This window comes from Balearica regulorum, chromosome 2, assembly GCF_011004875.1.
Source record: "Balearica regulorum gibbericeps isolate bBalReg1 chromosome 2, bBalReg1.pri, whole genome shotgun sequence".
Classification (NCBI taxonomy): Eukaryota; Metazoa; Chordata; class Aves; order Gruiformes; family Gruidae; genus Balearica; species Balearica regulorum.
The window spans coordinates 105,748,154-105,892,332 of NC_046185.1; the positions used below are offsets into that span (position 1 = coordinate 105,748,154).

A 144,179-nucleotide genomic window follows, 5' to 3' on the forward strand; every position below is an offset into this window, starting at 1 on the left:
TTGCAGGTTTTGTTTTGTTGGTTTTGGGGTTTTGTTTGGTTGGGGGATGTGGGGTGTTTTTTGTTTGTTCATTGGGGGTTTTTTGTTTGCTTTAAGAAGTTACTAGTGCAGTCCAATTCCAGAACAACTACTTGTTTTTTAAGCCAGACAATTCAATCAAAACTGATAAAATTTTAGATTCCTGAGCAATTGGACCAAAATTATATATTGAGCTATATAAGCTAAGGGTGAGCCAAAGGGGAAGCTCCCATTCTCCCTCTTTTTTACTTCCACCCCGCCCCAGCTTTACCCTCCTCCCACAACTCTGGCCATTCTTAGACTTTTTGCAGCACTCACCTCAACTCCTACAGGGGAGGTATGTTTTTTCCCTCTGCAGGAATTTCATTTTCTGCCAGTTCAGCATGTTGAACCAGCCCAGTGAAGTGTCTGATGAGCACCAAGGTCAAATGCAAGAAGGAAGCGAACCCAGGGATGTGGAGGAGGGAAGGGAAGGAAATGTTTCACTCCCTAGCCTTTTTTCAAGGCTGGAACAGGGAGAAAGGCAAGCACTCCTCCAAGCAGCAGGCTTTTAGATGGGCTTAACTACAACAGCGTTCAGCTGTACTAATATTTTATAATTCTTTAAAGTTTTCAGAAGAATGAGTCAAGGAGAATTATTTGATTACATAGCATTAACTTAATTTTATGTATTACAGGTTTACATATCACAAACACACGTATAATAACCAAGGCAACATTAAGTATATTGTTCACTTCCCAAACGAGTATCCTTCCTCTGTATCTAATGTTCAATTTCTTGATGAAGTCATAGCTCTCTAAATAGATTTGTTTACAAGTCAATGCCTTCTCTTTTCAGTGTTTACCTCTTTATTCCCTATTTTACAGGCACATTAACAGGAAAAGTCATACATAGATTCATCTGCTGAAGTGATATAGATCCAGAACAGTAGATAATTTAAACATACACAAATTCTACTTAATAGCATGAATAATTTTTCTTTTTTAATCACAACCCTGATTGTTAGGAATAAGCCACTACAGAGTGCCAGTTCCACTCATTCCCTCACCCTCCCAAGATTTCCAAATGTTCAAGCCTTCCAGATGCCTCATGTATACGCATGGTCTAACAACTCCTGTTCAATCCTACACCTGTATGTACGTTCAGTATTTTGAGATGCCATCTGACCAAACACTACACTCCATGCCTTTCTGATTAGCTCCTTTACCATAAGGAAAACTGCTCAAACAGATCAATGCTGTACTGCTGTCATCCAACCGGTACAGGAAACAAACTGTTGCCACAGTTTACACTATTTTGGTTTTCTTATTCCATTTAGTTTGGGGAAAAAAAAAAAGTTATTAGAACACTTGCTTGTCACTTGAATACATGAAAGGAAATTCAACTACATGTAGTATATACCTTTTATGGGTAGGTAGGGGTTTGAGAGGAGAAAGCTGTGGGAGAAAACAACCCAACTTTGTCAGCTTAGTGTTTTACTGGATCATCTTCCTAAAGAATGTTTATGCAAAAAAGAAATTAAAATAATGTAAAATATATTTAAGTTTGTCAAATATGTTTTCATCTCTACATTCACATCACATGGTATTAGCCTTATTTATCTGTGATCTCTATCACAAGGAGAAGCCACCATTATGAGGAATTGCCTTTTACAAAAACCCATCTGTTCACCTGTGATCATTTCATATCTAAAAACCACACCCATTCAGAATGAGTATTGATTGTAACACAGTGTCCAAAATAATGTGCAAGATCCAACTAACTCTCAGTGCTAGCAATTATTCAAGCACCATACTTGGTATTGTCGCTGCAACACACTTCAGAAAGAGGAAGTGTTAAGGGCTTCTGAGCCAAAGGAAGGAGTTACTGCTTCCCTAGCAATGCCTCATCACTGGAGTGAGAAAAGCACTTATTTCCCCACCACCGCTTGTAGACAAATACTCATCTCGCTGTAGAAGAGGCTGACCTGACCCAGACCCTCATTCTCGATGCCTGAGCTCCAGCTCAGGCTTGATTCTGCTCACCCAGGCAGCTTCAGGGGCGAGGCCTAGGATGAGGGAAAGCTCCTAACACCACGCCATCTGGTAGCAAACACCTACTTAAGACACGATCGCTGGTGCAAAAGCACGTGGTCGGACAAACACCTGAAGCAAGCCAGGTAAGACTGTGCTCTTACTGCTCTCCACAGTCTGAATCTTCCCCTCTTCCTCTCTCTGGCAAGCTCTAGCAGGAATTGGCTTCTAAACTGAGCTTTTATGCCTGTCTGTTGAACTGCCAGCGGCCCTAGTTACTCCCGCTCCTCCTTGCAAACGGAAAGCGGAGTGACCGCACCACGCCGCCGCGGGCTGGCTCCGCGCCTTCTCCCGGGCTGCTTAACTCCCCCGACCGGAGCCGCCCAGGAGCACTTCCTCCTTTCAGCCAGCGGCGACGGCTTACGGAAACAAAGAGAAACAAGCTCTCAGCCACCCCAGGCGCCAGACTTTCGCCCTCTCCCGAGATGCACTTCTCCACCTGGGCAGGTAGCCCCGGCACTGCCTGCTGCGGCCTCTCCATAGGTTACAGGGGGCCTCCGGTGGCGAGCCAAATAGCCCCACTCCCCCGCACACAAAACGCCGACGCTGGCCTCAGGCACTGCCTCAGGCACCTGCCCGCTCCCCCCCTCTCTCACCGGAGCCCCGCTCCCTCTCGCCGTCTTCTTCAGCTCCGGCACCGCCCGCTGCGGCCTCTCCACAGGTTACAGGGGGCCTCCGGTGGCGAGCCAGACAGCCCCACTCCCCCGCACACAAAACGCCGACGCTAGCCTCAGGCGCTGCCCCCAGCACCTCCCCGCTCCCCCCCTCTCTCACCGGAGCCCCGCTCCCTCACGCCGCCTTCTTCCTCTTCCTGCCGCTGCCCATCCCGCTCCGCCGGCCCCTGATCCTCTCCCTGCGGCTCCACCGGCACCACGGTGAAGCTAGTCGGCATGGCGCAGACAACCCCGAGACCCACTGGCGCCTCCTCCCTGGGCAGCGGGCAGGGTAAACCCAGCGCTGCCGCCTCCCTCACGTGAAAGCCATTTCCTCACGCAGCAGGGGGTGGTGGCCGACACCGAGCCACTTCCCGCCCCCTTACAGCCTGACTGGCGGTGCTGCGGCTGCAGCTTCGAAGTAAGAGTCAGGGGCCCGGGGGCGAGGAGGAGGAAGAATAAAAAGAAGAAGCGGAGGAGGAGGAGGAAGGGGCTGGTATGACTAGCTCTGATTTACATACACGCAACTTCCCAGCTCGGAGCGGAGGCAGGTCAATGGGAAGTTTTGCTCTCCCGTGGAGGGGAGAGGAGCGCCGGGGCGTTGGCGAGAAGTGTCTGTGGTGAGTCGAGTTAGTGCCATTGGGAAACCAGCCCGAGAAGGGTGTGTGCGTGTGTCTGAATGTGAGTGTCACCTTGGTTGTTTTATTGGGTTGCAGCTATGGCTGTTGGGCACAAAAAATGCTTCCTCTCTTTCTGTAACCTTGCCTTGCAGATATCCTTGTAGCACTAAGACCACCAGGCTGCTGCTTCTCAGATCCCGGCAGACAGAAACTGTCTTCCAATGAAAACCAGAGCTAGACTGTCCTAATCCTCCAGGTCTCTAAAGGGATGGCAACATGCAGAAGCCCCAAGCAGAAGTTTTGCAGGTCACCTTTTGGACAAGTGGAGGAGAAAGTCCACTGTGTGCCTTGGGACTACCAGAAGATGAAATCTGCTCTCCTACACAGCAGCCATGGGTTGCAGGGGACAGACGAAGGCCCCGTGATTAAGGCTGGAGTCAACATGTAAACTCTGACCTGAAGTGAAGCAGATTCAATGCATCAGTGGATGGGCTGTGTATCAAATTAAATAGTAATGATGTAGCACTAGTGATGAGCTGTAGCTCTTGGTTATCTTAAGCTTCTTCTTTAGGAAGCAGAGGAGGTTGTAGCATCTCCACTCTGAAAGCAGAGAAAATAAACTTGGAAGCCGAGGGCCTTTTTCTTGTCTCCTGCTATTCTACCTTCCCAGCAAAGCACTAGAATAGAACAGAAAGACTCTATTCACGTCAGTCTGTATCTATGCCTTTTGGAACAGGACTCTGGCGGGTCCCATACATCAGTGGTATGGAAGATGTCTACCTGACACTACAGTCTGTCCCACAGAGTAGAGGCCTTCAAATAAGGGGATGGGGAAAGTGATTCTGGCCATCAGAGGTGGCAGTGAAGTGGGAGACGTGGAGGTGGTAGGGCAGCAAAAAAAGGAGAGGGGGAGAGGTAACATTTTGGTATCTGGTATGGGCTTCTAGTTCCACCCCCATTCAAAACACATTGTAACTACAGTAACAAGAACATTGGCTGCATGAAAAAGGAGTTTCTGTGTTGGGGATGTGTCTCTTCATCCTCCCCCTGCCCTTTTCCAAGCTCAAGAAAGCAACTGGAATGGTGTCTTTGATAGTAATACCAGATTTCCAATACATTAATGATGTTACCTGAAGAGGCAAGGATATCTTGGGGCACTTTTAATGTTAAAGCTCATTTTGTCATGGTACAGCCTATGATCAAAATTAATGGTACTAAGTAACTAAATACAATGATAAATTAGAATAGTAAAATAATTTTAAAATGTATACAAAAAAAACCAATTTCCTCTTCAAAACAAGGACTGAACAGCATGCAATGTATAAGTGTGGTGGGTTGACCCTGGCTGGGGGCCAGGTGCCACCAGAGCCACTCTATCACTCCCCTTGTTCACTAGACAGGAGAAAAGGTGTAACAAAAAAGCTTATGGGTTGAGATAAGGACAGGAGAGATCATTCACTAATTATCATCATGTGCAAAACAGACTGAACTTAGAGAGGAAATTCATCTAATTTATTACTAAGCAAAACAGTAGAGGAAAGAGAAATAAAATCAAATCTTAAAACACCTCCCCCCACCCCTCCCATCTTCCCGGGCTCAACTTCACTCCCAGCTTCAGCCTCGGCCCCACTCCCCCCAGCAGCACAGGGGGACAGGGGATGGGGGTTAAGGTTAGTTCATCACGTGGTGTTTCTGCCACTTCTTCCTCCTCAGGGGGAGGACTCCTGTTAATCGTTCCCCTGCTCCAGCATGGAGTCCCTCTCACGGGAGACAGTCCTTCACAAACTGCTCCAGCGTGGGTCTCTCCCATGGGCTGCAGACCTTCAGGAGCAGACTGCTCCAGCGTGGGTCCCCCACGGGGTCACAAGTCCTGTCAGCACACCTGCTCTGGCATGGGCTCCTCTCTCCACGGATCCACAGGTCCTGCCAGGAGCTTGCTCCAGCATGGGCTTCCCACGGACCACAGCCTCCTTCAGGTGTCTCCACCTGCTCCGGCATGGGGTCCTCCACAGGCTGCAGGTGGAATCGCTACACCCCCTCATCCTCCCTCCATGGGCTGCAGGGGGATCTTTGCTCTGGCTCCTGGAGTACCTCCTCCCCCTCCTTCTTCACTGACCTTGGTGTCTGCAGAGTTTCTTACATCTTCTCCCTCCTCTCTCCAGCTGCAAAAGCTCTCCCTGTTTTTTTCCCTTCTTACATATGTTATCACAGAGGTGCTGATTGGCTTGGTCTTGGCCAGCGGCGGGTCCGTCTTGGAGCTGGCTGGCACTGGCTCTATCAGACACAGGGGAAGCTTCTAGCAGCTTCTCACAGAAGCCACCCCTGTAGCCCCCCCGCTACCAAAACCTTGCCGTGCAAACCCAACACAATAAGGCATGAGATCATATATAAGTATTGAGAAGAAAAATTTAAATAGCTGATAATCTTTTAAAGTACCATCCATCTGGTGCCTTGAGAAGTCTGTTGAAAGAAACTCATGTACAATAAAGACGAAAACTGTATCATACAGTATCACACTGCATGCACAAAAGGTTGAGTGGGCAGAAATTAGGATTGCAGCCTTCAATTTTACTTCAATGTGATACAAATTTTTTGTCTAAAATAGCTAAGAGCCAAAGAAAGAGAAACCTTGGACCAAACAACTTCTGAATGAACAGAGGCAGCACTTCCTCTTCCAACTCTCTTGTTTCCCATCGTAGCCATGGAGAGCCATCTGATGAAACATAGGTGCAGTTCTGTGGAGCAAGGATGGTAAGTTTATACAGGGTTGCAGATATCCCCCATTACAGGGACACCCTGTAATCTGAGAGCTGTGATTTGTGAGCTTCTTAAAAGTCTTAAAAGACAATGAAGACCTGGGACTAGGAAGAGTAACTCAATTGATTTATTGTCCTTTTCCTTCAAATAGCATGAGATAAGTAGTGTTGTGATACATGCCAGGTTTAACAGACTACTCTGATGGTACCATTTTAGGAATAAGAAATAAAAAAGAGCATAAGTAGAATAAAAAAGACTTTCAGTTTGTGATGTTCACTGAAAACACAGAGCTTTGGACCATTACCATCCTTCTGTTTGGCAAGATAGGAATGCAGCAGGTACACCACCAATTCAACCATATAGTTCCAGGTGGACCTTTAGAAGGCATTCCTCTTGTTAACAAAAATGAATTTGGAGGGTAATATTCTACTGAATGCTCAACTGCCCTCTCCCAAAAAAACCCCAGACAGAACACATGAAGAGATATGAAAGTATAATGAAGCTAGTTTACATACTGAAAATAGAAGAAGGATTAGATTAATGCTAACGATGAATATGTTATTTAAACCAAGACATCTGCCTAAGGAAATTAATGATGTCACTAAGACAACAATATCTTAAAAACTTGTATTGTCTTTGATGTTGTTGACGTATTAGAAATATAAAAAAATACAGTTATTGTCACAGGAAAAAAAGTTAAATCATAAATAGCAAAGAAGCAAAGAAAAATGCTTAATACATCCAGATCATAGTCTATGTGACTGTGTTGGTTTTGCGTGGCAAGGTTTTGGTAGCGGGGGGGCTACAGGGGTGGCTTCTGTGAGAAGCTGCTAGAAGCTTCCCCTGTGTCTGATAGAGCCAATGCCAGCCGGCTCCAAGACGGACCCGCCGCTGGCCAAGGCCAAGCCAATCAGCACCTCTGTGATAACATATTTAAGACAGAAAAAAAAAACAGTTAGGGAGAGCTTTTGCAGCCAGAGAGAGGAGTGAGAAGATGTAAGAAACTCTGCAGACACCAAGGTCAGTGCAGAAGGAGGGGCAGGAGGTGCTCCAGGCACCGGAGCAAGATCCCCCTGCAGCCTGTGGTGAAGACCATGGTGAAGCAGGCTGTCCCCCTGCAGCCCATGGAGGAAGGATGAGGGGGTGTAGCCATTCCACCTGCAGCTTGTGGAGGACCCCACACCGGAGCAGGTGGAGGCACCTGAAGGAGGCTGTGGCCCCGTGGGAAGCCCGCGCTGGAGCAAGCTCCTGGCAGGACCTGTGGATCCGTGGAGAGAGGAGCCCACGCCAGAGCAGGTTTGCTGACAGGACTTGTGACCCTGTGGGGGACCCACGCTGGAGCAGTTTGCTCCTGAAGGTCTGCACCCCGTGGAGGAGACTCACGTTGGAGAAGTTCGTGAAGGACTGTCTCCCGTGAGAGGGACTCCATGCTGGAGCAGGGGAACGATGAGAGGAGTCCTCCCCCTGAGGATGAAGAAGCAGCAGAAACACCGCATGAGGAACTGACCATAACCCCCACTCCCCGTCCCCCTGTGCCGCTGAGGGGTGGTGGAGGTTGAAGCCGGGAGTGAAGTTGAGCCTGGGAAGATGGGAGGGGTGGGGGGAGGTGTTTTTAAGATTTGGTTTTATTTCTCATTCCTCTACTCTGTTTTGCTTAGTAATAAATAAGATGAATTCCCTCTCTAAGTTCGGTCTGTTTTGCTCGTGATGATAATTAGAGAATGATCTCTCCCTGTCCTTATCTCGACCCGTAAGTTTTCTTTCATTGTACTTTTTCTCCCCTGTCTAATGAAAGAGGGGAGTGATAGAGCGGCTCTGGTGGGCACCTGGCCCTCAGCCAGGGTCAACCCACCACAGTCACTGACAATAAAAAGCTTACTAAAGTTACACATTTTCAGCTCACCAGGACTAATGCAGTTTATGTACATGAAACTGAAAATAAGCTAGCAGGTGACTTCTTGGACTCAGGAATGTTTAATTTTTAGAAATATTGAAAAATTGGGAAAATTCCACGAGTGAATGATTGTCCTTGTCAATATTGAGTTATCAATACATAAAAAGAGCAAAGTTAGGCTAACTGGCTCAATAATTTTGTTTTGAGGAAAGATGATAGTGATATATAAATTTGGGGGGACAAGGTAACATGTCTGAACAGTTAAAGTTGTTCTAATGTTACAGCCCACGTGAAAATAGTCAAGGCATTTGATTTGGTACCATTTGAAATGTGGTTGGAAATTTCTATGGCATTAACTCTGTACACCTTCCATATATTTCAAAACTGCTTCCTAACAGATCTCACAGTGTTAGCAGAGGCAGAAAGATAACAAAATGCAAGGCAAGGAGTAAGGAAGATTAGGATTTCATCTGACACTTTTCATCAGCCATTTAGATTCTCTAGTTTTTGTGAGTGACTGTCAGATCCAGGCGGCAGCACCCAACTGGCCTCCACCAATGGTGACACTGAACACGACCCAAACAGGGTCTGATACACATACACAATGCACGGCACAGATGAAAAAAAGGCTTTTATTACCTCGATGTCCCAGCAGGAGTTCCCCAGTAGTTTCCTGCGCAAGGTAAGCAGCAAGCGGGGACGTCCCTGGCACAGCGGAATGATGGCCCATGGTGAGGAACGATGGGCATGAGTTTATGAGGTTTTTATGTGAGAATGTGCGTGCGCAATAAATCTATGTGATGCAGTGGCTAACGGACAGCTTTGCAAGCGGACATGGAAATAGAGCATGGTCAGCTACAGAGAAGGTGTGCGACAGAGGAATCTAGCCAGGGAGAACATAAGTAACAATGTGCTACAATGTGGAATAGAAATCTCTGCTGCCTTAAGAAAGCATAAAGAGATTTGTTGTAAGGAGTCTGGGAAAGAGCTGTATGTCCTCCCATTCTTCCACACATAACCATACAGTGACAGTGATTGCAATAATAAGTAATGGGGGGAAATGTTTGTAAAATGAATCAAGCAGATAAAGGCATTACAATGGTGATAGTTTATGGTGCTGGGTAGATTCCTAAGGTTCTGTGACAGCAGCATTTCTTAAATTTGTGGCTTCACTTTACTGTATGAAAACCTGCATATTGTCTATTTTCTGAAAAGACCAGATGGATAAGCAGCAAAGCAAAAATGTGTGCGTTTACCTGGCTTAGCCAATGCAGTTTTTCACATGGACCTTTCTGATGCTAGAACCTGAAATAGGGATTCTGCCTTTCTAGACAGAAACCGAGACTGGTCAACAGAGTAAATTTCCAAAGTGCAAGACATAGCAGGCAGTCAGGGAGAAGCCATTAGCTGAGAAACTCCCCAAAAGATAAAGAGATCTGATCATCCCAAGAACCAGTACCAATAGTCAATGATTAGAAGTTACGGAAGAAATAGATGCCACATTCTAGTCCGTGACAGTCCTGAAGTGCAAGTATTTTTTTCAGGCAGAGATTTCTAATTAAGATCTGTTTTGCAATACCTGCAACATGCAATCTTCATCCTCCAAAATATCCTGAAAAGAAAGTCCAAGCTTACTGACAGTTGAGGTAGTAAGACAAAAGTTTTCAGCTGTCTTTCAAGAACTCTTCAGTCTCAGATCATTTCTGGCATTTCTTTGAGTCATCTTGCATTCCACCTGAAATATCAGGTCAGGCCATTGTAAATTTTTCCTGCTATTCTTCATTTCTGTGGCTTTTGCCGCTGGAGATGCATTACTTAGTATTACAGAAGTTTCAAGAGGAAGCAGTTCAAATCATTTCAAGCTTCTGATTTTCAGATTGTTTGCTTCTGGAGTCTCCCTGCCACGCTGAACTGTGTTGGCAGTTTTCATACTCACACACACTCATACACCCACCCCCCTCAACATTTGTCATCCTGTATTTATTAACTCTAATGCTCACAGGGACTTTTAAAGTGACAGTAGTCCTCACCCTCCCAGCTGCACCTGCCCCATACCACTCTTCTTTATAGTCACCATTACAATTGAACAGTGGGCAAACAACAATGAAGGGAGAATGAGTTAAAATCATACATTTTATTGCCAAGTAGCATTTAGGCTGACATAGTAAAGAATTTTTCAGATAAACAAAATGAACATTTCTATTCAGTTAATCATCTCTCCTCTACTTCTGAATCCCAAGAAGGTAGCAGACAATTCTTAATCTCCATTTCCTGGGGAGTCCCTCTTTACTTGCTTCATTCTCCTTACAGCATTCATTTAAAATCACTTCAAATCCAGGAAATCACACCTCATATTTCAAAATTTGAGGAAAAGGATTCCCCAAACTTCCATTTAAATCTTTATTGTTTATCTGTGATATCTCAGTCTTCCAACTTTGTGATATCAATACAAAGCTTGCAAACAATTCCAAAGCACTGATCTTTCAACTTAGATTAATTTCAGGCTTATAAAGAAAGTAATTTTATACCTGTAACTTGAAAAAAATCAAGTACAAAATAAAACTTTCAACAAAGAACTTAAGAATAAGTGTTTTTAAACAATTTTACTTTGCTCAATTCATTATGCGGCAGATATTGTACAAAACTGCCACAGAAATGGTGGTATTGAAGTCTACTATGCATTTTACACAATTTTGGGTTAAACCCAAGCACTGAATATTCAGAGCACTTTAAACATGTTAAACAATATAGATAGGTAATAGCACAGCCCAAATGCCAAAGTGTCTGCCTATTTTATACACAATTTTAAAAGCACTTCATGAAGTTGCATGAATTCCAACTGACATCACATAATTTTATTTCAAAAGATGCTTATTGCAGAGAACTTTTTTCAAATAAATTTACAAGAAACAATATTATTCTTAGGGAAAATGACAAGCATATTGAAGCCTAAGTCTTGGTTCCAGTGATGTCAATACGATTTTTGACACTGACTTCACTGATGCAAGAATTTCTTTTATCCACTCATTTTTCTATTAGATAAACAGTGTAAAGGCCAGCCCAGATTTACAAAATAGCTATTTGAAAAATATTTCCATGAGGCACACATGCAATATGAAGACCAGTTATCACAGATATTAAAACTACAGCCTTTAGTACTATTCCATATGAAAGTCACAGATGCATAGCAGCAAAAGCAAACCAGAACAGAGAGGAGAGCAGCACTGTTAAACTTCGCTGAGTTCCTTCTTAAGGCTATGTAACTGTCTTCTGGGAAGAACGACATCAATACTTTCTTTTTGGTATTACTTTCCCGGTTAAATGTATCATGTTTTTAACCAAGTTACTAAAATGCATTTCAAAATAAATGTTTCTGTACATGTGACTTGCTTCACAACTACAGATATGCTTCAATAGCTATGATTTAGAGATGTGTAACACACAAATCCATAAAAATGTTTTAACATTCATGTAGTTAAGAGGTTTAGTGATGAGAATTATGACTTCTCAGTATAAACAGATTCAGTAATAATTATTAGTCTCATCTTGAGAAGCTGAAGATTACATGGGTTTTCTTATTGAAAGCAGTGGCAGAATACTTGACTGCTGAAGTCCACCTCACCAAGGTTCACAATTTTATGTTAAAGCCATGATCTGATAAAAACTGCAAACAGCAGAGCTAAATATAATGCTGTTAAAACCTTTTAAGTTTTAAATTTCAAATCAGAAGTACAAATGTGAAGTTTTAGCTATATTCATGTGAAACCGTGAAAAGTTAAACTGCTTCAGCTTTATTCTATTTATCAACTAAAGCACTTTGGTTTTCTGTAACGTTAGGTCTACCTATGATATACCAACTGCTTGTGCTCCAGTGTACGTGCACCTAACTTTATACTCTCAGCTCACCAGACACGTGCCAGTTCCTGTCCAGAACCTACATTTGCGGTATAACTATGTACATTCTCCTTAAGAGGTGTTACTAGCTTGAAAACAGTGCTATATTAATGTAGCTCTGAATTTCAAAACCAGAATTAGCCTTTGTCTGGCCACATTGAGCTGGCACTTGTCTGCAAGCACTGGCATAGATACAGCCCTCACAATGAAGGGATTGAAGAAACACATTCCTGGAAAGATGCCGAGCAACTTATTTCTTCAGCTGAACTTAGCAAAGCAGCGTACCTTGTAGAATCAAAAATTAATTTGCTGAAGAAATTAAGGGCAATATAAGCTATGTTAATTTATTTTTCATTTCTGTTCACAAAATACTAGACAAAAAAAAAATTAAATCACTACATGAAAATTAAAAGCCTGAACACTCGAGAATCCTTCTGGTAACTGCTTTACCTGAAGCATATCCATTTCAAATGTTCAGAAAGATGTAAGACTGCATTTATTTTTTTTTTAATGTGAAATAAGCTCCTACAAAAATAGGATGCATTTTAATTTTTAAAACATTTTGGGGGACAGATATGGTCTGTGAGTTTGCTGCTCATTCTTTCATGTTTCACAAGCTGTTCAAGATGAAACAGCCACAGAATGCTTCACAGTTAAGGCTCAGGGTCATATAACTGTAAGTGAATGGATAACTGCCTTCCATTTTCTTGGCAACAAATCTCACATTACACTGTAGTAAACTGGCTGAAACATAAATAAACAACAGATGACAGTCCTCTGCTAGATAGATCAGTGTCTTCATTATACTAAGCCCCTTTTAGCAGCAGCCTCTGATGCTGTACAGGGTACTTGCCTCCAGTGTTACATGTAGCAAGCCACAAGGAACAAGAAAGGGAGTGTATGAGTGTCAGAGTTACTAAAGTTAGTTCAAAACCTTCTCCTCAAGTTAACAGGTATTACTCAAATTCAGAGCTGTGCCACCTCTTCTGATCAGACCTACAATCTCCTCTCCCAGAGAGCTACTCACCTACCTTAACTCATCATCTGGAAACAACTCACTGTCTATGAGACCACTTTGGTGTCTTTCACTGTCACCATCATCCTATTTTGTTCATGGCATTTACCATAAAACAAAGATCTTCCATTGCCAAACAGTTTAGACAGATGGTCCTATAAATTTTACAAATATTGTTCCAAATTCATAACATACATAAACCAAACTTCACACATTCACCTTAAGCTTGCACAGTACAGAAAAATATTATAAATCCCCAATAAAATCATGCAAAAAAACCCCCCAGAAGACCATTAAGCTAACATATCTAAATACAAATTAAACCAAATAAACACCAAAATAATATATAAAGCCTGATTTTGTTCAAGGTCTTGAGTAAAAAAGTATTAATAATTTTCTTGTGTTTTTTTGTGGGGTGTGGGTTTTTTGGTGTTTTGTGGGCTTTTTTTTTTCCTTTTAACACATCAAATTTGAGATAAAGCCAAGTAAGTCTTCATTCCTCACCTTCCCTGAATCCTGGTTCTTCAGATACCAAAGGAAGTCTGTGCTCTTGATGGGCATTTAGTGTATATATTCATACTTAGACTTAATTTTTATTTCCTTCCATGTAGAAGAGTAACTCAAATTCCCAAATTTACCACATTAACACAAAAGTGAATTAATAAAATATGGCAACACTTTAAGAATATTCCCATAAGTGGTTTTGACACAGACTGTTTCTGGTCCAATTTAAGTTGTGCAAGAGCTGTCGAAATAAGCCTTTGAAATTTGTCGTTGTTCTTACTACTCCCAAAAATATATTTGATTACCAGTTCTCTCACTTTAAAGGCATCAGTGGAAATCTACATAATTCTGACAGCACATGAGATAAAAAATTGCACCAAACCCAGGTTTAAAAAGCTATACTACTGTTAAGTATTATGCAGTTACATAAACTGTAAAAATGCATAACTTTTTAAAGTATCACAATCAATCTAATTTTAGATGTTAAATCATGAACATGCTGAACAACTGATCATTTGACAGATAACTAAAAAAGTGCCTCAAACAATAACTTAGTATCTTCACCTCTAAGCTTCTATATCATAATTCTACATCAAGCACTTCAGTCCTGGACATCAAAGTAGTCAATTACTGGCTCTTCTTTTAATGGTTTGTATAAACCACTGTTTCCACTTCTCCTGAAATTATAAGAATATTAGATTTTACTCACTTGCATGAAAAACAAGATTCAAAGTACACTGAAATCACAAACTCCCATAATGTCTCCGTGTGCACATGCACACTGCATCGGTAAATGGCATGCACTTCTAAATTATGTTTTACTGGAAATACTTTAATGCTCCAGAAAGCCTTCGTTAACTGATTTTTGGAAAAAACATACGTTACTAAATTAATGTACATCAATGTGTGGCTGAATTGATCCAATTTGTTTTGGGGGTTTACCAGAAAATACCATTTAGTGGTAATATTTACTAGAAAAACATTACTGTACTGAATACTAGATGTTCAACATGCCTTTTTAAAAGAAAAAGCAAAAGAAAAATTGTTGAAGTGAGTTGATGATCAAACCTGCTTGCTTTTAAAAGCAAGTGTAACAAAAAATACACCAAACCAAACACTGTAAAGATTTTTTCCATAAAACAGTATGAGATCTTCCAGATTTTGTAGAATTAAGCACTTTTAAAGAAATTTCACTTCTAGTAATTGAAAATAAATGGCTAAAGCCCTTTTTTTATTTAATTTTGCCACATAACCCTCTTTCATTTGGGTCACTGAAGACAGGAATCCCACAGACGTAAGTGGAAATAAGAGTAACAACCTTTTTAAAATTCACACTGAGTTACACAGCAAGCAGTCATTTTAAATGTGTGTTTTTCTCTAGATGCTTAGTTCTGAAACAATTTAAATTTTCTGAGAACGGCCTACTTTGTATTCCAGCAGCACCTTAAACACCTAATAGCTGTTGCAATAGTTACTGCAAAATTAAGCTGTCCCTTTCTGCAAACGATACTCCAAAGAACACTATTTTGATTTGGAAATAATTGTGGGAGAAAAAGTTCTGAAAGGTAAACCTGAACAAAGAATAAGCCATCCATTAAAATAATTCATAACTATGAGATGACTACAGGTACTTAAAACTGGCAGGTCATACAAAGTAAAGACTTCTTATTAGACTATTCACCAAGAAGCCTTATATATCCCATCTTCAGTAGTTTTCACTATCTGAGAAAAATGGCAGTTCACCTTTAACCAACTATGTAGTCATATCTACACATGAAAAATACGTTTACTACCATCCAAAGAAATCCCTTTATGCTAGTAAGACATTACTCTTTTACACAGAACAGTTAAATGTAACAAACATCCATCTCTTCCCAACTATTTTTTTTTTTTTAAATAAAGTCCACAATATTTGTTATATTACTACCTCTATACCACATAGTCAATTCTACATTTTCTTAGCACTTAATTGCAGGTTTACTTCTGTGGAAAGACAATCTTAGTGCAGGTTGCAAGCGCCAAAGCTTTGTGTGGGTTAGGAAAACAAAGAAATAGGGAGTATAAAGTTGAAGCTCAGGAACACTCTCCTCAGGTAACCCAGCACAAAAACTGAATACTGTTTTAAAAACAAATTCCTTACTTATCTGTTTGTTTGTAATGAGGAATAGGAGGTGGAGGCCTGCTCTGCATTTCTTTATCTAGCACGGAAGTTAAAGTATTACTTGGACAAATGGATTTCCCTCTAGAGAAATAAAAGAAAGGTTATTTAATTCAATAGGAAATTATATTCATTAAGAAGTTAGGGCAAAAGAGTTACATTTATAAGTAGCAGTTATGGTGTCAGAGTTCATACTTGCATACTTAAATCATCTATTCAAATATTTAATTTTCCAACCACAGAGACCAACAACGTGCAAAGTCCATTTTCATTATGAAGAACAAGATACCCAGTATTCTAAATGTTTCTTCATCTCTGTCTATAAAAGATGCAGAAGCAGCTTACTAGATTTGAGTGTTGGTGCCCAGATTCCTTCCTTTCTGCATGTGAAGTGCACTACTCCTTTCTACTGTGAAGGACACAACATGATCAACTGTTAAAATACCAAAAACGCACTACTTGCATTCTAGGGCAACACATATCTGTTCTCTCACAGAACAGATATAAGATCAGAAGCAACAACTTAACAGCTTAATTCAGCATCATGTGAACACAGTTCACTGCATCTTCACAACATGTTCTTTAATGTTTTGGAAACATGTTCTTAAACTCTGGCAGTAAGTCATGTTAAACTTGTTTATCACTCTGCACTCAAAGTAGCCCTGCTAAGCAGCCCTCTCCTCCCAGAAACAAAGCAGCAACACTGCCTCTTCCTTGTCAGCTAGCCCAGGTGAACAAGGTCAGAAAAATAGTAACATACGTTAGGGATGGAAAAAAAAAAATCTCTTCCTGTCCGCCACACTAGTTACAATCTATTACGTGATCATGACCACACAATGAAGCATCCCACTTGTGTTTGTCCCATCTGCAATGCAAGGGCCACCCTGTGGGTGTGGTGTAGGACAGTATTTTCCCCAATACAGGATGACAGTGTACCTTAGCATGTATATTTGTATGCTTTAGGCATATATTGGCTGAGAATCACACTCAACTTCAGCATGGTAGGCACTATTATAATTTAACTGCAAGACTGAAAAACCTTCCACTATCAGCATCTTTTCCATTCACAGCTTCTTTTTCATCTTTTCTGGGGGGTGAATAAGCTGAATAAATTAAAATTCTTAAACCTTGTCAAGGTCAATTTCTTACCCTTCTTGCACCTTCCTCTAAATCCATGCTACTGACATTTTAAGATCAAACTACTTCTGGTAGACTAAACTGGATTACTTTCCTACTTCTGTCTGAATGGTTTATAGTGACTATTAAGAACAATTTCTTCACTGAAAGAGTTGTCAATCACTGGAACAGACTGCCCAGGGAAGTGGTTGAGTCACCATCCCTGGAGGTATTTAAGACATGTAGACATGGCGCTTAGGGATATAGTTTAGTAATGGACTTGGCAGTGTTAGGTTAATAGTTGGACTTGATCTTGAGGGTCTTTTCCAATCTAAATGATTCTATGTCAATCACTAAACAATGTTTCCTCAATATTTATTTTATTATTGAATTTTTAAACAAACTCCCCCCAGAGCAAAATCCTCTAGACCATGAGATTCTATGTTTTCCAATCACAAAATGGATAAAAAGTCTTTCTCTCCTTTAGCTCCAAGTCTGGCATATAAAGCCAAATGCTCCAACTATCATTTCAGTTACCTCTCAACTATAGAGCCCTACCCAAAAAGACTAAAAGAGGCAAAGGTAAATGGGAGAATATTTTGTTGCCTTCTTTCATTTTTATAAACTGTGGCATGCAAAAACATGGAAACCCAATTGACCCGATAGGCCAAAAAAAAAGAGAACGGCTAGAAAGACCTTCACCAAGTAAGGTGTCTGTCTTCTCTAAAACATTAGGCTACATCTTGCTTGTGTAGTAAAAAAAGAAAATAAATGAGAGTTCTGGAATGCAGAAAAACAGAACACTTGGAAGAATACACGTATTTCTACAATTAACTAAAAAAAAAAAAAATCTTACTGGAAAAGAGAATGTTCCCACATTGCAATACAGTAAATACAGCAGCTCTGCTCTGAAGTGGAATGTTCCCAGGATGTAGAGGGTTAATATATCAAACCTTTAAAAATGAGGAGGGATCAAAGCCTTGTGGACAGTTAGAGGGGATCGTGGAACCAAATTTACTTTGGTCACATCAAGGTCTAGCCCTGTTTTTGCTTTGACAAGATTTAGTGTCCCTCAAAAAAAAAAAAAAAAGCAGAAGAGATACACAACAGACTGTCCAGCCATGGAACCACAGAGGCTTTATAGACAAAAAAAAAAAAAAAAACAACCTATCAATTCACACTGAAGCAAAACATACACCACTTCCTGTATAACTTGGTGACACACAGGACAATACTAGACTGACTCCAATCTCCCCAAAATTCTATGAATATTTCTATTCATTGGTTTTAAAAAAAAAAAAAAAAACACCACCACAAAAACCCCCAAACCAACCTGCCAATCATACTCAGCTCATCTGGAAGAAAACCAAACAACTGAATTCAACCAAATACGTGTACAATGCAAAAAATCCCTTGACTAATTAATTGCCAGGAAGGAGGAAGAAAGCAGACACACACACCCCCCCGCTAACATAAATCATAGTTATCTATCATCAGTTGTAATAGAACTGTGGAGATGGTAGCAACAGGCTCTGCAAGTACTTTGGACATTTTGTTATGAAATTTGCCATTGTTCATTCTATTAACTTACTCTCAAAGTAAGGAAAAAAGACAACTGCCTGCCCCAAGTACCAAAGATGAGATGACATTTTTAGCAGCACTCAAAGCAAAAGCAAGAACATAACTAACTATCTGCTGACTATAAGGCACTGATAGTGCTGACAGGATGGCCTGTTGTATAAAACTGAACTGTGGAAATCAGGACTCAAACTTATCTTCTCCTTAAAGACTAGAAGTTATAGTTTTGTAACTGCAGGATGGATCAGCATTGATCTGTTTTGGTACGAACTACTACAAAATTCCTTGCCGCTAATCTGTCCAGAACTGACTCCACATAGCCTTGCAATAATGATCAATCAGCTTTCAGACAGAGCAGGTTTTGTAAGAAGTGTCTCTAAAAGCTCATACAGTTTGGGTGGAAGCAAGTGGCGCTCAATCAATCTCCTGATGGCCTAGACTTCACATATCTTATCTCAAGAGGTAACACATACTATTCTCAGGGCAAACGATGTCAAGATTGAAGGAAAATAGTAAGAAAGAGATGTAGCTCTCTTCTGGAGCAGAATTACTGTTAAAACCATTTTGGCTAGTGACCTGTAGCATTATTTGTGCTTAAATTACTTAAAAAGCCTTAGAAGTTAGAGATGTTCAGATGCAGTCATTGGAAAAGGCCTGTGTGATTGCAAAAGGGGTGGGGAGAAAGTTAGCTTCTTGTCACGGCAGAGGAGAAAATTCCTAGAGAGTGAAGGGTAGAATAAAAGTCCTTAAAGCAATAGAGTACCCTCAGGAAGTCATCAGAACTTCTGTCAAATTGGAAGTGAAGTTATTCCAGATACCAGAAAGGCTGGAGAGACAGTTAAGTAAAATGAACTTGAGATCAAGTACTGAAGTGTGTCCAGAAAAACTTAAAGAACCCAAATGACAACTCTGTTTCCTCAGAGCATATAATTTCCTTTCAACCCTACCACTGGGATGTACAGTTTTTGCCTTCTGTGATGCAACTGCCATGATCTGATAGGAGTGTTCCATGTAGTTACAGGGGTTTTAGTTTCTTTACGGTTTTGTTCCTGCTAGTCTTGTGTAGCCTGCAGCTAGGTATCCACTCCTGAACTGTCTCCAGACTGGCCTCATTGAAAGGAAACAAATTCCTGGGTGAAGAAGAATAATAGATGAGACTATGGCAGGATGCATTTTTCTCAGTGAGAATAATGTGCAGGGACCCTGTCACCTTCCTGAAAAGTCCCCTTGTTCGTGACCCTATTGTTCTCCCTAGAAGGAACAGGAAAAGGATGGGTTTTACAGGGATGACGGTTCTCAAAAACACTTCCAGGATGTCTCAAGTCCATACAAGCTGCTTAAACACCGGTCACTACATAACAAGTTCAACACCTTTTAACAGGCTCTGGCATCCAGAGTTATTTGTAGGAGGAGGAAATTCATCTGAGTAGGACTTCAAGAAACCACTGACAGGTACAGTGAAGCACATGTGTCAACTTGGAGAGGAAAGGCTTCCCCTTTTCATCATACCAGTCTGGACGTTACCTTTGAATCTTGTTCAGGAGGAATCTGGTATTGCAACTGCTCAAAAGATGGTGACTGCAAAGATGACCAACAGGAAAGGGCACTTGCAAGGATTCACTCAGGGTCTTGTACTTCAAACACCAGAACTGTAATTCAGATCAACCTTGACAGTCAATACTGGGAATGCTCTCTATAACAGTGGCAATGCTGTACATCAGTGATTCTAATGCAGCTAATATGACAGCTCTTACTGATGTGGTAGAATGATGATGGAGGCAGGGGCTGAGGGCAAAGCAGATTTGTGGTGTTTATTTCTAGATATCTGGAAGAGGAAGAAGCCTGGTTGGAGGAAGCTTTCTTAGCCTCACGGAGACTTTCTCACTCCTCTGACCAACCTGTATGGTGATGTTATCATTTCAATGACACAGTGGGGGAGTGTGAAGAGGAAGAATAATCTCTTTGCCTAGCATCATTTTGAATTATCTATACTTGGAGGAGCCCATAATAGAAATCCATGGGGAATGCTGAGAATAGGATGAAACAAAATGAATCAAACCATTTGGACTTTCTGGTGACTACTAGCCCCTGGACTTGAAGAAGCTGTTGTGAAATACTCAAAAATATCATCCTGGAACTTGAGCTACCTTTTGTCTGAGGCTTCAATGTTTTTTATGTCTTGAAGAAGTGGCAAATAAAAAAACCAGTAAAAAGCAGCTTTGGATCAATCCACTGAAATAAGAAACATTGCTACGCAGCTGAAGAATATTCTTAGTAGACCACTAGGTGTTGCAAATCGCATTGTAAATAAACTCATTCAAGTAAGTGATAAGAACATCCAACTATTTAAACTATAGTTAATACATTTGAAAACAATAATGAATTACGTACTTCACTGCAGTGATGACAACATTACGCTTTGGTTCGTTGTCATAGCTCACACTTTCAATGCCATAAACCTGAGCTAATTCATGGATGATTCTGCGGTGATCTCTGTTCATTGGTGGGTAACAATGGCTCTTCTTTGTATGCTTGCCCTGAAGTCAAGAGAATGAGTTAAAAAAAAAAAGAAAATGAAAAAAGGTAAAGTTTTCTTTCAGGTGGATGGGGGCGGGGGGGGGGGGGGGAGGAAAAAAAAAAAAAAGAAAACGCTGCTACCTCTAAAGTTTTGCTGCTATGACAAAATTAGTATCACAAATTGCTAATACCTCAGTATTGACAGAAAACTCATCTAAGAAGTATCCATTTATTTCCCAAAAATTAAACTATGTGTTCTCTACTGTTTCTATCACCTTGAAGTATACACACAGACATGCATCTTAAGTTTGAAATACAAATCCTGAATGTATCCATTCTACTTCCATCTCAAAGCAGCAGTATAAATTTTTAATTTTTATTTTTCAGAATAATCTACTATTTTTGAATCAGATCTAATTTTGTTTTTCAGACTGGCTTTGCAATGCACATATTGCAGATAGCTACAAAGGTGTCAGATTTATCACTTCCCTCTACCAAAGAAGCTATTTATCTGCAAAATCTGCCACGTAATGGCATCAATAGACTTTTTATTAAATAAAAACAAAATTGTAGTTTTAATTTCAGTTAATCTAGAAATAAAGAAAATAAGCCATGTCTTCAGTCAGAAAAGATTTAGGAGTCATGATAAACAAACAATGCAACGCAGACTGAGACATAAGGAGGACTTCGGGACAACATAAATACCTGTGGGTTGCAAGATGAGACATGACTTTTACAAGGGAGAAAATAAAGCCTCTAAGACTTCCAGAAATAAAAAGAAAAGGTATGCAAGAAGAATTGAGTAGAAGAGCAACTTTACAGTGCAAGGGACACGTTCCCTTTTACACCATATACACCACCATTATGAAGGAAAAGAAAGTCAGAACATGGCCTCCGCACATGCTGTCACTCATATCTTCAAGATGGGCAAGGAGGATACATGGAGCTACAGGCTGGTCAGCCTCACCTTGATCCCTGTGAAGGTGATGGAGCAGCTCATCATAGAGCCACTTCCAGGTACACAAAGGACAAGAAAGCTCCTTGGGAGTAGTCAGCTGTGATTTCACCAGCGTTTCACCAACTTGATAAACTCTGATGATGAACTGAGGTGCCTGGTAGATGAGTGGAGAGCAGTGGCTAGCTTCTACCCAGCCTTCAGTAAGGCCTCTGACACTGTCTCCCATAAGAGCCTCATAGCCCCTCAAGCTGTTGCTGTAGGGGCCAAGTGAGCAGATAGTGAGGTGGATTGAAAACTGGCTGAATGGCCAGGCCCCGAGGGTGGTGATGAGCGTCGCAAAGTCTAGTTGGAGGCCAGTAACTAGCAGTGTGGCCTGGGAGGGGAGAGGAGGAGGGGCTGCATACTGGGTACAGTCCTATTTAACATCTTCATGATGTTCATTTCATGTTCTTTGTGATTTGGATGACAGGACAGAGCATACCCTGAGTGAGTCTGCCAATGACACAAAGTTGGGAGGAGTGGCTGATATAGGCCAGAGGGGCATGCTGCCATCCAGCACAACCTTGACAGGCTGGACAAACGGGCTGAACCTTGGGAGGTTCAGCAAGAAGTGCAAAGTCCTGCACCTGGTGAAGAACAACCCCACGCATCAGTATATGCTGGGGGCCCCCCAGCTAGAAAGCAGCTTGGCAGAAAAGGACCTGGGGGTCCTGCTGCACACCAAGTTGAACGTGAGCCAGCAACGTGCCCATGCAGCAAAGGCGGCTACTGGTATCCTGGGCTGCATTAGGCCAGGTATTGCCAGCAGGTTGAGGGAGGTGATCCTTCCCCTCTGCTCAGCACTGGTGAGCCCACACGTGGCGTACTGTGTCCAGTTCTGGGCACCCCAGAACGAGAGAGACACGGACATACTGGAGAGAGTCCAGTGAAGGGCCACTAAGATGATAAGGGACTGGAGCATCTCTCCATTGAGGAACGGCTGAGTGAGCTGGGACTCTTCAGTCTGGAGAGGAGGAGGCTCAGAGGTGGTATTAGCAGTGTCTATAAATACCTGAAGGGAGGCTGTAAAGAAGACAGAGTCAAACTCTTTTCCATGGTGCCCGGTGACAAGACAAGAGGCGACCAGGCACAAGCACAGGAGTTTCCCTCTGAACATCAGGAAACACTTTTTTACTGTGAGGATGCCTGAATACTGGCACAGGCTCCCCCAGAAGGCTGTGGCCTCGCCATCCTTGGAGATACTCAAAAGCCATCTAGACGTGGTCCTGGGCAACTGGCTCTAGATGGTACTGCTTGAGCAGGGTGAATTGTACAAGATGACCTCCAGAGGTCCCTTCCAATCTCAACCATTCTGTGATTCCGTGAAACAACTACAGCCTCATGAGCAGAGCACAAGTCAATGCACTGTTACCAAATGGGCTCATGTACAGAGGCACAGGAAGTTTGTAAGCAATGTAAATAACACAAATATAGAATGGTTGTCTGTTTTAAACAGAAAACTGGTAATCAGGAATCTAAACATTTCAAGAAGGAATTGGACAGCCTTGTGAAAGTTAACACATAATTAAATGAAGAATTTTTAGGGACAGAACATTAGGATTGTCATGGAAGTCCTCAGGTTGGGTTTGCCTACTGAAGACTGATGAGAGAAGAATGATTTATCTGTATTTGCATTATAATATATGAATACCAAGCTTCAAGGCTTGTGTCACTTGCCTTTGGTGTTCAAAAAGAAATCTCTTCGCCTTTGAAATGTAATTTGACTTCTGGGGTCTTCTTGTACCTTATGGAATAGCAAATCCCAACAGCCTGAGGGGCAGGAGGGTGCAGAACTAATCCCTGAGATACTGAATTGTCATGTGGGCCTAACTTGTTCATGCTGACCATGATAAAAGCTTAAGCAACCACTGACTAAGTGATTCTTCCCCTTAGGTCAGACAGGGAATAAATTGTCACATCTGGCTTGTTTTCTTTTTTCATTCTCTTCTGCAATGTAGAAGCTCTTATACAAACAGATACAATTTATCTGCTTTGTAGGATCATTATTTAACAAATAGTTACTGCTGAGAACTAAAGCATTAGAGATGCTCTTGAGCTCTCAGATTCTCTCGTTCTGTCACATTTGTCAAATTCAAGACCTGTGGTTGCCCTTTTTTATATATATTACACGTCCTGCTTGGTTTGATATTAGTATAGGCATATACACTGGTATACACAGTTATATATATAGAAATATATATGTGTGTACACTTGTGCATATATGTGTGTATAATAAAGGCTATATATAAAGGTATATGTAAAACAGGATAACCACAAGCAACACAACACTGGGCAAATTATTTTTCGGTGATAACTGTTCTATGCATCTATTATCAAGCATCTGAGTTTGGAGAGGCCTTAACGTAATTAGACACAGATGGCCCCCTTTTAGACTTTCATTCCAATGTGGAAAACAACAGGCAAGGACATTAGACATATGGACAAGTACAAAGATTGTTTAAGAAACATCATACAAAAAAAAAAGAGGAATAAGATTCAGTAACTGTCCTCAGGGGGTAGAGGGAAGGAAATTAATGCTTTCTATAAAAGGTTAACTCTTTATTGAGCTAAAGGCAACTGAGTATAGTATGGTTTACACTGTCCTTTGAACCACATATACCAGCTCAGGCACAGTGCAGCAGCAAGCCAGGAATATGCTAACCCTATAGGCCTGAAGGCAGAATTCTGCTTTCACTGAAAAACCTATGATTGTGTCTGTGGTATCAACCTCTCTAGGTATACTGGAGTCTGCCAAACAACTGTGGCTGAATCTGAGTCTATTTACAGAAGGAGGAGGACTACCTCACACACTGGCAAATGCAGGAAGGTATCCACCATTTTGTGAACAAGTTCTACGAGGATGAGAAGAACCTAGGCCTTCCTCCTCAAAGTCTGAACCTTTAAAGACCATCTTTGACAATTAATACTTTATTAATGGATATCCAAAAATTAATGATAATCCACTGATGCATGACAGCCTAGCACTTGTTGAATCTTTAATCAAAGCTTGGCTGTCACCAAAGTGATCCTGAACTAGTATGTCTCTGTATAGGGTTTGCGTGGCAAGGTTTTGGTAGTGGGGGTTGTGTGGGGAGCTACAGGGGTGGCTTCTGTGAGAAGCTGCTAGAAGCTTTCCCTGTGTCTGACAGAGCCAATGCCAGCCGGCTCCAAGACGGAACTGCCGCTGGGGCTAAACCACATCAGTCTCCTAAAAATTTTTTTCTATTTACAATTAAAAACGTGCACTCTATTGGAGCCCAAACAGATCTAGTATCAGCTCATAACTATTAGTACTAATAAGGTTTAGTAACATCAAACTCCCCCCAAACTAAACTGTTTCTTATAATGTCACACAGAATATCTGAATACTGACCTTATTCACAGCTTCCACAAGCATCCTCATTTCCTTCTCAATGTCACTGACAAATTTTAAATCCTTCCTGCAAGAACAGCATTCTAGGTAAATGAGGCAAGAGTGTGTACAAGATACAATATCTTCATCTTTTGTAACATTATTTTCAACAAGAACAAAATTAAAGAACTCAATTGACTGAAGCAGAAGCAGGAGAGCATATTTTGATTATATATTACACTCTTTGCATTAAAAAAAAGTTAGTATGTCATCATTATTACAAAAATAATGAATTATTTTCCCTTCAACCCTTGGAACCCAACATAAAATTCTATGATACAACTCTACTGCCTGACAATACAATTCTACATTTTCAAATGGATAACACAGATTTTAAAGTTGCCATTTCAGGGTTTTTAAATCACTTGTCGTTAAAGCAATTCACTTAATTAGAACACATGATTAGACACAAGAATGGGGATTGGTAAACAGAGTGAAGTTCTTCTCCAAGAGAGAGGTAAACCACATTGACTTTGGTCTTCAACTCATCTAGCATAACAAATTAATAAGAACAAATGAAGTGTAAGGCTACTTGAAAGCAAACAAAGTATTCTTGATATGAGATATTATGGATTTTACTTTTTTTTTTTACCTTGCTTAATCACAGTAGGTGAAGTCTTTCACATAAGGATGAGCTTTGCCCTTTGTTCTTCAATAAGCAGGTAAACTAACTCCAAAAGTAAGGTTATTTGTTAGGGCACCATCCCCACAGGGGAAAAAGGCTACCTTAAAATTTTACTTCTCAAAAGCTGGTTAGTAGTAAATAACCTTATTTCTTCACAAATAGGCACCATTCCATACCAACACAACATCACTTTGTGAACGATGTCGGAATTTCATCAGTCAAGAAGTGCCTACCAAAGTAGACAATACCATCCTTAGTAGATGTCCTACCAAAGTTCTGGACGCTGAAGTGAATGTATCATCAAAAGACCAAAAGGTCTCAAGCAAACATGCAAAATGGCAACATTGAGTAGCTCAGCTACCAACATCACTTGATTACTGGTACAATGGACTCAGCCCTTCACTGGAAAACCTTCAAGGTAACAGTGGATAGACATTGCCTGTAGTTATCAGAACTCCTAGATTTTCAGTGGAGAAAAGTATTACATTGGGAGAAGTGCAAAAAGGACCTGGACTTGTAGAGTTAAAAGAAAGGGACCTCCAGACACCTAGGCTATGAGATACACAGTCAGCTCATGCGACATGAGGTTTTGGGAAGAATATTGCAGCAATAATCTCAGGTTCAAAAAAACACCCCAACAAAAACAAACAAACAAACCTAACAACAAAACCCAACAAACCAAAACCACTGATCCCTTCAGGGTGAGCTTAACTCCACAGAGTCAGAAAGCAAATACTGCATGGAATGCCAGCCATGAACATCCAAATTTCAAGGATCACAAGAGGCAAGAAAAAAAAAAAATGGAACCAACAATTCAATGAGAGGGTCCACAAGCATCTGATGTGTAATATTTAAAAACCTACTGAGGAACCAGCTCACAGTGTGGGGGATAAGTCAACAAAATCAACCCTTTAGGAGCCTATAAAAACAGAGTCACCAGTGAAATTAACCAGGCAGGGAGTTCTTTCAGAAATACTTAGAACATGTCTCAGCTTCAAGAAATCCCAAGATAGTCAAGACTGATATATTCAAATAGGAAGACAAAACACAAAGCATGCTATGCTGAGGACAGGGTGGGGGTGAGGTGTGGCAGTAGCAGCAGAAATCAACTCATTAAGAGAACGTTATTTCCCTGTAGGAAAGGAAATTTCATGGCCAACACTAACATCTCTAGTTCAAATGACTCTAAAGAGCAGAAGCAGGACATTACTGCCTTTTACTTGAAACATACTACACAATGGCTGAGTTGTGACTACCCGTACGTATGCTCAAAGGTGAGGGAAGTGTTTTATGTGCACTTTGTACCTCCAGAATCTTTCATACAGAACTTCACGGAAGAACAACTCTGAATGCTCTGATGATCTGAGTAAGCCCCAACCTACAGACTGTTAAAACAGGAACAAAAGGCAGGCCAATGCAGATGGTGGGAGAGACAGAACAATTGCTTTTTCTTTGGACTCATCAAGAAGATTCAGAGGGAGCATAATTTGGGTTGAGGAATCTTCAAGGAAATGGTGGACTTCAGTATTCCTTAATCTGAAACCTTCCTTTGCAAGAGGTACTCTCAACAAACATCTGGATTGCCCTAGAGAGTTCTGGATGCATCACTGAACAACTGAGGCAATACAACAGGAAGATGCATCTTCTGTATCTAGATGTTCAGAGTGAAGAACAGTACTTCAGGCTGTTTACTCCTCTGCCAGTAAGGCTGATGAAGTACAAGTAAGATTTTATTCACAGTATTAAACTTCCCTTTGAGATCACCAGATGAAACAGTGAAGAAAAAATAAAGTCACTTTCCTTTCCCAATTTGGAGGCAAACCTCATTAGATTGCCATGACATGAGGGGAGTGTCAGGTCAACATGCAAGGAAGTATACTCTTTATTCCTAGCTATACAGAAGCATGAACCCACACTTCACTGAAGGGCACAAAGAAGCCTGCAGTTACCAAGAAACATTGGAAAGCTTGACTGTTAAAGAAGGTCTTGTGAAAGGCCAAGGGTAACAGAAACTATCCATCAAGATGAGCAAGAAAATGAAACCTGTTGTAAATCATTTCACAAGATGAAAAAAAAAAATCCTGCAAGTTCAGTAGTCTTCTCTGTATGATACTGATCAGATACCTGGGTGAGTAGGGATGGTAAGAACTGGCTACTGCTTATTTCTCACCTGCGCTTGTCTCTGGTTTGGGTCTTGCAGTTTTAGGTTGCTTGTTTTGGTGTCTCATCAGCTTGCTCATATGTTGTTTGGGGAATTTCATTTGTGGTTGCCCTGAGCTGGAATTCACTTGCATATTTACCAATTAACCAATGTACAAATCATACTGCCCTATCAAAACCAAATGGAGTATCTCCATTTCCCAGGATATTGATGAGTATCTATTACCTGAATGAAGTATTTTCTCAAGTATTTTTAATTCTTTTGGGTTATTCATCTGAGCTCTTACAATAAGTTTTCCAAGTTTTGCCAAGTGTGATGTTTTCTTGTTTTATTTTAAAAGGAATGTTGTTACTGCTTACTAGCACACAAATCATGACTTGCACACAATTCTTTCTATTAAGCTATTTAGGACTAATTATGGCCATAAAACCAGCTAACTGCTCATTGTGAGCTCCTATGTTCTAACCTGCAATAGATACTTACTGAAAAATAAAGTACGGTAAAGAAATGAAGTGGTTCTTAGAATAAATACATCTGATCTGACAGTAGGTATACTGAAATTCTACAGTGTGGGACTTAGTGTCTCTTTTTCTGTGCAGTGTCTGTAAATGGTGTACATTAGGCTTCTCCTCGCCTCCTTCCGTTGCATATAAGCAGTAGCAGGCCTACTGCCATTTCAGTTCCACTCAACCACACTACTTAAGAATGTTCATCATTGCTTGGCTTTTCACTGTAGTTCTTACTGTAGATTTTTTGCTTCCCCTAGATTTTTCTGCCTTTGCCAAAAACCTCCTCATTTTTTGCAACACTTGCTAGTGCAAGATTTTGCCTCTAAGCAACTGACATTCCAGGCTTGCAGTTTGCCAGTCATGTGCTTGAGAAGGTACCCTCACTGCCCCTTCCTTCAGGCTTCAGTTCTTAAGTTACAAAGGTATCCTACCCCTAAACTGCTCCTGTACACTGCTCCTGTTGTCAGATCACACACAGGAATGCTTGGATCTGCCGTCATTGTCTACAACAGCATGTGGAGGGTTAACTCTTGGGAAGACTGGCTAAGAAGATGCCTACGAAGGAACCATCTCCCTCTGTGTCTCTCTAGACTTAACTATTTGATCCGAGATTTCCCTGGTCCATACAGCTACTGTGGGGCCTTGCACAGCCAGTGACAAAACAAGAAAATTCTCTTCTGTGTAGCTCCATGTGGCCAGATATTCCAGATGTCCTCCTCTCCTTCTCCAGTAGTCTCAATTCATCAAATAGCAGCTTTAGCACCATCCTTGTCAAACTGAGCATTGATACTTGTTTTAGTCTACTCTCCAACTTCATGTCAACAGGCCAACTCAAGCATTTGCTTGCTCTCTGTGTCTATTTCTGGAGCCTCTTAGAAAGGTAAGCACTGAGTGTTCAGCCAGTGGATCTGTACCCCCTGATCTGTGTTCAGTTGTACTGGTACAGTCATCTCCATGCTAGAAGATGGATCTCCTGTCACTCTCCTACAAAGGAGACATATTATCTTGGCATGCTTCCACTTAGTCATTTTCCTCCTGTTACCTGGAGTTGTACCGCATCTTGGAGCTTTAGGGTTCTGTAACTAAAGACTACAGCTCAAAATCAGGAGTTTTCTCAAGTTTTCTCTTTTGTAGATGTGCATTTTTTCAGCCCTTGCCAACGTACCAGCTTCACAGATCAATGCATTGCCTAAACAAGACAGTATCACAGCATTCTACTTGTGGTTTTGGCAGCTGCCACCTTCTTGAGGCAGTGACCCTGAATGCACATGAAGGCAGCTGTCACATTTCCCATCATTCTGAGATTCCATACATAGATGTATAACTTACACTTTGTGGAAAACCACAAGCCCTGAATTCTTGCATTACTGGAGTGACCTGTTCAAGCAAGAATAAATACATCTGTCAAAACTTATACAGAATACTGAACTATGTGAAAAAAAAATACTGTAACAGATACACTTTGTAGATCCTGCCATTATGAGGGAAACCCAGATCTTTTGCAAGACTGCTGAGATAAAAGATCATCAAGAGCAGTCGAAGAAGTTCATAAAGCCATAACTTTACAAATTGCAGACTGGTGCTCTTGTAAAGAGAGATATGTTAATACAGGGAGAAACTAATTTATCTTGACAACTAGATAAATGAAATCAAGTAATTCAATGTGCAAAGTCATTGACCTTACGTCTAACAAAAACTTTTGCTTTAAGCTGTGAATCAGTAAGAATAGCCTGGGTGTATTAGTTTATCCTGAGTTACCAATATGAATTGGCGACAAAGGAAATGCAAGTAAAATCGCAGAACGTCTGAGAAGAGATATTTTAATAGAGAACTGTGGAAGCCTAAAGGCTACTTTTCAAGGTACCTGTTAGACCACCTGGAATACAGTGCATGATTCTGGTCAGTTCTGCTCACGAAAGATGAACACTGCACTATTGGTAGAGAATGGCCGACAGGAAGATGAGATTGGATTGGACTCCAAAAAAAAAAAAAAAAAGGACTACACATAACAATATGCAACACAGTAAGAAAGGGAAAATGTATGCTTTATTTTCTGAAAGAGGTGGAGCAAAGCATATTCTATATACACTTTAGAGAACAGTCCTTATAAAATATCACTTTTAAGTGCAAATACTAATAAAACAGTACCTCCACAATGAAAAGATTCAGCTCTTATCTTGCAGTAGGCTAATCATTTGGAAGTAAAGCTAGAGGAAATTTACTCTAAAATTCTGTGTGGCTATAAAGTTTTCACTTGTCTCAACACATCAGTGAATTAAAAGAAGGATTTTCAAGTAGAAAACATCCTCACAAAAATATGAAATTTACATATCATTAGGATAGTGAAGCAAGAGCAAAACAGATTCAGCTGTTCTAAAAACTCAGAGCTGCTAAAAACTAATGTCATGCCTACAAACACATGAGTAAAAACTTCCTAGATGACACTTACCATTTAAGCATCTTTGTAAAAATGTGTCTGATCCCTCCCTGTCATTCCAGATTGTGTAATATTTATTAGTGTGATGCTTTTGATATTACCTTGACTTTCTATTGCCTCATTTTCAGATATTTCAGTCTAGCAGCCCTCTTTGCAGTCAGCACTGGCATAGGCTTAGCTCTGAATCAATCATTTTATTAATTCAATTTCTTTATGTTTAAAATAAAGGCAGTAAGGGGAAGAAGAAAAAAAAACAACAAAAAAAAGAGACTGGTGGAGGGAAATAATGCCAGGCTTTGACAGCATATTTCATTACTTAGCCATCACTTTTGTCTTTGTCTTGAAAAGTTTACAAGGAGCACTGAGATAGGAGTTGGTTGTGTATGAAAGCAATGGAGATGTGAGAAGTACAGGTACTGATTAGTAGTGAGAAGAATGGTGGAATATGATGCTCCCAGTCTGAATCTGGTCCTGTTACAAAACAAAGCAACCTATTAGGCACTTTTTAGTTTTCAGGTTCTCATTTTGGAGGTCTTGAGAAGTGCACATCACCTCCTCTGCCTCAATTATCACCTATTGCCAATGCTGGAGATGAGTAAACACTAGCATTTCTACAAATAGAACTTTTCTGCATTTCCCATCTTGCTCTCAACACTGTTTACCTATGACACCTGTCATCATTACAACACGTACCTCGCATCTTCTTTTAAAAGGTCACTGTACTTTGGTCCAGAAGAACGGATGTTAAAAGGATCAGAATTATCATCTATTTCAAGAGCCTCAGCAAGACGCCTAAATTTGAGGGTAGGAAGAAAAAACCAAAACAGAACAGAACACAACCAAAATTAAACACACAAATCCCCCCAGCCTCCCAAACATATTGTCACTGAAGAGTAAAGATATGGATTACTAATACAGATGAACAGCTTGAAGAAGAAACATTCTCTACATTTGAAACTACTCATTTAGGACTTTTCACTAGAATATTCTAGTAAAATCTCAGATCACTCAATATAGATCCTTGTAACACAGTAATCATCTCCACATTTATCAGTTCTCTAGGTCATTCAGGAAAGGATTTTTTTTTTTCCCCACATAGCATTAACTTTCTGAACTTGGGACTACTTCTGAAAAAAGGCAAGTTTATTGCCCACCTGTTCCTCTGAAGAGCTAAGCATTCTTCATCACATTGCAACCTGAATTATGAAAGAAAAATACAGTTAGAATCACTGCTGCTACTCATACTTTTCAAACTGTAGCTTTGTTGGTGTCGTATCATTATCACAGCCTAAAGTAGTAAGAAGAGCACGTGAGAAGAGTTTATTGTATTAGATCAGATAATAGAGCTAAAACAAAGATTGTTGAGCATACAAGCCCTTCTCCAAGTCTTGAACAGAAGCTGCAATTACCAAAGCCATATAGAAGCTGAGAAAAACAGCTTCTGAATTAGATTATATTGTTAAATTAGATCATTTGAGAAAAAAATGAAGTTGATATCAGCATTGAGGGGTTGCTAGGAAGGATGTGAAATTAGCAAAGGAAGATGTGACAAGGTCACTTACTCCTATGCATCACAAAAAGTTATCAGCCAGGGAAAACAGGGGAGTTAGCAATGCATATGGAGGATTATGATGCACCATAAAAATCAGTATTTCAAGTGAGCCCATAATTTCTAGTGTCAGTAGAGTTATGAATTTTTCTGTCTCATCTTTGAAAGGTATTTTATATTTCATTTTAAGGGATTAAAATGTCAGAGCAGTATCAAGAGTTCTCCAGAATTTCACAGTGTCAGTTACAAACTTCTACCCCTTAGACTGCATAAGTGAGTTGATTCTGTTGATAATAGTTCCTTGATTTCAAACAAATAATTTCTACAGGGGAAACTGGTTCACTCAATGGCATCTATTATGTCTGGAGACAGACAGCTATATGATCCAGAACTTCTGGTGGTTTCTTGAAGGAGGCAGAAGAAAGCTAACATACTTGCATTCTAAGATCAACTTGGTACTGTTTAAACTCATTTGCTTGAAGAATCATTCTTTCCTCCTCTAAAAGCGGAATGTAGCCAACTTAGAGAAGCTACTCTAGGACCGACCAAATTTGTCGCAAAAAACCCCCAAACCCTAATAAGGAAAACAAACTAAAGTATAAAGTGTCTACAGACAGGACCAGAGAGCGAAACAAAGAAAGGAAATCTCTGCCGTCTGCATAAAATATTCTGCTATTGCAAATGAATAAAGCAGATTTGTAAGTTACTTTGAAAATACTGGAGTTGGACAATAAACTAGAAATTTAAGAATAATTATTTTATTTGCCACCATCTCTTTTCCCCCCACCCCAGTATTTGATAGATGAAGAGTGTGGGGAAGGGAGAATACTTGCTCTGGTTGTCCTTGAATAAAGGCTACTTGCCTCAGTTCAGATACAACATTAGGAAAGATTTGCACAAAGAAAAGTCATCTCTGGTAATTTCAGCTATTCAAGGAAAGGGTAGTACAAGTCTGCCCACACAGAGAGATCTGCAGCAGTGACTACACCACTGTTTATATTACACATTGCAAACACTGGGATACCAGAGACACTGGTGTCTTATTTGCTCTCCTGCTAAGTATACAGCTGTTATGAAAGACTTGCAGCTTCAGAAGCTGAAAAAGTCATACCCCCTTCTTCTACAACCCCACACTCCCATCCTCCCCCACTGAGTTCTAGCGCTGCCAAATGGTTGCTTTCTTCAAATAGTGACTCTTTTTTTGGAGAAGCTAAAGTTCACTTCACATTGTTGAGTGTATTTGTATCTGGTTGCCATTGTGATACAGATAGGAACAAAGTATTTGAGGCTCAACCTGGGTAAAGCAGAGATTATTCTACCGTAATTCTAGAGACAAAAATTAATGCTTATATTGTACATTTTTGAGTATTCAATTAATTGAAACAAACAGGGTAGACTAAAAAAAAACCTCAATTATTGTTTCCTATTTGTGTCTGTCTTATACCATGCTTACACAGTATTAATACTACACTCTTTAAAGTTGCATGCAGGAACCAGTATGGCTCTTTTTTTTTTCACCTTGTTCCTCCCTGCCCTTCTTCTGAAGTATGACACTGGCCCAACTAGAATGAAGCTAGAGACCGGGATGAGCAGGTGCTCCCATGCGTCATTTCTGGTGTCAGTTCATCTTGCCCATACATTCAGAGTTAAAATTGTTTCAGTGTAGAAAATTATCCAAAAGGACTTGGTAATAATGTGCTCCAATTTCATAGACATGAAACAAACAGAACAGAATGACTAGCAATAGTTCCTGAAGTATGCTGGTATTAGCTTTTGATACAGGAAGTCATGAAGCAACTGTATGGGAAATTTCATTACTTTTACTTTACACAATATAAAGGAATGTTAGAGTTTAACAGACATAACAGGCAGACTCTGAAATAACTGAATTCACAATTAAGAGACGAGAGATGGTAACAAAATAAACTACAAACAGAAATTATGTACTTCAAGGGCAAAGACTTCGGGAAGTCAAGTTTTTGAAAGAATGATGTTGGAGAAATTTGACAATTCCTTAAAAGAAATGATACTAAAAGTAAAAGGACAAGCTATTCCAATGCTAAGGAACATCAAGAGGAACAGAAATATCACCAAACTTAAGTTACAAGTGGTTTTGTGACATAAAAACAGATTTGCAGTGCAGGCCTGTATGAGAACACAGAAGCACAAATTGAGATACAAATGTGAGAAATCTAAAAAAGATAACAGAAAAATATAAATAGTAAGATGATGACGGGGGAAAATATGCCCTAATAATCATCCAGGAAGGAATGCTGGATGTTGAAACAGAAGATAATAGCAAAAAGTTATACTGTCTAGAAATCTGAAAAAAATCTGAAGGAACTCTAAGGAGTTTGCTGGGTACAAACAAACTCTGAAACCACAATTATATTGTTCCATATATAGTTATAACAGACCAACCAGCCAATGATAAAGAACTCTTTCTACATGAAAGCAAAAGCATTTTGCTAAGGAACTGCAAAATACTTTTAGCAGTATTGTTACAGTAGCATCAGGCTATTTAAAGCCTCCCTATTTTAGCTGGGATTTTGCTCACAATATTACATGTTTTCGACATTGCCTATGTTTCAGGTACACACAAGGGTTTCAAACTATGTTTCCACATGTATCTGCTTACCTGGCCTGCTTCATTTCTTTTTTCGTAATAAGCCTACTGATTTCCACTGAATCCCCAAGCTGTAGATCTGTTAACTTAGTGGCTATAGATATAGCAGCTATTCTGAAAAAGAAAAGCATTAGATTTCATTTGAGGCAACACATAAACCTTTGAAAAGGTGTATAAAGCTGCAGATTTAAACGTCCAGGTGCAAGAAGTAAGACAGCCTGACTGTGTCCTCATCAGAGTACAGAATGAGACTCTAGTTCCACATCCCCTAGTTTTAGGAGTCTAATCTAGTTACAGAAATTAAGACATTACTCTCATTTCCCTCAAGCAAGCAGGAACAAGACTAACAAATGGACATGCTGCTTCAGGGATTTTTTCAGAGCATCAATTCTAGGCAAGTCTAAACTAGGCAATGTGAATACTCTTTCTTCTCACCTGCTCAATATTCAAACGACAGCTGACCATATAGTTTTAATTGCCTTTTTAACTTTAATGGGATTCTTCCTTAACTGTGTGCAGCTAAAACCTGTAAAGTGAATTTATAAAGTACTTAGAAATTTGCTTAGAAAATATGGATGATATAGGCCATAAGGAAAGAGTAAAATGCCTACTCAGACTGTTACAATTTTCTTTATAAAGACTGTTCATCATTCCTTTCAATAACAAGCTTTCCCAGTCTCATTTTCTTGCTAAACTTTCTATAACTAAAATATACAAGTTTTTAGGGAAATATCCCACACCATTCTCAAACAAAATCCTGAAAATGGAACATTCTATCCTCTGAACTATCTTTTCTGTTAAATTCAAAGAAAAGAAATGTTTTACATCACATTCAGAGAACTAATCATCAGGAAGGAGGATTATCATATTACATAAAAACAAAAAGCACTGAGAGGCTTCAACTTCATATTTATCAGGTGATGACAAAATCTAGGCCATTAGATGATATGACACCATCATTTGTACCATGTGTACAGATATAGCAGCACACTCCCTTTTCTGTTCCCTTGAGCATTCTTTCACCAAGCAGTTTCATCAGTCCTGTAACATTTTTGAGAAGACTTGGATACCCCACTAACTTGCTGACCTTTCCACAGTAGTACTACAAGAGTTACTTCGTGGTGTACATGAACACATTTGAATGAACAGATACAAACACTTGCTTTAAACTGATTGTTTCTTTTCCTTCTTCTTGACTTGGGCTCTGATTAGATAAATACGTATGTGTTCAGCTTATGCATGCAAGGACTCATTGACTTCAAATAACCATTTTCCTTGTATGAATACTTTTGCAGTGCCTCAGCTATAGAAACAGTGGAGAAATAACAGCCTTAAAAAATTTGGACTTGTAATTACACTACCTTCCCAGCTTATCATTAATGACAAGCATGTATCAATTTAACCCGTTATTTTGAAGTTGAGTCAGTCTTCTGATTTGTATTCATAGTGAGACAGAGCTTAACAAAAAAAATCCTTTTTTTCTCTAAAAAAAGAAAAAATGATCACCACTCCAGAGTCTATCTTGCATTCAACTTAGTATTGACTACAATTGTTCTTAACTGTTTCTGATTAGCACATTTTTCTCCTCATTTTCATTAGATACTGTTAAGCACCTATTATGTAGATGCTAAGCCATCTTCTGTCAGAATTTGAATCTGGGCAGTGTTCAGCAGGAACAAAGCAGCATATCCTAAGCTGGGCTAGTATTGAGCCCTCAAATAGCAGTTCCAAATAAAACAATCATTAGGAAGTTTTCTTTGACAGACAGGAAGAATCTGTGACTATGCTCTCCTATCAACTGGGATGCAGAGCAGAACTCTGGTTGCATATCAACTCTCCAGATTCACTTTTTGACTCCCTCTCAATCACAGCCTCAGAGTAAATTTTTTTATTATTATTACTGTTCTGACATTTTCATTTCAAAAGTTCCAAAGCTCTACTTTTCTTCTTTTCCTTGTCCCTTCTCATAAGAGACAAAGAGAAATAAGTTTAGAAATAGGATCTGGAGACAAATCTATTGCAATAAATGGAGCTGGGTAGGACTTAGTTTGCATATTAAGAACCAAGACTTAGATGCCAATGCTCCTGCCTAAATTTAGCTATTTAAGAATGACTTTAAATTATTCTTTAGCTTCATCATCTGTATTAACTATGTTCCATCACATATTAAGGAAAACTTAGACAGCAACTCACACATAGACTGCTATACATAATCACCTACATTAAAGAGCCTGAAACTGCACCTGCTCAATGAGTCTGTATCTAGTTGCTCTGTGTGAGTTCCACAGATGAGAGATTCAAGCTTTGACACATCACCACAGTTAGACTAACAGCAGTGAAAAGAGGAATGTGTTCTAGTACACCATAGCTGGTATGACAGCTCAGAGGAATACAAAAAAAGAAACCATACATGAAAGTACAAAAAAAAGTGTGAAAAAGCTTGTGAATATATTTAGTCAAGCATGAAATTTTATCAAACTGCAAACAAGTTCAGTAGGGAATTAGAAGAATTACTACATTCCAAACCTTTGATATGTATTAGATGCTTCTGAGCAAATCATACTCTCCTTTCTTCTTCCACATTCACATTGAAGATCAACCTGTTACATCACACAAGAGAGCAGCTTTTATTAAACTTTTGTCTTTTTATGGCCATGGTGGGGTGTGAGGACAGTAAATTTATTCCTTTAAAAAGTCTCATTTTAGTGGAATAATTAAAAGTGATAAACTTTTTTTTAAAAAAATCAGTATAAGTTTAAGAAAAAAATGTCATGCTATCAACATACAAGCATGTCATTTTTTCTCACAACTGTTATTGGCTGATAATTAAACCATACAATTTGTCTGTGAATTTGCAGTGAATTTTTTTTGGGTATCTAACCTTTGCACAGCAGGATGTTGTCGGGCAGGGTGAGGAAGGATGACATGGAGCCATACAGGGATGATTACAATATAGCCTTGAAATAATACATGGCTGTTTACACTCTTCATCTATAAGGCATTCTCCTTTATGACAGATTCTTTTACATTTGTGCATTCCACATTTTAACATTTGGTTGCACCGAAGTCCACAGGAAATGTCAGTGAGATGACAAGGAATATTACTTCGCAGCTGAAAGAGGGGAGGAAAAAGATGACAACTAAAAATGAATAATCATAAATGCAAATCTCAAAGTACTTTTATTGTTCACACCTTCATTTGGCACTGTCCATGCAAGAATTGTGATACTAAAATATCTTAGGACAAAGACTGAGTTTTTCTTTATATCATAGTCCAATATAGCCATTGGTCTGAATGCATATGGCATAAAAGATATACTTTTCTAATTCAATCACATTAAAAACTCAAACTCCAGTAACATATTCCATTCCAGAGGCCACAAAAATCTAAGTCTACAGTCCCAGAACATTAAGTATTCGAAAACATTAAGTATCCAGACTTACTTCATGCTTGCCCATACACCATTTCTGAGTGAGGTAAGTACAGGGTGGACATTTCTCCTCACTATGGCATGAATGGTACACTGCAGTCACAGAAATATAAAAGCCAGCACAGTTTTATTAGCATACTTCAGTCAAATGCATTAAAGGAGATACTAAAAACTATTAAACATGAGTTTGCATTTCAGAACTACATGATGCCTTATGAAGGATAATCTGTTCTTTAAAAATTACAATGGCAAGTTTTTAGGTGAATATTCTTCCATATTTTCTAAGTTAAACAGGAGAGAATTTTGTCATTTCTGAGCAGGATTATACTATCAGATAGAATTTGTCAGAAAGTGTATCTATTTGACCTGTGCTGTACTTTTTGCAATCAGTCAATTTAATTCCAAGGAACGTAAAAACTAGATTCACTAGATTATCCTCCTCTTTCAACACAGCAGTTAATCTTTGGAATATAGCATTTAAAGTGTTGTGACTATTAATAATTATCAGAAAAAAAATCCAATGCTTTTACCAGTCAGAAGTACCACTACTAGTATTCATGGCAAGTTTTTAGTTGGTTGGCTTTTAAGTTTAGTCTTTTGGGAATATTCACAACTCCTGAAAAAGCATCTCATAAAAAAGTAAATTTTCAAACAGACCTATATACACTTTTCTACATTTTGATTAAAAAACCCAACAAACAAAACAAAAAACCCAAGTGAAACTGAATGGCCTGACTTACCTGGATGATCACAATCATGTGGCCTGGTGCATGTTTTTTTACACTCTGGTGGCTGAGTGCCACAGGGGACAGGAGGGTAAATCACAGATTCACCACAATAACAAGTTAACTCATCAAAACCTGAAAAAACAAGTCAAATATATCCTAATGGCCACATGTATTTGCACTTCTCTACTCTGAGAAATCTTTAAATAACACGTAAACATTTTACTTCAGCTTTGGTTTTTTGCTATTAAGCACCACTGTAGTGAATGTATGTTTTTTGTGGCTCCTACAAGAAAACTGGACTATGATCACTTCATTAGGAATTCTGCTTGCTTTTAGAGAGTGGTTCTTTGACAGCAACATTTTGAACTGGAGCAACAGAAACGCTTATGTCAAGTTGAAAGCTGTTGCTGTTCTACCCTTGATTTAAAAATGGGGAGATATCTCTGAATTCCCTTCCAGAAAGCACATCATCCAAACCTTGTGCTCCAAACTTCCTCCTGCCATAACTTTTTCAGACCGTTGATTAGATTTCGCCCTTTTGCCAAACCCTGCACATGGTACTGGGAAGATTCCAGAGAAAATTACCAAAAGGCTGCCAGTCTGTAGACTTCTTCCTATAATTTCTTCTGTATACTTCTTTATGTCATTTAGGGTATCTAACCTTTGCACAGCAGGATGTTGTCAGGTAGGGTGAGGAAAGATGACATGGAGCCATACAGGGATGATTACAATATAGCCTTGGAATAATACATGGCTGTTTACACTCTTCATCTATAAGACATTCTCCTTTATGACAGATTTACACGGATGCTCGTGATCCGCTTATGAACCTGTCCAAATAATTCAAAGCCAACTTTGTATGTTTTGGAAGTTCTCTGTCTCAGGCAGTATATATTTTCCTTTTTTTTTTTTTCCTCCTTACTCCCTCCCTTCCACTTTTGGGAAACAGATTTTAAACTCTTATCACAAGTTTCCAAATCTCAGTGATAATATAAACAAATGGATATAAATACTTACATACACCATCCCAACTAAAACTCTAAACTGCACAAAAATTAATACAGTTCACTGCTGTTTTTCAGATTATAAAGAAACTGTGAGAGAGACTGATTGGAATGCAAACTACAGTTCAAACAGCTAAATTCTTCGAAAAACAGGACTCTAAGAGAAACTATTAACATCAGAAGTCATATAGAAGGAGTGCTGAGAACAAAAAGAGTATGATTGGTCAATAAACAAAGAGATAGTGGATCAGGGAGAACAAAAGAATGATGGGACAATGTGCTGGTTTTGGCTGGGATAAAGTTCATTCTCTTCACAGTAGCTAGTATGAGGCTATGTTTTGGATTTGTGCTAAAAATAGTGTCAATAATTAGAGATGTTTTCATTATTTTTGAGCAGTGCTTACACAGTCAAGGCCTTTTCTGCTTCTCACATCTCCCCGCCAGCGAGTAGGCTGGGGGGTGCACAAAAAGTTGGGAGGGGACACAGCTAAGACTGCTGACCCCAACTGACCAAAGGGATATTCCATACCATATGATGTCACGGTCAGCATATAAGGGGCTGGCAGAAGAGGAGTGAAAGGGATGGGGAGGACACATTCTGAGCGATGGCATTTGTCTTCCCAAGTAACTGTTACGCATGATGGAGCCCTGCCTTCTTGGAGATGGCTGAACACCTGCCTGCTGATGGGAAGTGGTGAATGAATTCCTTGTCTTGCTTTGCTTGCACATGTAACTTTTGCTTTACCTATTAAACTGTCTTTATCTCAATCCACGAGTTTTCTCACTTTCACTTTTCTGTTTCTCTCCCCATCCTGTCAGGGTGGAGTGAGCGAGCAGCTGCTTGGTGCTTAGTTCCCGGCTGGGGTTAAACCACAACAAGCAATAAAAATACAAAACAACAATGCCAACCTGAAGAGAAGATGAGTGTGTCAAGGGAGCTGCTGAATTCAGCACGTTCTCTGACTCTAGGAATCACAGGATTCCTAGTCTACCAAAGCAAAATCTGTTGAACTCTAAAATCCCAAAGGTTCCTACTGTCCCACTTCCATGGATATGATGGCTGCTGGACCAATATGCAGATCCAGCCAGTAGCAAGACTGAACACATACTCCACAGAGACAAGACACACGATACACACGTGACAGTAACATGACCAGACACACAGACTAACACAGAGCCAACTGAAGAAGAACAAGATTCATGTAAACAGGGATACCAGTGGCCAAATCCTCTTCCTCCTCCCCAGCTCATCAGGACTGAAGTTCACTAGTGAAGAGACACAAACACACTCTCTCTAGATTCACATGCATACCACATTCATGGATCTCAAATATTAGCACAGGCTCTAATATCCATACCTGGAGAGACCCCTTACCCAGTCACTGACTGAAACCTTGCATATTTCCAGAGGCATATCTCCTCCTACTAGTCAGTCAGTACAGCTTTGAAGCAAGTTCATTAGCAAATTACCCAGACATACACAGGCACACACAGGACTGAAATTAACAAGGGAATCACACACATCCCCTGGTCTCTCCAGGTGCTGACATCCAGACCAAGGGGCCCCTATAACTTGTAATCCCATTCTCCAGCTGCTGGCATACAGTATAAGTCTGTCTGGTCTCTCCAGTTGCTAGCACAGAGACCATGTGCTCCCATGATCTGCAGCCAAGACTCCAGTTGCTGGCACTCAGACCTCTTACACACAGAACAGGGAATGAGATTACACTGGAAGATATTAAATCTTATTCTTAACTAGGACAGCTGTCATCAGGTGCACAGGGCTCTGTCAGAGAAGTGTACTGACCAGTAGCTTCATTTGTGCAAATGGTGCCTTTTATCTCCCATTCTCTCCATTTCTCCACACATCCACCTTGATTCCTCCCAAACATCCTACCAAAATAAATTTCTCCCCATTGGTCCCAGCTTAGCTACACCTGTACCCAAATCTGCTACTTCTGGTATCATTAGATAGGTCATCCCAGCATCACACAACTATTGAAGTTCTGTTGGCTTTACACTATTCCACTCCCAAAAAGGTTCCCAATACCTCCCTCCTCCAATTATCTGTGAAGCTCAGTCATCTCTCACCCTTAACATCTGTGAAATCCATCCATTCCTCATGGCACTATCTGAAACTTTTGTCAGCTTTTCACTGTGTTTTTTGTATGTTCAGAAATTTCTGTTGTTTTTTATAATCTGTTTAGTCAGTTAAATCTCAGGCCAGGTCCTAGTCACTTGCCCACGTATCTTAGAGTGCAGCAGTTATTAGAAAGGACCATATTTTTTGTCTAAGGAGACTCAATTACAATAAATTCCAGCAAAGAAGAATGCTGGGGAGAACAAAACGTAGGGTTAGAAGGAAGAAGCAGGAAGAAGTAGAAAAAACTGAGAAGTTTCAGAATGTACATGGATTTTCCATGAAAAGCAAGCATGGAAAAGAGTAGGGCTTTTGTTGTCCCTCACTACAGGTCTTGAAACAACCTATAACCCTCCAGGCTTCAAAGCCACAAACCTTCCTTGGTCCAGGAAGATGAAAGACCAGAGACCTCAGTGTAAGACAGCTACACTGGCTGCTTGCTATTGATCAGAAGTGATAGGTGAAGAATCTTAACTATAATGAAGGTTCCTCAATTAGCACTAATCAGGACTAATCAATTAGCAACTAATCAGGATAATGGGGAGGGAATGCAGAGAAGTCTGATCCAAAGCATCAGACATCTGACAACTTAAAAAAAAAAAGCACTGTCTAATGCTAACATCATTTATTTTCCCCAAGAGATGTATTTCTGTCTTGAAGTAGACTGGGTGTGCATAAAGAGATCCTGGGACAGAATGGGACCTCACCTCTCAGGAATAAGGAAGTGACACTGGAAAGGTAAAGTACCTGGGAAGCACACAGAACCTCAGAGGTACACATGCACTCTAGTATTGCATCTTGATGCCAACCCTCACCACTCCCAGCAAAACCAGTAGTCAAGATGGAGGCAGGGGCAAGAAATCCAATCTGAGTGGCAAATGGCTTGCAGCTGACCGTGCCATGGTGCATGATACCATGGCTGATGTAGCCCAACTGCAGTGGTGGCTAGACAGGTGGATCAGAGCCAAGGATGGACTTTTAAGTGCTGAGAAGTACTCCCCATCAGCTACAGGGTCAGAATCACACAATATATATGCCTCTGAAATCTTAACTAGCAGCATCCAAGGAAAGCAGTTAAGAAATCTTTGGAGATACTGCTTAGCTGATTTACCTCTGGACAGAGATTTCAGGTACACAAAGGTATAAGCCAAACGATCATAAGTATCTGGTTCCTTGAATAGGTAGCTGTTTTTCCTGTGCTCAGAAAAGGGCCTCACTGCAAAATTTCAGCAGTGAAGCTTGATCTCTCAATTGCATCACATCCAACAGTGGGAACAATTTACAGGGGAGGCAATCCTTAGGTCTCTCCAGCCTAAGAGAGGCATCTGAATCTTAGGTCTGAGAGTGAAATACAATCTTCAAAAATATTGCAGCGATGTGGAGAAGTTTAATGATCCTGAAGATCAAGCCCATGAAATCCAGTGAAGAAAAACAACCGCTGAGAAAAATCTTTGCATTCTGACTCAACTAGACCAGAAGTTACTAAAAGGACCTCTGAGACATTCAGATTACTATTTTGCTTTGTTAAGAGACATGTTTGGACACAAACATTTAGTTTTCTAAAAGAGAGGTACAGTAAGCATGCACATCGTATTCATAGAGTATTAATACAGACTACAATGATATTTCAACCACAGTGAGCTTTAGAGGCTCTAGTACCTTCTCTTTTCCAGGATGTTTCTATGAAAATTTGGTCTCCATAAAAATGGAGTTCTTTGACTATGTCCGTGTGCATATGATATAGGAGAGACACGTGCACTACTGCAGCTAAGACACTTCCAGCTGTAAACAGTATCTTTACAATGTACACCACCTGTCTCTCTCCTCACCAATGTCATGAGGTCTGGTTCACACTTTCAACATCTCACTGTCCTCTTTCCCACATTCCAGTGTGCAGTTCCAAAGCAGTACCCAGTTTCTGAGAGAGGAGACTCACTTTTCTCCAGCAGTGACTGCAGAACTACTAGACAAAAGACGATGCTTGATAAAAGCCGAAGGGGAACTACAGGTGAGTATTTATATTCCATTCTAGAAACACCCTCCCCTCACAGTTTTATTGTCGATTACAGCAGATGCAAAAATAAGCCTAGAATTCGCAGCTCTAAGACTTAACAATGATGGATTTAAAGAAAACTTTCAAACTTCTTAAGCAGACGTAGAGTGGAAGGATGGATACAAGCTGAAGAATCCCTTAAGGGCTTTTTCTGCCCAACTTTCAAAAAATGCATTTAATAAGTAACTTAGAATTTCTGTGATAAGCTACATCTACACAAAGAAAGGGGAAACATATTAAAATATGAGATTAAGGAAAAAAAAATAAATGGCTATCACATTTGAAGATGTTCCAGATCAACTAGCAGAAGGAAACATAGAAGCATACTTCTCTGTGTGCTTCAGGCCAAGATCAGAAAATATAGTATTATCTACCTATTATAATGGTGCAAAATAATCAAGCGGTAAAAAGCAGTTGAAGAATATTAGTATATTCAACTGGCACAGCTTTTAATAGAGTACATACCTGTCTAAAGCTACTGACTAGCTTAAATCTTTAAATAGTTCAGCAATCCTAAGAAAATTTAGCACCTGCTGTCTGTCAATCTAATTCTAGCAATTCAGTACTAATTTTCACCATCCAGAACATGACTGGCATCTCTTATTTCTTCAGATGGTCCTGTCCAGAGAAAAATCACTAGTGTACCAAGTTGGGAAAGTCTGAATTCTAAGCAGCTAAACAAATTCTGCTGCATACTTCAATATCTTTAACAGTTATTACCTTGTTAAACCAGAGTTCCCTTAGCTTAGAAATTATCTTTCTAAACGGCTTTTTTTTTCCTTGCCGGATTCCTCTAATTTTTTTAAGTGATTGCTGGATCAACATACATAACTGAATATATTTCACTGCAATTCAATTTTAACTATTAAAATCTAACACTTAGTAAACTAATCTAAAATGAAATAACTTTCTCTTTCATGAAGAAACATACAATAGAAATCAACAGCACATTCTTCAGGTTCAGGTCAATTTGGATCACATTCTCAGTCCAACTCTGACCAGTTAAGTGAATAAATTTCTATATATAAGAAATAATGTACTCTTGCATGTAACTCACTTGTTTGCCAGCATGTTTGACAGCTGCCCCGATGACAAGGTTCTTCACATCTGTGAAGCCCACAGTTGAGTTTACGACCACAAACCAAAGAACACTTATGTTCTGTGTCCTAAGGGAAGGAAAAAAAAAAAAAAGGAAAAAAAAGGCAGAATTAAACTATAAACCCCAATGGTTTATTTTTCTCTGTGAGGTCATACTCTACTAATTGACAAAACTGTAAAATGTAAAAAATAGCTTAGGCCATATCTATACAGTTTTTCCATCACCGTTTGGATATACAGCTTTTAAAGCAGATTCTGTTAAGACCTCTGTTGCAGTCAGAGCTACCTCATAGCTTATGCTTCTTCTATTAAGTAATATCCTTCCCCTCCCCATTGTCCCTGGAATCATTACATTGACAAAAAGCACATTTACACTGATTTAATTGCATTTAGGCTGGAATGTGGTTTTACATTTATAATGATACCCTTAAAACAAATGCTACAAAATAACTGCATGCATGCAAACTTTTTAAGCATGACCAATACTGCATTTAGAGACTGAAGATATACAAATATGGAAAGATACAAAAGCAAAAAAGTCTTTTAACATCACAACCAAAACCAAACACATATCACAACGAACAATTTCATAAAACCACACAAACTTACCACACAGCAAATTTCATTACACTTGTGTCGTCCACATGATCTTTTCTTGTTGCATCGCTTGTCACACATGAATGTAATAGCAGCTATTAAAAACAAAACAAAACCCCCAAAGCCATAACTTTTATGTCTTTGCTTATGCTGAGAACAAAAGCTGTGATCACAATACTAAGCTAAATTTGTTGCAGGTCTAGAAGAGAGTAATACAGAATAAGTCAGCAAGCAAACTTTTAAATTACTTGCTCTTCCACATTAATTCCGCATGTGAACACTTGGCTTCCTTTAAACAAACCCTCATTCACAACGATTTTGGAGAGCAGAGCACGTGAAACTAGTTTATTTCACATTAGTCTTTACACCACAAACTCTGCACAATAGAAGACAGAAAACAGGACATCCTGATACACTGGAGTACCACAACCAACCAGTTTAAGAGTGCTCAAATTGGTAAGGCAGTAAAAGCTAAACACAACTACTGCTTACATGCTCAAGAAATTAGTGCTAACAAAAACCATCCTTATCACCATCCACAGGTAACAAAAGCAATCACTCCTGGATTATGAAGAGCAGAGTCTTCATAGACAAAAGCTCAAATTAGGAAATATGCATATTACTACCTTCATGTATCTTGTAAATAAGTACCTCAGTATAACAGGGGTCCATCAAATAAACATTTTACTGAGGTTAACTTTGAGATGCTACATAGAGAATACCAGAAAGTGTCAAATGGGAATGCCCTGACAACCTCAGATGCAAAGACCAGCAGCACACAACTGTGAAGCAGAATCAAAGCTTTTATTTCCCCAAGAACTTGGACAACAGCAGAGAAAAAGCATTACTTTGCATCTGAGCTGTGCAAGTTGACCCAAAGATACGTAGGTTGCCAGTGGGGCAGCCTATTGAGTATGGCAGGTGGCATAAGAAACTGTTCAAATTGAACTAGACAGCTTGTCTGGAATCTTCAAGATCAAATGCTGAAGAAGCCTTTCCTTATGTAAAAGATGGATATAAATGAAAGAGGTTTATTTCAAACCTCTTCCCAAAAGTAGCAGCATCTCTAGAAATGACCAACTTAGCACAGAAGTATGGATAAAAGAAGCAGTACTGATCAGATGTTTGCCAACTTCAACAATCAAACCCAATATAAGCTATGTATCGATTTTAAAACAATTTCACATTATATAAGTAACATAACATTGTACCTTTATTTCTGAGGAGAGCACATGGGACTTCCTAGGAAACAAACAGGGAGCCATTAGGTTAAAACAGATGAAACTTACTTATCTAGAAAACACCTAGTCACATGATACAGAAAGACAACACACGCTCAGTTTTCATGTGTGTAACACTTCTCTATACAAAAGTGAAACAAAAGCTGGAAAAAATACCTAAATCTTTAACACAATACTTTTCCCTTAGAGATTCAATACCAATTAAAAAACTTGTAGTTTTGTATTCCCCACTCAATTCAGTAGATAACGCTTTGAAGTGACAGAAATAGGTTTGTCCTAAGAAACCAGAAACTTGCATGGAGGAAGCCAAGAGCTCTCCCAGAAAATATTGACAGAGTGCATAAATTTGTGCTTTGACCAACTGTCCCAAAAATGCAAGTCTGACTTGATTAAAAAAACCACAAAACAAACAACCCACAACCCCCCTCCCCTCAAAAAAAAACCAACACAGAAAGAGAGTGAAGTCTCATGATCAAAGAAATTTTACCTAAAGACCTCAACATGAAAATAAAAGGCAATGGATGAAAAGAACATTGTTGATTGACTACATTTACACCTTCAGTAATCACAACTTTACATTCTGAGTTGTCATTTCTGAGAATTGCATTTGTCATGACTGATGAAAATACCTAAATTATCATTGCAGTTCACTCATACTTTTTCAAGAAGCAGCCTTCTGGTGTCTGAGAAGCTGCATAAACTAAAACCCAAACCTCACTACTTCATTTCAGGCCTCAAAATGAAAGAATCTGAAGCCTTCTACCCCATAACTACCGTTAGCAAACTTGCAGGAGAATACTGTTCCAACCTCAAGCAAAGTCTCCATCATTTATACGCACTTAGAGATTTACATATTCAGAAGCCATCTCTACTTATATAACAGGTCAGAAAAGTCATCAAGGCTCCTGTGATAGTAGCCAAAGGTTTCAAAGCTATGATGACAGAAAGTAACATAGTTTAAAAATATACTCATTATAATATAACAATTGCTAAGAATCTCCTGGGTCACTATGTAAATGTAAGAAGAATGGTGACCAGTAAAATCTTCGTATTCTCTCAAAAAATTCCTATAACAAATCTACAAGCTACTACTATAAAGTTTTAGTTAGCTTTTTATGTTAGGCTACCTTTCTTCTCTCAATCTACATTACTCTTGGTAAAACTACCATTCTTCATGCTATATAAATGTTGCAGGATAATATAGGACTTTGCAGCCAACTTAAACAGAATTGTGTGTAAACTCTGCAAAAATACTTCAAAAAAATTGCCTTCACAGTAAGTAGCCTATGTTAGCACTTCACAGTATAATCTAGTTAGCATCTATCAATTAGTATACAATGGAAGTTCTTGCAACTAAGGAGCACAGCACCTCTAATACTTAGCTTTCTTTTCCTTAACTACTTCAGCTCCTTTTTCTCCACAGGTTTAAAAAAAACAAAGATTACCTGTTTCCATGGTCAAGCTTTATACACTCACCTTTTTTTTGAAGCCACACCTACAATAAATATTTGACGTGTGAGAACATGGTCTACAGTCTCCTTCATGGCAAAGGCTTTCACACGTATGAATAAACTCTAGCAAAATGAATATACCAAGATCAACAATTAATAAAAAAATTAAATCCATTACCTGGAGCTTCATATTCATTAGAAGCATCACTAGTCAAAGATACTAAGCTTATATGCAGCTGGGTTTCCAAATAAATTAATTATTTTGAGTTAAATGTGCATAAAATTTTGCCATTATTTTCAACTTTTTAATTCTGAAACTACAGACCAGAGTTTCAGGTCTACAATTAACACTGAAAATGCACACATATAAAATTTTTTTTACATTAATGTATGCAAAAAAAAAAAAAGTTGTGTGATACTATCTTACACAAGTTCCAGTAATTTTAAGTAATTTTTTTCTTCCTTTTCAGCCCAAAAGAATTACTTAATATGCATACTTTCACATTTCACTTACTAGGTTAACTGAAATTCAACTCAAAACTAAATTGCTCATTCCCTTTCTATTTGTTATCCTTGAACTGACAGAATGGATCAGTCATTAATAAGAAGCCCTCATCTTGACAACATTGGTCTCTCTCCTAATGTCTAAAAAAAATTCACAATTAAATACGTAGCCTGTCAAATTGGAGCTTCACCAAATCTCACAGTTAAATACACTTGAGCGTGTATTTGGACTAGCTGATGCACTCATTGAGGTGTCAAATTGCCTCTATACATAACTTTCTCCAACTTCCCAACACTATTCTTTACTTCATGATCCTCTTACAGCAGCAGGAAATGAGTATTTACTAGAGGCATCTGAACAAAGTCATTTATGTCTACTGGTCTCCACACAAAAGTCAAAGATCTAGGTGGGCTTTTAAAATACATCAGTACGAACTACTCTCTGGAAATTCCTATAGCTCTATTCCTCTATCAATATAGGAAAGGTGAATGTAAACAAAATTTAAAAGGCTAGCTAGTGTTAGTGCTTTCTAGACAAATATATTTCCCAATTTTAAGGTATCATTATGATCAAACAGCCAGACTGCAGGCTCTGCAGTGACTTTTATACTCAGTTCGGTTAAAACTCAAAATCACTAATCAAATACTTATTTCTTGAAATGGTTAAAGGACTTTTTTTTTTTTTTTAAACAATGAGATAATTTGAATAGTCCAATGTAGAAAGTTCCAATTACCATAGCTACCACAAGAAAGAGGTTTGCCACATGTTTTTCCACACGATGGGATAGGGTCTGTGCATATTTTACGTTCAACACATCCCAGTTCCAGTAACTTGCTGAGAGGAGTCTGACCACAAGGACAGCGATACACTACTTGTGGAAGTCGTGGACAGAGCTGGCAAGGCTGAGGATGGCAGACTTGTGTACAGTTGTGCCTCCCACAATTTAATTTTCTGGTAAAAAACAAAACCAAAGGAAAAAAAAAGGGGGGGATTATCTAAGAGTATCATGATCACTGAGTGTGAATAAAATGACATTCTTTTAAAAAGCCTACAGTATAGTAACCTTACTTGCCACATATATTCTGACAGGAGAAACTCCCAAATCCATCAGAGAATTCTTCCTTTGTCCCACACAATGCTTCTTTAAAGTTGCTTCCACAGTAACACACTGAAAGAAAGCAGTATTTCACAGAAAACACCACAAGAGAATAACAGCGACAAAACATCTCCAGCAGTACAGCAAATATAAAAAGGTAAAACACAAAAAATTGTTGCAGTGAGTTTTTAGAAGGATAACGAAGTTGCTCTTTTTCTGATTTATTTCAGCAATAGAGGCTTCTCCATCCTACAGAAGCTGGAATTTCTGTTTTATTTGTTATAAGGAGATAAAAACTAAAGGGGAAGTACTATCTGCACAAAAAGCTTACTTCTTAAAAGAAGTATACATAACAACTTAATACCTTAAACGTTGAGAAAATTAACTTGCAATTTTCTATATAAACTGTTCGACAAAAATGTATTTGTATACTGGCACACATACTTGGACAACTTAATTTCCATTCAAGACCAAGTTTAGAAGACTTTAATAGAAACTGTGAGTAGCTTGTTGAAGTGTGCTTTCCTATACCTCTTTCTATTCTTCTTCCATGTACTGTTTAATCAAGTCTCAGAGTTATAATAAAAGATTAAGTAGGATCATAGGACAACTCAAGTCAGAAGAGCCCACAGGGGATCAGCTAGTCCAAGCCCTTACTTAAAGCAGAGTCAGCAACAAGATCAGACCACGTTACTCAGTGTTTTATTCAGTTGGGTCTTGAAAACCTGCAAGTTTTCAAGAAAAAAGTTTTTCCTTATAGGTAGTTGTAACATTTCCACTTTGGCTCATTGTCTCTCATCCTTCCACCAAGCACAGCCTGTCTCCATCTTCCTGATTACCTCCTATTAGCTATTGAAAGGCCACTACACAGCCTTCTCAAGCTAAAAGAGTCCAGTACCACCAACCTCTCCTAACAAGGTACATGCTCAAACAGCCTAATCATCTTGGCAGGATTCCTTCTAATCATGTTTATATTCTTATTTAAATATATAGTGATACTGACACATTTTCTATTTTTTAAATATTCTAGCAATAAATTTTGATTTTGTTAAGTAAAAATAAAGCACTTGTATCTCGGTACTGGTTTTATTTCACCCTCTTTTTTTCATAGTATAGAGAGGATATACAGAAGGCATTCCAATACTTACCTTGCTGTACTGTTAATTGGCAAGGCGGACATTTTCCTGCATGGCACACTTGAGTACAGCTGTGCTTACCACAGTTTAAAGTATTTCCACACACATTAGAACAATGAATTTTTGTTGATTGGCCACAGCGAACTGAATGACTGTAGAGAAATTACACCATAGTCTGTCAGCTACCTTAATATGTATAGAGCATTTATTAGAAAGGAAAGGATTTTTTCAGTAAAATTCCAAAGCCTTTGAAAGTGAGCATAACTCATTAATGAAACTTTTTAGGAAATAACCCCCCCTATTTCCCCCTCTGCGTGCCCTGTCCCACCCTCCTGAAGTAGTGAGTCTACAGAATTTTCTCTCAACAAAATGGAAAAAAGGTGACACTACAACTTGAACCTAATGTATGGTTATGCATCATGCCAGAAGAGCAGCTATTTCTATTACAAACATCTTTCCGACGACTTAAACAATCCTAAGTCCACTGAGCACAATGAAGATAGGGATGTGGACCTTAACAGTGAGTCAGTAGTCTATGAAGAGAGTTGGGTTTTTTAATTAAATTGTTAAAAAATGGGACAAAACAATAAATTCAACTCTTTTTCCATTCTGGCTGACCTCATACAATGGTTGTAAAATGTACACTTGAATCAGTAACTTTAAAACATCTTAAAGTCAGAGGTGCCATACCATACATCTTGGATGCTAATACGGTACACATGAAAAAATGCTATTTAGAATCAAGTATTAAATGCAGTATTACAAAAATCAGCAATCTGGTTAAAGTAGCTGGCACCTGGGAAAAAATAATAAATCAGAGTTGGTTGCATCTATTAAACTTTTAAATGCAAGGACTAGCTAGAATTAAAAAAAGAGGTCATCTTACTACGTAAAATAAAATTCAGTAACCTACAACCAATCCATTTTTCTGCTAAAACCAAAGTGTTTTCAATTACAAATACTGCCACAGAAATAACTGCACCTTCTTTTGAAAAATTAAGATCACTTGATATCACATTCAAACTTTCAGAAATAATTGTACAAGTCTGAAAACCATTTTTCTAGAGCAAAAACACTAACACTGAAATTGTTTGGTTTAGTTCTGGAAGTGAGCACAGGCAAACATTTTACTACACAGAATCAATTCTACACAACCAGAACAGAGACTCTAAAGACTCAGAACAACTGAATGTCAGAGATCACAGATAGTATGGGCAGTACAGTTGTATTGATTTTACATGGCAAGGTTTTGGTAGGGGGGGCGCTACAGGGGTGGCTTCCGCAGGAAGCTTCCCCTGTGTCCAATAGAGCCAGCTGGCATTGCCTCTAAGATGGACCTGCCACTGGCCAAAGCTGAGCCCATCAGCAACGGTGGTAGCACGTCTGCGATAATGTATTTAAGAAGAAAAAAAAAACCAAAAAACCCCCCACAAAACCCACTTAGGAGCAGCATTTTGTAGCCAGAAAGAGGAATGAGAAGATGTGAGAGAAACAACTTTGCAGACACCAAGGTCAGTGAAGAAATAGGAGGACGTGCTCCAGGTGCCAGAGCAGAGATTCCCCTGCAGCCCATGGTGAAGACCTGTCCCCCTGCAGCCCATGGAGGAAGGATGAGGGGGTGTAGAGATTCCACCTGCAGCCCATGGAGGACCCCACACCCAGAACAGGTGGAGACACCTGAAGAAGGCTGTGACCCCACAGGAAGCCTGTGCTGGAGCAAGCGCCTGGGAGGACCTGTGGAGAGAGGAGTCCATGCCAGAGCAGGTTTGCTGGCAGGACTTGTGACCTGGTGGGGCCCCGTGATGGAGCAGTCTGTTCCTGAAGGTCTGCACCATGGAAGAGACCCACACTGGAGCAGTTTGTGAAGGACTGTAGCCTGTGGGAAGGACTCACATTGGAGAAGTTTGTGGAGGACTGTCTCCTGTGAGAGGGACCCCATGCTGGAGCAGGGGAAGAATGTGAGGAGTCCTCCCCCTGAGGAGGAAGGAGCAGCAGAGACAACATCTGATGAACTGACCACAACCCCCATTCCCCATCCCCTTGTGCCGCTGAGCGGGGAGGAGGTTGAAACCGGGAGTGAAGTTAAGCCTGGAAAGAATGGAGTGTGTGGGGGGAGGCGTTTTAAGATTTGATTTTATTTCTCATTGCTCTACTCTGTTTTGCTTGATAACAAATTAGATGAATTTTGCTCTAAGTTTAGTCTGGTTTGCCCATGATGGTAACTGGCAAGTGATCTCTCCTTGTCCTTATCTTGACCCACGATGGAGCGGCTTTGGTGGGCACCTGGCCTCCAGCCAAGGTTAAACAACCACAACAGCCTTATTGTTGGCAATGATACTATATGCCTCAAAAATGCAAGGAAAAGATAGCCTTCAAGTCTGGAATATACTACAGATTTCTCCCTTGCTAGTGCTACAGCTTCCCAGAAACGTACACATTATTTTTGAAAATATTATTTCTGGAATGGAGTAACTCAACATTACATTCCATTCAGATAGAAAAGGTATGAACGTTTTTCTACTTTCTCTGTGTCTTCTACAAAATAGAATAAATGCTAGAATAGGATTTCAATACCAAATCAACTCACAGACTGTTTGACAGTTCAGCTACATGTACCATAAATTGGTTTTAACAGAGACAACTCTTTTGTATTATTTTTACTTTCATTTTTTCTTAAAAGATTAAAAGTCATTGCATTTTTAAAAATATAAAATTCTCCTAATTATTTCGGCACACAAATAAAAGTTACAGCTCAGAATGAAGGTTGTTCTGTAAACTTTTAATAAAGTATAAGAAAGAGAAAATATTATACAAACTTTTAATAAGCTATTCTTATATGAACTTTTATTTGTATAATAGAAGCATTCTCACCTTGTTTGTCCACATTCACATGTTTTTGTCACAAAGGCGGGGCACGAAGGGCAAGGTCCTGGATGGCACAGGCTTAGAAATAAGTCAAAAAAGCAACCAAAGTTGTAAAGTTAACTTTAGCTTTAGTAAACTGCCAGAGATACAATCCACCATGACCCAATCTGCAGTACAGATAATCAGAACATTATACAAGCCACCTACACTCCTGCAGGGTATGAAAGCATTATTAACACAAGAAAAAATATTAGATTATTACAGTTGCATCAGTCTCAAATATCACAGATGTTGAAGGAAAACTTCAGTATTCCTGCTGCTGTCAAATCAACAGTACACACAGTGCTACTAACACATTTCATATTTTGCTTTTTACTAGCAGATACGCATCAATTCAATTGTGTTCATCACTGATAACACTCAAAACGAACATCACATTTGCAAACTATTAACACATTTCTTTCTTCAGCGACCTTAAATAGATTGAGACAAAAACTTCACTATGAATTTCTTCTTTTGAGTTGGTGGCTTTATCTTTGAACTCAGCATTTCTAATGCCACCAGTGAGTTGTTTCACCTTCCTGTAAGATAATGCATGGGAGATACACCGAGTCTGCCTCAGTTTTCTTTCTTACCATCAAGTGCAATTTCCTGAGTCATCAATGCCAGTCCTTGATTATCAGATCTCACCACCTATTTCAAGAAACACTAGATGGTCCTTATCTGCATTTAAGACCTCTGCTGAGCACAGACAAGCCCAGGTTTGTGAAATTATACTTAACTAACTTGTCTGCATTCTTCCTCAGCCAGCTGCCAGTTCTCTTCCTTTGCAAATACAGCAACTCTCACATGGAGCAATTATTATCGGTCAGGATTGACTAGCCAAGATGTCCTAGCCAAAGGAAAAACAAAACAAACAAACAAACCCCCACAAAACAAAAAAACCCACAAAACCCCAAAACAAACAAAAAACCAACAAAAACCCCACCACCAGAAAAAAAACATAAACACAGACGACCCAATTACATGGTAATTGCTAAATTCCCCAAGTACAGCCACTACACAAATACTAATTAGTACACCAGTTACTATAGTTATATCCAGTATAATTGAGTCATGTCAGCAGTTTGCCAAGAGTGGTCTGGCTCCCTTCTCCCTCTACCACTCCTCCCAGTTGACAACAAGGCCTAATCTATCACCCAACTTATGCCAGCTCTAACAGAAAAACCAAGCCATTACATCACAAACCAATTCAACACAAAAAACCACTACCAAAAACAAAACCAAACAATAGATCACCAAAGAAATGACAACCCACCCTCCTTGATAGGTCAGTTCTACAGCATAATAAAGAGTTAAACAAGCACCAGAGCAGGCCCAAGGAAAGGTAGAAAAGAGCAAAACTGGAGGGAGCGGGGAAAAGACAATACCGAGGAAAACAGGAAGAAAGAAAAACCATTAAATTACTTAAAACTGTGATGTGGAACTTCAGACAATCAGAATTAACTTACGCATTCTGCAACAGAAAACGTCTTGTAAAAGGACAGCACTATATATTTCACTGCCTTGACTTCTATTCTCACAGACTCATGTAGGATTTTAAAGGCCAATTTATACACTTAAGAATCAGATTAAAAGTAGATATAAACTCAAAATAGATCATAACTTGGAAAAGGGAGAAGACATCATCCTCAGAAATCTTGTCATGTTAAAGTTTTCTACCCAACATATTATTTTCCTCAACACTACCATATTCAAGCAATGTTAACATTGCTTCCATGAGCCCAGTCTTGGCACACTTTGATGATACTATACCACACAACAGCAATTTATACCGATCACAGATGTTTTTTAATTCTTAAATACCTATAATACTAGACTGCACTCTTATAGCAAGATTCCTTCTGTTAGGAAAGTATCATGCAATTAATTTCCAGACATCTCCAAGTTTTGATACTGTGTTTCTGAGACATTAAGTAAGCTTGTGTCATTTTGATAATTTAAATAGAAAAATTCTAGTAATGCAAAAAAAATAACCATTTGAAACCAAACTTCTGATTATTTTAAAGTATTCTTTATGCATCCCTCCAGATACACACACTTGCATGCTACTTATTTAGCATGTCTCTGATACAATTAGGTTTATGTGGAAGGTACAGTATGTCTACAGTTCCAGGATTTACTTGATCAATACAAGAACAGTTAAGATAGAAATTAAAATTTCATTCAGCACACAGGCACACACACGTGCAGAAAATTCTCCTTAGATGATAAAGATGGGTGATACTTTAGAGTTTTAGTCTGTTTTATTGGACTAAGCAAAAAGTTAAGTTAAATCACTTAAAAGCGTTAAACTAAACTCAAAAAGACAGACTGAAGATTTCAGTATTAACTTCTGTTCAGTGAATGCAGTGTCTTATTTTTATTCAAACACCATTATCGATCATTAGCATGGAGGATTTATTTCACAATTTACTGCTGCTGCTCTAGAGAACTGGCATACAAGAAAGGTTGTGATGACAGATACATCTAGACATAGGAAAAATTAAACTTCCATTTGCCTGACAGTGAACATACTAGATACTGCAAGATGGCCCGAGGGGGCTTCCACTAACTGCTGTGAAAAAGATTACAGCACCAAAGATCTATGAAGAAAGACCAGACACCAAAATTTAAACTAGTAGAGAGAAAATTTCATTTACTGCCTTTGTAAGACTTTTTTCAAATGCTCTCAAGGCCTTGCATAGTTCCAGTTGGCAGGGAGAACTTCAGAGTCTTAAAAGAAGTTTAAGTTTGTAATGAAGTTTACTATCAGCAACATTTTCTTGAAGGTTAAGCCAGATATTTCTTTGATGTAGAACCTAACAGAGTGAAATGAATTTCAGTGTATTTAAACTAAAAGTGTGAAGAGAACTTACTTTGTGAAGTGCTATGCATGCCACAGCTCACACTAGCAAAAGGCTTGCAAAGCATTCCCCTTTCAAACAGCTGCTTGCCTGTTCCTCAGCTCTGCCAGCAAGCTGTTTATACAAATGGTTACTAACCCATTTCAATAAATCTTAACAAATATTAGGGATGTATTATTAAAACAGTGTAAATTAGTATCACTCATTTTCACCAAAATGGGCTAGATAGTGCCACATTTAACACAAGTATCTAACTAAACTCTACACCATGGCAAATGAGATTAAACACAATGACAAGTACATTTAAAAAAAAGTCAGATTGAAGAAATACAGTTAGGAATTGTCCAACTATTAAAAAATCCATATGCTGGGGGGGGGGGGGGGCAGGGAAGCCACTCTTCAAAACCCTAAATATAAATGAACCACTGAACCACCAAAATACCACTTCAGTAGAAAATCACTTGTTCTGGTGGTATAAAGAGGTCAACACATCGGTGTAAGCTGGTTACAGGCAACAGTAGGCGGAAGAATTGCTGTATCTCTGTAAGGTCATTTTTTAAATTTGAACACCAATATCAGATATTCCTTACAAGTGTAATAGAGATGCCAAATAATTTGAAAGCCATAAGCACCAGGGTCACAAAACGTAGCTCTGATTCAAATTGAAAATATGTACAATGCATATGTCTCATTACATCATTTTAGACGGTGCTTAGAGACAAAGACCTCAAAAATGACAGTCTAATACTGCAAAGTAGAAAACTATGATCAATTATACCCCTCCCCACACAACACACTTCTTGCCTGAACTTGGCTGTCATTCTAATTTCTCTTAACCAGGGTATGAACTTTAATATCCTTTCCAAAAGTGTGTGTATGATGCTGAGAGCTCTAGACATTCTTATTACCCATACAAGGATCTGTTCTCTTTTGAATCGTATAATTATTTGCATCAATTTCTTACAAGGACATGCCCTGCCTAGCAGAACGCATTTGATGCATTCCAAATTTGCCACCTTCTGATTTAATTGAAGGTCTCATTTCCTACTCAGGGAACACAGTGGGGGGAAAATCCCTGTATTTCAATATTTTCTTGATTAAACTAATCACTTCACAAAGCATTACAGTAAAAGGATCCAAATCTTTTCCCATGCCTTTTAATCCCAATCTCTCTCCTCAGCCACAAGAGCCTAATGCTTACTCAGTTTTAAAGAGAAAACAGATTCTCAAGCAACTTCCACTTTGATTCACTTCAACTTGCTACTACACATTACATTAAGAATAATGTAACCACCTAAGCAGCACTTGGAATAGCACAATTGGCACCACCAGAAGATTACATCACCAGTCGCATTGCTCTCAGAGCTGTTCATTCCACAGGGGACAATCATTCACACAAGCCTCGCATACAGCATAACACGGTGCATGCAGAAGGCAGACAGCAGGAGGGAGGCTGAAGTTTAGACTACCAACAAATATTACAATGGTTGCTTACACCACCTCCTGTACTCTGCACATTTCATCTACATGGCAGAGGGAGCAAATACAAGCGTCCTAATGCAAAGCAATGAGAACAATGCTTCTCTGATATCACATATGAGGAAAAAAAGGGATGATGTTTGTTTAATCCTGGTAGCGTTATATCGGACAGCTGCAGTGTAGATTCATGAGGTGTAGTTTCTGAAAACTCAGACAATACTGCAATTCAGATTCTGTTGCTAGGCACTGCATAAATAATTCTGATATAAAGAGCAGGGGATAGTTACAAGCATCTAAATCTTGCATCAATAATGAGAGTACGGAATAGCCACAAAGATAGGAAAGGAACTAAGCAAGAATCCCATGACTCAAAAAGCAGGTTCCCCAATGAACAGGATTCACAACAGGATTCACCCAGATTACCTCTGTCAGAGGCTCATGGACTGCAGATACAGAGGTCTGCTCAACTGGAAGACAACAGAGGGACCTGGACTTTAAATGAGGGTCCCACGTACTTCAACTGCAAAGGGTTTCCACAGAATAGATGGGATTCAAAGGGCAACATCAAAAATGCCACACCAAGACTCAGACACCACACCAGACTCGGTCCATTGCCCATAACACTGGACACATCACTACTATTAACTAAAGTCACACAGACTTGAGACGAGCATGAATAATTTACTCCAGAGAATTCATCATCCCACCACACTGTGAGGTAGGCGGTCTTGACAATGACATGAAATGTTTGACCCAGAAGGGGTAGGGTGAAGGAAAAACAAAAAAGCTTTTAGGATCTTGATGAGCAGAATGGCATTTCTGGTTCAAACCTTCTCACTTTATGGGAATCTGCAGGAGCAGGGGAAAAAGGCACATAGCAGATCTACAATCCAAAGAAACACGTGCTTGCAAGGAAGAGTTCTGAGATCATCTAAACTCAAGCAAGAACAATGAAACAGACTACTGGCCTTGATAGCAACAAGTACTCTTTGAGTACTCTCAAGGAAAAACTCTGCCCAGATACAGATCATGATCCAGACTTCTAGATCAGTTGAGGTTGCCCAGCGAGGAGAAGCTGGTAAGACAGACTGCCAAAGATGCATTCAGATGATACAGCTCCACATGTCTAACTCCACCACCTCCTGACAAACCAAGAGGGAACCACTTGCTTTTTGATACAGCAGATGGAGACAGAGTGTGTAATAATATAAATAAATACTTAAGATTCCCACATGGGAGGAAGAAGCGTCAAAGATATATACTGAGGGATGTCTAAAACTTGGTAACACTGATGCTGAAAGTGCATTCCTCTCCAGATCATTATCAGAAGTCAGAGTGCCAAAACCACCCACTATCTTGATCTGCACCCTTGCTGTTTCCTTACCTCCACGATCTCAGCATGGTTTTACTCACATGCAATGAGCCAAATGGTAACACTTTTAAATTCGCTACAACTTAAACCGGTAGTAAATTAGGACTTTAGAAGGTCCCAATTTTCAGAGCTCTTGATGCAGGTAAGACTACCAGGGACTACAAATCTGTAGCTTGCAACAGGCACAATATTGCCATCACTGTTCAGAGGACTTCCCAGAAGAGAATGCCAGAGGCTGAGCCTAAGTGTAGACTGGAACAGGAAAGGAGAGGAAAAGAACAGCTGTTTCTTCCTATAAGAAAGTTTGTCAGGTAGCAAATTGCAGTTGGGGAGTTCTCAAAGTAGTTAAGCAGTCTACTTATTTCTGACTGGGCAAAAAAGTCCTCCATGAACATGTGTCTCCTGAGATGGAGGCCAGCAGATGGCCTCCAAGAGAATCAGTGTTCTGCTGAGTCAGGATATCAGCTACATCAAGTGTAGTCTGAAAGCTGGTCTGTGTTTCAGTTTTATCCTGCAAACCACAGTGAAGAGGATCTAGTATGAGGTTGAATTAAGAAAACAGCTGTAGCACTGAAATGGCAGTCCAAAAAGAATTCTAATATAATATTTTCATGTGTAGGAAAGAAGTATTAAAGAGTAAAGAAATATTCTTTCATTCAATAAGATGTTGAAATAGGTTTGAAACAGAATCCACTAAATAAAAAATTCAGAGTAAAGTTCTAGTGAAGTTCCGAGTTTTAGCAAACTTCAAAAAAAGTGTAAGATGACAGTAGACTTGTTGGAATGATTTAAGTTTTTGATTGCGTATCAAGAGCAGAAACAATTGCTTCTGACTACTAAAAATTTTTCAAAACAGAAATATGAACAGGCATTATGGACCAGCTTCCATACATGGAAAATTAAGCTAGATATACTAAGAACAATATATAATTTATTTTTCTGACTAGCAAGCATATTTATCCTTTGAAAAAGCTTGCCTAACGCTGTTAACCTTATCAATATAATATTATCACACTGCTAAAAAGATCTAAAGGAAAACACCCAAAACTGAAAATAGAATTGCTCTTCTTTGCCTCTCTTCATTGAATTATACTAATAAGTGTTAGCAAAAACAATCAGAGTTATGTATACCGATTAAGATCTCCATGAGGTATTCAAAGAAAAAGAAACAAAGGATAGAAGCAAGTGGTCCTTCAGCTTAACCAAGTACCACTGCTCTTAGATTAAGGTATACAAACACTATTACAGGAAAAGTAGCACCTAAAACATCTGGTGGACCAATGGATACACACTTAAAACTACTTCTATTCACTATTATTCAGCTACTTCAATGAAAGTTCTTGAAACCAAGTCAGGCAGCTGGTTCAGTTCCTAAAATATGATTAAAATGTTGCTACAACTATTGTTGCTGACCTCCTGTTCATTCTCTCATATGAACTCACTTCAGACATACAAACACAAATAACCTCCATTTCTTCCAGGCTTCAGTTGAGCTATCAACCAAATATACCTCTAAGCATATCCTATAGTAAAAAAAATATCCAAATACAGTCTTCAGAAATTTTGTCAAGATCATTTAAATATTCATACGATAAACATTTACTTACATGTTACAAAGATGTGGACAGTCCAAACACTGTCTCTTCTTTCCACAAAGTTCCCCACAGCTATGTGGGATTTCATTTCTGTTCCATTCAGGATTGTGCACCTTACCTAAACCACGTTAAAGACAAAAACATATTTATTGCCTTGAATACAATACTGAATTTGGGAAAAATATCACACTGAAAAGAAAAAGCTGTATTTTCAATACTGGCAGTAGTCATCTTTGAAAAAAAAAAAAAAATTGGTGCAAGATGGTTTATGTTTTTCTTAGCTTTCAGTGCTGATACACCCTCAACTTCTTTAAAAGTAAGTGCCACCGGAATATCAGGCTCTGAAAGATTCTTTCCTTCTATGCTCTCAGCAGGTACTTAGGTAGCTGGTATTTTACAGCAAATTAAACTGATAAAATACAAGAAAATTCAAAGCCTCCTTTAGTTGGTCAGGCTGCATAGTAGGTAAGAAAATTAAAGGGTGAAACTCCCTTGCTGCCTCAATGAAGAAAAAAATAAAACCAAACAAAAACCTAAACAAAAAACCAACCCACCCCCACCACAACATCCACACACCATTCCCAGAAAATAACATCTAGCTGGGGATCCCCATTCCTGATGGGGAATAGGGACACAATGAAATGACTGAGCCAATTATAAAAGTCATTTCTCTAGAAAGAAGCAGACTCTACATAAATCTAAACATTAAAGGTTGACATTTCAATGAATGCAGCAGGAAGTCTTGAACAATAAGTGATAAATCCAGTACGTTAGCTTCAAGTATTATTTTAGTGCTTATCTGAAATACAGAATATTTTAATTAATCTGACATACTGTTAGCAAATCTCATAGCTCTAAGTGTATGAGATGATCATCAGGGTTAAAGTTAACTGCCATGGTTAACACATGCAAACCTAATTTGTCTCTCTGCAAGAAAGGAATTAAATTAACAAGGAAGAGACTGAGCCAATGTTACAAATTTGAGTTGCAACAATCGAAAACACCAAGAAAATGTATTTTTGTTGACAAGAGTTCTACAACTTTAATTCTTTTAGTACACCTTTGTATATTTTACGAGTAGCAAGTTAGAAAAATACGAATAAACACCACAGATGGCATTTATTCACCTGGGTTGTAATTAAACTAGTTGAATACCCAGGAAAATCCTGAAAATCAGAAGATTCAGATGAAAAACAAGCTAGGAATTTCCTCATGGAATAGTGAAAAAAAAACCCCACACTTAACCATACTCAACACATAGTTAGTATTTTGCATCAAATATAAGATAGCTTTACATAAGCAACTGGTGATATCCACATGCCGTATCATTAATGTAAAATTATCTATAGAAGATTTAATTCCTATGTTCCAACATGGTGCTCTGCTAATATTAACCCCGTGGACAACTTGAGGTTCCTACTGTAGATCTCCCAAAACCATGAAACAGTCTTTAAGCCTTGGCAGAATTTCTTTGCTATTTGATGGATGACCTGTCTTGAAAGTGTAATTTTCATTTGGAATCAAAACATTCATTCTAACTGAATTATCCCTATTGACATACAAAAACAGTCTCACCTGCATTGCACTGTTCTTTACTGATTCACTGACACATTTAGATAAAGAGAACTTCACATCAAATTGTTACCTATTACAGCATAAGTCTAGTTTCCTTAAGGCAAGTTCACTGACTCCAAGTTCCTGTTGCAATTTGACAATATTCTGCTTTGTAGAAAGTGAGGTGAAACTTTCCAGCAACTCTGACTTAAGGAAGGGAAAGCTACATGAAATCAACACAAATTTCAAAAGTGTAAATCCAAAACAAAATTTGTTTGCATGTATGCAATTAAGTAACATAATTAATTTCTTCCTTTTTGTCATATACTTATGGCTTCGTGAATGTTGTACTCACTTCATTTACCTCTTATTAAACATGTATCTACATAAATGACTGAAAAGTCTGAATATTATTTCCTATTTAACCTGTATGTGTCCCTGATCAACATAAATGACAAAACTGCTAAATCAGTTTAAAGGGTTAGACAGTTGTATGCTTGAATTTTGTAGTATTTTGGTGTATCTTGCCACAAGACAGACATAACACATGCAGGTTATTTCAGTCCTTCTACAGAAGGAAAGCTTGTAGGATAGCAGCCCAATTCTATCATTATTCTATAAAAATCACTATTTTTACATAGTGATATAAAAATAGTATCACCTATGATTTAATTATTTAATTTTTTAAATGTTTTAAGCAACATGTGTGATTCTCTGTGCAGCCACCTTCCAGTGTCAATGAAGTTTTAAACAAGGTTAAATTTCAGAGATGTAGGCAAACAAGCAACAATATCAGTATTCAAATTAAAAAAAAAAAAATCAAAATGACAAAATTGCTTTTGTTTGCAAAAGCAAGCAAGAAACTCACCACAGAAACAAGTGTAAGTTTTAGGAACTTGTGTAGAAGCATTCTGACAAGCTGGACATCTCCAACCACTATTACCATCTGTAGATAAAAGAATTAAAGATAAAAATGACTTTAAGTAAATAAAGGAGCTAATTTGCAAACCTAGAATAAGCGCTGTCACCTTGTTTCTTACCACAGCTGCAACCAAACGAAGTTTTTCCATTCACTCAGAAGTGGTGAGAAAGCAGGTTAACAAAAATACGTTTTATTCAGTATCAAGATAAAAACAGCAGTGGTACTTCATTTGACCAGGATCCAACTTTAATATAGAGGCAAGAACAAAGTTTAAAATTGCACTACTTCTATTATCATGTACCCTGTTATAAGACATTCTGCTAGAATATAGACAGTCTTCACCATATCTAAAGATGTGAGAAAAGTGTTAAAGTGTGGGAAATAAATAAGAAAAATATAATTACCTACAGTCTTAAGCCACACCTGTATTTTCTGTTTTGTTATCCTCTCATGTTATGAGTTTACATGTTTTGTAGAAGATTTTGTTTCTTAATCATTGATTATCCTTTGCTCCTCTAAGACATAAATACATTCATGTGGGTCTACCGACAAGGAACATCCATGGTTGCCATCCTCCATAAATACAATGACAATAGGATGATCCTGACATCCACATTTGTAAGGAGTGATCCTATAGGAGGGAAGTAGGCAGAATTCCAACCAAAGACACCAAAAGAACAGTTGTCTAAACAAAATCGACAGGCCTCACTCCTGTTTGTTTACTAGATATTGTTTTAGTATTTGCTATCCTCTCCCTCCTTCTGGGATAAAAAGATTCCTTACTTGTCATTATTTACCAAAATTTTTTCTATACACTTTCATAGTGCAAGCATCCCTATTTGTAGCAATTCCATCCACAAAAATCTTTATCTGTGGTAGCATGCCGAGAACCCTGCCCCTTCCTATTGCATCCCTGTTGTCATAAAGGCACAGTGAACAATCTTAGTTTCCAGAATCCTAAAGGATTAAGGGGCTCAAAAGAATCTTGAGTAGGAAGAGCTGTGAATTATATACACAGAATACAGATCTTTACACGCAGTTTCAAACAACCAACTTTGCTCTTTTACACGCTTGCCTAGATGAGTCATAGATGATTACATAAGAAAGGATCCAAATATCTGCTGTAATAACGAGTGAACGCTAAAAGGCAACGTTTCCAAAGCCAGCAGTACAGAAGGAATTTTTAACATATATACAATGCTAGGTGCATAAAAAGAACTCTAAACAGAAGATTTCAGTCACTTCAGCTGTAGTACAATATACTAGAATCAACACTGGCAGTATACATTACCATTTCTAAAAGGTTTTATGCAGTTCTCCAGTGAGATAATCCGTATCAGAATAAATTATTGCTTTGACTTCTCAGCTAGACACGATCAAAAGCTTTTGTCCCAGTAACAAAAAAAAGTGACATTTGTGTAATACCCAAGGCACAGTCCTTGAACAGCATGGTTTAAGGGGAGGGGGTAAAAAAAAAAAAAGAGGCAAGTAGATTCATATTCTGACCACCGAAACTAAGAAGCCGTCTTAGAGGCCAGTATTTCCGATTGGTGCAGACCACTAGCTCATCTGGCAGGGGCAGCAGAGGGAGCAGAATAGAAAGAGATAGTTGTAATAACTCTAATATCTCCAATCCTTCCAGTCACAATGAAAATAGCAGTAAAACCACCTTCCCTGCAAAGAAGGGTACAAATGACTTAAACTTTTGTTCCATCAATGTAAGGGCACAAATCAAACACCATTGAAGCATCAGTTTTTAAAAGATGTAGGAGCAGGAAGGGGGCACAAGACAACAATTGCCCCTTTGTAAACATAACAAAGGAAAAGATCTTGTGTGCAATACAGGTATTTTTGTCAGATTTACTTCAGCTGTACAATATCTAAAAGTCACATTCCTCCAAGACATAATTCATAATGCTAGTAAAAATGTTTGCTAAGGAGAAAGTTATGTTCTTCCTTATAGGAAAGAATCTTTCCAAATGATGGCAAAGTGATGCCTGGCAGAGCTCCTCCTCCTCCTGACCAGGACATATCTAATACACAATGAAAATACATTCTCTAGTTCTGAGTACCACTGACAGTCTACATTGTAGAAATACTGAACATTGGATGTCAGACACAAGACAAATGTAAGCAGACCAAGAATAGAGCAATGCCCTATGACTCTCCCCAGATAATCAGGATATTCTTTCACCTGGCTTGATCAAAGTCATTTTTCAGATGACCATCGAGACAACAGAAGGCAAAGAAGTCTCCAAGGGAAGACGCCTTCAGTAAAACACATCTGAAAGAGTCTCTGAGAAGAGAGATACTGTAGGGTACGAGAAGACTTTGTTATGGTAACGTAGGATAGTACTTTGCTTCTTCCCACTGGAGTACGTAGAGTCCCGAGCACATTTTATCTCATTGACAGGTAACCCAGGTTACCATACCAGGATATGGTAACCCATAATTCCCCTGCCCCCATCTGCACCCACCTTTGCATGGGTGCCAACCTGCCAGCTGGCTGCCAATCTTGGGATTCGGACAACAGCGCCTGCATTACACCAACAAGTTTGCTAATGAGCAAAACAGTACACTGCATGTGTACAGAGTTAATCAGTGCAAGTTTCATTATCCATCCCTGCGGTGCTTTCCTTTGAGCTTCACTCCCGAGCAGGGTTCTGTTGCTTTGGGTCCCCATTTAATTAGCGTTGGTGTCCAAGGTTCTCCCACCATGGTAATGCTATGCTTTCATTACAGCCAAAGCTTTCACTTGCTGAGTGTTGTGCCTTGCCCTTGAGGGATTCGCACCTGCTTCTCCTTTGTAACAGATACCAATTACTATTGATCTGGAAGATGGAACTATGCGAGAAGATACTCCACCAAGGATGTTATCTACCTGATCCAAGTATTCAGGATTTCTCTGATACAATGTTATGATCACAAAATATTGTGAGAAATTGTATACACATACATACTTTCAGCCTTCTACTATGTGTCACAGAAATAAGAGCTGCTGTAAGACCCCATATGGAGGGACATTCTGACTGAAACAGTTGCTTTAAAAACATAAAAGAATGAACAGTCAAAACTGATCTTATGAACAAAATATTCTCACTAGGCTGGAAGTGAAATGTAGCAGTGAAAAGTTTGGGTGCTGAGATTAGATAAGATTTCCTGGAATTCATTATATATACTTGCAGAATCGAGCAGAACTAAAGTAAACCATGTCCAGGAAAAAAAAAACCAAAACAAAAAAAACCACAACAGGTTTTTTTCTTCTTCCAGAAAAAAAAACAGTGAATTATTTTATTAGGTAGACTACAGGTCTTATTTCTCTTCTGGTAGACAATAATTACTGCCAGATTTCTACTGAATTTCTCAACACTATACAAAGCCTGAAAAGTAGAATCTACACCGAAACAACCTACAATAAAACAAATAGTCTCTGAGACACAAGTTCTAATCAAGACAGGTTAGCAGGGCCTTGCAGGTCAAGAAATATGCACCAGTGTCTTTACTGGAGCCATGGAATCAGTTATACTGAAGCTACCACCTTTAATTTCAATTAATCATTATCTCCAGTTCTCTTATGTGCAGGATACAGTAACATATTTAGTCCACAAATTCTTACAAGAAAAGCAAATGGCCAAAAGATATGGCTATTTGAAATGCTGTCAGGATTCAGGCATCAAAGGTCACTGTCTTGATAGATCATATAATCACAGAATGGTTTGGATTGGAAGGGACCTCAAAGACCATTTAGCTCCAACCCCCCCACCAGGGGCAGGGGCACCCACCACTAGACCAGGTTGCCCAAAGCCTCATCCAGCCTGGCCTTAAACACTTCCAGGGATGGGGCCTCCACAGTCTCTCTGGGCAACCTGTTCCAGTGCCTCACCACCCTCACAGGGAAGAATTTCTTCCTAACATCTAATCTAAACCTACCCTCCTTCAGCTTAAGGCCATTACCCCTTGTCCTGTCACTACACTCCCTCATAAACAGTCCCTCCTCATCTTTCCTGTAGGCCCCCTTCAGGTACTGGTAAGACACAATCAGATCTCCCCGGAGCCTTCTCTTCTCCAGGCTGAACAATCCCAAGTCTCTCAGCCTGCCCTCATAGGAGAGGTGCTCCAGCCCTCTGATCAGCTTCATGGCTCTCCTCTGGACCTGCTCCAACAGCTCCATGTCTGTCTTGTACTGAGGACCCCAGAGCTGGACGCAGTACTCCAGGTGGGATCTCACAAGAGCGGAGTAGAGGGGCAGGATCACCTCCCTCAACCTGCTGGTCACGCTGCTTTTGAAGCAGCCAAGACATGGTTGGCTTTCTGGGCTGCAAGCACGTATTGCCAACTCACGTTGAGCTTTTCATCAATCAACACCCCCAAGTCCTTCTCCTCAGGGCTGTTCTCAATCCATTCTCTGCCCAGCCTGTTGTTGTGCCTGGGATTGTCCTGACCCACATGCAGGACCTTGCACTTGGCCTTGTTCAACTTCATGCGGTTCTCACGGGTCCACCTCTCCAGCCTGTCAAGGTCCCTCTGGATGGCATCCCTTCCCTCCAGCATGTCAACCTCACCACACACCTTGGTGTCGTCAGCAAACTTGCTGAGGGTGCACTCGATCCCGCTGTCCATGTCACCGACAAAGATGTTAAACAGTGCCTGTTGCAGTACCGACCCCTGAGGAACACAACTCATCTCCACTTGGACACTGACCCGTTGACCACAACTCTTTGAGTGCGACCATCCAGCCAATTCCTTATCCACCGAGTGGTCCATCCATCGAATCTATGTCTCTCCAATTTAGAGACAAGGATACCATGTGGCACAGCGTCAAATGCTTTGCATAAGTCCAGGTAGATGATGTCTACCACTCTTCCCTTCTCCACCAACTCTGTAACCCCATCATAGAAGGCCACCAAATTTATCAGGCACGATTTGCCCTTAGTGAAGTCATGTTGGTTCTTCATTCTCCCAGTCCGTGTCTTTGCGTTCTGTGACCTGGGCAGTGTGGCTCGAGCACTTGCCAGTGAAGACTGAGGCAAAGAAGTCGTTGAGTACCTCAGCCTTCTCCGTATCCTGGGTAACCAGGTCACCTGTTTCATTCTGGAGGGGACCCACATTTTCCATCGTCTTCCTTTTATCACTGACATACCTATAGAAACTTTTCTTGCTGTCCTTAACATCCCCGGCCCAATGTAATTCTATTGGGGCTTTAGCTTTCCTAACCTGATCCCTGGCTGCTCAGACAGTTTCTCTGTATTCCTCCCAGGCCATGTTTCCTTGCTTCCACTCTCTGTAAGCTTCCTTTTTTGGTTTGACTTTGCCCAGAAGCTCCTTGTTCATCCATGGGGGCCTCTTGGTATTTTTGCCTGACTTCCTCTTTGTTGGGATGCATCGCTCAAAAGCTTGGAGGAGGTGACCCTTGAATACTAGCCAGCTGTCTTAGGCCCCTCTTCCCCCTTCCGGGGTGGGGAGGGGGGGGAAGGGGATAGCAAAACCTTCCTTACACAAGTAGATACTCCTTTGATCAAGCAATAAGCTGTTTGAGGGAGATAAATCAGCTCCAAAGAAGGTGACAGAAAAACAGCTAGGAGATAAAGGTTCTCAGCAGTCACTCTCAGTTCAGCTTAGGCTCTCAGTCTTACCCAAAAATCTGTTCCCTTCTCAAACATTCCAATTCCTTTATGTTTCAAAACTTGTGCTGATATTTGTTAACTTCCTTTCTACAGTATGAAGCACAACCAGCTCCACCCAGAAGTCTGTCTATGCATCTTCAGAAATCCAAGAACTTTGCAACCAATTCTTTCTGCAAGAGATTTACAGTCTGTAAGAACTTCTCTCAAACATTTGGAAGTAGCTGACAGACTGTATTTCCTTGATCTGCTCAGACAGAGACAGAAAGACACATAAAGAATGGTAAATGCTAAACAAGCAGAGGATACAGAAAAAATTAGCCCTTCTCCAAGATTAACATTACAGTCTTCAGAGTGTCTACATCACACAACTGAACACAACAGAGAGGCTGCAATTCAGCCTTAACTTACACCAAAGCATTCAAAGGGCAGAACGTAGCGGTGTAAGAGTTTCAAAAAGTGGTATAATACAAAGAATGTGAAACAGTTTAAGCTAATGACAAAAGGCAGGAGCTTTCTGTATTCTCTGAAATTTATTTCAGTGCATGGCATCAGTGATGGATTTCAGGAGTACTTTATCTGAAAACAGAACTAAGAGGTGGTTGAACAAAAGCAGACAACTAATGCTTGGAGTGCTTCTTCTGTTTGACTGCTCAGCCAAGCACAGATGAGAGAAGATGAGACATGTCTTGGTGTGTAAAAACACAGTCACAGAGCCTTGCATCGTGATGCACTGATTCCATTGAGTGATCTTACACTTACATATCCAAAAATGGAAATTAGTTGTAGCTAGAATACTAGAAAGAATCAAAACAGTTAGGAGGACTATACAAAGCATCCAAAGAATTCTGTGGGGGAAAAAAGAATATTCAAAACTTGCTTTGTTTACAGCTTACTGGTTACCTTAGACAATATTTATAAGTAGCTTTCTAACATAAGAAACACACGAACATGCTGTTATGTATATTTGAGAGAGAAAGTGTGTGCAAGAGAGAATACCAACCTTCAGCTTGTGAAGCTGGTGATCGTGCCCACTTCTTAATGCAATTCAGGTGGAATACATGGTAACAATTTTGACAGCTCCACACTGGGGCTACTATTCGGACCACCTCACAGCATACCATGCACTCGTACTTCTCCGTGGTGAGCTGTTCAATCAATGACCCTGCAAATAAAATATATTACTTGTGCGTGAAACATCAGCTAGTTGAGAAACAAAATCCAAATGAAATTCCAAGATTTCATTTAAATTATAAACAGAACTTATTTTTCCTGTGTGGCTATAAGCAAGGTATTAGCTTACTCCTGGAAGATTCCAGTTTGATACTTGCTATGCATTTCTCTAGTTTCAGAGGAGGAAGATATTCCCATAGAACTGGCAACAATAATTCCTGTTGATGAATAGCAATCATTCTGATCTTACAAATTAGTTAATAGTTTTAAGCTTGACAGAGGTTTGAGATTTTACTCATCACTTTATATGGGAAATTTATCTTTGCATAAAGTTTAAACCACAAAGTTTAAAGCTCTTAACTACAGAAGTTTCAGTCAAAATTAAATTTAAATCCTATCCTTGAGTATTCCTGGAAGACCACAAAACAAATATTAACAATGAAGTACCTGGATTATGGAAATAAGCCCCTCATAAACCAACTGCTTTAGAAGCAGAATTACTGGGAAACAATAGTCAAAGTACAAGGCCTTTTGAGCCATATGAAAGAACGTGAAAAAGTACTCTGAAAATAAAGCAAGATGTCCACATGAAAGACAAAACACCCTGAAAATATAGTTAGATGTGCAACCATAACAAAGGCACCACATAACTTCAGTGCTGCCGGATTAACTCTCCCATCAAGGTAAGGCTACCAAATACACCTTAGAAATGCTATTTGATCAATGCCCACAGAATTTTAAAGCATCTTCATTACAAGTGTAAAGTGTAAAAATGTACCACTTTTAGATTGGTGCCAATACAAGGGAAGTTAGAACTCATAATAAAGGACAAAAAATTAAAATAACAAAGAAAAATTGCCATCAATTCAAAATGTGCTTGTACCACACGACTGAAAGCAAGCAAGCCCATGGATGCCTGGAAACTTGGAAGTGTTAACACCATTTGCCCTTCTTAATAGGACATAAGCACTTTCAAGCTTTGTTTCCAGTCTTCCTGCATCAAGCATCACAAGATTTAGAATTAACAGTCATTTTTGCTTTCAGTACCCCATGAATATTACCTGCTGCAAAGAAAGCATCCCCTCCTAAAACATACTTCTTTTCTCCAGAAGACTAAAGCTATACTTGGAAAGGATAGCTGTCCCATAAAGAGTTAAAAAGCACAGACTCAGTCTCCTGTAAACAGTGGCAGACACTGTTTCCAAAGTAGCTCCCAACTAAAGCATGCAAAGAAAGACTACCATTTTGGAGGTGGAAGTTCCTTAAGTTCTCTGTAAAAGATTACTACTCTTCTGGCTTATTGCATATGATGTTTTTCATTTAATAATAAGGCAGGGAGAAAGACTAAGGTGCCTTTAATTTTACGATTCAAGTAGAACCCAGGAGCATGAAAGTTAACATATTTAAGTTAGAAAGGATCAAGAAGGATCTTGATCCTTGAGCTTCTCCTAAGGGAACACAGTTTCTGACTGGAGCTATCTTACATTTCTTGATTATGCTACTACGTTCTCAGCTCTGAAAGAGAGGAGACACTGAGAAGCAAAATCTTCAAAAGATTCAATACCACAGTTAAGATAACAGGAACTGGTCTACCCATCTCTATCATTCTGGGTAGCAGGAGATCAGGTTGACATGCTTCGTAAAAATCAACTAAATATAATTCTTAATGTTTGTTCAACTGGAAAGAGACAAAAAAAAAAAAGGGGAAAAAATCTCTCCTCTCCTCCTCTCTCCTTATTGCCTCTGAAAGAAAACAGGACTTCTGCTGGGTGCTATGAATAACATAAAACTATTTTCTCAGTATACACTTAAGCTTACCTAAAACAGTAAGTAAAAACTACCTAGGTTGTCTAGAAACAGAAACCAGTACTGTGGCATTGAAGAGATTCTGCTGATTTCCATTTACTGTTTTAAGTCCCCAATGGTATGATTTGGCACAAAATTAACTCAGTCAAAACTTGCTGGTCTGCTTTACACTATCAATGGTACGTTTCTATTATCAACTTCCAAAAATAGTATCCAGAAACTTTCTCTATTTCTAATTACATTTTCATACTACTCTTGCAAAAAAATAGAAAAAAAATATCAAGTTAGGAGCAGAATACAGTTCCTCTATCTGGCATTTTCCTACTTCTGCATAAAACATGAAAAAACTCCGTCTATAAAAATCAGTTTTAGGACTGTACCTCTCAAGTCCCATTGCTCAGAATTTTATTCTCCACTCCAGCAAGACACGTTTTAACATGGTGCCTGATCAGGCCACCATTTGCAGTTTGGTAGTAAAATTAAAAAAAAACACCCAACTTTAAACAAAATTTGTTCTTCCCTAGTAAAATTACAGAACACCTACCCCCTCAGAAACCACACATTAACATTTAACTCTACCCTCTGAAACTGATACTGACCTAATGTGAAATTACAAGCCTCTTCATCTAGTCAAATGTGAAGGCAGTTTAAATTATTAAAGATCGTATCTTTATTAAGGGAGTAAAGTACAGTCTAGAACGCTTACCTGTATGAGTTTCTTTGTTTTTTGGTACATCACTTTGCTTTTTCCAGTATTGGGTCCAGCTGAAATGAAGTGCAGGTGCCTGATCCCCCTTTAGCAGGAACTTTCTTCCATTACATCTCACAGAATCGGACAACTGATGCCTGATTTCACCAGTGAAATTTTCATCATTTTTGTGAACAGCAAGTTCTTTCTTCCTCTCATTTTTATCTTTTGGAGTATATGTAAGAGAAGACTTCTTACCTACTTTTGTATTTTTACTACGGTGAGAATCATGTCTTTTCTGACACTCCTTTTCTACTGAGGGTTTATTCCACACAGGCTTCCGGGAATATCTTTTGTTTAAATAATTGTAGCCTTTCTGCTCATCCCCACTACCAACTGGTGCATCACAGAATGCCTTTCCAACAGATGATTCTGAAGAGTCAGACTGAGTCAAATCCAAAGATAGAACATTTTCAAACTGCTCTATTTTCTGTTTAGAACTTACTCTCTTTTCCCAATCATGTGTTTGCTTTCCCTTCTCTCTGAATCCTCTTCCAGATGCATGTATCAGATGTGTTTTCTTTGGCTTCGCTCCTCTGCTATCTGCATTAGGTACTTCCCTGTCACTCTCTGAGGAGAGAAAGTCATTGTATCCTCTAGAAGGTGCTCTTCTCCCAGGTACTATTGCAGCATCTGAAATTCCTGGACCTGCAGCAGCATCAGCAGTATTTTGCCTTATCTTACCTCTAGTACATGTGCTATCATTTCTTGATCTGTGCCATCTCTGGCTTTGCAAGTTGCGATTCTTCAAACTTTTATTGGTACCAAAATATTGGTGGAAGTCTTCAGAATTCCCATATTGTCTTTCTGGATTACAAAAGCCCTGATGCTTTGTGGAAGAGCTTCCATAATCTGTACCTCTTTCAGAAGATAGACTAGGAAATGGTAAATTACTTCTATTCTGTTTACTGCTACAGTCTTTCCTATCTTTATTTACCCAGTTTATATCTGTAGGTTGTCTTTCTCCTGGAATGGAATCAGCAGCATCAGGATTGAAATTCAATGCACCTAAAAAGTGAAAAAACACACGTATGAGACTATTAAATAGTAAACATTTCTTCTCAGCAAAATTACCATACATGCAAAGACCCAGAAGTTCAATTAATCCCAGACTTGACAGAACAACTGCAAACAAGTTGCAGGAACTAGAGCTGAATCATACAGTGCTTTGTGGAAGTTAACTTCTCTTGACATCTTTAAAGAAAAACTATAATGACCCAGAGTTAAGAATATGAAAATATAAGATGAAGACATTTGAAGGAGCACTGTACATATACAAGACATGCAAGTGTGATAACTGGTGTTCAACATGTGCTGAAGTTTCTCTTATTATGTTTACATACACACACACAAACCTGAAGAAAAAGGGGTTCTTTAAATACAACATCTACATCTGAGATTTTAGTATTACACAGAACTTTGAATATAAATTAAAATCTATCAGCCAAATAGCAGCACAGTAAATGCTTGCATGAACTCTGATTACACTGTTCTACATACAGACTTATTAAATGGTAGAGGTACTACCCAGGGCAGCTTTGCAAAATTATTTTTCTGTTATGAGGCCATCAACATGAACCGTGCCTCTATTTGAGAGCTCTCCTGTCATTTCTATGTCTCTGCATAGAAGAAAGAGGTACACGTTAGAAATCCTATGTTGTTCAATTTCGTATCACATTGTGCCCACGGGGCTTGCTGCAATAGGAATTATCAAATGAATACGAGGGACAGTTTAACAGGCTGTGGTAGATTAAGTCTTACACAGTAGCGTAAAAAAGAGAAGCGTCTTCTAAAATGTCATGCTGGTAGCACCCATTTTACAAGTTAGGTAAGTTACCTCTGATGGTAGGGCAGGTGCAGTTTATTCCTGGTTCAGGACAATTCAAAGAAGGAATCAAGCACTTGGGCTATGAACATAAGAGACTCTCCAAAACACTAATGCTATCTGGGTCGCTCAACTACCTGTTATTTTAACTTTTCAATAAAGATTGTGGAAATTAACATTTTGAAGGGAAGAACAAACCAGAACACTTCAAAGCATTATTTTTTTAAAATTAATTTCATTTACTTTCAAATGAAAGAGGTTTTTTTAAACCTCTAGGAATGGTCATAACTACTATGAGGGATTTGGTGGCCAAAGAAAAAATGTAACATACAACTTTGTGGAGGTGAAGCTTTAAACTTGCTGAAAGTTAGGAATTTAAAATCACATTTAAGGATGTTCTTAACCACATAGCCTAATTCATACTTGTTTTTAAAGAAACACTCAGTTGAAATCACCTTGGTTTATTGTCTTTGCAAAGACTATATACATCATATTATTATATACTATATTATTTATATGTAATATATTAAGAGATATTACTATTCTAGTATATGTTATTAATACAACACAGTATTATATGCTATATAATATTATATATTATTATTACTGTAGATATAAATGGCAAATACAAAGTGTTTGGGTTTTAAGCTGTAATATTAATCTGATTTTGAGACAACTGAATCAGAACACCAGACAGAGGTCTTTCAAAACAGCTGGCAATTGAGATAAGAATCAATCTTAAGGGGATGGGAAGTGGAGAGGGAGGTGCTGATCTCTTCCCCTGGGATCCAGTGACAGGACCTGTGGGAATAGCTCAAAGCTGCATCTGTCAGAGGAGGTTCAGACTTGACAAGAGGAAGCTCTCTTTACTAAGAGGGTAGTCGATGCCCCATGCCTGTCAGCATCCAAGATTTGGACAATGTCCATAATACCATGGTTTAACTTTTTGGTAAACCCTGAATTTGTCAGGCAGTGGACTCGATGGCTGTTGTAGGTCCCTTCCAGCTGAACTATTCTATTCTATCATTAGGATGGCAGACCCTAGCAGGTACAAGTATTAGGCTTGTACATCTGAAAGAATATGGACTGCAAGCAGCTTCCCTGGCAACATTCTGTTTTTACACTTGATACATGTGCTAAGATGAGAAAGAACTCAAAATATAAAGTTGTCCTTTTTACTTTCTACAGCTACACTTATTTTCAGTTTTTCCAATGTTTTGCCAGTTTCTTTTCTATCACTAATAAAGAGGACTACAAACATAAATTGTAGTCCTTTTACATTATAAAGTAAATAGCAGTCATTCGGTACTTTAGTTTCACATATTTTGACAGGATGCAATCTCGTAATTACATACAAACCTTATTTGAAACAACCCATTTTATTAGCTGGTTTAAGATTTCTTTTGTATACCCTAAAATTTAAAGTGATGGATAGATATAACAAGGTAAACGAAACAGCTTCTTAATGTTTAATAAAGACGTATTTTTCAAAAATCACACAGTTGGCCTCTTAAAAGTATATTCTATTATTAAAGATCATTGTTTCTTCAGTTATGAGATATAGCACATAGAATGTATGCACGAATTATAAGCAAATTGCTGCCGAGGGCTTTCAAATGAAGTCAGTAAATAAGCTTGAGTAAGTATGTTTTGTAGATCAGTAAAACATGCTATCTTATACTGACATAAAAAACATGCTGGACATGGCTTTAAAATGTTGGCTTTCTAAAATACAGTCAAATTGACTTTTGAGTACAGGCTCCAAAAACATAACCAGGACTTGAAATGTAGCCATGGAATTGATATTTTTGAAAGCACTTTCCAAATAATCTATTAAGTTTGAAGAAACAGATGGGAAACCAGGATTCAGATATTTAAAAGCACCTTGAAAATATGAATAATTCATTAGGACTTTTTATATCACCAGTGAATAGGATTCCTATTCTTACTGTCAGCTTCTACATTATTAAAAAATTCCAAAGTGGTAAATTCTACTAAAACTGATTTCTGTCTGCCAAGACAAGAAACAGCAAAACACATATACAAGTGTAATAATCAGTAGCTAACATTGGCTCAAATTTCCTCTGACATGTTTACATGTACATATACAAAAATCCTGAGAAAAAGAAAACATCCAAAGCTATTTTATAGAAATACAAGTTGGAATCTAAACAAAGAAAATCACGGTACCTTTAGAAACCACCTCTACATTGCAGATTTTAGTATTCCTAAGAGCTTGAATCTGAATTCAAACCAAACATATGAAATTCATGTGGTTTCCTGCCTGTTCTGCCATAACATTACACCACTTCAGCATTAACTGTGGACAGAGCCAAAATGCGCTGGCAAAGTCAGGTAATCTGTGTGAACTATCCTTCAGAAAAATAATTTTATAAGGACACTTAAAAATATGAAGCAAATCAGTAAATACATGTCTCATTTTAATAAGTACAAGCTCTGCTTCAAAAACAGACCTTATTTTGGAGACCAGTACAGCCATCAAACTTAATATCGTAGGTACTTTTTTTTATGAAGACATCAATAATGACATTTGAAGGTGCCACTTAAAGATATCATGCCTAAGTGAAACAGCAGTTTCAGCAAGCTAAATTCAATCAGATTTTTAAGAGCCATTAAATAATGTACTTTAATTAAGTAGAGACTGTATGAAGTTGATAATTAAGAATAAATATAAGAAAGAAAGAAAAAAATACACTGAAGTCCAGTGACAAAAAAATATAATGGGTACAAGAGTCCGCAGGGTAGCCCCTTAGGTGTCAGAAGTAGTACTACTTTACTCCTAAATGAATTCAGCTCTATCTCCGTGAAAGGATAAACTCTGAGTTTCCTTCTGAAGCTTCAGATCAATACAAAACTGGAACTAAATAAACAACACTGATTAGTACCAGTCTTTCTGACTGGACAAGCACTTATTTTTTAATTGACAACTTCTTATTGAGATACCCATAAATTCAACCAAAAATAGTGTCACCTTGTGTGCAAGTTTTGGGCTCCACAGTATGAGAAGGATATAAAAATATTAGAATGTGTCCAAAGGAGGGCAACGAAGATAGTGAAAGGACTAGAGGACGTGACTTACAAGGAGCAGCTGAGGATACTAGCTTTGTTCAGCTTAGAGAAGAAGAGACTGAGGGATGACCCCATTGCTGTCTACAGCTTCCTCATGATGGGGAATGGAGAGGGAGGTGTTGATCTCTTCTCCTCGGTGGCCAGTGATAGGACGTGAGAAAATGGCTTAAAACTCTGTCAAGGGAAGTTTAGATTGGGTAGTATCAGGAAAAAGTTCTTCAGTGAGCACTGGAAAAAGCTTCTCAGGGAAGTGCTCATGGCCCCAAGCCTTTCAGTGTTCAAGAAGTGTTTGGATAATGCTCTTAGCTATCTGGTTTAACTTTTAGGTTGCCCTGAGTGGAGTCAGGAGTTGGACTCAATAACCCTTGTGAATCCCTTCCAACTCAGGATATTCTATGATTATATGTTCCATTTATATACTGGCTCCCAGTAGAAGATAAAGGTAATTTCAGGACAGATGTCTTCAGTTTTAAAGCAATTCAAATAACCTACTCTTTCACCTAAAGACAGATGACAGTACAGAGTGCGTACACAACAATCTATTTATGTCAGCACTGCATATATCCAGACAAGAAATGGTCCGTTAAGCTGAACACAAAGCACAACACACACCCCCCAACCCCCCACTACCGAAAAACCCCAACCAACCAACAAAAAAACCCCAAAAACACCCACCCACCCACAATAACAACAACAAAAACCATGCACACCACGCCCCACCCCACCCCCCCCAAACCAGGAATGGTACATTATGGAAATTTGAGGCTTTCCCCATAGAATTGGAAGCTTTAAACTTCTTCCTCCACAGAACACCAAGTTTGATCTTTCCTGTCTTCTCTGATCATTTTATATATTTACCTACAGAATCCTATCATTTCCAGAGATTAAACAGATTCACAAAAGATCAGATTTCTTCCTAAACGGACTTAAAGACTCAAGCAGAGCAACTCATTTTCATGCAAAACAATCTGCCTGCCCAAAACTTACTGTTTATTCCAACCATAATAGTTTATCTAATGAAAGATATGCTCCCTTCCTGCAATTCTTGCCAGAAATTTTTAAAGAAAGACTAACAAGCAAAATCATCATTACCATAGAACCACAAAATGACTGAGGTTGGAAGGGACCTCTTGAGATCATCTAGTTCAAATACCCTGCTCAAACAGGGTCAGCTAGAATAAGTTGTCCATGACTGTGTCCAGCTGGGTTTTGAATATCTACAAGGACAGAGAGGTCACAACCTCTCTGAGCAACCTGTGTATGACCATCCTCACAGTAAAAAAGGTTTTTTGTCATGTTGAGATGGAATTTCACGTGGTTTAATTTGTATCTGTTGCCTCTTATCCTTTTACTTAATACTACTCAGAAAAATCTGGCTCCATATTCTTTATACCCTCCCATCAGGTACTTTTGTACACAGCACTAAGATCACCGTGACTTCTTCAGACTGAGTAGTTCCAGCTGTCTCAACCTCTCCTCACATGAGGGATGCTCCAATCCGTTAATCATCTTCACGGCCCTTTGTTGGACTCATTCCAGTATGTCCACATCTTCCTTGTACAGGGGAGCCCAGAACCGGACACGGTGCTCCAGGGGTGGCCTCACCATTGCTGAGCAGAGGGGAAGGTGCACCTCCCTTGACAGACTGGCAACGCTCTTCCTAATATAGTATAGGATAGCGTTGGCATTCCTTGCAGAGAGGATGCATCACTGACCCATGGTCTGCTTATAGTCCACCAAGGAGCCCAAGGACCCTGCCTGCAGATGTGCTTTCCAGCTAATTAGCCCCTTGTGTATATTGGTACATGGTGCTACGTTTCTGTCTTTGTACGCTATTGTCCAAATTCACTGCATCTGCATTTTGAAAACATGAAGTTTTGGCTAGCCCATTTCAAGATGATATAGGAGAAGTATAAAAGTAGGGAAAGAAATACAATTTTGCCATAAGTCATAATCCAAAATAATTTTGCCATTTTTCATAATCCAAAGAGAAGTATCTACTACAGAACGGATTTTGCATAAGGAGAATAAACATATTATAAGTTTTCACTTTCCTGTTCACCCTTACAGTGGGCTGCCCAATGCTTTATAGCAACTCCCCGATATCTTCAGTTTAATGATGCATTGTACCATGTTAATTGTACCAGCTGTCATTGTGAAGGCAAGAAACCAAAACCACACTCAACAGTAATTACAGCAACTGATGGGAAAAAAAAAAAAACAAAACAAAACATTAATGGCTATTAAATACAAATATTACTTGTCCATTCTAGGTGCACTGGGCTGGGAACTAGAAAGGCATATCAATGTGAATAATCATTCTACAACTTCCTTGTTTATTATATTCTTCCCCTTTGTCTCTTATACTTGTTCCCTGAATCTCAACAATCAGGATATTTCGCCAGTAGTGAATGGATGGGCTGCACATCTGCTGTGACTCAAAACTGTCATTGTTCAACTTCAACTGCTTCCCCTGATCTACCATGAGAGCAGAAATTTCTTTCCTATTTAAGCTCTCAAAATCATACACTTGCTCCGTCCATGAAGTTACGGCGCAAAAGCCAGTTCCCATCCTAATATTGCACAAGCACAATTTGAAACTCACCTATGAGATGGTTCTTGATAGCATAGTACGTATTACCATAACAAGGAATGAACTCCAGAACTTAATGCCATATGACAATATCTGTGTTAGCTAAGTAGCATAAAACAAACATAGAACTGGTGTACCATCCAGACTAATCTACTACTTTTCAGTAAAGCTATTTTTAGCTCAGCATACCTATTTAAGGCCCTTTATTCCAATACATGTACACTGTACAAAAGGTTTCAGGACCAGAGCTGACTTGCAGCCTGACAGCATGGAAGACAGACAAGCAGACATTTGCCTGCACCAGTTTCTCTTTACTGAAACTATCAGTCTCTGCTCTCTGAACTATGTTCTAGGCTATTCCACTTCCCACCAGCCAGCTGTGGACTCATTTTCATCCCATCAAAAAATGAACTCAAATAACTTTTCCATCATGATAGCCAGGATGCCAAGAACAGAGGAAAACAGACAGAGGATAACAGACAGAGGATGCTATTTAGGAGAAACGCTAATAACATCAGGGTGCCACAAAAGTAAAGATTCATATTTTCTTCTTCACCCCAGCCACAAAAGTCCAGGATTCTTCCTGGCAAAAATCTAACAACTCTATCAATGCTGAAATTAGTTGGCTCATCAAGTGACTGCAAAGTACATTGATTACCTAAGAAGTCTACCCAGACTCCAAGAAAATCAAGAGACGTGATGAAAACACTAAATAACATGAATGACTCTGAGCAAGTGTTATTTCTAGTCACACACTCCAGACACAATTACATAAGGGATCTTCTATGGTTAAGTGCCCATAATACACAATAAGCCATTAAATTCAAGGCTAGAATATGGATCTTGAAAGGCTACTCCCCCTCCTCCTCAGCAGCCACACCCAGTAAAATAAAAGTTAATCCAAACCTGCAACATAAAAGCCAGCAGGGAAAAACAAACAAATTAAAAAAAAGAGTCTTTTATTGCATTTGTGGCATTCAACACCACTCCAGGTCGGGTCCCTTAAGCCGCTCTCCACCCGTAAGCCCTTGCCTAGATCATTCTGGGCAGGTGGCACGTGCTCTGGGCAGTCATCTCCTGCACGTCCCAGACCTTTACTCCTAGACCCCAGGGAGACCCCACGAAACGCTGCAGTTTTACAGCAGCCCGTGGGGCTGGGACAGGTCAGGCTGCTCTGTGCAGGCAGCACTGCCCTCTACTGGGTTTCACGGCCACAGGTGGGCAGAAAACAGTAAGTTTTCCAGAAACCAACCGGTTCTTTGTATTTTTTTCTGGCGCTCCCGTTCATTTGTCACATACTAGAAGCTCACACGTTCCTCCTCAAAGTTTCCTCAACCCACCCTGCGGCAACGGCGAGCCCACCCATTTTGAGCTCCACAGGCGCCCCGAATTTGCGGCAGGCGGGGGCAAGGCGGCGTCAACAGGTGGTGCCGCAGCCCGCGCCCCTCGACACGCCAGCGCTCAACCGCGACCGCCACGGCGCAGCCTTCTGCCCAACAGCAATAACTGCTGCTGCTGCTGCTGCTGCTGCTCCTGCTCCTCTCCCACCCCACCCCACTCCATTCCATTCCATTCCCCAACTCCCCCGCAAGCACAGCAGCCACACTTACCTGGCCCAGGCCGCGCCTCCGCCATGCCAACGCAACCCCCACCACCGAGGTCTAGCTTCCTGACCGCTACGCATGCGCACAATTCGTGCCGCCTCCTGCCCCACCCCCTTCCCCCGGCGGAGCGTTGCTATGTGCACGCAGCCGCACTGGGGCTTCGAGAGGAGGGTACAAGGCGGGAGTGGCGGCGGCAAGGGTGGGCGGGTGTGCGAGTGCGGGGCTGTGTGCTCAGCTGGGGCGGTGGGTAAGCGGTGCTGGCTATCGCCGCCGGAACAAGGGGGAAATCGGGAACCTTGTTTAATACTGCAAAGAAGGAAGAAAGGAAAACTAGCAACAACAAAGAAATGATAGCACTGGCAATAAATTGGTCATTTGCTTGACAATCAGCTTGCCTGCGGCGGCCTTTCCCTGAAGTGGGCTTACTATACTGGCTGCATTTCAGTCTCCGGCTAAGCGGGACAAGAGCAGGAGGGTGGGTACAGGACAGCTTGTCACTGTCTCAGTGTGTAAAAGGGGTGCTTTCTCTAGGCATAGGGTAGAAAGTAGGCATGTTTCATCAGGCTATCACATCTCCCATACACTGCTCTAGGGAAGTGGCAGAGCTGGCAGAGCCACACACTTGTCATCCCAAGTGAGTGAACTTCAGCTTCTGTTGGAAAGCCCACACAAGTATTCCCATACTACAGCTGATACTGCAGACAAATCTTATGCTCCAAGTGCTCCATAGGACTGCATGCTTTGTCATGCTGCAGGTTTCAGTACCAGTGTTTAACCATTGTATGATTCACAGTTCCCTGCAGAGGTTTGCAGTGCCATGGTTACAGTACATCTACAGAACAGTTCAATGCTTCTATTGCTGCAATGTGGCTCCAGAATTCTTACAGAGCTGCTGATCTTTTCAGACACTGCAGAGTAAGTTCACAGTTCCATAGCAACTGCAGCTCTGAAGAATGGCACTTCAGGAGCACTGCTGCACACAGTCTGCATTCTGCCCTCCATGCCCTCCTGGTGAAATTCTCAGATCAAAATTCTATTTGCTGCATAGTTCTCCTTGTGGGCAAAGTTCATGGCTCCAGAGCCCTTAAAGAACCAGTGGGCTTATTGCAGAAACACTAGCTGTTGAAATGCACCCCATTCCTGCCACTGTTCAAAGGAAGCTTACAAGCTGGTATGGCAACAGACTTACAAAGATGCTACATGTTTTGCCATGGATTTTGACTGTGTTTGAAGTGCTTTGCTGTAGGTAAACATTGTGACCATCTGAGGTTGCAAAGAAAGGTATGTGGTGGTGGCATCCTTTCAGAGGTGATGCATGGTTTTCCTGCTGCTGTCAAGAAACTTGCAATAGTCCTCTGGTTCCTGTAGACTTCTCTGTCTCTATTGTAGAGATGTGGCCATAACATTCACATAGAACTACTACAAATTTTTAACACTGCTTCACATGAATACCACAGCACTACTACTTCAGTATCCACACTCTTTTGCTACCACGAAAAATAACAGTTGTTGTATGGAAAGCACTATAGGGATTTGCACCTGTATATGCTGCTGCACAAATGCCAAAGATTAGGTCTATACAGCTTTTCCTTTGTCCCCCCTTTTCCCTTTTTATCTAAACAGTTCTACTTTTTTTTGCCTTTCTTGTCTTAAATTTGCATTGGGCCAATCACCTTCACTCCTGATAGCCTTACTTAATTGCCCATCATGTCTGTACAGGCATGTGATTTTAATCTTTTCTTTAGTTTGGCCAAAATAGTCTTTTTATCTTTTCCTCATCATTTCTCCTTTTCAGTGCAGGGATAGGGACAAGGATCTTCCCACTATATCATACGCCCTCCCTTAAAACATATTTTTTGTTTCTACTTTGTCATGCTTAAATACTTATCTCCCCATTCTTTTGCAATTTATCACTCACTTCTTTTCTCAGTGGCTGCTTTTTTCCATCTGACCAGCATGACTGTCAGGAAGCAGCAGGGACAGACTGCTCCATAGGGAAAGTAGAGCTGGGAGCTGAGAGCCAACAAATTCCACAACACGTGAGTAAGAAGAGCAGAGCAGGTTCAGCAACACTTCAGGCAACAGGCCAGGCTGCCAGGCAAGCTTGTAGTGACAGGGCAGCTCAAGCCAGAAGTCAAGCCAGTGGGTAAGGATCAGCGAGGGTAGGCACAAGCATACCTGCAATGTAGTTCAGGCAGACACCAAGGATCAGAGCATGAATTTTAAAGTAATGTGGGAAAGAATGAGGGGCAGGCACTCATTGAGGCTTCTCACGGCCTGACAGCTACTTACAAAAGTTGGTGCTGAGTCCGTGAGACAAATCCCCAGGGTTGTGGGAAGGGACATAAGGGAGATGTACTCAGGGCCCTTACAGTCACAGATCTCTGCTATATGCAGCAGGGATGCTGTTAAACAGCCTTGCCTTCAAGGGAGAGGGGAGATGAGGTAGGGACGCAGAAGGAAGGGAATCCCTAGCCATAACTGTCAGTGCCAGCATGCCAAGGAAGATAAATCTGCTAATAGAAACATATTGACTCCTGAGCTGACATGGTATAGTCAGTTTTAAGGGCCGGGCAGCCTGGTGGGGTCAATGACTGCTCGGGACATGCTTGACATGAAGAGAGCAAGGTTGCCATGATGCTGAGATCCTGGTTAGAAAGACAAAATGGACTACAGCCAATCAACTGCAAGTCTAGATGTTTAGCATGAGACTCCTGACACAATACCCTCTTGTGCAAAGGATTTCTTGATTTTTTAAAGAAGCTGTTGTACGTGTTTCCAAATGCCATTGTGGTTACAATTCCTGCAGCCAAAAGCAGTCGTTTAATACAGTACTGTGTACCCCTCCAGAAGGCAAGGGAAAAGTTATAAGGTGCTGTGGGCACAGTCCATTGCAGCACACAGCGATGTTTTGTCTCTTTTGTCCTTTCCTTTCTTCCATAAAGTCCTTACAGACAAGCAAAAAAAGTCCACCAACATGTGCTTTTGTTAAAAAAAAAAAAAAAAAAAAAAAAGGAAACTACCTAAAAATGAAGAAGCTTGTTAAAAATGGAGGGGCAGCTTAAATAATTGTTTCTTTGAGGGTTACATGGAGACTTTAAGGATACCATACTGGATGCTCAGGGCAAATGAATATAAGGGGAAAAAGGAATCTGCCATGGTTACGCAGCAGAGACAATGGACTCTGTTGCTGGGGACAGCTTTTCAGAAGTGTCCTTCCAAAAGCTAAATTTAAGCCTAACATTGAAAGTAGAATCTGAACTTGTGACAGATGAAAAGTAAACCACACCATCAGACAGGCCAAAAGGGTCTGAGGAACAACTTGCATAAGGCATAAAATCTAATAATAAATCCCTTTTCAAACCCTTCAGGCTCTGGAAGCCTGCCAGACAGTCTGCAGCACCAGAAAAATTAAAAGAAATTTAAAGGAGCATACAGAGAAAATAACAGAAAATCTAAATTAATTCTTTACATCTGTGCTCACTACAGCAGAGCTGGAGGAGATTCCCAAGCCAGCTCTTCTTTATGGGAGAACTCACCAGGGGCTGTCTCTTGAAAGAGTCAATATGGAACATATAGGTTATGGAACATATAGGCAAAATTAATAGTAACAAATCATAAGGACCAGATGGTATATAACCAGTAATTGTAAAAGAATTCAAGGGTGAACTACAAACTGGCCTGTACAACCTCTAGTATAAAACTTCTCTTATTAGCAGGAGACAGGGATGTGTCAGCTGTAATGTGAATTTTTTAAAAGGATGCCATAGGAAATCTAGAAAAGTGCAGGCTTGATGTCTGTAGCAGACAATTTAATGGAAACTGTAAGATAGATTAGAATTAGTGACCATATGCATAAAGATGATGTAATAGAGATGAGTCAAAACGGCTTTTGTAAAAGGAAGGACTGCCTCACAATTCTACTGAAACATTTATAAGTCAACAAGCATGTGGCTAAGGGAGATAGACCCTGGAATCCTGTGTATGGATTTCTGAAAGGTATTTAGAGATGTCACTCATCAAAAGCTCTTAAAAGTTACACTGCCAAGAAATAAATAATTGCAGGGGTAAATAACTGGTTGAAAGACAGGAAATAAGACAGTAGGAGTCAATAGTCTGTTTTCATGGCAAAAGGAGGTGACCAATAGAGTCCCACAAGAACGTGTTCTGGAACCTGATCTGTGCAACATATCTGTGGAGGAAGTGGCAGTGTCAGAGTCTGCTGCTGGTACAATGTTATTTAGGGAAATATAGGCAGTGGCAGGCTGAGAAGAACTGCAAGCAGAAGAGTCTTAGGATACTCAGTGTATGGGCAAAAATGGCAGATGAAATTTAGGGAAGCTCAATGTAAATTAGCACATATGGGAAGAAACCGTCCTATCTTCACATTTGCAATGAAGAGCCCTGAGCTGTTGCAACAGTTATAACAGGTAGTTATATGAAAATGTCTTCTCTGTGCCCAGTAGTGTGAAAGAAAGCAAATCAATTATTAAACATCACTGAGAAAGGAGTAAAGAATAAAACAGAGAAAACAGCTAGTCAGGTCTGAAAAATCTAAGCACCCATCCCAAAGCACCACATGGGAAAATTAAGGCCATAGGTGCATCAACAGACCTTACTTGCCCTGACCAGCCTCACCTGGGGCTTGTGGGATAATTACTGGAGGTAGCTTATTGAGACTATAATTATATCCACATCTTAAGAGAAAGTGCAGCACTGAGGGAACTTCCAGGGTGGATATGCAAAGAATCTGTTCCATAATCAACATAACCTGCAATCTTAGATGTCAGTAAACACCAGGGGAGGTCAGTGTGCTGACTCTGAGAGAAACAGCGTGGAGGGTGAGCAGAGTGGAGAGACCGCAGCCAGGCTGTGTGATAACACTGCAGGGATGGGAACTTGATGGTACCAATGGTACTGTGGAACTGATAAACTGCATAGTTGTTACCCTGTGCCAGCCCTGAGCCAGCAATTTTCCATTTTCTGTTGAAATCATGTCCTCTGGGTGAACTTTGGTTATTCTAAATACCAAAAACACACCTCCATCCCAAAGGCTACCAGCCTTCAAGGTGTGACCACCCCTCACTGAGCATGCACTCTGAATTTCTTTAAGCCTATACCTTTAAAAGCAAAGGAAGAAGGTTTTACAACAATCATAACAAAGGTAAGTATTACTAGAGTGACTCAAGCTCCATCTGAAAATAAGAAAAGTATAAGAATGGCTTAAAAGAGGGGAGATGTTAGGGAAGATACCATCGCAAAGAAGTCGGGAGGACATTGCTGACTTCTGGGATCAGTTGATGGACTGAACCTCTCTTCCCCCTCATAGGGATGCCTATTGAGTAAGATTCAAACACTCAGCTGTACCGAGTGCCTCCCCAGGAAACTTAGAAATCTCTACAGAGTTGTTTCATAATTTAATACATTTACAATCAGCTATATCATTCATATTCTTGGTACTTACACGTGCTTTGCAGTGTATTTATTATCGGCAATCCAAAAGAACCTGTACTTCTGTTGCTTCAATAAACTGCACCATTCATTTATCTAGCCATGAGACTTCTCATGGGACGTGACCAAACTCCTCAAGTATGGCCATGCTAGTCCATTGAATGCAACTAGACTGAAGATGCCTCACACTATTTGTGCCCTGTAATCGTGATAGTTCAATGTATTGAACATGACCAAACTTATAGTGCTGAATTGAGTATCACCCAGAATCTAAGCCCAGCCACCTCCAGCCCCTCTGATATCTGAGGATGAGCTGGAACAGAAGGGGATTTATTTTCTGTGAAATTTCTTTACCCTTTAACGTGACAGCTTCCACCCACATGCTTTGCCCCATGGGCCCAGGAGCTCCATTTAAGTTCAGAACTGGGTCCCCAACTCTTGCCTGAGCTACTTCATAGGTGTACTGCAGGTATACCTATGTACTTCATAGGTTACTTGCGTCAACGTCTGTCTTCTGTTGCTTGTTCTGTCTCCTGGATTTCAGGATTGACTGCAGATCTGACTTACCACATTGCCTTTGTCTGATGATCACTGGACTGTTGAAGCCTGTTATTGTCACTGACCCTGCTTGGGTACTGTAAGACTGTACCACGAGTGGTGAGATCACTGCCTCTGCCTGTTTTATGGTCAGTCCTGGCTTGTCTTCCCCTGTGGAGCAGTCCCCACTCCTGCCCAGGAGGTCAAGCATCCTTTAACTCTGAGCTAAGCACCACAAGGGCAGGCCCTCAGGCTGTTCAGGGGCTAGCCCCAATGGCTCCCTACAGCTCTGGCCAGGAAGCCGAGATAGGTCACAACCCTGCAGGTTGTGATTCTTTAACATCTCCTGTGCCCAGAGTCACCTCTGCCCCCAATTTTGCCAAACCCCCTTCACTGGGGATCAGGTGAGGGTTCAGGAATTTATTAGACACATGTGGCTAAACTTTACAGCCAAGGCAATAGCTACGAGCTGCTCTGCAGTCATAATCTCCTGGCTTTCAGTGTGTCCCTGGATTGAGGCACCTCTATAAGAAATGCAATGACTCTTTTCAGAACCATGAAACCTTATTCACTGATTTGAAGTGGTGTCTTTAGGGACCATTGATGTGCAGCTGTGGCTGTGATTGCCGGCTCCAGTAGGGAAGCCAGGTGGTTGCTGACTAAACAATCCAATTTATGCATTGCCTGTGAAAAACTGGTGGGGAGGAATGAGTTCTCAATGCCCACTACAGATTACTGCTTACTGAAATTCATTCCTTTGGTGAGGTGATGGGAGGTGCAAGAGGTTGGAGTAATTTATGTAATAGTTTATTTCTGCTGCTCCTTGCTTCTTATTCATTTTCCTCTGCTCTGGTATGGCCCACCCATGGGCCACAGTCCCCTTTGGGGTATACTGCCACAGGTATAGAGCACCTCTTTTTGAAAGTGCATGTCCAGCTGTGTCCCCAACAATGCCTCCTATGTTTTTCCTCCATTTCTTTCATGTCTTCTCTGTTTCTTCTCAGTGTCTTTTCTTCTTTTCCTCCCTAAGTGGCTGCTGCTATCTCTTAAATATATGTGAGCTGGGGTGTCTTGTCCTCCTCTGAGATTTTGGGGTGTAATGGATTGTTTACATTGATTTCAGAATTACCTGGTACTGGCTGTGACTGGCACAGGGCAATACATGATCTTTTCCTGCACATGTCAGCTCTGCAACCTGCTGCTGAAGCCCTACAATTATGTCCAGTCCTTCGTGTTATAGAAGCCCAACCTTCTCATTAACTGGCAATTGAGTTTCTTGTGTTTCCCTACAGGAAAGGAATACCCAGATCCTGAGGGCAAAAGTCTGCCCTGGGATCTTCTCTGGGCTGTCTTCCCCATTTCAGCACCCCATGTGGGTTGGTCTGGACTCCCACATTTCTGGTTTTACACTGTGTGGCTGGGATTAGAGTTAATTTTCTTCCTAGTAGCTGGTATAGTGCCATGTTTTGGATTTAGTATGAAAATAATGTTCATAACACACTAATGTTTAGTTCTGCTAGGCACTGTTTGCAACTAAGTCAAGGACTTCTCAGCTTCCCAGGCCCTGCCAGTGAGGAGGCATGAGCCTTCTGCAGGAGGTGCACAAGAAGCTGGCAGGGCACACAGCCAGGACAGCTGACCCAAACTGGCCAAAGGGATGTTCCATACCATATGATGTCATGCTCAGTATATAAGTTGGTGGGAGTTGGCTGGGGAGGGCCATGGCTCAAGAAGTAGCTGGGCATCAGGCAACGGGTAGTGAGCAATTGTGCTGTGGATCACCTGTTTTGTATATTATTTTCTCATTATCATTATTATAGTTGTTGTTGTTGTTGTTATTATTATCTTCATTTTCTGCCCTATTAAACTCTTTTTATCTCAACACACGAGTTTTAATTTTTTTCAATTCTGTCCCCCCTGATCCCATTGAGGAGGGAGTAAATATGTGGTTGTTTTAGCTGCCTGACAGGTTAAACCACCACAGTCTTTTTGGTGCCCAATGTGGGGCACGAAGGGTTGAGATAATGACAGATCTGACCAGAGTGTGTTAAAACAAATTTGTTTAAAGCATCCATTATATTAGTTTAAGAATCGCTGCTCACAGTGTTGCGTTTTTTTGTTCTCAGGGTTGTGTTATGTAATGCCTAGCTTACTGTATATACTCACTGTGGTGCTGGTTATCATCTCTGCAAGATATCTTGTTGTACTGTGTAACACTGGGTTGTGATATGATAAAACTACTGTTTGTGAGACTAATCTGGTATTTGTACTCAGCATTGCTGTCATCTCCATACTTTGGGAGCCATCTTGTGGAAACTGTTAATAATTACACTCTCTACCTCCTCAGAGAGACAATCCATGGTGTGGACAAGAGCAAACACTTTTCTCCCATCTTTCACTTTCCCCTTCTCCTTCAGGCCAGTTAAAACAGCTCTTGAGAATTTTGAGTATCCTTGGGATGTTCAGAGGAGCTTGTTCCTATTGCTGTGTCTCCTGAATGTGTTTCAGGTCTTGTTTAGGGTTAAACAACTAATTTAAAATACCACCCAGAAACATGCCCCTAGGCTGGATAGTTATGAGTGGCAGGGTGTGTGGGATAGCATGAGCAAATGCCTAGGATGGTGGGCACGTCCAGTGTTTTGGATCTTCACCCCCGAACAAGTGCAGAATCCTGAAAAGCTAGTAGAGTATTTGGGAAAAGGATGCTGTCACCCTGGCAATTCAAGAGAGACAGGAATCATTGCAATGTGCTGGGGCCTGGCCCATGGCTACCAAGCTCTGCTCAACACTATTCAGTACCATCAAGGGGAAGAGAAGGTGTCTAGATCTGGTGACCAAATGACAGGCAGTGTAGCTACTCCAACCCCAGCAGCAAGTACTACCAGGTGGTACTAGTACACAGAGAACCAACCTGTGCCGGTATCAGTCGCCCCTATACATGAGAAAAAACGGACACAAAAGTCAGCTCATTTAGTAAAGGATGACGAAGCAGGGCCATCACAAGACCAGGAGGAGGAAGAGGTAGAACCAGAGGTAATCAGCTGATCCCTGTCCCTGAGTGAGCTGTGAGATATGTGACAGGATTTCAGCCGTCATTCAGGTGAGCACCTGGTTGCTCCAATGCTGGGATAACAGAGCCAGTAGCCTGGAATTAGAGGGTAGGGAGCTGAAGCAGTGGGGATCCCTGTCTAGGGAAGGGGGCATTGGCAAAGTGATTGGGAAGAGGACACAAGCCCTCAGCCTCTGGAGGCGACTTCTGTCAGGCATGAAGAAAAGGTATCCCTTCAATGAAGATATTGTACATCATAATTACTACAATTGCTATATTCTGTATCAATGGTATTACAGTAAGAATCACCCAAATTAAAAAAGGATGAACTTTGATGAAACCGAGCAAAACACAGTGATGATGGAACTAGAACTGGCTTCAGCAACCAGTGCCCAGCAACTTCCTCAAAATCGACATCTTCAACCCACAGACTGTGGGCAAGGGTCATGCCAGATACAGCAGCCACAAGTTCCAGATGCAGCATGCAATAATCCAACACTACGCACCATCTCTCCTGCCCTGAAAGACTATTATGATAGATGGAGCCCAAAGTCATGGACTAAATGAACTCAACAGACATTTTAGTGTGACAGTCCATAGACTAAGGAGATGATATCTGCGTATGTGTGTATATACATATATCAAAGATGGGAAGAGTAGTGGTGGTGGTAAATTGGACAGTGTAGGATCTGGGCACGATGTAGATGGTATAGAATAAGGGGTGGATAATATCAGTTTTCGGCTGGGATAGAGTTAAAATTTTCACAAAAAGCTGGGAGGGGACACAAACTAGCCAAAGGCGTATTCCATACCATATGACCTCATGCTCAGTATATAAGAGGGGCTGGCCAGGGAAGGATTAAGCAAACAGCTGCATGGTGCTTAGCTGCCAGCTGGGGCTAAACCACAACACCAGTACAGTCTCCATCCTCTACCACTTGTCATTCAAATATTAGAGGGAAACAAGTAAAAGAATTCATTGCAATAGAATTCACAGTAAAAGTATACAGCACAATCATGTCAGATAATTTACCACCTGGATATTCTTCCAATACTGATAAGAGGCACTAAGAATGGTACTTTAGGAATGATACAAAAAAAAAAAAATATCTTTGATGTCATGGTAACAGAATAAAGAACCAGACCCCCTCTCAGAGTTATTTTCATAATCAGAAGAAACCTATCTCTGAATTGATGAGCAGCCTGTGGCAACAGAGCTGCTTTCCAACATCTGACAAATCAGAGATGGAAAGAAAAACAAATATCTAAAAAAAGAGGTATCGCAGTACTGAAGAAATATGCACAAAGCACTCAGAAAATAGGGTAAAGAAGGAGGAAGGCTGAGAAGGGAGGTAAGAATATGGCACATCATTTTTACCCTGAACTAGGAGTTGACTCACCCAGATTCCTACACAATGTCCATGAGACTATAGGAAACAGAAGCTTTTTGTGTCCTGTAGTACATTCACCTGAAACAACTCCAATATGTGTTAAGGAAGTTTCTTCACTCTAGGTTTCCCATAGCAGAGTCTCAGGTTTGAAGTTACATGAGATAATTTATTTAAGTGGTACAGCAATCATAATAGCTTGAGCTGGGTGCCTCTAGAGAGGGACCCTGAACAAAGAAAACCCTGGGCAATTATACCCTTACAGTCTAAGTTCAGACAAATAGTAATATTAGGGTCTAGGGTCTTCACATTCTTCATTGGGCCCTTTCCTTGTCTCTAGGTGGGCCATTTCTTTTCTTACCTCTAAGGCTGCAGCTTCTTCTGACGGTTGTAGCTTCCTTATCTTCTGGCCTGAACCGGCTCTGGTGCCTTCTTTTACTTAACTAGGTAAGTTCAACATATCTAGGTGAAAGTTCACAGCTTGTGGCCCAAGGCTTCAGCAAATTTAGCCGCTTATGCCAAGCTAGTTATGCCAATCAGCAAATGGTGATTCCAGCTGACCTCAACAACTAATATTCTCCCAACAATATATTTATTCCCAGGAAACTGAATACTATGCAGTGATAACCCAGCAGATGAGTCTGCAATGTGGAGTGTACTGTTCAACCAGTGTGTCTGGATTTATCTTACACAAGAGGAAAAACCTGGAAAAGCAGGTGAAAATAGAGCCATTCAGAAAAGCAAAAAAATAGTGAATTCTGTCCCAAATTCTTTTACTGTCAATTTAGGTAACAGAAACTCATAATTCTGCAGAATATGTGTGTATGTGCACATATCTGTATAGAGAGTGAAGGAGAGAGAGAGAAGAAAAATAGGAAGAAGAGAAGTTTGGATATACCAGATAGACGAAAGGTAAATGACTCCTGTGTGACTAACTGCCAGTGATCATCTAGCTGGCAGCCTAATTAAATAGCATTTCTGAAGGGCTGACACTGTTTAACATCTTCACCAATGACCTGGAAAAGGGGACAGAAGGACCCTGAGCAAGGTTGCATATGACACAAAATTGCAGGGAACACGATATGCTCAAAGGCAGCCCTGTCATTCAGACTGACTTTGACAAGTTGGAGAAATGGGTCACCAAGGGTCTTATAATATATACAGGATAGGCTGAGGTAACTGGGTTTGTCCAGCCAAGAGAAGAGAAGACTAAATGAGAGATCTGATTGCTATCTTCAACTGAAAACTGAGCCAAGCTCTTCTTTGATACGCATAGCTAAACAAGAAGCAACAGATTCAAACTGAAATAACAGAAATTATGACTGGAGAGGAGAAAAAGATTCTTCATTCTTAGAGCATTTAAGCAGGTTGACCACAGAGATGATAGGATCTACATCCTTGGAGATATTAAAACATCACCTTGACAGGGCCTTGAGCAATCTGATTTAGCCTGTAGTTAAACCCACTTTGAGTAGGTTGGACTACAGACCTTCAGAGGTCTTACCCTTGCAAGGTAAATTTTTTCTATGGTGCTGTAATATTACTTGTAATAATAAAATGTTAATATGCTTGCCTGCTAATGTCTAAATAAAATAGCTGTTTCAAGTCTCTCTTAAATGAGTTGTTTCCTTATCATTACTGCATCTCAGGGTGCTGGGGATAGGAACCAAGAAAAAGTGAAGATTACACTTACATCTCAAAGTGTTCAAGTGTTCAAGACCAGGTTGGATGGGGCTTTGAGCAACCTGGTCTAGTGGAGGGTGTCCCTGCCCATAGCAGGGGGGGTTGGAACTAGATGATCTTTAAGGTCCCTTCCAACCCAAACCATTCTATTATTCTATGATATCACCACAGCTGGGATAGATGGAAGTGGCACATCTCCATGGAGCAGTATTACTCATTTGATATTCTTGTTCAACATCAGTAAGACATTTGGATGCCAGTAAAGCCTTTGAAAGAGTTTAAAGTAGGCAAAGCATTAGTTATACTAGTGAAAATTCATATTGGTACAAGAACTGTAGGGGTGTAAGGTTAAAGGGAAAAAAACCCCAAAACAGGTGAGAGGGATATCAGGCCAAGGAACATACACATAAAACCTTAATAATCTGTCCAATATATATCAGTCCTATAATATTTCTTATTTTTATTAATGTATTTCACATCAGATTAAGTCCATGTTAATGGAATTTCCTGAGGACACTAAGCATTGTCCATGGGGAACTGCAACAGCATACAGAACTACTTGGGTATTATAGGGAATGAAGTGACAGCATCTCAGTGAAAGGTAATGGCTCAACATCCAGGTCATGCAAATAGTTATAAACCAGTCACAGTGTTTAGAAACTCAAGAAAAAAGTGGCAAATATGCTCTTTAGTTGCAAAATGAGAGGAGTTGTCTGCAAAGTTAAAGAAACTGAGTTGCCATTATCCAAAGCACAACTCACCTGAAATTTCCTCATCTCGAATTCATGACATCTCTGGTCACCTATGTTTAAGAAAATGTTCCACAGTTCAGGGAACAGAAGATTTCTCCTAAGATATAAAGCAAAACCAGCTCAGATTACTTAGGCCTATCAGAGGCCAAACCAAAACAGGAGAGGGTCAAGAGAAGCCAAGATACAGCTTTGTTTTGTTCTTTGTAAATACAACGTAGGGATACACAGCTGGAAGTGAGGAGAACTATTTAAGGTAACAGAAGAATTGGCAGGAGAACAAAAATATAAAAATTGGCTATGATTAAATTGAAACTGGAAATTAAAAATGGGCTTCTAACAATCAGGGTGTGACATTCTGGACCAGCTCCCAATAAACATAGACAGAATAAGAAATCTAAATAACTGTTACTTACTGCAAAGGATTACATGTGACTGTAAGATGCTTGACTCAATGATTCAACAGATTTCTTCCAGCTCCCATGTTCCTAATTTCTATATAAATTATGAATACATGGTAGCATCATAAACTACCACCAATATATCTCTCAATGACATTGTCTTCATCACCTTATCAAGCATTTAGTAATAAAATTCAGTATTGTATGATGACCTGGAAGCAGTAATATGTCACTGAAGCATGAACCATGAGCAGGGATGTCATTAGCCATTGCCCAAAATAAATTTTAACACTTAATGCTACTCAAGAAAATTTTCCCCAAATCATCTTGTTGATCAAGTCTGACCACTATGCTAAGCTGTAACTTTCCTACTGCTTGTTGACAGATTGCAACTGGCATGGCTATTTCGAACTTGTCATGGGAATACCAATAAAATAAAAAAAAGCGTCTAGTAACTGTATTGATGATCCTTGTGTTCGCCGAGTGATAAAATTTACATAAGCATTTCATGCTGTTGATCATTTAGAGGCAGAAGGACAATACAGTTTTTACTCGCCCATGGTAATAACTTGGAAAGGATTACATGCAAGCTAGTAGTGAGAAAGTAAGAGCTTTCAATTGCCATATGCCAAAAACATCAAAGCTGACAACAAGAATACTTCATTGCTGACTGCAACAGTTACCCTGGTTGAAGTTCTGGAATGTCAAACCAAGGCATCTGCAAGAAGAGAAAGCTATTCACATTTTGAATAGTTGAGCATACTCAAGGTCAATTGAGTAATCTTTGTTTTTATCTGTGACTAAAATTTTCTTTGCAGATAGATTTTATAAAATATTTTTTTAAATAATTGACAGCTGTATGCATATTTGGTTAAAATAAACAAATTGTACTCTCAGTTATATGAATGTTACTTTCATGGACCTCATTGGGATTTACTGCATGATAAATGTCTGTGTAATTACACTAATATGATTTAAAAGTCAGCTGAGACACTTCAATCAGACAAGACTTTTAAAGAGAAGCTGTCTGGCAACAAAACTGTAGCTGCTCAGCCTCTCTGCAGGTAAAGTTACCTGGAGATGAACAATAACAGAATTATAGGATAATCAATCAATCAATTAACTAAAGGTGAAAATATCAAATATAGCTTTACACTGTCCAGACAAAAGTTCTGATTCAGCAGTTATGACTTTGTGTTATTTTACTTGTGTGTTTAGAGCCACCCTCCCTTCTTCTTCAGGAACATAGAACAAATGACAGACATAGATGACACAATTTAAAACATTGCTCCCCATTCTGGAAAAGGAACAGGTCCAGATGGTCACCTTTTGATACTCCAGACTAAACTTGGTACTGAAATAGATTAAATCTTAAGATAGATGAATTTATCACTGTCAATCACTCTTACATTCTCTTCACTGTAGGACTGAATCAGCCGATGCCAGGATACATTTTTGATCTCAGGCATGGGCTTTCTTTCCTTGCCCAAATGATGTCACAGGAGTACCAGTCTCCAGCTCTGTCACAGCCATGCCTGTGTCTGGCCATGGACTTCACTGAGCTATAGACACCCACGAGCAAGGTCTATAAGGAGAAATTGTACCAACAGCACAGAGTGGATACTGTAAAAAGAAACAACAAGTGGTTCTAGTGGGTGATTCTCTGTTAAGGGGGACCAAGGTGCTCATCTGCTAACCTGACAGGGAGTCACAACAGGTATGCTGCCTTCATGTGCCAAGATTCAAGACATTGCTGAGAGGGTGCCACAACTTGTCAAGAGCACAGACTACTATCCCCTGTTACTCTTTCATGGGGGCATGAATGACACTGCAAGCTGGAACCTGGGCAGAATCAAGGAAGACTATAAAAGCCCTGGGGGTGCAGGTGAAAAACACTGGTGCCCAAGATATCTCTTCCTCCATTCTAATAGTTGGAGGAATGGGGCAGCCAGAAATAGATGTATAAGGCATAGCAACTGGCTGTGTGGCTGGTGCCATCATGAGGATTTTGGCTTTTATGACAATGGGACATTCTTTGATGACTACAACCTGTTAAGAGAGGGATGGGATCCACCTGTCTAGAAAAGGCAAGGGAATCTTTGGCAGCAGGCTGGCCAACTTGGTGAGGTGGGCTTTAAACTGAAGGACTTCAGGGGATGGAGTCCAAAGTGGCAACACTCATGCCATCACATCCAACTGGGGAATAAGCCAGGTCAACCAGAGCAGCAACAAATGTTCCTTAGCTGCCTCGCAAGACGAGTTCAAGACAAGGAACTACTGGAGAGAGTCCAGCAGAGGGCTACAAAGATGATAAGGGGACTGGAACATCTCTCTTACGAGGAAAGGCTGAGACAACTAGGTCTGTTTAGCCTGGAGAAGAGAAGACTGAGAGGGGATCTTATCAATGCTTATAAATATCTAAAGGATGGATGTCAAGAGGAGGGGGCCAGACTCTTTTCAGTGGTGACCAGTGACAGGACAAGGGGCAACGGCCATAAGCTTGAACACAGCAAGTTCAATCTCAACGTGAGGAAAAACTTCTTCACTCTGAAGGTGACAGAGCACTGGCACAGGCTGCCCAGAGAGGTTATGGAGTCTCCAGAGATATTCAAAACCTGCCTGGATGCGATCCTATGCAATCTGCTCTAGGTGATCCTGCGTTAGGAGGGGGGTTGGACTAGGTGCTCTCCAGAGGTCCCTTCCAACTCCTACCATTCTGTGATGCTGTGATTCTGTGATCTGGCCTGTAGACTTGTTTTCTCAGCTTGATCTCAGACCTGCCTCATCACTGTGATCTGAACTCTTGGCTGAATCTGGCTGCCAACCCTGGGTATGCCCTGCTTGCTTGGCTGGTAAGGACTCTGCCCTGTCAGTCTTTTTATTGTGCTCAGCCCCTGACTCCTGTCCCCTGCGGAGCAACTGGCCCTCATTGCCTGACATTGTTCCCAAACTCATTCACTCTTAGAGTTTTGAAAGACTTGCCTTCTTTGGAAGGAGGCAGATAAGAATACTGGCTTTTTCAGTATTTTCTACATAGCATGTGAACAGAGACAAAAATCTGGCTGCACAGTCCAAATTCTGTGAGGCTGCACAACTTTTTGGGTGTGCTGATATTTTTTCATTTAGGCTTGGAATACATTAAAAATACAGCAAGGATGTAATTTTTTTTTTCTTAACTAATGTCACTAATTTTAGCCATGAAAAAGCTTTTATGTAAGAGTTACGCCCCCTCATCCTACAAAAATATTTGTTTCCTTGATTGCCTGCAAGCAGGAGAGCTCTGAGTAACTTCTTTTTCCTAAAGAAAATTTCAATTACACTGAAAATGTCATGAGTTTTTGCAGCCTGTGACTGAAAGGTCATAGAGGAAATTTACAGAAATCCTAGCCCCCCTCTTACACAGGATGCATTTCTAATGACACTATGAACCTTGTGCTTATTCTAAAATAGAGATTTAAGAACATCCTCACATGCAAGTCTGAACATTTTGTTCTAAAATTGAGTAGCAGTAACTCATGAAGAACATTGGTTATTCATGTACCAGTTATTCATCCAATGAAAATTTAGCTTTATTTTCTGATTGCTATAGAAAAAAAATTGGTGAGTTTGATGCTGTCTCCTGAACTTCATAGGAATTAGTGTGCACAAAACAAATTTACTCTTCTCTTTTCAGTGGTCAAGTCTGACTGGTAGCCTTCTCACATGAAGCTCAGGACTGAGATATTTCATTTGGATCACACTAAGTTTAATTTACAATTGCTGGGTGATACAAGATTATAAATTGTGGATTAGTCAGCAGCTTCAGAAGAAAGTGTCTCCATCTCCAGTTTTTCCCTACTAACCTCATCAAAACTCGTGTCATATTTCTAGCACTAAATTCAAAATGAGGGCTTTTTTACTGGTGTAGATTCGTAGGAGTAAAACCAGATCGGGGACCAATATCTTTAACATCAGCAATGAAGTTTTCATTTCTGTTTTCTGTCAGTGAATTAAACTAAAAAAAATCAGTAATTGCATGGGAATTTACTTTTCTGATAGATTCCTGCACTTAAATTTAACGATTAAATCATCATGGCATTTTTTAGACTGCTGAAGGGAGAAGAGGGGAAAAAAACCCCACAAATTCCAACATATAAGATGCAGGCATGTGATGGGTTTATATAGTGTCTTAGTGATAATTTCTTTTCTCTGCTTACTAACATCAAATATAATTTCAAATAATTAATAGATTCAAAAATATTTTGAGTATCTGTGAATGGATGACACACACAGTGCAACTGCATATCTTTCATTCCTCCAGGAAACTAAGTTAAAATTACTTAAGGGAATCATGTTAAGGTTTCCATAGAGGATGCTTTTTTATCTGTTGCAGCAATGTTTCAAGCTGTACTATAGGTAGTTTTGGATGTCTCCAAACTCATGTTGGAGGATATATGAGAAAAATTCTTTTGATGGCAGACTACCCATTCACTTATCTATTTTACAGATTGTCATTTCTCTGACATCAAATGAAGCAATAAAGTTGAATTTCCTTCAAAATGCAGGTAACTTGTTTTAGCATAACTAGATTTTTATTGGTAACTGGCAAAGTTCATAAGCTGTGAATCATTTAGGATTCAAAGGACAGGAGTTACTTCTGTCTTTGCATAAAAAAAGATCACAGTTTCCACTAGGACACCCCACCTCCCTGCCCCTTACAGTTATGCATAGCTCATTCAAAGACAGGGGACCCACATTTGAGCTTAAATGCAGTTCCTGGGTCCATGAGCAGAGGGCATATATAGAGGTCTCGAGTGAGGCTGCCCAGAGCAGTCAAATCCTACTTATGCCCTTGGGGGTCTGCCAGCAGCCTCCCCTTACATCCTCCTGCCTCAGTATCACATAGAGACTTCATACAAGTAAAATACGGGGCTTTTTCACAGCCTCTGCAAGTGAGTTCCTGTGCTGTTTTATTGATGGTATGTTTGGCATGTCCTAGGTATGGTGTGTAACAGGATGTATGTGTGTTTGATCTCAGAGCATGCCAAGAGGACCGTTTTAAAGGATACTTGCCAAAACAGCGCACACTTGTTCACATTGCTACTTAGTCCTATCCCGATAGCTATCCAATAGTTAGCCAAGGCATGTTTGGAAGACTGTTGGCTAATACAGCCCCAAAGCACTGTCCAAATGGTGAAACAACTCAGATGATCACATGCCCTGTTTACTCCTATAGAAGATGATTATACTGACTCTCACATCCAGATGCTACTGGAGTGGATTACTTAAGAGGGATAAGCAATAATAACGTTTGGTCGATCCTCTCTAACAGAGGCTATCTGTGGTCAGTTGACCTTGGTTGGCTGCCAGGTGCCTACCAAGCAGTTCTACCACTCTTCCTGCTCAACAGGACAGGGGCAGAAAATATGACAAAAACCTCAGGAAATTTGGGAAAAGGACAGGGATGTCACTAAGCAATTACCATCATGAGCAAAACAGACTCGACTTGGGGAAATTAATTTTATTTATTACCAATTAAACAGAGTAGGATAATGAGAAACAAGAACAAATCTAGAAACAACTTTCCCCCACCTCTCCCTTCTTCCCAGGCGCAACTTCACTCCCAACTTCTCTACCTCTTCCCCCTGCACAGCACAGGGGGTCAGGGAATGGGGGTTGTGGTCTGTTCATAATGCCTTGTCTCTGCTGCTCCTTCCTCCTCATGCTCTTTCCCCGCTCCAGCATGGGGTCCCATCCATGGGAAACAGTCCTTCATGACCTTGTCCAATGAGGGTCCTTCCCATAGGCTGCAGTTTTTCAAGAACTGCTCTAGCATGGGTCCTTTCCATGGGGTCACCAGTCCTTCAGCAACGGACTGCTCCAGTGTAGACCCCCCAAAGGATCACAGGTCTTGCCAGAAAACCTGCTCCTGTGTGGTCTCCTCTCCACAGGGCCATAGTTCCTGCCAGGAGCCTGCTCCACTGTGGGCTCTCCATGGGCTGCAGCTTCCTTCAGAGCACATCCACCTGCTGCAGTGTGGGGTCTTTCACGGGCTGCAGGTGGACATGTGTTCTACCATGGACCTCCATGGACTGCAGGGGAACCACCTGCATCACCACAGTTGTCTATCAGGGGCTGCAGGATAATCTCTGCTCTGGCACCTGGAGCACCTCCTCCCCTCCTTCTTCAATGACCTTGGTGTCTGCAGAGTTGTTTTACCTATTCTTACTCCTCTCTCTCACAACTGCTGCGCAGCATTTTTCCCCCTTCTTAAATATGTCATCACAGTGGCACCATCCTGGGCTCAGCTTTGGCCAGCAGTGGGTCTGTCTTGGAGCTGGCTGGAACTGCCTCTGTTGGACATGAGGACAGCTCCTGGTCTCGCCACAGAAGCCATCCATGCAGTGCCCTCCCCTCCCCCAAACCTTGCCACGCAAACCCAAGACACCATGATAGATGTCTGTTGAATGCCAATTGTAAATAATAAGTATTACTATAACATAGCCATGACAAGACTGAAACAAAACTCAAGTTCTAAGTACAAAACAACTGCCATTCAAAACACTGACTAAATCAATCCACTTTTAATATTTATTTTCTTGCTATTGCTGAAAAGATTTGTAGCATAGTCAATACATAGTCATTGGCATCAGGGCACTGGCTGTGAATACTGAAACAAAACCAAGATTCCAACTATGAAATCACTTATCTTTCAAAAAACTACTAAATAAATAATTTTGTGGCTTATATAACACAGTTTGAATATTTTATTTTCTATTTTCTTAAAAATATTTATAAAAGAATCAGAGCTTCCTTGCCTAGTAATGAAAATATTTAACCAAGGAATAATATGTAACTGAAGCCTTATTGTAGGAAAAATTTCTGTTTGCCAAGAGAATTTGAACTGACTCAGTCCATAAAACCCCATTTATTGGTTGAAAATATTCCGGATATTTGAAATGTTCCACTTTTTGAGCTATACCTCCAGAAAACTACAAAGCAGAAGTGTAATGTGCAAGGACCAATATCCACTGAAATAAGCAGGAGTCTTTCATTAACTTAATTTTGATGAAATCCTAAAACTATCTAGGAAGAAGGTATAGGTGACATAATATATTGAAATAGTTTCTACTTCCTTGCACAGAATCCACGACAGAAGCAGTTTGGAGACCACTGGCATAATCTAGAATAGAATCATAAAATCATTTAGGTTGGAAAAGACCGGTAAGATTATCGAGTCTAACCGTTAACTTAGCACTGCCAAGTCCACCACTGAACCATATCCTGAAGTGCCACATCTACACATCTTTTAAATACCTCCAGAGATGGTGACTCAACCACTTCCATGGGCAGAAATTTTTCCTTATATGCAATCTAAACCTCCCTTGTTGAAACTTGAGGCCATTTCCTCTTGTCCTATCACTTGTTACTTGGGAAAAGAGACCAACACTCACATCATTACAACCTCCTTTCAGGTAGTTGTAGAGAGTGGTAAGGTCTCCACTCAGCCTCCTTTTCTCCAGAAAAAAACGACCCCAGTTACCTCAGCCGCTCCTCATAAGACTTGTGCTCTAGACCCTTCTTCAGCTTTGTTGCTCATCTTTGGACATATTCCAGCACCTCAATGTCTTTCTTGTAGTGAGGGGCCCAAAACTGTACTTGAGGTGTGGCCTCACCAGTGCTGAGTACAGGGGGACAATCACTTCCCTACTCCTGCTGGCCACACTGTTTCTGATACAAGCTAGGATGCTGTTGGCCTTCCTGACCACCTGGGCACACCACTGGCTCATATTCAGCTGGCTGTCAACCAACACCCCCAGGTCCTTTTCCACCAGGCAGCTTTCCAGCCTTTCTCTTCCCCAAGCCTGTAGCTTGGGGTTGTTGCGACACAAGTGCATGAGCAGCTCTGACCCTTGTTGAATGTCATACAATTGGCCTTGGCTCAATGATCCAGCCTGTCCAGATCCCTCTGTAGAGCCTTCCTACCCTCAAGCAGATCAACACTCCCACCCTACTTGGTGTCATCTGTAAATTTACTGAGAGTGCACTCAATTCCCTCATCCAGATCACTGACAAAGATATTAAACAGAACTGGCCGCAGTACTGAGCCCTGGGGAACACCACTTCTGACTGGCCACCAACTGGATTTAACTCCATTCACCACAACTCTTTGGGCCCAGCCAGCCAGTTTTTTACCCAGCAAAGAGTACACCCTTCCAAGCCATGAGAAGCCAGTCTCTCCAGGAGAATGCAGTGGGAAATGGTATCAAAGGCTTTACTAAAGTCCAGGTAGACAACATCCACAGCCTTTCTCTCATCCACTAAGCAGGTTATCTTGTCACAGAAGGAGATCAGGTTAGTCAAGCAGTACCTGCCTTTCATAAACCCAGGCTGACTGAGCCTGATCACCTGGTTGTCCTTTATGTGCCATGTGATGGCATTAAAGATGATCTGCTCCATAACCTTCCCTGGCTCCTTCCGTCCCTTCTTGTAGATGGGTGCCACATTTGCTAACCTCCAGTCAACTGGGACCTCCCCAGTTAGCCAGGACTGCTGATAAATGATGGAAAATGGCTCGGTGAGCACTTCTACCAGCTCCCTCAGTACTCTTGGGTGAATCGCATCCAGCCCCATAGATTTGTGTGGGTCTAAGTGGTGTAGCAGGTCACTAACCATTTCCCTTTGGATTATGGGGGCTTCATTCTGCTCCCCATCCCTGTCTTCTAGCTCAGAGGGCTGGGTACCCCAAGAACAAGTGATCTTCCTGTTAAAGACTGAGGCAAAGAAGGCATTAAGTTCCTCTGCCTTTTCCTCATCCTTTGTCACTATGTTTCCCCCTGCATCCAATAAAAGATGGAGATGTTTCTTAGCCCTCCTTTTGTTGTTAATGTATTTACAGAAACTTTTTTTATTGTCTTTTATGACAGTAGCCAAATTAAGTTCTGGTTTGGGTTTGGCCCTTCCAATTTTCTTCCTGCGTAGCCTCACAACATTTTTTGTAGTCCTCTTGAGTTGCCTGCCTCTTCTCCCACAGGTCATAAACTCTCTTTATTTTTCCTGAGTTCCAGCCAAAGCTCTCTGTTCAAACAGACCAGCCTTCCTCCCCTCTAGCTTGTCTTTCAGCACATACGGACAGCCTTCTCCTGTGCCTTTAAGATTTCATTCCTGAAGAATGTCCAGCCGTCCTGGACTCCATTGCCCTTCAGGTCTGCCTCCCTCTGCAAGTAGCTACCTCCTATCAGTCAAGCACCTTTGAGTCAGAGGTGCTTGAAATCCAACATGCAGATTTTTTGGTTTTGATTTGCTCATAATATGATGTTCTAATCTCTGACTGCCATTTCTGACTAGCAGCAAGTATTTCTGGCTGCTTCATTCTGCTAGTTCACATCTTGATTTTATGCAAATGTAGTACTTCTCTGACCAAACAGGTATTCCATACCATATGACATCATGGTCAGTATATAAAGCTGGGAGAAGAAGAAGGAAGGGGGGACCATTCAGAGTGATGGCGTTTGTCTTCCCGAGTAACCATTAAGTGTGATGGAGCCCTGCTTTCCTAGAGGTGGCTGAACGCCTGCCTGCTGATGGGAAGTGGGGAATGAATTCCTTGTTTTGCTTTGCTTGCACATGCAGCTTTTGCTTTACCTATTAACTGTCTTTATCTCAACCCATGAGGTTTCTCACTTTCACTCTCCTGTTTCTCTCCCCCAATTTGCTGGAGGAAAGTGAGCTTAGTTGCCAGTTGGGGTTAAACCAAGATACATCTCTATATTATCAACATTGCTTTCAGCACAAATCCAAAGCATAGCCTCATTCTACCTACTATGAAGAAAATTAACTCTATCCCAGTCAAAACCAGCACACGAAGCAAAACTTCAGAACTCCAAGCCCTACCATCTCTTGTCTTCTTGGCCTAATCAAGTTAAGTGTAATTAAAAAAAAAAAAAGCATATAGTTTACATTATTATTTTATATTCTTTGATTTAAATTTTAAAATATCTTAATTTTTTGAAGGAAATGCTTTTAATAATTATTTTTGTAGGGTGTGTTAAAACAGAGTTTTAAAATATTTTCTTCCTGTCAAGGAAGAAATAAAAATAATATAAAAAATAAATTGGCAATACTGAATTTTCATAAGTTTACTTGCCTAGTTCTGCATGTATTTAGAGTTTGAAACATTGAAAATTATAAACTTTTATAGAAGAAGAATGAACAATCAGAAAATTTGGGCATCTTCAATATTAAAACAGAATTTTGAGGATAACATTTTCAGTTTAGCACAAATAATCACAAGAAACACTGAACTTTTCTGAAAATATCAATTCACTTTGTGATAGAGCATGTTTCTTTCTGCAGAGCACTGCCCTTAACTATCTCATCTAATAAAGTGCTTCGTTGCCTGACCTAACCACAGCCCCAACCTCTCAAATCTAAAATGAGTAGCGCTCAGCTCCATTCACGCAGGAAATTTACTCACCCCAGAAGGAGTAATTCAGTCCAGTGACACTGTCACTTAAACTGTACTCCTGCTCTAATGAGTATTTTATTAAATTGTTGTAAAGCTCTCAAAGTAGAAAGATTGAGAAAGATTGAAATATCCTGTTTGATCAGAGCACTTATACAGGAGGTACAAGTTTCAATGTCTTAATCAAGGTCCAGTTAACCATGCAGCTGTACTGTATTGCTAGTGAGAAGTAAGATTTAATGTAGCTCTGCAGATCTAGGGATGAATAATGACTCCCCTGAGGAATATGTACAAACTACTAGGAAGACAAGAGTGAAAAAGCAATTTGAAGTACCTGGATAAACTGTGAGCCAGAGTAAGTTTCAGGTAGACTGTAAGTTGTGTAAGCAGCAGCAACATTGCAAAGAGCATTCAGTAAATAAATTCCAACAGCATGAGCTGAATAGAAAAAAACCCACAAACTAATTCACACTGTATGCAACCATCTATCCTGTGTACTAGATACTGAATGATTGCTATGGAAATAATGGGATGGGATCATACCTCAACAGTAACAAAGTGTGGTACAACACAGCAGTCACTACCTCAACTTCTGTTTCTCTAAGCAATCAAAAGCATGGCCTGCAATGCATGAAGCCTTCTCCTAACTTGCTCTGTGTATGAAGATGCTGTGTTAAGTGGTAGATGCAGGCAGCCATGATGATGAAAGTAACGCTAAATATTGCCTTTAAAAATCTCCTTATGAATGCTTGGATGAAATGAAAAGCTTGATCTATTGCCATGAATAGCAGGCTCCTACAAGATGCTGCCCGAGTGAGTTGAACTGGTATGCTCCCATTTTAAGAGCTGTTTCTGTGTATGTCAGGGAATAGAAACAGCTAAGTATGGCCATAACCAGACGGTAGCTCTAGCTCGCCACCACCCAGCGGCGGAGCAGAGGAAGAGCGGCGAGGGCGGCTCCACTCGGTCCTGGTCAGCGGGGCAGAGTCCCGACGACCCCAGCAGCGTTCGGCCCCGCCCCGCCCGCTGCCGCTGAGCAGCTGCGCCCGCCCCCGCCCCGGCCGCAACGGGGGAAGGCGAGGCAGCCGAGCGCGCAGGCCCCGCCCTCCGAGCGCCCCGCCCCAGCAGCGGCCCCACCCAGCCTTCTCGCGCCAGGCGAGAAAAGCTACCCCAGTCCGTGCCTGCGCTAGGACCGCAGCGGCGCTCTTCAGAAGTGCCCGTGGGGAAAAAAAAAAAAAAAAAAAAAGCATTCGTAGAAGGGTGTGGGAGACGTAGGTGCAGTCGTTCCTTTAAGTGGGACAAAACGGTGTTCACTGGGCGCTTTCAACGTCAGCCTCTGCAGAGACCACCTTCTGCCGTTTTTTCCGCTGCCACTAGTCAGGCAGCCATGCGTTCATCCTCGAGGAGGCTGAGACGAGCCGGGTCCTTGCTGAGGTAGTGGCGCGGCGTGTGACGCAGCTTTGGCTGCGCCTCTACGCTGATGTCGGGGCTGGGCGGTGGGACGCGTGTGGTTGTGCGGGGCGCTGCCGGGCAGCGGGACTGGTGTGGGGCGCGGCGGCCAGTATGATGCCTGGAGAGACACCGCCGCCGCCGGCTGGGACCGCAGCCGCCGCCACCGCGGCCTGCGCGAACTGCGGTGTTCTCCAGCAGGTAGCAACGGGCCGCCATCCCTGCGGCGCTGGAACGCCTCGGGTGGGGGGTGGAAGGTGTGGGGTGTGTTTGCTTAAGGACGCGACCGTGGGGCTATGACGGGCCGCTGGCAGGTGGGAAGCGCTGGGTGCCGCAGTCACTGCTCCCAGTACAAACGTAGCTTGGATAGCGAATGTGGCAAAGGAACTCTATAAAAGGAGCAGCAATGGCAAGCTTTAGCTGGGCGAAATGCGGAAAAGTAGCTCGTGTCTCTGCGGCCTGCCTAGCGGGATCTGCTAGTGAATTTCAAGGTGTATCCTTTTGACTTTGCTTCGGTGCAGTGGAAGGAGTGCCGTGATTCACCTCCTTTCTTCAGCACTTTTAAGCGAGCGTGTAGTCTTGTAGTATAATGCTTTGGGCGGTGTTCGTTTCCCCTTTAAATGAGGGGAAGGCCCTGCTGAGAGTTCAGAGAGCGGAGGAGATCTTTGGATGCACTTACAATGAGTATGGATTGAGAATCTGGGAAATCTGTAGTCTCAAATGAGCTATATGCCATTTATTGGTAATGTTATGCCAAAGTGTAATTTGAGTTTGAGAAAAAAAGGTTATGGGGATATTAGTATATTATCTACTGTAAAGGCAAAGTTTGAAGAGCTTTTGTAGCAAAGCCTTATTTAAGTATACATACTTTCTTGTGGAGCCTGTATTGTCTATATGTATTTATATGAATATATTTTTTGTGAATTAGTAACTTGTTCACTAAGAGAACTGAAAAAAAAAGACAGATTATTGTATTGTGTAGAAAGTTAGCAGTCAATTTAAGGGTTATTTACTGTGTATAGTACTTTTTTTTGGAGTGAAACTTCTTTACCAACTTGAGACTCTTCCTTACAGAATGTAAATGAATATGTAGCCGCATTAATTGCACTGAAGCAAAAAATGATTGATGGAGAGTAAGTACAATGCACAAGTGTTTTGTGGGTTTGATTTGGGTTTTATAGCTCTTAAGTTCTTAAAGCAATGCAGCAAATATGTTTTGTGGAATGTAGGTAGTTAATGCACAAAACATAATCCTCCTCGAAAAGAAAGTAACTTCTTCATGAACAGGTCCTAAATATAGACTGTAAGACTTATTTAATTTATATCCTAAAATATCTATGTGTAATGATAGTAAAACAGGGCTATTTTGTGTATATATTATTACGAATACTAGCCAAAGTGGCTCTTTGAAGAGATTTATGTCATTGTATCTGTTGTAAAAAATATAGTATGAGAACTAAAAGTCGAGCACAGGTGTATGTGAACCTTTTGAACAGAATTTAGTCTGCGCTTTAAGGTGTGAAATACTGTCGGGATTAAATAGCAGAATATGAAAAGTGAGGCCAAACATTGGTCAGAACAGTAAGGTTCTAAAATGCTTCTCATAGTTTGCTTTCTTTTCTGTGATTGCTTATACTTCTCAATAACCATCAATGTATGATTGTGTGGAATAATGTATCAAAATATGTTACGTATACCTCCATACTATGGCATAACATCCTTGCTATGTCTCCTAAATGTAAGGGTTTTTCTCATGTACCCTTTTCCAGATGTGCGTCAATCTGGCTTTAGTGAATCTAAATTCCAGTCCTGCATTCTGGTTTCCAAAAAGTATTTCAGAGAGCCCTCACTGTCTTAACTGGGACCCTTTTCTTCAAAGCTCCTTTACTCTGTTTCTATAGATTCCTTTTCCTACCTTCATACTTTGTGTCCCTCTTTGTCAGTGCATACATTTCTTGTGGGAATTACCTCTCCTTTAACTACGTGCAGCTCAGCCCCTTTCTTTTTTGCCTTACCTGATTACTCTTAACTGTTACAAGAGAAAGTAATACAACCCTCTCGGTATCGGAGTAACTGCCACAGTATTTCTCTTTTTTTTTTTTTTTTTTGTCCTTTCTTCTCTCTATTCTTAAAAACCATAAGATTTGAGGAAAGGAGAGAATAGCTTTCCTTGGTGCTGTCCTGTGGTGCACTGTACGCTTTGGATCAGAGTAAGTGTTACGCTTTTACAGCCACTAGGAGAGTAGTGTAAAGCCTTTTAAGGTCTTTTGAACTATTTTTCTTATAGTTATGTATTCTTTTCTAGGAAAACATCCTTTTAAGTTTGGGAACTAGGATATGACTTTGTGATTATATGTGGGTTTTGATTATATGCATATTATGTTCTTTACCTAAATGTTTTTTGTGTGTTAGTTTTTTTTTTAAAGCTGCAAACAGTTAATAGCTACAAATTCATGTAATTGCCAGTTGTTGCTTTTTTCTATTTTAAAGCAGCCTGATTTGAGGTTTGAGTGACTTAATGAAACAAAAGGGTTATATTGACTACTATCAGAAAATGCTAACCAGTCTTACACTTTTTATCTATAAAGCAAAAGGAAAGGTATCCTAAGACATGATTGTCAAGACATTACTCATTTTCTCACCTGATTCTTTTCTTTTTTCTTGCAGTCGTTTGCTGACAGAGTATCAACAGAAATGCACTGATATCCTTTACTTTTCTGTTAGTGTTCTTACAGAATTAATGTATCAATGTTTCTCTTATAAGAGGGCTTGAGGGCTATTTAAGGTTTAAGTTAAGAGGTGATGCCTCTAATAAAGAACAGACTGGATAGGCTTTGTACAAATAAATAAATACAATAAGGCTTTGGAATTAAAACTATCCACTTAAGATCCGACTCCATCTAATATATGGGTTAAGATGGACTACTTGAAACCTGTGTTGCTAAGAGTGACCTGAGTTTCTTCAACTAACAGAAGCAGCTCTGCTTATTCACTTCAAAAGTATTGAAATGTTTCAGTTAAACAGTTCTGCAAGTCCTGGTTTTTGGGTGGAAGTCTTTATTGGATTTTTCTTTACAAGTTGTGATTGGATTGAAATATACTTAAGGATGTTTGATAAACTGTTTTTAATTTCTACCTTAACAAGAGATTACAGCTTCAATTTGCTGAACGGTAAGTTTGATTTTTAAACTGTTTAATAAAGGTGCTATGTTCTTTGTGTCTTTGACAGTTTTATGAGTCTGATGTTGTAACAGCAACAGCCCTGGGTCTAGGCTGAGCTTTTAATGTGACTCTTTCTTTTACCATCCTTCCTAGGCCATAGCTAGCAAAGATACCCTTGATGAGGAGAGAAATCTGTCCTTCTACAATATCTGTGTGAAATTCTTTCCTGGCCCTTTGTAGTTGTGCTGTGTGCCCTTGCTTACTCTACTTGATTATAGAGGAAGAAGCAGCATGTAATCTTTAAGGACTCCATCCTGCCTGCTGAAAAATCCCACAGTTGAACTCTGCTCTTATTTCACAGTGCTGTGTATGTAGAGACGCTTATTCCTGGCACTTCAGTGTAGGCAGCTGGGCAGTACTTCTGTGTGGCACATGCCATCTGTTTGCATCTAGCTTTAGGCTCAGTTTAATGTTTTTAAATCATATCTTGAATTTTCTTTGAATGTAAATGTTAGATGGAAAAATGAGAACACTTAGGCTTTTGGGTATATCTTGCAGCATTTTTTCATAGGGGAAAGCAAAAGACTCAGACACTTGCCTGAAGAATCAGAACATTGAGTTTGAAAGCACACATGTTTCTTGGCAACTTTTTTTTTCTTTTTTCTTCAATTACGCTTCCCGTTTCAGAGAGGTCTGTGCTCTTCGTTGCCAAGTAGAGCAGATGCTACAGAAAATCCTTCCTCTGGAAAAGTGCCAGGAAGAATTGGGTTCCTTGAAAGCCGAGTTGGAAGAGAAAAAGGTGTGCTTGTAAAGTTTAAATAACTTGAACTTTTTCTGTCGAGGGAAATGTATATATTTAATGCTCATCTTAACAAAGCAGGCTTTAATGAGCTTAGTTGTTCTTTCCAGCTCACTGGGACAGGCACCTCTGGGTTTAGGTGAAATTAATTAAATGGCAGCAGGTTTCAGGTAAGAACTACAAAAGCTTGAACTTCTTGCCTATGATTTTTTGATCAGATTATTTGGGTTTTATTTTCTTATTTAGGAAGAAAGGAGATTCATTCAAATTCCTTTGATTTTTTTTCTGTTCTAATCTTATTACTGAACTCTATAACTTGTCCTGCTAAAAAGTTGCGAAGAGGATCTATGCGGAGGAGGATTTTGCTTCTGTTACCTTTTTTGAACATATACTTTTACATTATTAGCTACTTGAGTTGATTACTAATTTCTCTCCCATCCCTTAGTTTCTCTCCCATTCCTTTCTTCTACAGAAGAAAAGCTTTTGACTGTTCAAATATATATATATATATATAAAAATATATATATTTTCTAGACATTAGCTATTATTTCTGCGAAAAATACCCCACCCTCTTTCTTGTAGTTTTTTCATGCTGGTACAAGGTAGGATGTTAACATTTGTCCTGTCACTGTACCTAGTTTTTCTTCTATGTTAGAACTGTTTTTTAAATTCTCTTCCCTCAACAAGCATTAGTAGCTGATGTCCTGATGGCACTTTTTCAGAAAAAGCAGGATTATATGTGTGTTGTGTAAAAGTTGTGCTCTTGACTTCAGCTTTGAGTTCCTATGCAGATAGGTGTTTGAGGCACGTAATCAAAACAAAGATAGATACAGAGTTGTTTGTTTGTTGTAACTTTTGCCTTTAACAAGGAAGAAAAACCTGACTTCTCAACTTGTTTGTTTTCTCATTGAATATACTGTTTTATGCACTGTTTTCATTAGAATAGGTAAGTTGTCCGCTATCTATTTTTTTTTTGCCCTCAGTAAGGACGTATTTTAACTGTGCTTTCCTTCTCCACAGAGTTCTCTCAAGATTTATAGGGAAAGTCAACTGCAATATGTTAAAATTAAAGAAGAAATAGTAAACAGTGATGCTGTGTGAGTGATACTTTTTTTTTTTTATCCCCAACCTTTCTTTCCCCCTCTTACCTCTTCCAGAACTTGGTCTTGTACCTTACCTAGTTATGCTTTCCATTTTGCTAAAATTTTTATGCTTATGGGTTCTTAGAATAGGGATTTGATGGAAGAATGGTCTTAATTTTTGTAGCAAATGCTCTGGAAGATAGTATTAGTTTAATTATTATCCTGGCTTTTGGTGGTGGTTTAGCGAAGGTTTTTAAGAATGGGATGAGATTGGAGAAGCAGCTGTAGTTTCTCCAGTTTTAAGTGGTTCTTAATCTTGGCTTTTTGTTGTTGTGATCTGTTTCCATTGTGCTGATAAGTCTCTGAGGCCAATATATAAATGGTATTGCCAAAGTAATCTGTGCTTTAAATCAGTCCTTAAAATAATTGTTTTTTAAAGAAAAAGCTCATCAGGCCCTGAACTGTCCACCATGTTTGGAAATAGGCAGGAGAGATTTGGCACCAAAAGTGCAGAAACCATTTTAGTTGCCATAGTAGAGAATATTGTGAAGCTGTGCCTTGTTAATTCCCAAAGTTTGTTCTTCCAGTAACCAGTCACTCAAAGGCTTCTTTGCCTGGAGCCACGTGTGTGTGTTATCATCATGCCTTACAGCTCTTGATGGACTCTCTAATGAATTTGTCTAATTGCATTTTAACCCTGTTATACTTCTAGCCTCTAAATCACCTGTATCGGGGAACTGTGACTTCTCAGTATTGAATGGAAAGGTACTTATGCTTTCGAAAGAGAACCAGCTAATATACAGCTGGGTGTTGTGAGTTTGTAGTTGTGGTTATTTTTCTCCATGTGCATCACTTTGCATTTTTCAACACCAGTGATTTGCTCTCTAGTCACTTGAAATTCTAAGACCTGTCTGCTGGTTTTTGTAGTAAGCTTTTATTTCTGTGGGACTCCCACTGGTGACTCCTTCCTTCCTTTTAAACTGGCTATAATTTTAACTTTGTTCCTAAGCTATTTTGTTGTTACTAGCAGGTGAAGGGAGGTGGTCATTCCCCTCAGCACTGGTGAGGCCACCCCTGGAGTAGTGTCCATTTCTGGGCTCCTCTGTACAAGATACACATGGACATACTGAAGAGAGTCCAGTGAAGGGCCATAAAGATGATCAATGGACTGAAGCATCTCTCAAATGAGACACCCTAGTATCTTTACATGGCTTGTGAAACGTATGGTCCTCACAAGCCCAGCAGCAAGCCACTATGATACAAAACATTGTACAAGCAGACTAGCATTGTTGTCGCTTGCTGTTGTCACTACTTCTGCCAGACTGCACTTATGTCACATATAGGTACTCTGTGTCCTGTGAGCTTAAAGGAATCTTTAGCACATTGTCTCTCTAAGAGCAGCAGAGGGCAGTTACCCCATTGCTCACTGCATCTTAAGAGGGAACTGACCACCCTAATGTGCTGGCAATATACTGTGTCAATATAGATATGTTGCCTGTCTCCTGTCTGTCACTCATATCTTCAAGAAGGAGGAGCCAGGGAACTACAGGCTGGTCAGCCTCACCTTGCAGCTCATCATGGAAACCATTTCCTGGCACATGAAGGACAAGAAAGCGCCTTGGGAGTAGTCAGCTGTGGTTTCACCAAGGGGAAGTCATGCTTGACTGACTCAATAAACTCTGATGAACTGACATGCCTGGTAGATGAGTGGAGAGCAGTGGCTAGCTTCTACCCAGCCTTCAGTGAGGCCTCTGACACTGTCTCCCATAAGAGCCTCATAGCCCCTCAAGCTGTTGCTGTAGGGGCCGAGTGAGCAGATAGTGAGGTGGATTGAAACCTGGCTGAATGGCCAGGCCCCGAGGGTGGTGATGAGCGTCGCAAAGTCTAGTTGGAGGCCAGTAACTAGCAGTGTGGCCTGGGAGGGGAGAGGAGGAGGGGCTGCATACTGGGTACAGTCCTATTTAACATCTTCATGATGTTCATTTCATGTTCTTTGTGATTTGGATGACAGGACAGAGCATACCCTGAGTGAGTCTGCCAATGACACAAAGTTGGGAGGAGTGGCTGATATAGGCCAGAGGGGCATGCTGCCATCCAGCACAACCTTGACAGGCTGGACAAACGGGCTGAACCTTGGGAGGTTCAGCAAGAAGTGCAAAGTCCTGCACCTGGTGAAGAACAACCCCACACATCAGTATATGCTGGGGGCCCCCCAGCTAGAAAGCAGCTTGGCAGAAAAGGACCTGGGGGTCCTGCTGCACACCAAGTTGAACGTGAGCCAGCAACGTGCCCATGCAGCAAAGAAGGCTACTGGTATCCTGGGCTGCATTAGGCCAGGTATTGCCAGCAGGTTGAGGGAGGTGATCCTTCCCCTCTGCTCAGCACTGGTGAGGCCACACGTGGCGTACTGTGTCCAGTTCTGGGCACCCCAGAATGAGAGAGACACGGACATACTGGAGAGAGTCCAGTGAAGGGCCACAAAGATGATAAGGGACTGGAGCATCTCTCCATTGAGGAACGGCTGAGTGAGCTGGGACTCTTCAGTCTGGAGAGGAGGAGGCTCAGAGGTGGTATTAGCAGTGTCTATAAATACCTGAAGGGAGGCTGTAAAGAAGACAGAGTCAAACTCTTTTCCATGGTGCCCGGTGACAAGACAAGAGGCGACCAGGCACAAGCACAGGAGTTTCCCTCTGAACATCAGGAAACACTTTTTTACTGTGAGGATGCCTGAATACTGGCACAGGCTCCCCCAGAAGGCTGTGGCCTCGCCATCCTTGGAGATACTCAAAAGCCATCTAGACGTGGTCCTGGGCAACTGGCTCTAGATGGTACTGCTTGAGCAGGGTGAATTGTACAAGATGACCTCCAGAGGTCCCTTCCAATCTCAACCATTCTGTGATGCTATAGAATATTTTATATACCCTTAATGTTGAGCCCATTTTAAGCAGTAGGTCACATGAGTTCAGTAATCTGAGAGCTGAGTTTCTTCAGAAGCAGAATTTTAGTGAATTGTTCATAAAATAAATGTTGAACTACAGTTACTGTAAAATAATTTAAGTAAAAAACCTATCTGTCAAGTCCTTTGGTCTAGTCTGCCATTCAGAGCCAGTGTCCAAGTTAGGTTGCTCAGGACCTTGTCTAGTCGAGTTTTGAATATTTATAAGGATTAACAGTTTCCCAATTCTGAGATTATAACAAGCATGGTAACTTGAGAGAAATATGTATGTCCACTATGAAGAAGGTTTTAGGTATGAAAAGACAAGCTTTGAAAGAAGTACTCAAAATGTTAGACTGTTCCATAAGTAAGGTTGGTTGGTTTTCAACTTTTGAGTACTACAAATGTAACCACATTATGGGTTTTGTAGTTTGGGTAGATTATAATACTGTATGTATTCTGCTTCTGAATGCAACTTCTGCTAGCATAGCTTTCTATCAGCTGAAGTTATGCATGCATCTTAAAGATCGGATAGGAACTTGAGTTGTGTAGCGTAAAAGGTTCTGTCCAAATGCATCACTACAAACATTACTTTTTGTGAATTACTAGATTTAACATCTATTTTCTTTCTTAATGTAATCGCATGTGTTGATGAAATTAGTGTACTGCTGCCCTTGTAGAAGTAACTATTTTGTCTGTAAATATTGCAGTGATAAATGTTGGCATTTAGTGGCTGTCTGGTTATTCAGATTCTTAGTTCTATCATAGAAATTCTGTCTGGAGTTGAAAGGGACCCATAAGGTTCATTGAGTCCAACTCCTTGCTCCTCGCAGGACTACCTAAAACTAAACCATATGATTAAGAGTGTTCTTCAGATGCTCCTTGGTGCCCCATTTCCTTGGGGAGCCTGTTCCAGGGACCAACCACCCTTTCAATGAAGAACCTTTTCCTAATGTCCAATCTGAAGTTCCACTGATACAGCTTCATTTCATTTCCTCCTGTCCTATTGCTGGTCACCAGAGAGAGATCAGCATCTCCCTGTCTGCTGCCCATCTTGAGGAAGTTGTAGACTGGAATGAGGTCACTGCTCAGCCCTCTCTAAGCTGAATAAAGCAAGCAACCTCAGCTGCTCCTGATAAGTCTTGCCCTCGAGACCTTTCACAATCTTGGTCGTCCTCCTCTGGACACACTCTTAATAGTTCAACATTTTTCTTATAGAGGGGCCCTCAAAACCTCACACTGTACTTGAGGTGGGGCTGTACCGGTGCAGTGTACAGTGGGACAGTCACCTTCATTGACAGCCTAGCTATGCTGTGCTTGATGACATGACACAGGTGGCCCTTTTGGCTGCCAGGTAACATTGTTGATTCATACTCAACTTGCCATCAACTCTCCAGATCTCTTTCCACTGGGCTGCTCTCCAGCCTCTCGTCCCCAATTTGTATGTATAACCAGGATTACCTTGTTCCAGGTGGAGAATCAGCACTTTCTCTTCTTAAATTTTGTATGGTTGGTGATTGCCTGGTTCTCTAGACTATCTAAATCTCTCTGTAAGGTGTCTCTAGTCTTGAGTGAGTCTACAGCTCCTCCTAATTTCGTATCCTCAGCAACCTTACTTAATGTACATGTTCAACTCCTGTGTTCAGATCATTTATAAAAACATTAAAGAGCACTGGCCCTGAAACTGAGTCCTGGGAAACCTGACTGGTGACTGGCTGCCAGCCTGATGTAACCCCATTTAGTATAACTCTTTGAGCCTGACCCCTCAGTCAATTGCTCACCCAACGTATTATGGACTTGTGTAGCTGTATGCTGGATGCTTTGTCGAGAAGGATACTGTGAGAGACAGTATGAAAGGCTTTGCTAAAATACAAAAAAACCCCACATCTACTGGCTTCCCTTAGTCAACTAGATGGCTGACCTTATTGGAAATGGTCAGAAGATAATCTACAGAGAAAGAGAAGTTCATTACCTGCTATTTTTAAAGGATGACACCCCTCCTCCCCCTTTTTTTTCTTCTGCCCAGATGTTTTATAAGGATTTTTTTCTGAAATTTTCACTTATGGCTTGACTGTCAAAGCCATCATCTGAGTATGGAGAGAGTTGAATATGAGCCTGTTCAGGCTGAGAAGGCCCAAGAGCATCAGTCTGTTTATAGTATAAATGCTTTGATTACTGAACATGGCAAAGGTGGTCAATCATCCTGTTTCTGAGTGGATTTTCAAATGTATTCTACTTAATGTCTGAAGTGATGATTAAATCTTGCACATCCAGAAAGGCTTAGGCTGTAGATCTCAATCCATTATACAAGTTTTAATATGGGGAGTGCATGAACCCTGCTCTTCTTTGTGAAAGTGATCAGTGAGCATTGGTAGCTTGTGTTTGTCAGGACAGAGTTCTCTGCTTATCACAACAGTTTAAAAACTGTTTCCGGGATACTGGAATTTAACAGAAGGAAAATAATAGAAGTGTTTGTTTATTTATTTTCCAGTTCTGTGTATGCCTCACATATAAGGTAGGGTTGAAAATGTTGAAGTCAAAATTGTTCAGGGTGCATAGTTGTTTTGGTTTGGCTTTACTAAACACCTGGATATTCTGAACAAAAAGCTGTGGGACATAAGTGATCTTGAAGGCTATTTCTGATTATCTCATTACTTAGATCTTACTGATTGTAAGCAAGGCTTAATTGGTTTTAGGGAGTAAAATCTGTCTACGTTACATCATAGAACTGCAAAAAACAGAAGCCGCTTTTCTCGGGTTGTGTTTGTAACTCCAAGTTGTAGCTGAAGGTATATTTATGTACCTGGATTAGTGGACTGACTCTCTTAATAGGAAACTCTACCTCTGTAACAGATAAAGCTGTTTGTTTGAGAATGTCAGAAGCATGCCATTGATTTAAGTTTTCAACTTCAGGGACATGTTGATCTCACAGGTCCTGGGTCTAGAAAGTATATTTTCTCTGAAATGGCTAGATTTAGTTTTTTCCTGTCTTTTCATTATGTGCAATATAATTCTATACAAAATGATGTATTAATGCCTTCTTTTTAACAGGAGGAAGAAACTGGAAACAAAAGTGAAGAAACTTGAAGGTAACTTTCTACATTGCGTTACTGTGCTGTTGTTCTGCACCATCTCTTGATTCCTTTTTTATCTAAAGAAGTAACTGCAACTTTCTAACTGTCAAGGCCCCAAGGAGCAAGGCAGGGCAATACTATGTGTGATGCTTAGTCTTTAAATTACATCAGCCTTCCTGCAGAATGTTTTCTGTGAGTATCTTTGGCACATAGAGTAGGTAAAGTTGGAAGGGGAACTTCTGGTCGTGAAAACCTCGAAGGATGGAGTCTGCCCAGGCAACCAGATTCACTGCATGACTGTCTTCATGGTGAAAAAGCTTTTCCTTTATAGTCAGTTGGAAACTCTCTTGTTTCAGCTTGTTTCAACTTACACCTGATGTCTGTCATCCTCCCACCATATGCCACTGAACAGTCTCATTCCATCTTCTTGATACCTCCTTGTAGGTATAGGGAAGCTGCTCTCAGATCCCTTCTAAGTTTTGGTGGGGTTTTTTTCCTCTCAAGCTAATTAAGTCTAGTTCAATGAGCCTGTTTTCATAGTGCATGTGCTCCACCATTCCAGTAATCTTGGCAGGATTCTAGTCATGTTTATAATAATATTTAAATATTTCGTTATCCTGACACATGTTTTCTGATTTTTAAATATACTGACAATTGGCTTTTGGTTTGTTTGTTTTGTTTTCAGGTAGAGATAAAGCACTTGCCCCTTGGCACTGTTTTTCTTGTTTTGCTAGTAGAGGGTGGATATGCATAAAGCATTCTGATACTTAACTTGCTGTACTGTTGGCAAGGCAAATATTTTCATTCATGGCATGCTTACAGCTGTGCTTACCACAGTTTAAAGTACAGTGAACTGAGTGACTTGTATCTTGGTGTCCTACTGTAAAGTACAGGTACAGGGTGTTTATTTTGATGAGCATTTTGGAGGTTCATTACGTGGCAGCAAGGTTTTTATACCCTCTTGACCCTGAAAAACTCAAATTCTGGCAGAGCTAGAACAAAATACTGTGAGATAGTTTGCATTAGGTCCAATTTGAGTGACTAGTTTATCTGTTTGGTTCTTTTCTATGTTCCCAGACCTGGTATTTTAGCATGGTATCTTTTGTCAATCTGAAATTTTCCCATGATTGTTTTTTGTCAACTTACCACTTGAACTATCTTTTTAATGCTCTTTCTTTTGATATGCTCTCTTCTGTGACCTGACCTGATCTGATCAGTAGGCAGGTTCCATCTGTCTTTTCTCTGCTATCCATGTATAAGTCACCAAGCTGATCTCTCAGAAGTTCTCTCAAGGAAATTCTCAAGTGAGAGTGATACTTAGGAACCTCACATTCAGTCCTCGCTTACCTGCTCTGTAGTCTTTATTCCCACCCATCTGCACTCTTCCTAGGTGTCTGTTAGACATTAAGAGATAAGGTACTCTTCTCTGTTGTTAGTTTTGAGTGCTATCTACATCTTTCTAATGCAGTTGACTATGGTGTTTTCATCTTTGAACCATAGCCCTCTTTTAAATAAAGAATAAAACACATGAAAAAAACATTGCACCTCATTCTTAATTTTATTCCCTTTTTTCACTTTGGGTATATTGTTCTGCAGTACAGTATCATCATAATACAGAATCATAGAATGGTTTGGGTTGGAAGGGACCTTAAAGATCACCTAGTTCCAATCCCCGTGCCATGGGCAGGGACACCCTTCACTAGACCAGGTTGACCCACTAGACCCATAGACCCATAGACCATATGACCTTCATTCTTGCATGTAAGTGAGAAAAGTAATAGACGTATTTCAGTAGTTCAGTAATTATGCAGCTGGAAGACAACATACTTGTATGCATGTGTTGTTGTCTTAATAAGCCAAAATATAACTTCAATAGATTTGTATTTCACACTGCCTATTTTTTTCTGGTAATTTGATTTGCAAACTGGTGACCAATACTGCTTAAATTAGTTGTCTCTTGTATTGTAGTTTCTAACTTCAATTTTGGCTCTGTCTCTTGAAGAGGCTGCAACAAAGCATACACAGGACTTCAGACAACTGAAAACTGAAAAGAAAAGGCTTGAAAAGGAGCTAAAGAAGGCACAAGTAAGACTTTCCTGTCTTTTGGATGAACCTTCTTTTAGTATTTCTGGAGCGGGGGGGGAAGGAAGCTACTAGTAACAGAGATACCGAAATAGTACAATCACATTTGTTGGGGATATTGAGTAACTAAACATAGCAATTCACCTTAAGAGAAATTTTCTATTTGAAGCATGACCTTTGAAATGTTGATTTAGATTTCATGCTAACTAAGAGTAGATGCTCTACAAACTATGTACGGCGTGAAAAAAATATTATTTAATTTTAACAGGGAAAACTTGATGGTGTACTTAAAGAGAAGTGCAGAAAAGGTAAGTGTTCACCTTTGCCTTCAGATTATTATGTGTGGTATTGTTCCATTTGAACATTTCCTTTCTCCTCTCTCCTCTTTTTAATAGTTAAGCATGCAGAGACCCAGAGTTCAAGTGAAGATCTTACAACAGACATAGACAAAGGTAAGATTTTTTGCAGGACCATTCTCTGTGCAGAACCAACCATTATGAATTTATTGTGACTCTTCTGGAGTTGCATTTTTGGAACAGAGAATACTGACAGAAATGCTGTAAGAGCAGATGTGGATGATACAAATATGTTAGAGTGATGAAGGACTAAATGTAATAGATGATTGTTTTCAGTTTTGCAGTAAGGAAAATGCTTGATTCATTAAAATGACTAGTCTACTCTATGCATGTGTGAAGTCAATTGATGTGCAATTATAAAACAGAATGCAAACACTGAGAAAAATTACAAGCAATCTCATTGTCTTTGAAGCTCATTGAAATCATAGAGGAAGCATGCAAAGCCAAAGACATAAGATAGAAATTGTAGTTGATTACACTCCTATGTGAGGCTCTGTAAATCAAGTGGAAGTCCAGGGTGTATATCTTATCCTATTGACTTTTTTCCCCTAATGATCTAAAATACCTGGTACAAATTATCTGAATCTGTGTAAAGGATCAAACCCCTTCTAAACTTCCCCTAAAGTACTGAGTCCAACTTTAAGCAATTTTTTTTTTTTGTATTTATGAAATCTTTTAAAATACTGGTATTACTTTTGAATAGTTTAGAAATTCTGAAGGCAATTTTTTAAGCAAAAGAACAACTTCTCTGTTCTATTTCTTGCTTTGTGATATTTATAGATAAAGTTTGTTGCCAAAATTAAACTTTTCTGAAGAAGGTAGACCCTGTCAGTTTTTGTGTCTTGGCATTTTTTACTGTCTTTTAGACTGTACTAAATTGGTACCCAATTTCATCCTTTAACTCTTAATTAATGGCAAAATGGGAAAATTAAGATCTGAATTTTAATTTGAGCTTCAAATAGCAGCAAGGCTTTATTACTAATGAGAAGTCATTAGTGTTATTAAAAGCTGTCATGGAAAATTTGGCAGGTTTTCCTCTTACATGTTGGGGTTTATTTAATATGTCTCTTGATAAAATAGTAGCAATTTGCTGTGGTGTTTGAATTATGGAACTGGCACAAAACCAGTTGTCTCAGTTCCAGATTGTTGCATCTGATGATAGTTTTGGCATAAATGGGCGAGGTGCTCGTGTATTTTGTTGAGGTTTTGGTCTGTTTCTCCCTTTCCACCTGCTCTTCTGGTTCTGGAACTACGTTATTTGGCATCACCTAGCAATGGTGCTATTAGGACTCAAGACAACGTCTACTGATGTTGTGACCTGATAATTAATTCAGATAAGGTGTTGTTACTCCATGGTAAGACTAAGATGGGTTACTACTGAGTGGGCATAAAGAGTGAATGTGATATAAATACTTTCTTCCTGAAAGATTTCCTCGCCCATTTATGTTCATGTAATCTGAGTTGTTTTAGAAAGCTGTTTAATTTCACTAATGCTACATTCAAATCTACTTTTACATTTTACACTGGGGGCTGCTACAACTTTTTGCCACCCTCACTATAGAAAGGAAAAGCTAAAGCATTCTGCAGCTCCTTTAGTCTGTTGTGTGGCTATGGCCAATACAGGATCCGTTCCCTCAATGGCATCTAACGTTTCTTTTTCTCTGAAGCTAAAATGCCTCTTTGTCCCTTGTCTTAATTTTTGTTGCAGGTATTTGGTATTTTGTTGAAGGCATATCTGTGTTCTGAGTAAAAATAAAGAAATATATGTTCTTAGCACACTGAGGAAAACATCATTTGCTCAATTTATAAAAAAATTTATTTTAACAGAAAAAATAAAGCTGCTGTTAGAAGAACTCTGGATGTGCATTGACAATGCAACAGGAAAAAGGGAGAATCAGGAAAATGATCCTTTCTTGGGTGAGATGGCATGCAAAGTGTCGAAATTTCCTTGAAGCTTTTTCTGATCAAAAATAAATATTGGTACATTTTTTTCAGCTTCTGTTCAGGATAAGGCATGGCGTGAAAAAAGAAGACTGACTGTTACAGAAGGTAGGTTCCAGTAAATGTAATACGCAAGTGCGTTAATTTAGTCTTACTGGGATATCATCAGGTTGGGTACTGTTTGCATAACACTTTTTTACAGATTTAAATACTTTCCTTGGTGATTGCCTGGTCAAGTACATGTACGATGAGAATATTTGAAAATAATTGCAAATATTAATTTGAACAGCTAAGTAAACTGGAATGCTCTTCTAAATAAAAGCTGTTGTAATCTGGTGTTGCAATTTAGAAATCTAATTCTTTTACTATCAGCTGCTTTGACTATTTCTAAGTGATCAAAACTCACCTCTCATGTTTATACATTTATTATTATATCATTATAAACTCTGCAGCATATAATGTGAATTACAGGATGCAAGCACTCTTTTTAGTCTGAAACAAACACATAGTAACATAGTTGGATTGTAAAATTTAAGAAGCTGTTACCATCATTTTCTTCATTTGTACCTGCCATACATAGATAATGGTACATTAATTTTCATATTCATGATAGAGAAACAAAATGTATAATTTGGTGATAGCTTTAATTTGGTAACGTAATATTCAGTATAATAAAAAATAATCTGAGTAGTTATCTACGTGCACATTCAAAGCAAACTTGAACTGCTTTAACTTCACATAACATGTAATTTTCCTTCTGCCCTCAAGAGTAATAGGTGCCTTGAAACTGCGTTAGTGTTTCTGTAGTTGTCTCTCCATGGTGTGCTTATTAATCTTTCATTTTTCTTTTATTTTCTCTACTGTTCTGGTTTTCTGTAACTCAGGCTGTAGAGATACTGTGTGGGATAAGCACCCTGCCTTATTAGGAGCTGTGAAGGTGAACTGATATCCTGTCTCCCCACCCTGTTAAGTCTGAAAACTTGCTAACAGTGTAGATCCCAATGGATCTAGTTTCAGACTGTGTAAACCAGTTTATGAACCTCACTGCCACCAGTTTAATGCAGCAGATCTGTGGCTTCAGCTCCAAAACTGAGCTAGACAGTAGTCCCCTGACATTCTGAATTTCATTTATTGATTAAGGGTCAATAAAGTGATCTTTTGAACAAGCACAAGAAACTGAAGAGTTTGAAATATGGATTATTTTAGGGATATTGGGTTCTAGTGTCATCCTTTTCCCATCCGCCACAAGGGGAACTTTAGATTCCAGGAGTCCTGTGTCATCTTTCCTATTCACATCTTCTCAAAGAAATTATAGTACTTTCACAAAGGAAGCAATTGTCCATAACAGTCCCTTCTAGTCAGTCCCTCTTTTGCTTTCATTGAAGTGGCTAGATATCATAGAAATACATCTTTTGTTTGTTGCTTTGGGTTTGATTCCCCCCCCCCCCCCTTTAAGCCTAGGGCATGCATCTTGTTTGCCTCTCATGAAAGTGGCCATTACCTTGGATTCATAATAGCAAAATGCTTATGTTTACAGATGTAGTCTTCTAGCAAAACAAAGGATCTTAATGAGTTTGCCCTAATTTCTTGTCCCATATTATAATGGTTTCATCTTAGAGAGCAAATCAGCTTGATCGTAGTATTGCTGAAGTATCTTTTCCAGAGAATTGTCAGTTCATCTGTCCGCCTGGATCTAGCCTTTCAGAAAGATACCTCTTTGACTGATTTCTTAGTACGCTCAAGTGTGCTGTAAAATATCCAGAGCTTTCAATTACAGTCAGTGCCTTCTCTGTTCCACCAAGGTTGATACCAGTTTGAATGGCTTTCTTGAACATGTTCATATATGAAAACTAGAAGACTCATCAGGCTTTCCATTTATGCTTTTTCCAAGAAACGTGCCATTGTAAAAGCAACATAGGACAATGAGGTTTTGCCAAACTTAATGTCAAATATTTTTTGCTTGGTCTTGGTAGTATTGTTACAAATCTACCAGTAATAAAGTTGACTGTACTTGCAGTTGACGATCAGACCAATAAGCTTCGACCACAATCTAAGGTTAGTAAGACATTGCTGGTTTTTTAGACTTCAGAAAACTGTTTCCCATGTAATTTGAGCATAAAATCACCTATATTGTAAATGGGCATGTGAAGAAGCATTTGAAGAATCTTGCAGCTCAATGTTGAAGATTTTGGTAATTTGGATTCTCCAACATGCACTGTTTGTATGGACGGTTATGGTGAGAGGAGATGAGGGAAGATGGGAAGACCATTTCTGGGAGGAGTTGAACCTCTTCAATTAGTATGTATTACAGGGTTCTGAGCTAAATCTGGCCTACTACAGAGCTATACCCTTCTTTTCTGATCTCCTTTTTGGGTGTGCAAGATAGAGGAGAAACTGCATACAGATGTTAAAAGCAGGGATGGAAAGGAGCACACTGTTAATACCAGAGAAAAGGAGATACGAGGCAGTGGCATTACATGTAAAATACAAAGATAAGACCGAATCTCTAAGGACCTGTGTACATTTTAATGTCCTGAGGTTAAAGTCCCCAGGATATGAGTGATTTAAGAAGCAGACCTCTCTTCTCTCTATGAAAATTTCTCATAATACTGTCTATTTAGATAGTGTAGCATTGCACATTTAGTTTCAGGTATGCAGTGTTCACCCTTATTGGTTTCATATGATGGGATGTCTGGATTTGGTGTCTCAAAAAACAGAATACTGTCTGTAGCTTAGCTCTGAAGAATAGCTAGTGTACAAAACATCCTGAAATTCACATAATTGGAAACAGGTTAAAAAAATCAAAGGTTGTTGGCAGGGCATTAGAAACTTCCTGTGGAGGGATTTTTCCTCAGAGAAATATTGCTGTTTGTTATTGAGAAGTGTGCGGTTGCTACTGCCAGGCATTTGCAGTCACTGTGCTGTGTGTGTGATGAGGTTTTGCTGTAAACTAGAAGAGATTCTATTGCTAGATGAATTATTTTGATACAATATCCAGCATCCTAATGTGGTCCCTCTTTTTGAGAGAAAAAACCAAGACTTGTATCAGAAAGTTGCTTGTTGTTTAGAGCGGGGAGAGAGGAGGACATTGTTTCACAATGGTGAATTGCCCTGCAATGTGGACTATCAGAAGCGAAGATTTGAGATGTAAAATTCAATTTGTTTAGTACCAAGGCAACCGATGTTAGCATTGGATTGCTTATTTCATCTCTGCTCTCCTTTCTCCCTTCTTCATCAGAGAAGTATTTCACAGTAGTGCGTGGTAGATTTTGATGGTGTTTTCAGATCAGAGTAATCTTAATCTTCTCTGAAGTGGGAGAAGGCAGCAATTTAAGGGTTTGAAGCTATGTTAACTAGATTCCAGGTTGTAGATTTGAGGACAAAACTTAATCATTTTGGTAAGTGACATAATGAAAAAGAGTACGATTTCCTGGATAAAGTAAAATCTGTGAAATATGATTTTTGAGAGGATCCTTCCAATGAGAAGGGCTTTTCCTGGACCTGAAGTTCAGGTCAAGGTGCCAAAGAGTTGGCTGTTTCCTATAGAGAAGTTTACTATATCTTGAAAACTGTGAAAATTGCTATGACAGCTCTTCCTACAGATAAAGGGGTATCCATGAGAAAAGCATCTCATTCCTAAAGAAATTCAAACCAAGTTGCCAGGGACTGGGTTGGAAAGGGATGAGGAAAGAAGGATGGAGAATCTCTTAGTTATTCAGAAATTATATCTTTGATCCATTTCTCAGAGGGAACTTTTCAGTGAATGGTGTGTATCAATATTCTTGGGCTCCATATAGGTGCGTGACTCATCTTGAGTGTATAGATAGGATGCAAAGTTCCTGATAACTTAAAACTATTGTGTATTTCACTGTGCAAAGTGGACTTCCCAGTTGTCTAACTGAAATTCTTCTAGGGGCAAAATACGGATCTGTGTTTTCCTGTCCACTTCAGTGTGGAGAAAGTTCTGAGCTTAGAACTGGTTGGCACAAAGGAGCATGAAAGAAATCTAAGATACAATCTAAAGTTACAGAGAACCACCATCTGAATTTTCCTTCTTTTCTTTGTTCCTGCTTGTGAAAGATTTCCTTTTCCCTTGGATGGTCTAATGGGACTCAAATTGTAAAAGGAATCCATGTTTTTCATGACAAAATGCAGAACATCTTGAAAGCTCTATGTGATTGTAGCTTGAAATAGCTTTATAAAACAGTATGTGATCTTAAAGGTTGTAGGATGCTTCTTTGACCAAATGAGATACCAGAGCTTCCTTATCTTTGTGGAAAGTGAGGTGGTAAGGCCCTTTAGTTAGAACAGTTTCTCCTTCTTACTGTTCATTGCAGCAATTGAGATTTTGACATGGAGCTGCTATATGAAGTGACTGAGATGGATCTTGGAAATAGGGGTTTTGGTCAGTTTTCCTAACAGCTCCTTTAGTGGAGCCAGCATATCAGAATGTGCTTAAAGTTATTGGGAGACAGATCTCTGGGAGGTCATTCTCACGTATTGAATTAAATTAGTATTTTTGAATTTGATACTACCATTGATGCTGCTTCAGGAGTATCTCTGCAAGTTCTAGTAGTGGATAAACACTGACAGCAATAATGAAGTACACTATTCTTTTTTATTTTTCCAACAGAATACAGGTTGTGCCAATTAAATTAATACATCCTCTGTTTAAAACCATTTTGTGCATGTGCTGTTCTTTATGCTGTGAGATGGTGCTTTGGATGTACACAGAATAGGCTTGATCTCTTGCTTGAATACTGCTGATTCTGTGTCCAGTAGTGTTTGTGAGCACTATAAACAAGATCCCACATAAAAATGTCATCTAAGAATAGAAAATACTACAGGCTAGGTTCTAGTTCAATGTGGTACACTGGGGTTTTGGGATTGTTGATTTCTAGTGTTTTATTGGAGGTCATAATTTCTTTTTATAAAATCGTTGAATTTAAATTTCAGAAAACTAGGCCATCTTTTCACTGTTAAAAGTATCTAGCACAATTATAAGCAATAATTAATTTTTTTTGTCTCTACTGTTTAGACTTTCCTGGGGCACTATGTTCTGTCTGCATTCATAAGAAAGGGGTTACTGTGTAATAATAAAAAGTGTGATTTGAAAAAGAACAAAAAAGTACAATGTAAAGAATCACACAGAGCATTTGGACATGCTTTCTTACTGCTAGAATAACTGTGTAAAACTGGTATAGTTGACATTATCTTGAAATGGTTGTCAGCTGCTCAGTGTCTTTCATTGCCTTAGTGGTTCAAACTCCTCTGTGCATAGGTATGTTGCAGGGGGAACGTCACTGCTAAGGTTTCTTTTTAAGGGTTCAGCTTTAAGTCACATCATTAAAGACAAAATTTTGTATGATTAGACTCAATATTAAATTTAAAGAACAAACACTTAAATGTATGCATATTAAATCATAAAACTAGGAATATATCTAAGAACTCCCTTACTGTGTTTGTGGCAGGGTATAATTGTAATTGGCCTGCAAGTGCAGCTGCTGGCTCAAAGCTGCAGGTTTCTTTAAGCTGAGAATTACAGCCCGTCGTGGTTTAGCCCCAGCTGACAGCTAAGCACCATGCAGCCTATTGCTCCCTGCCCGTCTGCATTGTGTCTCTCCGTGTCCCATCCCGTGTCCGTCCCCCCCCCGCAGTGGGACAGAGGAGAGAATCGGAAGAGTGAAAGTGAGAAAGCTTGTGGGTTGAGATAAAAACAATTTAATAGGACAAACATGAACAGGAAAATAATAATATACAAAACAAGTGATGAACAGCACAATTTCTTATCACCTGAAGTCGATGCTACGCATGACCCCCAGCTGCCCAGCCTCCCAGCCCACATGCACAAGCAAAGCAAGACAAGGAGTTCATTCACCACTTCCCATCGGCAGGCAGGTGTTCCGCCATCTCCAGGAAAACAGGGCTTCATCATGTGTAGCGGTTACTTGGGAAGACAAATGCCATCACACGGAAGTCAGTGCTGTCCAAGGCCCCCAGCTGTCCAGAAAGATTTGTGAGCCCCAAGATGAGATTATTTTCCACCCAGGCACACATCATTATGCCATTAAGAAGAGACAGAAAATTAAGAAAGGTCTTAATGATTTGGAGGAGGTAAAACTAGCAGGGGACACATACATACATGAAGGATTAAAGCAGGCCAACATGCAAATTGTGAAGCAAGAAGCCTTGAGTTTTTCTAGTATTGTTGCATTGACAGGTGGCTGAATACCTGTTTTTTCACTTTCACTCTTACGATTCTCTCCCCCATCCCACCAGGGCAGGGAGTGAGCGAGCTGGTGCATGGTGCTTAGTTGCCAGCCGGCCCTAAACCACAACACAGCCTGAGTGGGGAATGTCACTGCATGCTTGTCCTTTTCCTGAACATCTTTTACTGGGCTAAAACTGAAATAAATCATTGAGCTGTATGGACCTTTAGTCCTACCCAGTATGGCCCTTGCTGATAAGAAAAATTGGGAAGAACAATCTTAATGATTTTACCCGTTTTGGCTGGGATAGAGTTAATTTTTTTTCATAGTAGCTAGTATGGGGCTATGTTCTGGATGTGTGCTGAAAACAATGTTAATAACCCAGGGATGTTTTGTTATTGCTGAGCAGTGCTTACGGAGTCAAGGCCTTTTCTGCTTCTCACACTGCCCCAGTAAGGAGTAGCTGGGGATACACAAGGAGTTGGGAGGGGACACAGCTGGGACAGCTGACCCCAACAGACCAAAGGGATATCCCATACCATGTAACTTCATGCTCGGCATATAAAGCTGGGGGAAGAAGGAAGAGGGGACGCTTGGAGTGGTGGTGTTTGTCTTCCCAAGTAGCTGTTACGCATGATGGATACCTGTTTTCCTGGAGATGGCTGAATGCCTGCCTGCCAATGGGATGTGGGGAATGAATTCCTTGTTTTGCTTCACTTGCACTTTTGTCAGAAAGTGGTGTGGGAGGAGCATATGCATATACCTTTTTCATAAAAAAAAGAATTGTGAATAACAACATCTGAGCTCTGTAAGGAAGATATTTCTGAAAGTGACATTAAGTGCTGCTTATTACTGGTCTGTGGGAACATCACTTGAAAAGATGGTAATGCATTCTTGATACAATACATGATGTATTATCTCTATATAGAAAAATGGGAGGGGAAAAAATTCTTAACAATATTTTTGTGTCTTAGAAACTGTCCAAATCCACCAAAAGGTCAGGAAGTGTGATGGCAAAATGCTACCTTGGTATTCTTCACTAGAAAGTGCTGGAAAGCAAAATTCTGTAACAGCCACGCAACTTGAAGTGAGTACTGAGCCTTTTGCAGGTGACTGTGTTGACAACAGGACTACTGAAGAATGTCTTCATGGTGGTGAGGATAAAACTGTAGATATGATAATACAGACAGATTCAGACGTCTCTGATCAGGAGCAAAAGGGCCCAGGTGGAAACGTGATGGATATATTGAATTGGGCCAGGCCTCTCCCTGCTCTGCTTTCTCCTGTACACCTTTCACCACTTAATACACAGGTGAGTTTCAGGATGTGTCTGACTTGGCATTAATTTGGTTGTGTAATTACTGCAAAAATAATTATTTTATATTCCTGGGCTTTTTTTTTTTGAGTATCAGTATTAGTTACTCAGGCACTGAAAGGGTCTCTGTGTGAATGTTTAGATCCATATGGATACTTTTTTACCTTCTAGCATACTGCCTGTGGAAGGGGGCAAAACATAATTTTCGGAAGTATATTTAAAACAAAGTCACTTGTGTCTCAACTGCTGTCATAATTTCTTTTCCCAATGTTGCAGACCTACAGTCCCAACTCTTGTTTGGTATAAGCATGGTTTTTGTAGCAAAATTCCACAGCTTGAAAGTCAAGGGGAACCTACTCAAATGTTTTGTGGTAATCTTAGAATGCAAGTAGGTAGGTAGAGAATCTCTGACTTTTCAGAGGTACTTTTTATTTATTGTGACCAGTGATAGAGAAGAGTGTCATTCCGTTGATCAGCCTTAAATCTCTCAAAACCGCTGTATGTCATGGCCACTGGTGTATTTGTTTAGAGAAATCGATCTTAAAACTGATACCAGGCTTTGGAATATTAACTTTGTATTTTTCATTAAAGGATATATTGTTTGGAGAAGTCACAGGTTCCAGTGATGAAGAAGTTGACTGCAGTGCTTCTGCAGTGGAGGATATTTTACAAGACGACCAAGTTCGGCCTCAGAGTTGTAATGTATTCAACCTCAGTGAGGAGTGTAACAGACAGAGCAAATCATGTGAGGATGGTCTTGATTCAGAAATCTCATGCAACATGAGTTGGAGTGAAAAAAATGTTCATATAGATCCAAAGATGTCAAGCAAGGAGGAGAGAGATGCTGAAACAAAGAAAGCTGAAGCTGCTACTTTAATTACAAACATGGAAACTAATGAAGATTGTTTGGAAGAGAATTCTGAGAATATGGAAACTGAGAAGAGAGAATTAACTGAAGCAACAGCACATGGATTGGAAGCCTTCAAAGAACAGAAAGGAAATAGTGAGGTTATGCACAGTGAAGAGGGAGGTTCTGTAGCTGATTTTATGTTACACAGTTTGAAGCTTCAGAATCAGATGGAAAAATGCAGTGAGATAGAGCAAACAGAGGAGAATGTAATCTTAATCGGAACTGTTGATAATGAGGGTACACATGAAAAGCATGGTGAATTAACGAAAGTAGAAAGAGATGGATTATCAAGAGAGAGAGGAGCTCCCAGGGCAGTATCTGTTCCCCAAAATGTTACTCATTTGCCACCTGAGCAATGTATTGTGCTTCAAAGTGAAGATTCTGAGGAGAAATCTGATGGGTTGATACAGAATGAAGTGGTTGAAAATGAATCAAAAAATGTAATCAAACTAACTAATACGGCAAGTGATGTAGGGGAAAACGTAAAACCACTGATAATTGAAGAGGAAATAACAGCTGTAATACAGATGAAAGGACTCTGTGCAGAGGCAAATAATGAGAGCGAGCTCTCCGGAAATGTATTTTCTGACTTCAGTAGTCCAAAATCTGTCTGTGAAGTGGAGTGTCCTAAAGACCTAATGATACGGCATGATGGGGAGGGAATAATTATGGAGACTGAGGCAGACACTGAGGTCTCTACATACTCTCAGTGCTCTGAAATAAAACATGACAGTGAAGAGATACTGGAGAAACAATATGTGCAAACAATAAAAGATGAAGTGGACAGAGAAAGCAAGCCAGAGACTGCTAAAGTCTCTAGACATTACTTACCTGTGTCTGCTATTGAAGGAAACAGAAATTCTCTGTCTATGGATGACACAGACAAAAATGTAGGTATGGAGGGGACTGCTTTGTCAGCCTTTACAAAAGATGATGAACAGCTCAAATTTGAAGACACGAATATAACCAGACCTGAGACTATTGAACTAGCCATGAAATTTAAGGGAGAAAATGTTCTAGAAATAGCTGAATCTTCAGAACTATTCCATAGTGCAGAAAATGGAAAATTTGTAGATATACAGGAGGGGAGATATTTAAAAGGCAAACCACACCAGGAAGAAAATAGTAGTAATTCATTGCAAGGGAAGTCAGACTTTGAAAGTATACTTGTACTACCAAAGATGACATGCATTATTGATGCAGAAAGCAGTGTAGCTAAGTGTGAATCCTCTGTGTTAGATTTTACAGAAATAAAAGGTGAAATAGAACAACCTGAAAACCTGTGTAGTACATTAGAACGTCGGTTGTCCAAAATTCAAAACATTAGAGTGTTTGAATCTCAAGAGACTGAATTCAAAGTTAATCCAGAAGATTTCAGAGAGGAAAGCAACGAGCTGTTAGAAAGAGTGGACACCATTGACTCTGTCTTAGTAGAAAGTAATCTTACTTCTCAGGCACAGTTTGCAAAACCTCTGAATCAGTTCTTTGTAACTGAAAATGTTAAACATGATGAAATAAAAGAGGAATTAAATAAACAAAGCGAGGAATCAGTGACTGAGACTTGTTCCAGTTTATTTAACTGGGAAGAGAATGCTGTGAAGAAAAATAAAATTTCAGAGATTGTTTGCCAGCCTACTTCAGAAATGGATTTTAATAGTGGCTTGGCTTTTTCTACTCAAGGGGACTTAGGGATGGGTTGTACAAATACTGAAGAAACAGATTCTCCTGTGCAAGTGGGAATTGGCTTGAAATCCACAATGCCTCCTAATCTAAATTTCAGTCTTCAGAAGGCTGTCAGTTTTGTTGAAACTAATTTCACAGAAAAGGCTGCTTTTTCCTGTACATGGGAAAACAAAGAAGATAAAAATTGTGTTACAGGTAGTGCATTTAACTGTTCTTCAGAAAGCTTGGAAGAGGGTGCTGAGATTCTATCTGCTGAAAAATGCAACATGTGCAAAGAACTGGACTGCCTTGATAGAGAATACATACTCAAAAATGAAGCGAAAATTCCAGATAAGAAGGAGCAGCCAGTAGATAAAGAACCTCAGGCATCTGTTAAATCACAGATCCTGGATGCAAACTCTTGTAAGAATACTTTTCTTCTCCAGAAGTTTGATTGTCAAGAGTCAGGATGCAAGACTTCTAAGTGGGAGGTTAGGAAAGATCCTTCTAGACCTGGTTCACTAACAGCTGGGGGAGAAAATAAAGAATTGAATAGTTTTGAGGCATCTGAGGAAAATGCCATAAAAAGGTCTAAAATTGATTTTAACATGCCAGAGCAAAGCAATGAATCTGAAGAGAAAGACTGCTCTATACAAAAAGTTAGATATGTGAAATGTTCTGAATGTGTTCCCATGTTCAGAAAGAAACTGAGAGCTTCCAGGAGAATTGCAGTGGGTGCTCTGGAAACTGATGCAATTGTTGATGTTGATTACCAAGTATGTGAACTTCATTCAACGATGCACCCAGGAAACACTTTGACAGTTAATCATCTAAAAGCAGACACTATGGTGGATGTGGATACACACAAGGAAACAAACACTTCTCCAGATACGGCAAGTGAGCTGTCAAGTGTGGTTGGGGATGGCTATCCTGAAGACTTAGCCTGTTGGAAAAGAGAGTGTGTATTAGTAACCTCTGAAAATATAGAGGGTGCTAATGTATGCATGGTAGATTCTAACAGAGCTGGATGCATCAATGACAGTAAGGAAAGTCTGTTAAAAACTGGGACATCAAAAGAAAGCCCTGTGATGCCAGATGCTTCAAAAAATAGAATACCACTGTGCCAGATGTTAACCAGATTCTCAGAAACTTGCAGACTGGCTGTAGAAAACAGTAAATTAAATACAAGTATGTTAGCACTTGGCAATTGCTTGGAAAAAAATGATTCTGAAAAACTTCGGTCACATGCAGAGCAAAGTCTACTACATGGTGTTGGTATGGGGGTCTCAGTGTTTGAAGAATATAATCATACTCAAACTTGCACTGCTTGCAACATAGGAGAAAACACTGATGTTATCCTAGATGGTAGCAGTAAAAAAAAAATGTTTGTCAAGTATCTTCCAAATCCAGCCCTATCTGATGTAGAGTGCAATTGTGAGACAGTTAGGCAGGCTTCTGAGCCACAAAAAACAGTATTTGAGAAGCTGTGTGTGTTGGAATCTGAGTCTTGTGCAGATGTTGCTCTTGAAAAGAGCAATAAATTGAAGTGCAAAGAGCAAGAACCATCTGAAACCTTGACTTTTTCAACCAAGACAGCTGCCCAAGTAGTGCGTGCCAAGCTATCAAAGAGGCTATTTCGAGGTAAAAGAAAAACAAAGACTCTCAAATTTCAACTAACTCATCCAGTTCTTGCAAAAGCTGATACTTCTATGTCAACAAAATGCTCATCGGAGACTATAAATAAAATTAGGCAAGAGATGGGTCCTCCTCTTCCCCCCCTGCTACTGCCTTTGATTGCTACTCCTCCAAAAGCTGCATGTACCATGTCCCCAGTAATGTCGTCTTCTGGTCAATCCTCTTTGCTTTCCCCTCTTGATGACCTCATATCCCCACTACATGAAACTCCTGTTCTTCCTCTCGTGTCTCCAGTAACACATACTCCAACAGTAAAATCTGCTCTCTTATTTTCTCCTCCCTCACCCTCAGAAATGTCAGTAGGTAGAAGGATTCACTCCTCACCTTTGAAATTTTGTACTTCCATTCCAAAGCATGCACTTCCTGTCCCAGGAAGATTTCCATTGTTTGTAGCCGATAGTGCTGCTCCAGGTGCTCCTCAGGAGAATTCCGTGAAAATACTGGACACTATGTATCCAGAGCTGTCTGCAAGGGCAAGGACACTAAACATTCTGAAAGGCAATATTCAGCTTCACCGATGTGCTTTTTCAGACAACCAAAGTTTGCCAGGACCTATGGCTCAAATAGGTGGGCTCAAAGCAATTGCATCTACATCAACTGCTTTTGTTAAAACTGGGAGCAATTTGAAATCTGATAGTAGCAAAGATCAAGACAAAAATGTGCAAAATCAGCAATTGTTTTCAAGCTCATCAAATCGTCTTGAAAAACGGATACTATTGCCAATATCTATACCAAGAAGTGCAAAGAGACTGAGGTTGGACAGTGAACCACCAAAGCTGGAGCCAAATGGTACTGTTGGTATTGGAAATACTAAAAATACAATCTCTGAAATGCAGGAGGCTTTCCATGACAAAAGCTGTGAAATCAGTGATTCAGCACACAGTTCCAGTTTAGAAGCATCGCTAGCAGTAAGGGTTATTGATCCTCACTGCCAGAAAATTTCTTTGGCATTGAAGAAAATTGCTGAATCCTGTTTTGACTTATTACCAGTTATTAAAGGTCACGTGTATGTCGGCAATATCTCAAAGATTCCAATAATGAGAGATGAAGAGAAAGAAGTTGTCTATGAATTTGGTATAAAAAACAAGGTAAGTAGCATAATTTTTAATTTTGTGTTTTAATAATGACTTCTGTGCAGATGAAAAGAGTATAAGTATGTAGTGTTTGAATTCAGAATTGTTCAGGCAATCTGCAGAGCCAAAGTGTAGTCTTGAAAGGTTATCAGACATCTAAACTTGTATAACTTAAGGAAATACAGAACTTCACAAGAAATTACTGCTCAATGGTGTCCAGGATGCGAAATTGCATTTCTAAATACATTTGCTTTCCTGATGTATGCATAAAACGCTTTATTTTTGCCTCATTTCTTGTAGTGGATAGCATTAACAATTGTAGAAGGAGTTCCTCTAAAAGTGTGAGGTTTGATTACCTACCTTTTTTTATTTTTTCAATTAAATAAACTGCATTGTATATACAATAGTACATACCCTTTCATTCCATGTTTACCTTTATTATGCTATATCAGATTGTTCAAATGAATTTCATTGGAAAAATCTTTCATTAGTTCATTTCTCAGAACTTGTTTAGCATCAGTGTTGAAAAAAATCACTTTAATTGCCATCTTTCTCATAGATAATTTGTAGTCTGCAGCAGAGCAATTCACCAACTGATGCATGGCAGCATTTTGCCCTGTTTCACTTCTTGAATGTAGTTAAGGTCTCCACAGAAGTTGCTACCGAGTTCTCGAGTCATCTTTGTTAGGAGTTGCCAAATCTGGTAACTTCATAGAAGCAAGGCTGTGGCAGCTTTATGTTTCCAGGTCCAGCCAATGCAATGCCAAGTATGTACGCCTAATAGGCAAACATGCACACAATATATGCCTAATCTTCTTCCCTTGTCTGGCTGATCAGGGTGAAACCTGGTAGTGTAAAATACATACATATATATATACAGATAGTGTGGATCCCTGCGGTAGCTAACATTAGACACTCAGTATATCCAGTAGGTGGTTCCTGTTCTTCCCACTTGTCTCATGCACTGACAGATCTACAGACACAGAAGCGCACACACATCCCTGCAGTAACTGGTCCAGACCTATGGCCTTACCTGCATCTGACCCCCAGACCCCTGGTCTTTCAGGTAGCTGGCTTGGACCTTCTGATTCCTCACAAAGCCAATACTCAGATTCCCTGGTGTCTGCAGGTACCCAGTCTAAACGTGTGTCCTCTCCAGCACCTCGCTCCAAAACGTCTCATTCTACTTCCCACTTTCAGCCCTCTCACTAAACATCCTGTAGTAAGTCTCGCACAATCCCAATATTCTCCTTCCTTGCATCTCATATTGAGTCCCTTGTTACTGTAGACAGTAACACCTGCTCCCCACCTTCTGCAGTGCGTAAAAGTGATCTGGGGAGAGAGTCTGCTGTTGACTAGTAAGTTGTGCACTGGACAGTGGGCTGTTTGTCCTCCTGTGACAGCTCTGGGAGTAGCCAAGTCAGGGTGCTCCATTTGTTATGATTAGGTTATTGGGGTTCCTCTACCTGTCATTATTCCTTTCTCTGCTTTTTGTTTAATCACATAGCTAAACAATTTATATTTAAAGAATAGTAGTCCCATTCTGCATCTGTTTAAGGCATGTTTATTCTGGGAAGTTGCTCCTCACTCTTTTTTCTCTCACTGGTTGCCTCTGATTTACCTTTTTGCATTTTTATACGTATGTAAACAGTATTCTTGCAAATAAGGTAGTAGTTTTTTTTTTAACTTGTAATACTACTATAATGTTATCAAATATTCTCAAGTATATAATAGCCTAACAATTTTTTTGTGCCTTACAGCATTTAGCAGACTCCTTGCTGCATGTTATTATCAATAAACTCAAGGCTCAGAAGAATGCTAGAAATTACAATTTCAATCAGGCTCTATGTCGAGTCTATACAGGAATTTGTCGACAGTTGGGAGATTTAGAAAGAGCCCGCCTTTTCTGCTATAGCCTACTTAAAGAAGGTATAGTATGGCTTAGTGGTCTTGTATCTTAAATATGCTGTGTGACTTCGCTGTAGTGTTCCAGAATGATTATGTTAGTAAAAACAAAAGAACAAAAATCCTGTGAAAGGGACATTTTCTTTAGAACTTTTTTATACAGTGCAGAAGTATAGACTGTTCTAGAAGAAATTTCCCTTCTTACAGTTCCCCCAGATCACCAGTTTGGTGATGACCTAGAGTCTTAGTAGTCTACTTGTTTTTCCAAAGAAATACTTTATTTAGGATCCTCTGTGCTTTCATTTTTGCCCCACCATCTCCAAAGTGATAATGTGATTGCAGGGAATTTTGTACTTTTTACTTATTAGTATTTTCTTATTTTAACTAAAAAAACACTGATTTATAAAGCCAGTGAGTTAAAAGCATGTATTGGCTTAAAATAGTGTCAGGAGTTGGACAATACCTTGATCAAAACCACTGTTTTTTTACAACACGTCCTCCTTGAAGTTTTATTACTTCCCATTATCCAAAGTCTTGCTTGGTTGAGAAGTTTTCTCATTTTGGTTCCTTTCTTCTCCCTGCCTTCCTTTAGTTCCTGGTAACAAAGGTAATATATACATACTATCACTGTACTAAATTGAGAGTCTGTCTTAGTTCTGGAAGGACTTCACTTAGTTTGAAAATACTGAGCCATCCAGGGCTCAAAACAGTATACTGGTATCTGTGTTTCAAATTAAAACAAAATAAAATTTGAGAGCACTGAGGAGCCTGAGGAGCAAAACGCTACAACTTTTGATTTCTTCAGTGAGTGATTATCTTCCATATAATATTCTGGTCTTTTTTTTTTTTTTTTTTGTCTTTTTTCTTTTTTTAAAATCTTTTTATGGATTCTGATTTTATTTTGTTCTTAATTATTTTTTTTTTGTTGGGTTGTGGGATATTTTTGTTTGGGGTTTTTTGCTTGGATTCTTTTTGGAATTCCTGTTTTCTATTCTATTTTTCTGTCCTTCATGCAGTCTATCATAATTCTCTGTTCACTTTTTTCATGTTAATAGTTTTAATACTGCACCATGTCAGAAACTATTACTTGTCAGATATCTTCTCTTAGTCTAAATTTACAATTAAGACTTTTGTTTCATAGTACGTTGGTACTTTGTCCTTTTGTTGGCTCTTGCAAATATTAAACATTCCCTTTTTTTTCTTTTTCTGGGTAAGATCCAAATTTCAGTAGCTAAGTGCAGATTTTTATTGAATGATTTTCTGTTCTGTACTTTGAATTGGATAAATTTCTGTTGTGGTGGTTCTGTGGTTTTATTAAGTTTTGAGTATGAACAGCTGTAAACACATATTAAGGTTGGAGGTTTTTTAATTTGTTTGATTACAGTGCATTCATTTTAGGGTTTTCTCTTTCATGTAGTTTCACATATTAATTCCCATCAGAATTATGGCAACAACAAGTGTGAGCTATGTGCCAGCTACACAATTGCCAAATTAACTATAAACAGTCAGTACTACCTCATTAGACCTGCATCATCTGTTCTCTTGACTTCTTGTCCATCCTTTTTTGTTCTGTTCTCTTTTCAGGTATTCTGCCTTAAATGACTATAAATTAAATGTTACTTTTCTTTGGTTGATTTTCCTTTCACCCCTCTTCTGTTCCCCTCCTTTTTTCTTTTTTTCCTTTCTTCTTTTGATGCCCCTTTAACTGTTACTCATCACTGAGTGAGTCTTTTAAGTGTTCCAAGTTCATGGGCAGGCAATTCAAGTGGCAGCATGTAGGTAATTCTAGTTTAGCAGCAGTCCTTGTTCTGACAGAAGAAAGTTCATCCTTATGTGATGAAGGGCTTCACAGTAGGGAAGGTCTATCCAAGACACTGGATGTAACTCTGTAAATTCTTTATGCTCAGTGAATCCATTAAAGCTGCTTGATTTGATGTATTTTCATATGCTCTCTAGTTCTCAAGATCTTTCTAAAAATGTAGAAGTTATATTGAAGTGAAGATGGAAGACATTTAGCTTTTCAGTTTTCATTGTTTTTTGTAGCTTTTTATAGTGACAGTAGTGTTTCAGGCATCATTTCATGCATGAAAGTAATATGTACTTCTTGCTTATTCCAATGTACTTTTTATTACTTGCAGTCTACACACTAATGTTTTATCTTAATATTTTGCCTAGAAGATCTCTGTTTTGGTGTTCAGAAAGGTCTATTAGCTTCCCTTTGATGGCCTGGAACTCTGTCCTCTCTTACTCGTATAGTTCTGGATACATAGTTGTCAGATACTTGCTCTGAATTAATTTAATGAATGATGTTTCTTCAGTTATATCAGTAGCACACTTTTTTGTGTCTACGGTAATACAAATTTTGACATGCATGGTTCGTATACGCTTACTTACAACTTGTATAATGTATAATTTCCCTGATGGAGTTTGTGAAAATTGTTGAGTGGTATCAGATTTCATATTTGAATTGTATGAAAGTTCTTTGCAAAGGTTTTTAGGATTTGGTGGGTTTTTTTCATGTGGATTTCATAGCTGTATGGGTGCAAGGTGTTACCAAGTACTGTGGATTTGTACTGAAGACCTGACTTTCACATTATTACACGTCAGGATTATTTTTTTTCTTTTGGACTAGCTGTAGTTTGATCCAGTGATCAGAGCACTCATTTGACTGGACTGTATTAGGTAGGCTTCTGGAGTGCATCTTCCAGTTCAATTTAATCTTAAAAATATCCAGTTTCAATGCTCCAAGACCACTCTTCTTAGTGAACTAAAGTGCAGTAAGAGGGATGAAGGGAGATTGACCTTGAAATGCAAAAGAAAAGGTCCTTTTGCACTGTCATTACACAGCGAAATCCAGTGAAGCCTTTTTTCCCCCCTTAAAAAACAGACTGAACTTACAATAGGGAGGGTGGCTTAGGGAGGGATTTATTTTTTCCTTGAGTTTTTTTTTTTCTTACTTAATCTCAGGACTGAGATGTGCTAGTATGACTCCCCTTCTCTGGGCTGCAGTTGTTACGTGACTTCTATGCCTTCTTTCCTAGTTATCTTGCTGAAGTGTACTAGCTTTTAATGCCTGAGTATATTTTTGTTGTTTTTAAATGTTAAAAACTTACTTTTGTTCTCTCTTTTTTTTTCTTTAGACTTCCCAGACTCAGAAAAATTGATTTTATTTGTCACAAATGTATGGTCTGACATATTTGTCTTCCAAGGTGCAATTAACAAAGCTATGCAATTAGTAGTCAGGCAGAGTGCAAGCAATGAGATACTGGCCTGTTTGAGCACCTATCTCAACTGGGAACAGGTAACATCTGCTTTCATTGTCAGTATCAGCTTTTGTCTGCATTGGTTGCTTTGCTGGCTGAATCAAATCAAGCAGCTTGCTTCTGATGAAGATTGTGAAGATACCCTGTGAATTGCCCATGGAGTCTGTACAATTGCACAACTAATGCTGCTTCAGGTCTTTTTCCTGTGGTTGTCTAGACCCTAATAGAACACAACTCCTTTCTTGTTTTCCCTATTAAATACTAATCCCTTTTGTTAAACGTTAAAAGTAAACATTGTTTTTAAACTTTGACTAGAGTGTTCTTGGACTAGGGAATTCTGTCCCGCTATGGAACTGTGACTTTGAGGTGGGTTTTTATATTTTGTTTTGTTGGGGTTTTTTTTAATATGTTTTGAGCTTGTCTGTCTTTCATACTTCTCTGCGTAATAGGTTATTATTTATCACAGTTAATTTCAACATGAGCCTGTCTCTTTTTACTCATGATCGTTCTGTGAGGTAGACTGTAAATACCCACTTATCACCAAAAAAATATCAGCCAATTAATTTCATAAGCAGTTGGCATGATCAGTACAAAGCTGCAGTGATGATGGAAGAAGGATGACCAGTGTTAAGGACCTAAGGACTTTTGAGATTTTAATTCAAGTCTTTAGGCCCTTCAGTGAGTTACTTATTTTCTGTCAGTTTTCAGCAGGCACGTATTACCATCCTGAAAGGGATGTTGCAAAGAAGAAAAATTGGGACACACTTGATATCAGTAGGAGTAAATTCACATCATGCAGATGGAAAGTCAGAGGTACTTCACTTCTGGAGGAGTTTGTGTAACAGGCTTGTGTGTTTGCCCTGGTAGTTTTGAAAACCCCGTATTAATGCCAGGCTTGCTTAGTGGACATGCTATAGCTCTGTAAATATCAAGCGAACAAAATCATCGTGATTTATACCTCACCTATTCCCTGTCCTAACATGCTGCTCCACAACTGCCTTGGGGACTGCAGCTAGGCTTACTGCTGTCAGCATAGCTTTTAGGTGTTGTACCCACTGGAAAAAGTGTGATAATTTTTTTTTTTTTTTTTTTTTTACATCTGAAACCATCCCAGAATTTAATATGGTACCACTGGAATTACAGCCCCTATAAACCTCCTGATTTACTGCACATTTAAAGCAGAGTGTTTTAAGACGGCATGGATTTGTATATGTTTCTTTTTTTATTAAATCACAGTTGTGATGTAGCATTAAGCTCTGGTATTCAGAGTTAGCTGTACTGCAATCCCTGTTTAGCAAAAAATTTGTATTCTCCATTCTGTTAGGGTACAGCTTTCAATCTCGTGCCAATAGAGATGTACATAAGTATGTCTTAGTCAATATTCCTGGAAATATTAATTCTATGCACTCACACTACCTACTTTCTTTATGGATCTCTATGAAATATGAGAGCTGCTGCAGCTGGGGACAAGGACCTCAGGAATTTCTATATTGATGATAGCAGATGATGTCATCCTATCTGTACAATGTTTTTCACTTAGGTGGAAATACAGGGACATATTTCAAGTGGATTGTGGTTGACAATCTAAGTATAATTTCATGAGGAGATTATTCTACTTAAGAAAGTAAAGCTCATGTAGAGTGGGTGTTTAGTTCTTCGTCAAAGTATTCCATTTTAGTGACTTGCACCACTGCAGAACTTGCCAATTATGTAAGATTTGTACCAAGAAGATATGCTGAGCACCCACTGTGTTTATGTGATAAGCCTAGAATTTTTTCTTAATACTTCAGATATTCAAAAGATGTTTGTTTTTAAATTTCCTTGCTTGCCCTAGCTATTTAATTAGCAGAATTGTTTCACACGACATGTTTTTACACAGTTATTACCACCTCAACTATTGAAAGTACTTGCTTGGAAATGAGCCCCTAATGAACAATAAACAATAACAAATTTCAGCATCAGAAAATAATTTTTAAAAAGCCCAACAACTTAGAAAGTGAGCAGGATTAGTCTAATCTTGCATTGGAAAACACTCTTCTGACCTTAAAGCTTCATTGAGAGAAACAAAAATCCTGAAATTTTAGGAGGAGAGAAAAAGGTATGTGTAGGGTTTATGGGTTTTGTTGGCTTTTTTTTTTCCCCAAACTCTCCTTTTAGTAAACACGTCAAGAAAAATACTGAGTACTTGAAGATTTTAGCTTATATACTCTTTTTGTTTGTGTTAAGTCAAACCCATAGTTGAATTTATGGTGTAAGATGCTGTGGACAGAATCAAATATATGTAAAGAGTTTGGTTCTGGGTCGGTAACTTTTCATGCATTAAGATAATCACTTTCTAAAATTCCAGAGTTCCTCTTTAGATGCTGGTATTATGGTCTCAAACCTGCTTTTAGAAATGCAGTCGTGTTCAAAAGTAGAATTTCAACTGAGTGAGCAATATGGAGAAGATCTGAGTGAAGATGCTTGGCAGTACATATTTGCTGTTGATCTGCTCTGCTCTCACCTAAAGTGGGATTGGACACATGACAATGTTATAAGGTATTGTGGCAAGCAGGTCTTTCAAATGTTTTCCTGTTCGGGTTTTTTTTGTGGTTTGTTTTGGTGTTGTGAAGTTTTTTCCCAAATTTGAGACATTATGACTTAGCTTTTAACATGATAAAACATTGCATAGATACTTAGAAATGAGAGCACTTTAACCTGATGAGACCTAGACTACTGTTTTTGTGTGCCTTGTTTTAAGATAGAATGAGATATCAGTGATTTTATGGTAGTAGTCCAAGAAATTAACCCTCTTTGAACCGTTCTAATAAAGAACTCCT

At 39.8% G+C, this 144,179-nt stretch overlaps 3 protein-coding genes and 1 long non-coding RNA gene across 15 annotated transcripts in view; 1 reads left to right on the forward strand and 3 right to left on the reverse strand.

Moving 5' to 3' along the window:
• SLC12A7 (solute carrier family 12 member 7) overlaps positions 1-3,222 on the reverse strand; it is a 74,550-nt gene extending 71,328 nt beyond the window's left edge. Inside the window, 2 exon segments of the mRNA XM_075747036.1 lie at positions 2,688-2,834; positions 2,866-3,222. Of these exon segments, the coding sequence (XP_075603151.1) occupies positions 2,688-2,834; positions 2,866-2,983 (265 nt within the window). The 5' untranslated portion in view covers positions 2,984-3,222.
• Positions 3,223-10,134: 6,912 nt separating this feature from the next.
• Positions 10,135-82,846, reverse strand: NFX1 (nuclear transcription factor, X-box binding 1). 4 transcript variants are annotated; one of them, XM_075745274.1, is made up of 24 exons: positions 82,753-82,846; positions 73,593-74,642; positions 70,911-71,072; positions 64,233-64,310; positions 61,823-61,928; positions 54,465-54,536; positions 51,606-51,745; positions 50,430-50,529; positions 50,095-50,312; positions 48,882-48,979; positions 47,376-47,406; positions 46,177-46,259; positions 45,527-45,635; positions 39,285-39,404; positions 38,558-38,637; positions 37,995-38,225; positions 37,640-37,713; positions 35,126-35,227; positions 32,093-32,134; positions 31,632-31,730; positions 25,168-25,234; positions 20,672-20,817; positions 15,569-15,670; positions 10,135-14,105 (listed from the first exon to the last, which is right to left on the reverse strand). In XM_075745274.1, the coding sequence occupies exons 1-24, from the start codon at positions 82,775-82,777 to the stop codon at positions 14,030-14,032; spliced, it is 3,411 nt and encodes a 1,136-aa protein (XP_075601389.1). In that variant the 5' UTR covers positions 82,778-82,846; the 3' UTR covers positions 10,135-14,029. The 4 variants fall into 4 exon arrangements, 3 of the variants coding, with proteins under 3 accessions (XP_075601389.1, XP_075601390.1, XP_075601391.1); XR_012833989.1 differs by lacking the exon at positions 25,168-25,234; XM_075745275.1 differs by lacking the exons at positions 20,672-20,817; positions 25,168-25,234.
• An 11,753-nt stretch (positions 82,847-94,599) lies between these two features.
• LOC142600764 (uncharacterized) lies at positions 94,600-107,487 on the reverse strand. The gene is made up of 3 exons (XR_012834325.1): positions 107,228-107,487; positions 95,616-95,703; positions 94,600-94,824 (listed from the first exon to the last, which is right to left on the reverse strand). It is a non-coding gene; the product is annotated as an uncharacterized LOC142600764 (long non-coding RNA).
• A 152-nt stretch (positions 107,488-107,639) lies between these two features.
• The window catches only part of ICE1 (interactor of little elongation complex ELL subunit 1), a 40,431-nt gene continuing 3,891 nt past the window's right edge, over positions 107,640-144,179 (forward strand). The window contains exons 1-17 of one of the 9 annotated variants that reach the window (XM_075745260.1): positions 107,640-107,882; positions 108,972-109,030; positions 110,565-110,616; positions 111,043-111,068; positions 111,747-111,858; positions 112,879-112,955; positions 118,927-118,964; positions 120,952-121,034; positions 121,300-121,339; positions 121,427-121,483; positions 123,215-123,304; positions 123,383-123,436; positions 130,512-130,849; positions 131,444-136,207; positions 137,953-138,121; positions 141,238-141,398; positions 143,708-143,898. In XM_075745260.1, the coding sequence (XP_075601375.1) occupies positions 109,017-109,030; positions 110,565-110,616; positions 111,043-111,068; positions 111,747-111,858; positions 112,879-112,955; positions 118,927-118,964; positions 120,952-121,034; positions 121,300-121,339; positions 121,427-121,483; positions 123,215-123,304; positions 123,383-123,436; positions 130,512-130,849; positions 131,444-136,207; positions 137,953-138,121; positions 141,238-141,398; positions 143,708-143,898 (6,266 nt within the window). In that variant the 5' untranslated portion in view covers positions 107,640-107,882; positions 108,972-109,016. The other 8 variants (XM_075745262.1, XM_075745256.1, XM_075745264.1 and 5 more) reach the window with 8 other exon arrangements.

Excerpts from the sequence above, each read along its gene's own strand:
- NFX1 (XM_075745274.1), bottom strand. The coding sequence starts at position 82,777 with ATGGCGGAGGCGCGGCCTGGGCCAG. Across the intron at positions 48,980-50,094 it reads TCTTTCTTGTGGTAGCTATG|AGTTTATTCATACGTGTGAA; the intron begins GTAATTGGAACT and ends TCATTTTGCTAG. Across the intron at positions 37,714-37,994 it reads CAACATCCTGCTGTGCAAAG|GTTGATCTTCAATGTGAATG; the intron begins GTTAGATACCCA and ends GTGATGTAACAG.